The sequence below is a fragment of the Ruditapes philippinarum genome, unplaced genomic scaffold, assembly GCF_026571515.1.
Source record: "Ruditapes philippinarum isolate M1 unplaced genomic scaffold, ASM2657151v2 ctg1664_1_1_1_1, whole genome shotgun sequence".
Classification (NCBI taxonomy): Eukaryota; Metazoa; Mollusca; class Bivalvia; order Venerida; family Veneridae; genus Ruditapes; species Ruditapes philippinarum.
In genome coordinates, this window is record NW_026853976.1 from 9583 (window position 1) to 147106 (window position 137524).

The 137524-nt window shown below is 33.3% G+C and overlaps 1 protein-coding gene across 2 annotated transcripts; it reads right to left on the reverse strand.

Moving 5' to 3' along the window:
* Positions 1–41629: 41629 nt before the first annotated feature.
* Positions 41630–121008, reverse strand: LOC132738599 (glutamate receptor 4-like). 2 transcript variants are annotated; one of them, XM_060726137.1, is made up of 17 exons: positions 120555–121008; positions 119858–120010; positions 105878–106126; positions 102173–102384; positions 98174–98227; positions 96013–96150; positions 94271–94453; positions 93577–93684; positions 59055–59165; positions 48094–48300; positions 47549–47904; positions 44925–45123; positions 44112–44359; positions 43776–43884; positions 43472–43609; positions 42721–42855; positions 41630–42099 (listed from the first exon to the last, which is right to left on the reverse strand). In XM_060726137.1, exons 2-17 carry the CDS (start codon positions 119946–119948, stop codon positions 42025–42027), a joined length of 2613 nt encoding a protein of 870 aa, XP_060582120.1. In that variant the 5' UTR covers positions 119949–120010; positions 120555–121008; the 3' UTR covers positions 41630–42024. The 2 variants fall into 2 exon arrangements, with proteins under 2 accessions (XP_060582120.1, XP_060582121.1); XM_060726138.1 differs by lacking the exon at positions 105878–106126.
* Between the last annotated feature and the right edge of the window lie 16516 nt (positions 121009–137524).

Below are 137524 nucleotides of genomic sequence, written 5' to 3' on the forward strand. Positions count from 1 at the left end.
ATTTCGACATACAACTTACTAAAGTAATGCCTCTATAATTTTTTTAACAATTGTTTTTTATCTCCTTTCTTGTGCAATGGTACAATAACCCATTCAGTCCATCTTTCAGGAAAAAAACCGCTATCAAAAATACAATTAAAAATATCACATATATGCGCTGCCAGTATATCTACAGCCAAAAAACAACGAAAGCGAAAGAACCGATGAACAAACCAATTACTAATAAAAAATAACATTCAACATCAGTAATAAGAAATGTTGATTGTTTGATGTAAAGGAACAAGTAGGAGTAACAGTAAAAGTTAAGAGTAACAATTTTATTACAAAACCGGTTGAACTGCCAAAATGTTATTACAATTCAGTATACAACCTGAAATGTAATAAAAACTCATAATGTAATAAATTTTTACTAGTTTTCTATTTGTAAAATATTTCCTTAGCAACAACAACAACGGAAACGAAAGAATCAATGTACAAATCATCTTCTAATAAAAAATAACGTTAAATACCAGTTATAAGTAATGTTGATTGTTTGATGTAAAGGGAAATGTAGAAGTAACAGTAAGTTAAAGTCAAGTGTAAAATTTTTATTGCAAAACCGGTTGAACTGCTAAAAAGTTATTACAATTCAGTGACAACCTGAAATGTAATAAAAACTCAAAATGTTATAAATCTTTTAATAGTTTTCTATTTCTAAGATAATTCTTTATCAACAACGGAATCGTAAGAACCGATGTACAAACCATCTTCTAATAAAAAAATAATGTTAAATACCACTTATAAGTAATGTTGATTGTTCGATGTAGAGGAACATGTAGGAGTAACAGTGAAAGTCAAGTGTAAAAAATCTATTACAAAACCGGTTGAACTGCCAAAAAGTTATTACAATTCAGTAGACAACCTGAAATGTAATAAAAAGTCAAAATTTTATAATTTTTTTAATAGTTTTCTCTTTCTAAGATAATTCTTTATCAACAACGAAACGAAAGAACCGATGTACAAACCATCTTCTAATAAAAAATAACGTTAAATACCAGTTATAAGTAATGTTGATTGTTTTATGTAAAGGAACATGTAGGAGTAACAGTAAAAGTCAAGTGTAAAAAAAATATTAAAAAAAAACGGTTGAACTGCCGAAATGTTATTACAATTCAGTAGACAACATGAAATGTAATAAAAACACAAAATAGTATAAACTTTTTAAAAGTTTTCTACTTCTAAAAAAATCTTTAACATCAACAACAACGAAAACGAAAGAAGCGATGTACAAACCATCTTCTAATAAAAAAAATATAAAAAAAAATACATAAAAAACCAGTTATAAGTAATGTTGATTGTTTGATATTAAGCAAAATGTAGGAGTAACAGTAAAAGTCAAGGGTACTGTAAACATTTTATTACAAAACCGGTTGAAATGCAAACATGTTATTACAATTGAGCTGACAACCTTAAAATGTAATAAAAACACAAAATACCATGTGTTTTATTACATTTCAGGTTGTCAACACAATTGCTATAACATTTTTGCAGTTCAACCGGTTTGTAATAAAATTTTGACACTTGACTTTTACTGTAACTCCTACTTGTTCCTTACTTTCAACTGGTATTTAACGTTATTTTTTATTAGAAGATGGTTTGTTCATCGGTTCTTTCGTTTCTTTTGATGATAAAGAATTATCTTAGAAATAGAAAACTATTTAAAAAAAATAATAAAATTTTGACTTTTTTTAACATTTCAGGTTGTCTACTAAATTGTAATAACTTTTTGGCAGTTCAACCGGTTGTGTAATAAAATTGTTACACTTGAATTTTAATGTTACTCCTACATTTTCCATTATATCAATTAATCAACATTACTTATAACACATCTTTAACGTTATTTCTGATAAGTAGAAAGTTTGTTCATCGGTCTTTCGCTTCCGTTGTTGATGTTAAAGAATTATTTTAGAAATAGAAAACTATTAAAAAGTTTATTACATTTTGTGTTTTCATTACATTTCAGGTTGTTAACTCAACTGAAATGACTTTTTGGCATTTTAACCGGTTTTGTAATAAAATTGTTACACTTAACCTTTTTAATTTTACGCCTACATTTTCCATTATATCAATTAATCAACATTACGTATAACACATTAACATGATTTCTGATTAGTAGATACTTTGTTCATCGGTTCTTTCTCTTTTGTTGTTGATGTTAAAGAATTATTTTTTAAGAAATTTATTACATTTTGTGTTTTTATTACATTTCAGGTTGTCAACTCAATTGTAATAACTTTTTGGCAGTTCAACCGGTTTTGTTATAAAATTTTACACTTGAATTTTACTGTTACTCCTACATTTTCCTTTATATCAATCGATCAACATTACTTATAACTGGTATTTTACAGCATTTTTTTTATTAAAAGATGTTTTATACATCGGTTCTTTCGTTTCCGTTGTTGTTGTTGCTAAAGAATTAATTTAGAAATAGAAAACTAGTAAAAATTTATTACATTTTGTGTTTTTATTACAGTTCATGTTGTCTACTGAATTGTTATAACTTTTTGGCAGTGCAACCGGTTTTGTAATAAAATTGTTACACTTAACTTTCACTGTTACTTCTACATTTTCATTTATATCAAAAATCAACATTTCTTATAACTGATGTTTAACGTTATTTTTTCATTAGTAGTTGGTTTGTTCATCGGTTTTTTCTTTTCCGTTGTTGTTGAAGAATTATTGTAGAAAAATACAACTTTCAGAAAGTTTATTACATTTTGAACTTTATTACATTTCAGGTTGTCAACTCAATTGTAGTAACATTTTTGCAGCTCAACCGGTTTTGTAATAACTTTTCTTATACACCCAAAGCAAGCAAATTTTCTTTATTGCTATTGTACCGTTAGTAAAAATGATCTTCAAAAAATATATTATTTAGTGGTTGTACAGAATATAAAATGAAAATGCTACGTATCAGATAGTTTGGTACATTTCACGATGTCATTAAGCTTTAGATTTTTTATTTCAGGTACTAATTGGACAATTTTTCTGGAATTGTATTTAGCTTGTAACATTTAAATGAACGTCACCCTTCCTTAATTTATTCATATTATCAACATATTAACATTACTGTCAACTTAAAAATCAATTTCTCAATGGTATCGTAGGAATAAAATGTATGTCAAGTACTTTAAATAATGCAGATTGTCATCCACTTGATGATACCATTTCTGCTCTTCAAATTTGAAATGGATTTTCTTTTAGTTTTAATTCGCTTCCATGTAAGTTTTATAAAAATTCCGATGTCGAGTCCAAATTCGTTTTTTTAAACACCATGTATGTGAAAGAAACTTTTCTTACCACATTTTCTTGAGTTTTGACCGTTTATTACATTTTCGGGTTTTTATTACAATTCAGGTTGACTACCTAAATGTAATAATATTTTTGCATCATAACCAGTTTTGTAATAATTTTATTACAATTCCGGTTTTATTACAATTCAGGTTGTAACAATGCGGTACCATCGGATATAAATATATTTCTAGCTGGTGGCATAATAGATATCCGTTGTTAATATACCAGTTAAAATACACGTGTATAGTTTGAGAATATTTTTGTATAAAATGCAGAATGGAAAGAAAAGCCTCCAATTTCAGGAAACATTTGTGTAGTGTTGTCTTCATATTAAATTTCGCCAGTGTTGTGCGATACTGATGGTCTTATCACCTTATCAGAAAGAAGAAACGCATTCAGCAGAGCAAAAATGTTAAAAAGGAACGGACGGCTTGATATATTTTCTTTTCCAAAGAAAAAGTCTTAAATCATTCCTAACAAATTTCTGATAAGGAAATCTTAATATTTGAACCCGTCAAACATTTACAAAACGAAAAGTGATTGCGACTAGCTTACAGCCAGATGAAATGAGCCTGTATTTATTCAATCTGGTCGCTCATTGAAAGAAAAATACTTAACAGAAAATACTGAATGAGTGTAGGTTCTATATTGAATTTATTGAATAAGTTAGAAAATAATGTTATGCGAAAAACTTCAATGAATTTAGTAAATAAGAAATTTTCTGTTTATTTGACGGGCGGTTAATATTGAACCGCTACCATTTACGTTGTGCCGCTGTGACGTCATATATATTTACGCGACATAGCCTTACAGTTTTTCATTATAGTAGACAGTAGACATTTTGTTTTGTTCCAATAGGCTTTAAAGCTGATGAGGTCATAAAACATGCACAATAACGAACAGTTCATAATAACAAAAGTCATGAAAAAGTTTGGAGAAGATCAATTGTGATTGATAAAGTAATACCAGCCGAATATTTCTTAAGTAGTTACATAATGAACATTTTCATATCAAAATTGAGCTTTAAACCACTAACATATAGGTATCTTGTATATACATATACATACACACATATACATGTACATACATAAAAAACATACATTACATGAACCATTAATGCAAAATTGTTGTATATTAATCGATTTTTAATACATAATCGCCATATGTTTATACACATATCCTTAAAAATGAAGGTCCATTCGCATCAATTGCGGATTTCCTAATTGTAAATGAAAGGAACGTCATAATTTGATCCTCGCAACGGTATTATAGTTTCGCGCCAATATTCCTTGTTGAACTGTCAAAAGACCAGCGTGCTTCACTAATGGCAAACTGCACATTTTCTAAATAAGGAAATATTTGAATTTAACGTCACATTCAATTACTTTGGCCTTAAAATGGGCTGGGCAGGCAAAACTTATCGTTATATATGTACGAGGTGTAAGTCATAATTTAAGCTACTGAGTCGTACTGACCATAAACAAGAACATATTTAAACATAAGTTTATCTCGACCTTTTACCTTTGATCAAAAATGGGCATGGCCAGTAGGACACATCAAGGTTAATCTACTCACAAAGTTGTAAAGATAACCAGTCAAATAATTGATTTCATGAAAAAGTGTATGCCTTGTAATAACAGAACCCAGTGACCTCGGCCTTTGACTTGTTGACTTGAAAATAGGCTATTTTGGTTCCATATAATGGAAATTGCTATCATAGATTACACACCTCCTCTATTGTTTGTGACAGGTCTATAATTTTTCGGATAGACCTGTAAAACAAAAGAAAGTCCGTTATGAGGTCTATCTTTTGCACGTGCACATGTCTGCTCTAGTCAGACAGACCCGGTCATGAAAAAAACACGTGAAAAAATAGACCTGCCTATGCGCATGCAAAGACAACATGATATGCAATAGAAAAATGAAAATGAAAATAAAAATGTATATGATTGTCATAACATTCCTGTCTATGACCTACAAAATCTGGATGTTTAATGAATGCACTTAGCAATAATTCCAACATCCCTATATCAAATATTTGAATAAAATTATGGACAGGGTATCAAAGTTTTTCAAAGTAATATTAATGTAAGCGGATCTTCTGTCATTAAGTTCACAATGTAACAAAAAATAGAAGCTTCAATTCATTTTAAAACATCTTAAACGTTCTAAAAAATCCATAGTACATAAAAATTGTACCGAAAAATCTATCGAAAAAATATAACGAGAATATGTCCGTTTCAAACGAAATTGTGATTAAAATAACGCCTATTTGAATTATGCTTTGCATTGGAAACCGTCAGCTACCCACTGTAAATAGCGAAGTCCAACCGGGGAAAAATCACTCAGATTGTTAAAATCCCCGTTTATCCCCCCCCCCTCTATTTGCTCTAATTTGTGTTGGCAGCATTGTCGTTCTGTTAAAACCGGCGAGAAAAAATCAAAAACAGATATGCCATGAAAACCGTCGAAGCAAGGATTAGTCTCAAAGAAATGCTACACAACAACGTTAAATAAAAGAATTTTGTAATAAATATACTCCAAAACTTGCTATATAGTATCATGCATATACAAGTAGCTTAAAAGTGGATTGGTCTACGTAGGGTGGGCACATCTCCATTATAATTTTAAAATACCGATAGAAACGGTAAAAATGTATTATTAAAAGAAATTCTTGATTAAAAAGAAATGTTAATAACGTTATAAGGTGATTTAGTATACAAATTTATATGCTGAACGATCATGTTTATTCCCATAAAAAATTTATAATCTGCTATATAAATATAATATAGGATCATGTATCTCAGACAACAATATTCATATGCAAGTCTTTCGTAGTCTCCCCTGGGTATCCGGACATTTGTCCCCTCGGAAGTTTGCTGTGGTGGACATTTGCACCCTTCATATCCTTGGAAGGGGCGTAACATTTGCCCCCCACCCCCACCCGTCCCCGTTTTAAAAAAAGTTGAAAATTACATTGTTAAATTGATACCAAACTTCATCTTCTATTGTCGAAATTCCGTTGTGCTTCAATACACAAACTTTCGCGCAAATTTGTGAAACAAAATAACATCCATAAATAAATGAAATAGAACGTTTCCATTATTAAATTACATACTTAAAATTTATACAAAGAGATGCCCTCTGACATATGACAAGTCGCCATAGCAAAAAAAAAACAGGAAGCAAACGTCCGAGGGGCCAACTGTCCGGCAGCAATGTCCTAAGAAACAACAATGTCTGATACGAAATATTATCAACATAATTATTCATCCCTTTTTTACATACCTTCCATTACAGACCCATTGACTTTATTATTGACAAATTACACACTTAGCTTTTTTGATTATTATTTGAAAGGGAAAAAAGCAGAGTTAAATGCAAATTAATATTTTAAACAGAACGTTAATAAAAGCTTACTTGTATATGCGCTGTGTTAAAAGTAATCTTGTGCATTAATCAAATGCAGCTCAAGCCAAATAGTTTAACGGTGTGTAAGTTGGATATCGGCCCTCGTACATCGATCTTTCTGTTTAGGAAGACCTGGTCACGAATTTCATGAAACACCTCGAGCGCTAACGCGCTCTCGGTGTCACATGAAATTCGTGACCAGGTCTTTCCTAAAACAGAAAGACTCGTACTCGGTCGATATCCTATACATGTAACATCAACTTATATACTGCTTCTTTGGTTCCATACATTAATATAATTGTTTCATATATTGTAAAAATAATTCGGTTTCAATATAGAGGGCATCTGGTTCCATATATGGCTACTTTGGTACCATATATTGAAGAACTGTTATCATATAAAGTGATAATTCAAGTCATTAATATTGCTACTTTAGTTTCCGTACATTGATAAATTGGTTTCATAAATTGTAAAAATGAATTTATTATATTGAAAAAATTCGGTTTCATTATCAGGACATCCTTTTTTATATATGGCTACTTTGGTACAATATATTGAAGAATTGATATCATATAATGTGATAACCAACTTATATATTTCTACTTTGTTTCATAAAATTGATACATTGGTTTCATATATTGAAAAATGAATTAATATTTGTGATAACTCTCGTTTAAATATCAGGATATCTGGTATCCATACATGGCTACTTGGTACCATATATTGAAGAACTGGAATCATATATCGAGAAAGAATCAACTTAAAATATTGCTAACTCTGTTTCATACACTGACGGTATGGTTTCATATATTGTAGCTGTGGATTAACATAATGGATTCGGTTAAATTAGAAGGTGTTTTCAATTCATATATAGTCGAAGCGAACTTATAAATTATCCAAATGGTTTAAATAAATTAAAAAAAGAACAATATAAGACAGCCATGGCTTTCCATAAAAAAAAGGTAAGGCAAGGGCTGATGCCTTATGAATAAAAACACAAAGTTAAAACGTGAGATTTTTATGTGCCGTGATAGCGCAGTAGGCAGAGCGAACGTTTCAGTGGTTATATTATGGTCGAATCATGGTTTAATATATACATGTATAAGTACTACCGTTATTTGGCCGTTTTGTTTCAAATAGTTTCAAATGCATTCAAATTTTTTGGACACGGGGGTTGATATGCACTAGGTACGTTACGAGAAAACGCCACACATAGGAGAAAGCATTATTATGAAAAAGTAAAAAATTATAATTGTTAATATATTGATCCATATATTCAAATTGTAGGAATATTGATGTAATGTTAGTGCGTTTAAATATTTCTTCATACAAAATTAATTTTTGGCGAAAATCGAACGCTAGCATTCGGCACTTGATATATTACAACCTAGAAAATTTAAAAACTAACAGTCTTACCTACTGCGTTAAGTGGACGGTTTGGAAAATTGGTAGTTGTTTGTTTTATTTATATCGTTAAAAGATGATAATACAATATCGATTAACTGTTTTTACACCCTTATAGTGGACTTGACCACTGCGTCACTAAAATAAATTATCTTAAAACGTATCAACACATTTACCTATGTAATTATATAAATAATAAAACAAAAAAAAAATATTGTTTGAAAATTTTGCGTAATATTTTGGGAAATCACTGACCGGGCGAATTGCGTAGCTCATCACCAAACGCTATCACTTAATCTTTAAGGTACAACCGGTTTCAAAAAATAAGAACAGAAAAAAGGGTCCCTATCGGAAATGAGAAGGGTTTTTTATTAATTTATTTATCTCTCAATAATAGATGCTTTTAAGGACGTAATCTCATTTTGATATAATTTAATTGAATATTCAGCCAAAGTAACCAAATAGAGTAGAAACAGCTTTTGTAAACGGTAAACGCTTTTGTCAACCGACTGAATTCCTTATAAACACTTCTATTATGACCTTTTCCGACTTTAATATTCAGGGGTCTTTTTCATGATAACCTTGCTTTTTGATGAGTAGGAGTCACACATAAACTTTGAGTCAGTAAGAATTTCTGCGGACGTACATAATGCTTTTTAATCATAGAAAGTCAGGCGCCCTAAGCCCTCGCTTTTCAAAACTAGGTAAGATTGTAATGCGCGTAGCAAGTAGTTTCAAACTGATTTCTTGTGTGTGCCAGGTGAGTGGAGAAAAAATTAACCATTTGGTTAGATAAGAGGATAAGGAAATCCCAACGCCAAGGCTCGTTCCCTATCAGAAAATGAGAAAATAAAAAAAAGTTCTCTGAAAGAGATTTTTTCTTTGATAATATACCTTTAAATAACAATAATTATCTCTTTAAAACTTCATTAAATGCCCTTTTATTGTTAAAATAACATTCTACAACATTAAAATTTTTGGGACCGCCAAACTTCACAAAAATGACAAAAAAATAAAAAAGTTCTCCTGAAAAGTGGATTTTTTTTTTTGATATAGCCTTTAAATAACACAATAATTATCTTTAAAAACTTCATTAATGCCGTTTTATTGTTAAAATAACATTTCATACAACATTACAATTTCTGGCCGCCAGCCGCCAGGCCGCCAGGACCGCTGGGCCGCCCAACTTCACAAAAATGAGAAATAAAAAAGTTCTCTGAAAGTGATTTTTTTTTTTGAATTATCCTTTAAATACAATAAATTATCGTTTAAAACTTCATTAAATGCCCGTTTTAATTGTTAAAAAACATTTCTACAAACATTAAAATTTTGGCGCCAGGCCGCTGGGCCGCCAACTTCACAAAAATGGAGAAAATAAAAAAGTTCTCTGAAAGTGATTTTTTCTTTTGATATAGCCCCTTTTAAAAATAACAATAATTATCTTTAAAACTTCATTTTATTGCCTTTTTATTGTTAAAAATAACATTTCTACAAAATTTAAAATTTTGGGCCCCCCAGGCTGCTGGGCCGCCAACTTCACAAAAAATGACAAAATAAAAAAAGTTTCTGAAAGTGATTTTTTCTTTTGAATTATCCTTTAAATAACAATAATTATCTTTAAAAGTTCATTTAATGCCGTTTTTATTGTTAAAATAACATTTCTACAACATTAAAAATTTTGGCCGCCAGGGGCCGCTGGGGGCCGCCAACTTCACAAAAAATGAGAAAATAAAAAAGTTCTCTGAAAGTGATTTTTTTCTTTTGAAATTATCCTTTAAATAACAATAATTATCTTTAAAACTTCATTAAATGCCGTTTTATTGTTAAAAATAACATTTCTACAAAAAAAAAATTGGCCGTCAGGCCGCTGGGCTGCCAGGCCGCCAACTTCACAAAAATGACAAAATAAAAAGTTCTCTGAAAGTGATTTTTTCTTTTGAATTATCCTTTAAATAACAATAATTATCTTTAAAACTTCATTTAAGCCGTTTTATTGTTAAATAACATTGTACAACATTAAAAATTAAAATGGCGGGGCCAAAAATTTTAATGTTTGTAAAAATGTTATTTTAACAATAAAACGGCATTGAATGAAGTTTTAAAGATAATTATTGTTATTTAAAGGATATATAAAAAAAAAATCACTTTCAGAGACTTTTTTTTTTTGTTCATTTTTGTGAAGTTGGCGGCAAAAAATTTAATGTTGTAGAAATGTTATTTTAACAAAAATAAACGACATTAAATGAAGTTTAAAAGATAATTATTGTTATTTTAAATGATATATCAAAAGAAAAAATCATTTTCAGAGAACTTTTTTATTTTCTCATTTTTTGTGAAGTTGGCGGCCCAGCGGCCTGGCGGCCAAAAAATTTTAATGTTGTAAAAGTTATTTTAACAATAAAAGGCTTTTGAATGAAGTTTTAAAGATAATTATTGTTTTTAAAGGATATATAAAAAGTACAAAATCACTTTCAGAGATATTTTTTATTTTCTCATTTTTGTGAAGTTATCGGCCTGGCAGCCCAGCGGCCTGACGGCCAAAAAATTTTAATGTTGTAGAAATGTTAGTTTTAACAATAAAACGGCATTTTTATGAAGTTTTTAAAAGACAATTTTGTTATTTGAAAGGAATAAATAAAAATAAAAAATCACTTTTGAAGATCACGTTTTTTCTTTATTTTATAATTTTTCTGAAGTTTTTGTTATTTAAAAGATTTATAAGCAAAGGATCACTTTGAGAGATCTTTTATCATTTTTGTGAAGGTAGCGGCGTAAACTTGTTTTATGTATGGTACGCCTGGGATTCAGGCGTTGATATTTTTTTATTCATTACATACATACGCGTTATTTCATACTTGTTCGTGTTTTAGTATTCGCTGCGTTAGCAGTGAATACAGTTCTATCACAATTTGCGGGATTACAATATAAGAATGGGTACCTAACAACGCAAAGTAGTTCTACACAGATTTTCTTGTCACACACAAGTGATAATATTTTGAATTGTCAGTAGTTCATTTTTGATTGTGTTATTTCTATGCTATATCATTTGCATGTTTTCAGGATATAATCAGTAAAAAATATCGATTAGTTATTCGTTCGCGTTAACCCCTTGGAGTAAGGGACGTAGTTTCGGTTACCCAAAACAAGTTTTTCGAACGTCACGCTTATTTTTGTATGTGAAAGCTGCTCTCTTCTTTTCTTAAAGTAGGTACAGAAACTTACCATTTATTTGAACTTAATTAATTGTTTTGGATTTATTTTGATTCATGTTGTTCTGTACAGGTGGTCTTGAATATTATTTTTTGGTTTTGGTTGTTCCCTTGGTTCGCATATTACTAGTTTTGTCTATGTTTAAAGCGGCTTGTTGTAAAAAAGTTCAGTCAGGTTATGCTTTAATGGAAGCGGATTGTGAAAGTGCAGGATCCTATGATTATTTATTACATAGGTGATTGGAAGGGTGGGGGGTTATTTTTAAGTAAAAACTAAGTTAAAGTAAACCCATTAACTGTTTTTGAAAGAAAATGAAAATATTTCATGAGTTCTCCTGTTGAATAATTTTGACTTGGGATATTTTTGCATTCATAAAAAGTGTATGTTCAGTCCTGTGATCAGGCAGAAAAACTTTTCAATGAAATGGGATAATCCTTCTTTGAAGTCATTTTGCAAAAAATTTGGTTGGCTACCCCTATATAAAAAGACATTTTCTGTGTCAGGCATTTTTCCCATTCTGCTTAGAAAAATTTTAGCCTTTCAGCATGAAACTCAATTTTAAGGTAGGATTAGGGACCATTTCTTATAATGTAAGTCTATGGAAATATCAATGTTGAGTGTCTGGACCTAAAGAGAGGGAAATTGGAACTGTCATAATTCATTTGTAGTTACTTTGTTCTTCTTTGTCACCATGAAAAGCTGATATTTTTTGGAAGAATGGATGTTATTACAGGCCTTGTCTAGGTGATGAAATTTCATTTATTTCAATGCACTGTTGGTGCTTTACAGCAAGATATTGTGTAAGGGGGTTCAATCTACAAGCATTGTTACATTTTATGAAAGAGTATTTGTGTCCGTTAAATTATAATGGTTTGTTTTCTGTTAACTGAATTGAGTGAATATTGGTACTATGAGTTGATGATGAATGTAGGGACTTGGTCATTAAATTTTTTCAGTTTTCAAGCAATGGTGTACATGGCTCACGCGTTTGAGCTTTGTACTTTGACAGGATGATGTAAGGACTGGCCATTTTGGTGGTGGGGGGGGGGCCAAAGGTATATCATACCAATGTATTGCAGTTTCAAAACAATATATTATCTAAAATGTCTAGAGGTGCTGTTTTCGGTTAACTTTCGACTTTTTGGGTCGGGAATTTCTTCGTCGGCACAATTTTTTAAATTTTGCTGCAATATTTTACCATAGAATTGTCACAATTAAATATGCTCTATGTCTGTTTCCATGATTTTTGTTGTTTCATTTAATGCTTAGATTAGCTAAAGCTTCAAATAATTGGCTGTTTTAAGGCTTCCTGTTTCTTTAATTTTACTTGGTTTCAGGGCATTGAATTAAAAATTATTGAATGGAATCATTAATGGCTATTTCAGTTGGTTGCCTTGAATAGCGCCTCTTATTATTGTTGGTTAGATGCCACAGTGATAAAATTTGTTTCTATTTGGTATACTTTTTACACATCAATGTATAATTGCCTAGTTTTTGATTAATATATGTTAATGCATATTGAAAATGGCATCATAATGGCAAGCGGTGATATTTTTGTTAGAAAAGTATTATTGATAGTATAAAGTTTGATCTCTTCACATCTTATTAGGCCAAATTAATAACACAGCTTTAGTGTCTATGATGTGTCTATAAACAGAACAAGACTTTTGGTAGATAAGTACAAAGGTGTGATTCCCTTTTAGTGATTACCTCCTTTATTTATTTGAGAATTAGATAAGTTGTGCATCATTGTTGTTTCTGGCTACCTTAAATGAGAAGAAAATACACAATATATCCATTCCAAGTTAACATTTTTTTGTCTTGAGAGTGATTTACATGTTACCACTGAAGATTCAATTTTCAATTTGCTCAATGAATGCAAAATATAGGGCTATTTGGGTTGTAGAAGTCAATTTTGGCTTCTTCTGTGTGTTTAATCGCAGAGGAACTTGGTTTTTCATATTGCATTTTTTATATCCATTGTAGAGAGAGACAATTTATAAAGTTTTTGCTTTTTGAAATTAGGGGCTTATTTTAAGACTATTAGCAAATTATTTGGAGTTAGAATCGGGGCAGTTTTTAATACTGTTACAGAATGTTGTATGTGTTAACCAAATAAGTGTAATCCAATAGTAGGTCACTATACAGTAAGTTATTAGTATAGTTTTGCTTAAGTAATCTGTCATCAGAGGTCATATTGGTAATAAATGTTTGATTGGGTGAAATCAATATTTTTGTTATGTGTGGGGTTTGTGATAAATTTTGCTCCTTGCTCATCCTTTTTTGTTTAGAAATTAGTATTTTGAACACTTTCTGTATGGAACAGTGTAGTGTTTCTATCTTGAGTGATTATGGAAGTTGTTAAATTGGCTTAGTAATGATTGTGTATGATACTGCTATTCTTTCGTTTCGGTTGGGCATAAGGCGCTTGTTGAAAAGGATTTCAAAGGTTTTAAATGCTTAAGAGGGTGAAATGCAATCATATAATTGGTATTGATTTGCAATTATTTATTAGATTTGATTATAACTAATTCCCTTTTTAAAAAGTGTCTTAATATTTGGAATATGTTTTGTATTGGTTCAGTATTATTTTGCAGTTGCATTGGTTTTTAGTTTTTATGAGTGTATGTCATTATTGATTTTTTTTAGTATGAGTTTGGTCTTGTGAATGTCATCGTTTCGAGGTTGGACCTTTGTTGTTTACGAAATCCGTTAATCTTAGTTCTTTTACTTATCTCACTTTATTCATTTATTTGAATGTGTTTATTAATTTGCCAGGAGAAGTTTAAACAGCAGAAGGGTTTGACCAGTATGCGTTTTTTTGAGAGATAATGGGCTATTTTGGTCATTTCAATACGAACTGGCTGTTTTAGCATTTATTTTGTTTTTTTTGATGTATTTATTATTTCATTAATATGAATTTGTTGTTGCGGCAAGTAGAGCATATAGTTTTATATTGTTATACCTACAGGTAGTTAGCCGTTCAATGTGTTGCAAATATATTACACCGATAAACACTTTAGACTAGGCAGACGAGAGGCTTTTGCTTATCAGTAATTTTTTTAGGAATAAAGATAAACCGGTTGGTTTTTCTACTATATAATCGTAATGTTAATGTGCTGACAGTGTAGATTTAACGTTTATTTGATTACTTTGTGGGTCAAATGTGTGAAGAATTATACTGTTTGACGAAGCTAAGACAACGTTTGTTTGGTTTATAATCGAATTTTAAACGGAATTTAAATACAGAACAAACTAGCGGTTGTTAAAGCTAAGAGAATAAAATTTTTTTTTTTTTTTTTCCATTTTTTTTATAAACCTCGGGGGGGAAGATTTTAAAGGGAAAGCAACTCTATTTCACGTCGAACATACTTCGTATTTTACGTAGATTAAAAGTATTAATGGTTATTGCTAATTGAACATATTTGGAGTTCTTTATTAATGATACTTATTGCTTTCAGAATATTGAAATGATTTAACCTTTTTTATTTGGTTGTGTTAATTTTTAATTTTTAATTTTTCGAATGTTGATTTCCTCGATTTCATGCTCGATGTTATTCCTTGATGATTGATTGTTGATTGAATGTATGATCATACTTATTGATTTACTGATTGATGATTTCACGGAGTTAATATAGATTGGGAAGTAAACTGACGTCCATACCAGTAATTAGTTTTGGTTGTTTTCTAACGCAGTTTCCTGTGTTTCGGGGATTTTTTCCAAGATTTTATGCTCCTGGTTTAGTAGCCCAAAATACCGCCATTATTGATTTCAAAGAAGACATTGACAAATTGCGAAGCATTTGCTAATAACTAAGGACAATTAGTTTCTTTATGTTTAAAACGTATTCATACACTTTGCCACAGTTTTTTTTAATGTAGGCATACGTTTCGTTTATGGATATCGCCTAAGTTTCGAGCGTTGCCGGGGGGGCACTAATCGGGAAGGGACTAGTCGTGTGGAAACCCGATTATCCCGAAGCCGCCTTGTGATTCTTGAATTTGATATTCCTAATTTTCTTTCTGGTCCTATCCATTGTATATATATCTGTGGACATTGTAGACGAATAATGTTAACTGTAGATGTTTGAAATGTGAAAGTTTGTTGTTAGAAGGAATACGCTTTTTGGGAATTTTTTTGTTTGATGTCAAAGGTATAGAACACTTTTGTAAATAACATGGATACCATTATCAATAAGTTAAGCTAGGCTCATAATGGAGTTTTTGGAGTCATCCTTGTTGGTGTGTTCCTGTTGTTTTTTTGATTTTGGATTTCTGTCCATTTGCAGTCTTTGGCTTTCAAAAGATTTTGGTTCTTAATGGAAGCCCTGATTGCCCATGGACCTACATGTACCTATTGTATTGGGAAATATGTGAAAAACTTTCTTTTTTTTAAAGTTTCTAGCTTGAGTTATAGTTAAGAGATGCTTGGATTCCTCAGAATTTGCTGTGTTAAAATTTCGAAGGGCCTCTATGGTAATATTCTGATTTCGAGAAGGGATGATTGGTGACAGGTGTTGATTTCAGTCTGCTTCAATTCACATACATCTGGAACATTCAGTAGTGTCACTGGGTCATATTCCCTGATCTATGGTAGGCTTTAAGTCTCTATTTTTGTAAGCATTAGTTTATGTATATATCTTATTTTAATAGAATTGTATTGTTTGGATTTTTGTGTTTTGTAACACATGTGAAACCCTGAAATCATTGCTTAATTTTAGGCATACATACATTTAATAGGCAAGTAGGTACCGTAAATATCATTTACTATTTAGATGCAGAAAAGTAAATATCTGTCCTTGTTTTATACAAAGTTGGTTTCACTTTTTATATAACTGCATAAACATTTCTGTCTTTTCTTTTGCGACTATAAAAGTATTGGAGAGCCGTCCTATTTGCCCACCGGGCTCCTCCTTATTCAGATTAAAGTTTTTGGGATTTTCTCCATATCATCAACCAGATCTTTTGTGAGCAAGGTTATAACTAGCACCACTATTTTAGATTTATCTCCCTTGAAATTGAATTCTTAAAATTTATTTTCTTCGTTTATTCCTTTTCTTAAAGGGTTCATTTTATTCATATGTTCTTTAACACATTTCATGTGACAGGTCATTACTTCTACCAATATTTTTCAAATTTATTCTCCTCTTGAGACTAGAATTTTCAAAAAAAGTATTTTTTTAGCTAGACTTTCGATATAGTGAGTATTGTGTCACGGATGCTCAGTGTTTGGTGTCGGTGTACTGTGTCAGCCGTAGGCTGTAATAATTAGGTTTAAAGTTTTTGATTCAAATTCAAAGTCGATATATGGGCGTTTTGAACTTTTGCAACTTTCTCCCATCTGCCCCCCTGTTTAGCAAGAGGAATAACTGATCAGATTTGACAGAATTATGCCCCTTTTCTTGGATTGATTTTATGTTATTTAATTAAGTTGATACACCTCAGTTTTATAATTTGATCTGGTGGAGAAGTTGATTTAATCTTCTTTGGAAAAGAAAATAGGACTCCTTTTTTAGGCCTATAACTTTTGAATGGATGAAGGAAAGTTGGCCCTATACAGACTTGGATTTAAAGAATTGCCGTTTGTTAACATTTTACTTATCAAGGCCTTTTTTTCTACAGACCTTATATGGTTAGATCGTTGCTGTCCTACGAAGCTGATTATTTTATGTTACTATTTATTTCTAAGGATATTCATATTTAAATATTATTTCGTTATCATTACCAGTGGTATTGACAGGTTGTTACACTAGCACAATATTTGCGATATCCCATGAACTTAGTTTTTTTTACTTAAAAATATTATTTTTATATGACTTCTTTATCAAAGGCATCTACCTCTTTACTTAAAATTACATATCTTATCATCAATTACATCTTTATTCATGATAAGGTCATACCTAAAGCATTTTGTATCCCTTGAAATTGGATTTTTTTAAAGAATCTTATAAGTATTGAATTTACTTTTTGTCACCCTGACAATGCTCAGGTTGAGCTATTACGATGGCCCTTTTTGTTCCGTCCTGGTCGTCAACTTTAAAATAAAACAACTCTCCTCTTGAACATGAACTTGCCCAAAAACACATTTTTTTTCAAAAACCCCAAAAAAAAACTTTTTGACAGGGGAAAAGGGGGAAAATGGGGGGGTTTTTTTTTTTTTCCCTTTGGGGGGTGGTCCCTTCAAAATGTTCTATTGGTTCCGGTTCAGTCTGCATATTGAGGTTCATAAAGCCAGAAAAGGATTTTTCAAAAAAGCAATTTTAAAAACTTTCTTGTCTGAAAGTAAATTTGCCAGAGCTTTTGATTTTGGTTATGGTTATCATTGGGTCTCTCAATTGTACAATTTTGTCCTGTTCAATTGGCCGCCCGGGTGGTTGTGTTCCTTATATGTTATAGTAAATCTAAAAAAAATCTTCTTCTGATTAGCAAAAGGCTACAGATTGTTGATATGGCTGACTTGTGTAGTAACCCTCTATTTCAAGATTTGTTCAAATAATGGGCCCTAGGGGTCAATTGGCCCGCCCGGGGTCATCTGATTTTCATACATACATATAGTGCTTAAACTTGAAAATTTCTGGTTTGAAGTAATGGTAGAGCTTTGATATTTTTTGGTCTATAGGTTCTTTGAGGTCATACCATTTGTCTTTGGGTCCCTATAGTGTCAAATTTCCCGCCGGGGGTCCATAGGTTTTCTAATATGTTAGTTAACTAAATTTTCTTTCTCTAATTCGAAAGGCTACAGGTAAGATATATTTGGCATGACACTGTGTGGGTTAGACCTCTACAAGTTGTATATGGGCCCCTCGGGTCAATGGCCCCGCCCTCAGGGGTATTGAATTTATTATAATCACTCTATAGTAGAAATTGAAACAATCTTTAGATCCTGAAAGTATGGGCATAGCGCTTTGATTTTGTCCAATATGGTATATATAGGGATAGCAAAAACTTGTTTATTTTGTTCCACCCATACCGATCTCCACAGCCCGCACGCCCCCTCTCCTTGACCTTCGCCCGCCACCCCCCCCCCCCACACCCCCCCCACCCACCAACACCCCGCACCCGCCCCCCCGCACACATCCATCCCACCTTCCTCTCCCCACCACTCCCAACTACTTCGCCCATACCCCCCCCCTCATCAGATTCACCCCCCTACCCACTTAAAATCTTCTTTTAAACCCCCTACCAAACGACCCTCACCCCACGAGACCTACAACCGATATTGAGATGGAAACATCTTACTAATGGTGCTCTACCCAAGTTTGTTCTGAATAAAGCCTGGGTCGATTGGGCTGCCCCGGGGTCAATGTTTTTCCACTACTATGCAAATATACGATAAAAACTTTAAAATTTTTACTTTTAAAGAATTGCAAAGACTAGGCTAGATTATTTAGTGAAACATGCTTCTACATGGATCTACGCAAGTATCGTATAAGAGCACCTTGCTGGTCCAAATTGGCCGCCGGGGCCTTCTTCCATTATTATGCATATAACAAACAAAAATGAAGTTTTTGAAAAAAAAAACAAAGCTAAGTTATAGATACTAGCATTGAAACATCTTCTAAGTGCAGTTGTCTTTCCAGTTATGTTACAAATAAGCCGTGGCGGTCAAAATTATGTCCGCCCAGGGGGTCATCATTTCTACTGTGTATAAGCAAACTTATTTTTCGAAAACTGACATAGGTATTATAGCGAACCGAATGTCTAGTAAAGTGTCTACAAGATTGTATCAAGATAAAGCCTGGAATCCAAACACTGGTCCATTGCCCCAGACTGATGTCATCTTGTTCTACGTATATGATGTAAGAAACTTCTGAAAATTCATTATTTCTTTCAAAAAACCACGCTGACCTAAGATGTTATGCATGCAATTTCTAATGGGTTTCTGTCAACAAGTTACTTAGATTTTCATATAAAAGCACCTATGGGGTTTATAAAACTGGGCCGCTCGGGGGGCTTATAGTGACAACTTTGGTAGATGGCCTTTCCTTGTTTATAATTCTACTATCATTACACATAATGATTGTGTTTGCATTAAGAATGACATAAATTTTCAGGAATATACCCCCACCTTGTAACCTCATATTTTAGGATTCTATGTAAAAATGTTCGATATTTTTGTATACTTCCATACAAATTATCTGACCTCATTGATTTCGTATTAACAGCTATATGAACAAGTCGGTCATACACGCTCAGATTGATTTCAGATCTGTCGCTCCACAACGCCCTAGTTATACGTCACTTTTCGAACATTAATGCGTCATAGTAGCAATTTTTTAACAGTTTTGAATATATCAGGTCTGATATTGAAAACAGCATTGAACATCTGGTCCTATGTGGATCGATCAAGTACTTTCACTTCATACCACTTCACTTTACTGACTTAATTTTAAATTTTCACATTATGTACGTGAGTACAATTTTCTTATCCGAACTTACGATCATTGATTTTGGTATCTATATAGAATGCACCCGGACACTTTCTAGTACTATATGAACTTTTTTTTCTATTTTTAATTCATTAATTTTTTTGGGTTTGAATCTCTTTTACTTTAATACGCATGTTCAGTATTTTTATATGCTTAAGTTGTTTTAATAATGTATGCCGAAAACAATTGTACACGTTCTATTTAGAATTGCCTTTATTAACCAGGCGCCAACAAACGTTGACAAGAATAATATTATTTATTATTGCTATTATCATTGTGAGACAACAAACTGGAAACACAAGGTATCATTTTTGATTCTAGTCAAAGTAAAAACAAACAGTGATTGCACTAGAGTTATATCAGAAAGTTTTGTGGGAGCTTTACATGCTCATAACATTTCTATCTTTGTCAGAGAAATATTTGATTTCTGAGAACTATTTTGACTTCAATTTCCGAAGAAACATGAAACTACACCCCAAATTTAAATGTTTAATAACTTTTACATTTGTTTGACTTAACTGTTTCTTATGGTCAATAGTGTTACATGTATACAATTTTTTATGTTCATTTTACTTTGCTTGTTTTTCTATCATTTCAATCCATTGTCTTAATCATTATATAACTTGATTATACCTTAATTATGTAACATTGTTTTTAGATTTACATTGTATTTGCAATTTTGTGAATTTTTATCAGTAAGTAATATTCTTAATAAAAGAAATTTCACAATTGATATGAAGTACCAAGCCATTTATAGAGTGTGTTTCCAATTTATGAAAATGTTTTTAACAAATGACTTAAAATTGAGCAATCACCATACTTTCTAGCATAAGAATCTTAAAATAAAATTACTTAAATTGCAAGCAAGTTGAAACCGAGTTAGCAATATATAACAAGGGGGAGAATCACGCCGTTCGTTACTCAAACAAACAAGATGGCGGATGCAGCCAAAAAGTAGGTTTTTTCCCTTTTTTCTCTGAAATTCGTGATGTTCTAAAGTAAAAGTACGCATAACAACCTTCTCCACAATTTTCCTGGCACACAGGATTTTATTTCATGATGTTTCGTCCCGTACTTCATCTGATGGAAATCCACCCAGTAGTAAAATGCGCCGTACGTTATCATTGATATTTTGTGCGCCATACGTTATCAGTAAATCTAGCCAGAATGGGCATGACTGTTTAGATGACGACATATTAACATACATATATGTAAAAGAAACGGTGAATTTGAGAGAAAAAGCCGTACGTTACCACGATCAAACCGATGGAAAATTCTCTCGCTTCGAATCTGGTGACGCGCATTTCAGATGAAGCACGGGACGAAACATCATGAAATAAAATCATGTGTGCCAGGAAAAAGAAGGTTGTTATATGTACTTTTACATTAGAACATCACGAATTTCAGAGAAAAAGGGAAAACCCTACTTTTTGGCTGCATCCGCCATCTTGTTTGTTTGGGTAACGAACGGCGTGATTCTCCCCCGTGATATAAGTTGATTTTCTCAATATATGATTCCAGTTCTTCAATATATGGTACCAAAGTAGCTATGTATGGAATCAGATATCCTTATATGAATCCGAATTATCAATATATCAATTAATTTTTCAATATATGAATCCAATTTATCAATTTATGAAACCAAAGTAGAAATATGTAAGTTGGTTATCACATTATATGATACCAATTCTTCAATATATTGTACCAAAGTAGCAATACATGGAACCAGATGTCCTGATATGAAACCGAATTATCAATATATTAATTCATTTTTACAATATATGAAACCAGTTTATTATTGATGTAACCGAAGTAGCAATATATAAGATGATTATCACATTATATGATACCAGTTCTTCAATATATGGAACCTGATGTTCTTATATAAAACCGAATTATCAATATATTAAATCGTTTTTACAATATATGAAACCATTTTATCAATGTATTGGACTGAAGTTCCCATATATATGTTGATTTTTACATTATATGGCACCAATTCCTCAATATATTGTCATAGGTTGCTAGTATATGAATCCACTTTTCCAATATATGGAACCAAATGAGCAATGCGTGGAACCAAAATGTCATTATACTGACGGGACTTTTTTAAAGGCTGTATTCTATCCTCGCACCGGTATTATAGTTTCGCGCCAATATTCCTTGTTGAACTGTCAAAAGACCAGCGTGCTTCACTAATGGCAAACTGCACATTTTCTAAATAAGGAAATATTTGAATTTAACGTCACATTCAATTACTTTGGCCTTAAAATGGGCTGGGCAGGCAAAACTTATCGTTATATATGTACGAGGTGTAAGTCATAATTTAAGCTACTGAGTCGTACTGACCATAAACAAGAACATATTTAAACATAAGTTTATCTCGACCTTTACCTTTGATCAAAAATGGGCATGGCCAGTAGGACACATCAAGGTTAATCTACTCACAAAGTTGTAAAAATAACCAGTCAAATAATTGATTTCATGAAAAAGTGTATGCCTTGTAATAACAGAACCCAGTGACCTCGGCCTTTGACTTGTTGACTTGAAAATAGGCTATTTTGGTTCCATATAATGGAAATTGCTATCATAGAATGTAACATCAACTTATATACTGCTTCTTTGGTTCCATACATTAATATAATGGTTTCATATATTGTAAAAATAATTCGGTTTCATATAAGGGCATCTGGTTCCATATATGGCTACTTTGGTATCATATATTGAAGAACTGGTATCATATAAAGTTATAATCAAAGCATATATTGCTATTTTAGTTCCGTACATTGATAAATTGGTTTCATAAATTGTAAAAATGAATTAATATATTGAAAATTCGGTTTCATATCAGGACATCTAGTTCCATATATGGCTACTTTGGTACAATATATTGAAGAATTGGTATCATATAATGTGATAACCAACTTATATATTTCTACTTTGGTTTCATAAATTGATACATTGGTTTCATATATTGAAAAATGAATTAATATTTGTGATAACTCGGTTTAATATCAGGATATCTGGTTCCATACATGGCTACTTTGGTACCATATATTGAAGAACTGGAATCATATTTCGAGAAAATCAACTTAAATATTGCTAACTCTGTTTCATACACTGACGGTATGGTTTCATATATTGTAGCTGTGGATTAACATAATGGATTCCGGTTAAATTAGAAGGTGTTTTCAATTCATATATAGTCGAAGCGAACTTATAAATTATCCAAATGGTTAAATAAATTAAAAAAAGAACAATATAAGACAGCCATGGCTTTCCATAAAAAAGGTAAGGCAAGCTGATGCCTTATGAATAAAACACAAAGTAAAACGTCAGATTTTTATGTGCCTTGATAGCGCAGTAGGCAGAGCTATGGAATATGGAAGCCTTGGAGGGTCACTTGTGAGTTTGGACTTACGGATGTTTTACTTTTGACTTTCGGCTTTTGATTTGTGACTTACGTCTTATGACTTTTGGCTAACCCATTTTACACGTGCTTTAGAAGCTGAAAGCAGCAACTTTGGTTTCAGGTATGTTTTTTTAAACGTTTTAAATAATTTCATTGAGATTTGTCATGGAGGAGAGGATGTGTTAAGGAGGGAATTTAATGTTATTTGATATAATCCCATAGTGGTAATATATCACAGACTTTAATTCCACAAGTGTGACTGTGTGTTTTGTGCAATCTGCTGTGTTCTAATTATGTTCATTATATTAGTGCTTATACATTTTTGTCCTCATAGACAGGGAATACAAGTTTTACGTCTTAAAATGGCATGGTGCATAGTATTAAACATGTATCGCAATTCAGCATTTTATTGAGCTAATACAGACTCAGTATTTCTCTAAAGTACTTAGAAAGTGTTGACCAATTTCATAAAGAACAGCAAATGCTATGTACATACACACAAGTAGTACAAAGTTAACTTATAATTGTGCTCGAGCACCATTTGCATTTAGCATCAATGTCTTATTTTGTTGTATATTTTAACAATTGAGAAAAGAACACTTAAGAGCAAACATAGATATAGGTCCAGTTAGAACAAAATATCCTACTAGCATTTTAAATGTTATATTTTTTCGCACCTATCAATCTTTAAAAGACGTAGCTAGAAGATTTACCCATTTTATATACTATGAATGTATAAAGATTTAGATAAAAGATAAACTCTTATTTCAGACACAACTACTGGACAAAAGGTAACGAGGATGAAAACCTTGATGTTGATCTGTGTCTTCATCATTATACTGTTCGGCATTACCAAAGCTACCGTGCCAAGATACCTACCCTCAACATCTATAACAAACAAAACTCTGCTGATAATAGAGTACTTTCTGGTACGGCATGGCATTACGACGTCATTTAGTACAGTGAATATACTTTTTAAACGCTTAAATTTAAAACGGCGTAATGGAATATATACTCCTTTTGAGACTGGTTTATGCTGGATTACCACATGTCCGTCAAGGGGGACGACGTCATGGAAATAATGACAGATGGTATTGAGATGCGGAAAGCTCATCGCTTATGCCGACGCGTATACTACGCAAAAGGACCAGTTTTATATGACATATGGACGGTTAAACTTAAACTATAAAGATTTTGTATCCATGGTGCTGTGAATGGGTATAGTAGAAAAATAATATGGTTAGAGGTTTCGGACTCAAATAACAACCCACATCTTATTGCAAGATAATTTTAGACACCTTTACTGAACATTATCAAGTCCCCCCCACCCAATACTACGTTGTGATGTTGGTACGGAAAACTGCATTGCTTTACTATTGTAGCAATACTTCAGACACGATTCTACAGATCCGATTGCTGGTACTCGAAGCATTGTAGCTGGAAAAAGCACATCTAACAAACGCATTGAGAAGTGGTGGTGTACATTAGGACAAAATGGAATCCATTGGTGGATTAATTTTTTTTCAAAGACTTACGCGATACATGTGTATTTAATGATCTGGACCCGATACAATGTGAGAACTTAAAATTTTGCTTCATGGACCTCATACAAACCGAGTGAGACCGGATTGCACATGAAATAAGGCAACAAACCAGTTCTTCTGTTATTTATGGTAAACCTGACACAATGTTTTTTACCAGGTCTGTATGACTTTCACGACTTCGGCAATACAGTTAACTTGAGAGACGTACATATTTGCAAAGAACATGTATTCACGCCCAAAAAGACAATGTGGGGAATTCGTAGAATTAGCACCCCTTCTGAAGCCAGATTTATTGATGCCATTGGACCCTGATTTAGCACTACAACTGTGTACCGAGTTGAACGATTTAATTTTGAGAATAGATTTAATATAAATACGCTTTGAAACGACTAATATAGGTTTTTTCGTGTTATTGATATATACTAGGTTACTATAGGTTAAGTTTCAAAAAATGATGTTTTAAAATCATAAAGACGATAGTCTCCGATTTCACTTCATTATATGGTTGTTTTAAGATATTGGTTTGTAAATATTTAGCAAAGTACAATATATTTGTAAATTATCATTTAAGTTATAACCACTCTAATTTGCATAATAAGGCATTGTAAAATTGACAATATTGTTGAGTGGTATACCTAAAGGACACCTGTATGCAAAATTAAAGCAAAATTTACCGTACGTATTTGGAACATATACATTAAAAAGGCTTTTTAAAAGAAATACATGTATTGAAAGTCTAAAATAAATATCCGTTTACATCTAATCATTATCATGTTTTGATAATATATCTATATTATCTATTATATCTATATATCTAATATATAACGTAATATCGTGTTTTGCAAGTGTTGTTTGTTTAGATGCAAATAATTACATCCTAGTAATGAACTATGCATGTTTAATGCATGACTATTCTCAACACGATAGAAATATGCATGGAAATGTAATATGGTATTTAAAGGAATATATATGATTGTTATTTAAAAAAATAATAATTGATCTTTGTTATAAATGCTAACTTATTTTCTCGTTTTTTAGGTTTTGCCTTGTGACTTTCCACTTATAATTTATCACTTTTTACTTATGACTTTTATCTTTTGACTTTTGACTTATAACTTTTGCCATTTGCTGTTACTCTTTGCCTTGGTATAAACATTAGTTTTACTTGATTTTAGATTAATGCAGAATAAGCAAATTTGTAATACAATCACCAAACGCAAGGTAGCACATCAGACGAGAGTGGGGTTGAAATATAATGTTTACAAGTACATTTAGCCACCAGCCTCATTTTTGCATTAGAATCCTCATTTGTTGACAATTTATTATTGTGTACTTGTAACTTTGTTATAACCAAAATAAGCTTGTAATTTACCACCGGAATAAACAGTATATAAATGTTACAGAATTTTTTTTTATCTATGTAGAGATAGTGTTCCATTAAAATTATAAGAGGTTGAAATGAGCAAAGTAGAAATAGAATACCAATCACTATAGACGTAAACTGTGTGGAACCAGCCAACTCCCTCAACAGACTACCAAAATATACCTCTACCGAGAGACCACACTACCAAAGATTTTTACCTCACGGTCTAGACCGTGACAGGTTGGCAGAGCTATCAATAATTTTTTTTAAATAAATGCGTTTAAACAGATAACAACAAACATTGTTTATTCTACAAACGTGCTTTATTTTGTTTAACAAAATTGTTGTCTTATAAGAAAACAAATGTATTAGTTATGCAAAAACAAACTGCATTTGAGCTTCATTATATTTAATTTAAAAAAAGAGATAAGAAATACAGAGGTAAGCATTTTGTTTCTAAAATAGCACATATGCCTTACTTAAAAGCTAACACTAAGGAACAGCTAAAAATAAACACTGCCATCAACAAAAACTTCAAGTATTTACGTCACAGAAGACATATATACATGCAATATTTCTACAAAACAACACATTGTTGATACGTTACTGATGAAAAACTAAGAAATCATGAGTGTTCTAACGAAGCTTTTGAAAACATAAGATAAATTAGGTAAACTAGCAACGCTAGAGTGTCTGTATTATTATTGAAGTCAAGATTTTTAAAATCATTGTCAGAGCGTTATTTCTTCATTTCTAAATGTTCAAAAGAGAGAAAAAGAAAAAACAAACACAGTCTCTAGCTAAAAATTTCCTAGTTAACTTTAAGAAACTGTATACATTGTATAATGTATATATTAAATAACGTCCACAAGTTGGTTTTTTTTTTCGAAGAATGACCGACTTTATATGTAATGGAAATCTCATAGTCTTTCGTAATGAGCATACCCCTAACCCACAGCATGTCGTTAAAGAGAATGTTTAACTTAGGAGAACGATTAAATTTTATAATCAAAAGTTTTGTAAACAACACAATGCACTCTGTCTAGCCGAGACATATCTGCCAGTAAATTCAAGTTGATGCCTTCAACAGTTTTTGAGATAATTATGAGTTTAACAAAATCTAAGTATAAAAAAAACACACAAAAAAAAAACACACAAAAAAAAACACAACAAATGGGAGTTTCTTAAATGTATGATAGCTATGATAGCAAGAAGTATGTTTCTTTCTGCCTCGCCAAGCTATATGAACATGCAAAGTTTGATTTCGGTACCTTTCATATAAGTTTTAAAATTTACAATGGCCAAATACTGAAAATTATGAAAGCCAGAATTATGAATTCATGATTTTTCACACTTTTGTCTGTCTCACCATAACCTGTCTATCGATACAAGTTTTATACCATATTGGAGATATGGACAGGATAAAATAAACGTGGCGGGACGTGACATTGCGTGGTTCCAATAAAGCGTCCACAATAAGTGGTGGAGTTAAAACTTGAAAATTATCGAGCGTCTGAAACAAATGTGAAAAAGTAACACTCGTATTCCGAAAATGTCTGAATATTTCTATAGACAATAACGAATAAAACCAAATCACCAGTGTTTGCACATTTTGCATTTGCTAAACTGTACTTTCCACTCGGAACGAACGCTGTTTTGCAATGAAACCTCTTAGTCTTCTAAACTGGCTCCGAAAACTTGACAAATATGTACATTGTATTGCTGATGCTCTTGCAACTGCTTTGTAGATGAAACCATTCGACAGCACGTCCTTAATTCCTACAGGTAGCTTTACTAGAATTAAAATTGAAAACATTAAAAGTATGTGTTATCTCAATTGAAATAAAATACATATATATATACAAAATGAAATACAAAAAAATCCCTTAATACATAACTGTATACAAAAGTTTATATACAAATAACATGTACTTTGTACTTGGTAGGTGTCCTAAGTTATTGATACTGAACAAGTTTTTCAAGTTTCAATATTATATCATAACTGGATTTCATAAACCTTCTGACAAAACATTTTTTTAGCTTTAAAAATGGGCATAAATATGTCAAATTGTGAGCCACTCATACGAAACTTGGTCATTGACCTTAGATGTCAACACTTAATATGTGTTTTAAGTTTCAAAGGAATCGCTGAAATAGTTTTTGAGAAACAATTTTTCATGAAAATTCTAAACCATAAATTCAAAGTCGAAAAAGAGGCATAATTTAATAACAATGAAAGTCAGAGATTTCTAACTTAGAGCGTGTTCTAAACAAGTGTGTGAAGTTTCAAAGCTGTATGATTTATTGTTTTTAAAATACCATTTTTCATGAAACTTCTTAAAGACATTTTCTACAGTTTTATGAAAAAATAATCCTTTCATAGAATTTTCCAAATTTTTTGTATGATGAGTAAAATTTAATGACCAATTTAAGGATAAAAAGAAAAATATATGTTGACGTGTTGGATTTCTTGTAAAATGGCTGTTTCCATGGTAACCGTATATCTAAAAACTGTCAAAATAGCCTAACTGTGTTATAACGAATAGAAAATGTATAAGATAGCTTAAAACACACAACGAGCATTGTTTTATGCAAAGATAACCTTATCTAATGATTCTGTATGAAAAAAAATGATAATCTGAACATATTTCTTTAAAAAATGAGTTTTCCATGTTCCTCAACGGAACAAAAAATGAGAAAAATGAACATGAATTCTCAGAATAATTAGAGATATTGAAAAAAGTGTTTCATAGAAATTTCTAAATTTTTTGTATATTGTGTAAAGTTTAATGACAAATTCAAAAAGAAAGAGAAAAATATATGTTGGCGTGTTGGATTTTTTTAAAAATGGCAGTTTCCATGGTAACCGTATATCTCAAAATTGTCAAAATATCCAAACTGTATTATAATAATGCATAAAATAGCTTATTACACTCACAATAAACATAATTTTATACAAAGCTTGCTTTATCTTAGGGTTCTGTATAAAAACAAACGATAATTTGGACATATTTCTTTAAAAAATGAGTTTTCATGCTTTTTAACTAAACAAAAAATGAGAAAAATAAACATGAAAATTTTCTGTAAAAAATTAAAGCTATCAAGAAATTTCTTTTATAGAATTTTCTACATTATTGATATATCAAGTAACATTTGATTGTGGATTCAAAAATAGAAATAAAATATATATATGTTGAAGTGTAAGTTTTTTGTAAACGGGCAGTTTCCATGGTTACCGCATATGCCAACTGTCAAAATTACCACGCTTTCTTAAGAAATATCAGTGTTATACCAAATGTATTGTCAAATATAAAGCATGTTGTAATAAGAATTTCTTTTTATTTTGATGTTATATTAAGTAAATGATACTGAATATTTTTTTAAAACATATCTAGGGCCATATTATTTTTTCACTCGACTAACATACCCGAACAGTAAGCAAGTATTCAGAAATTTACAAAGAAAATAATGAAATTCTGAACAATTCTTGGATATTAATTTTTTTTTTATTCAACACTTTTAAAATATATCATTTTAAACTTCTTTGCCCAGTTGTCTGCCAGTAATCAAGTCGCGACGCACTTTTGTCACTATTCCACAAGTGGGTGGGGTAACGCGCGCAGAATTATCATCAATGCTGTCGTACTAATGCTTGGAGGAATACTTTATGTGATGTTGTCTAAACGACATTCTTATTCTTTTGAACCAATCTCCTTTTGAACATTTAGAAATATCTATTCTGTATTATTTACTCATTGTTTACTTATAGCCGAAATTTAAACACTTATCCGAATACTATTCAACTTTACCTTCATTTGAAGAGTAATTATCCGTGATTATCTTTCTTGGATGCGCATAACGATGCGCACAGAAAACTACCGAAAACGTCTTTAACTATAAATTTCTTTGTCAAAATAAGGCTACATCTGCGGATGTTTCTAAATTCAAAATTTTACGTTTAAATGTTGAATTCTGCTTAAGCCGGTGCTAGGGGGCGTGGACGGTAACTTGCACTTTCCAGTACCGTCCATGAACAGGCTCAATCAAACCGAGCCTGCAACATTTTCAATTTTGCTGTGTTGGGCTTTCTTTAGGGATTCTATATTTATCTATTTTATGATCACATCCGTGTTATTTGTGCCGTGTGGCGGCTGTAAAAAGTCTCCCCGTACATTTAATCAATGATGTTATATTTTCGATCCTTGAAGATCGTTCAGCACGACATTATTGTTGTGCTTGTGGTATTTTTAGTTTCAACTTTTCGGCATTTTCTAGTTGGGTGGTTCCAATATTCCTACTTGAATAATGTTGAATCACCCTTAGGATATGTTGCCTGCTTTTTAAATTTGTCTTTTGACGTCTTATCTGTGATACGCAGGCTTCATAACCTCTGATCCCCTTTCTAAATTCCATTTTATTTAGTTCCGCCCATTGTTTTCTCGTTTAGGGCAAACGCTTTTTATTACTTGGGGACCATACGCCGCTTTTCATGGAATGGCACGTAAGTGTCACATTGAAGGTTCCATGATAACCGCCGTATGAACACATCTGCGGATGTTTCTAAATTCAAAATTTTACGTTTAAATGTTGAATTCTGCTTAAGCCGGTGCTAGGGGGCGTGGACGGTAACTTGCACTTTCCAGTACCGTCCATGAACAGGCTCAATCAAACCGAGCCTGCAACATTTTCAATTTTGCTGTGTTGGGCTTTCTTTAGGGATTCTATATTTATCTATTCTATAATTTGGTCTTTATTCAATATAAGATGGACGAAGAATGAACTTCGGGTGAAAACCGATTGAAACTGCAGCAAACAACAATGCGAGACTTATTTGGATTTAAAACTGGAACCCATATAAAAAAATAAAGCGTTTGATTCATACGCTGTATGTCAATTTGAGATTATATATGCCTGTTCCGGAAATCAAAATAAAAAATGGATACCCAATGCAATGCAATGCAATGCAAGCAAACTATTTTCTTTTCCTAATCAATTAAAAAGGCTTATATAAGAATAATATTTTGTTCTTGCATATGAGCCCACATATTTTGTTTTTTTAAACTTAGGTAAATGAACTTACCTTGTCTGAATCGTTGTCATATTCTGCCATATTTTCCTTGGAAATTATGAGGCAACATGTGGGACAATAACAAAATCCATAAGTCAAAAATCAAAAGTCATAAATCAAAAGTCACAAATCAAAAGTCATAAGAAAATAGTAAAATAAATCTATAAGTCGAAACTCAAAAGTGACCCTCCAAGGCTTCCATAGATAACAGATCTAGAATAGATTTCTGTACGTCTTTGTACAGTTAAATAGTTCGAGTTATTTCTCAGATCATAATGATTATTTTCATTGACAATTGGAGGGAATAGTTCAGAAATATATGTTGGTAAAAACCCATGTTTTTCTTTATAAACTAGTACTAATTTTTGAATTTTCCGCCTTTCTGATAAAGAGACCCAACCGATTTCTATCAATAGAAACAGAGCGTGTAAGACCAGTTACTATTCTTGCAGCTTCATATTGCATTTTTTCGAGGGTTTCGTACAGCTATTACATAAGACTGAGGCATATTCCAAAATTGGTCTAAGAAATGTAAATTTGATTAAGTGTTGAACGTTTTAATTTAAATTTTAGCATTTTCATTGACCCTAGGACTTTTGAAGCAGAGGTAGTAACGTAGTTATATGCTCATGCCAACTTCCATTGTTACTTAAACTGACTCCAAGATATTTGTGATCTTGAACTAGTGTTAATGTATTATTGTTGAAAATAAGTTTTGGTTGCTCACAGTTCACCAAAGAGAAAGTAACAACTTCAGTTTTTAAAGGATTTAAAATAACCAGCCATTGTTGGGACCATGAAGAATTTTTTTGTAGATCAGAGTTTAACACATCTTGTATTGTATTTATATTAGTCGATGTAACTGCAAGAGAGCTATCATCTGCAAAAAGTCTTGCAGTACTTTCTAAAGACTCGGCTATATCGTTGACATATATAAGAAATAAAAGTGGGCCAAGAACAGAGCCTTGAGGAACACCAGCATTTATACTTAAGGACAATGAAAACGCACGGACGGGATAATTGCATTTTAACTAGGAAAATATATTTCTTTTAAATATTTTTTCAGAGATTCATAAAACCGAATACATTCCCGGTCATTTAGATACCAAAGTTATGAAAAATAAATACATTTTAATGAAGTTATTGCATAATGAAGACACAACCCGAAAAATCAAAAGTAACACATTTTGGGCTAATTGTGATAAGATCACAACAGAAAAACAGATTGAACCAATTTATGGTTACTTTATGAAATGAAATTATTTATTTTTTAAACTGTTAATTATTAGCTTGTTTTTCACACCTTTCTAGAAATGTTAAACACAAATGAGCAATTAAAATCTTTATGAAAATGAATATAAACTATGCCAATGGTCAGTTTTAGAAATCGTAAAAGCTCACATGGAAATTGCATATACACACTTTTCCTCTATAAAAGGTGATAAATTTCAAATACAGTAGTATTCAGTAGAAGACTTGCTAGCAAATAGTATGCAATGGTTCTACAAAGAAATAACCGCTGGGTAGATTTAGAACAGATTCAGTCTTGTCTATCTCACAAACAAAGCGCTAACCGTTTTGGTGTCCATCGGTCTACAATTTCTCGGCTTCACCAGCGTTTTCGCACTACACTACAGGCCGAATGGCGTCAGATTCCACAGGCGACTATCCGCACCGTAAGGTCTATGAGGCGACGATGTACATCTGTAAGAGACGCTGACGTAGGACATTGTCGTTTCTAAAGATCCCGACGGTGACATAACGAATAGACATTTATGAGTGACTTTGTTTTGGATTTTTATTTTGGTTTTTGCCTTTGTTAAGTTTGCATTACTGTGATGAAAAAGTGTGATTTTGGGATTTTCACCTTAGGTTCTTCGATTTACTGGTGTACATCTGGTTTCAAACATTTTGAATTATTTTCAGTTGTTAAGTTTGCGTTTTGAATTAAAGTTATGACATATATCTAATGGAGTCGTTATTGTTTTCATGTAATAAAATGCATATAGAGCGGGCGTGCGTTTTCATTGTCCTTAGATATATATTTAGTTTCAGAAAATGATGATCCTACAAAAACTCTTTGCATTCTATTACTTACATAATTTTCAATCCATTTATTAAATTTCCCTATAATTCCATATTGTTTTAATAATAATAATTGTTTGTATAATAAACCCGAATGCCATACCCTGTCAAAAGCTTTAGATATATCACAAAAAACTATACAAGTTGTTTTTTTCTTCATCAAATCCTTTACAAATTTGATGGTACATATCAATAAGTTGATAGAAGGAAGAAAGCCTGACTGATATTTATAGATAAGATCATTTGAATGTAAATAATTGTATAAATGTTTAAAAATAACTCTTTCCATTACTTTACCAAACAACTGATGTCACTTATTGTCCATAGACAGCGACATTATTAGCCGAGAAAATGTTCTAAGACTAAGACTAAGACTACTTCCTACGTTATTCGAAAACATGTTTAATCCCGCAAATTTCGAAGCGTCAGAATGAACAATAAAATAAAGTTCAATATTAAAAAAAAAATATCGCGATACTGAAATAAAACGTGGAATGGTCTAAGTGTGTGCTACCGATTCATTTCGGACGGTTTTCATGTTTGTATTATCCTTATTTTTCTTTAGACTGCTAGGCTGCCAGGCTGCTAGGCTGCTTAGCTGCTAACTTAACAAATTTCGAAGCGTCAAAATAAAAAAAAAACAAAGTTCAATATTTAAAAAATAAAGATCGCGATACTGAAATAAGACGTGGAATGGTCTAAGTATGTGGTACCGATTAATTTCCGCCGGTTTTCATGTTTGTATTATCCTTAGTTTTCTTTAGGCTAAAAGGCTGCCAGACTGCTAGGCTGCCGGGCTGCCAGGCTGCTAGGTTGCTAACTTCACAAATTTCTAAGCGTCAAAATAAAAAATAAACAAAGTTCAATATTTAAAAAGATAAAGATCGCGATACTGAAATAAGACGTGGAATGGTCTAAGTAGGGGGTACCGATTCATTTCCGCCGGTTTTCATGTTTGTATTATCCTTAGTTTTCTTTAGGCTAAAAGGCTGCCAGACTGCTAGGCTGCCGGGCTGCCAGGCTGCTAGGTTGCTAACTTCACAAATTTCTAAGCGTCAAAATAAAAAATAAACAAAGTTCAATATTTAAAAAGATAAAGATCGCGATACTGAAATAAGACGTGGAATGGTCTAAGTATGGGGTACCGATTCATTTCCGACGGTTTTCATGTTTGTATTATCCTTAGTTTTCTTTAGGCTGTTGGGCTGTTAGGCTGCCAGGCTGCTAGGCTGCTAACTTCACAAATTTCGAAGAGTCAATATATATAAAAAAAACTCAATATTTAAAAAAATAAAGATCGCGATACTGAAACAAGACGTGGAATGGTCTAAGTATGTGGTACCGATTCATTTCCGACGGTTTTAATGTTTGTATTATCCTTAGTTTTCTTTAGGCTAATAGGCTGCTAGGCTGCTAGGCGGCTAACTTCACAATTTCTAAGCGTCAAAATAAAAAATAAACAAAGTTTAATATTAAAAAAAATAAAGATCGCGATACTGAAATAGGACATGGAATGGTCTAAGTATGTGCTACCGATTCATTTCCGACGGTTTTCATGTTTGATTAGCCTTAGTTTTCTTTAGGCTACTAGGCCGCCAGGCTGCTAGGCTGCTAACTTCACAAATTTCGAAGCGTCAAAATAAAAAGAAAGAAAGTTCAATACTTGAAAAAAATAAAGATCGCGATACTGACATAAAACGTGGAATGGTCTAAGTATGTGCTACCGTTCATTTCCGACGGTTTTCAAATGACCTTTCAACGTTTCTATCGCATAGTATTACCAAAATGTACTTCAAAAGATGAATCATTCAATGTTTTTAGATTAGGTTTAGATGTGGGGGATTTAGTTTCCGAATATTAAAAAGGTCTCTCCGACAGTGTCCATGATGATATTTCGTTGTGATATTTTCTAAGAGCAGATATATGATAAGGCTTGTCGAGAGGAAATAGGTTGACTTAGCTTATCTCGATTCTTATCTCATCAACTACATAACTGACAAAATATTACATTTTATTTTTAAATTAGAGCTTAATTAGAGCCTTTACATTTTATATTAGAAAGATTTTCATTTTATTTAAGAGTGACCAATGACATTTCAATTTGCAATTCTAAAATGAACAATGAAAATTCTTTTTATATTCAGTCCTTCCCTGTTTATTTACAGTAAGTCAAACTGATACCGGGCAGAATAAATTGAATATAATATATAATAGAAAGCAATCAGGAGATGAAGAGTCTGTATATTTTATGCCTAGCGGCCCAGCGGCCTAGCGACATGAAGTTGGCGGCCTAGCGGGTTGGCGGCGTGAAGTTGGCGGTGCAGTGCCCCTGCGGCGTAAAGGTTGGCAGCCAAGCGGCCTGGCGGCCTAAAATTTTCATGTTGTAAAATGATAAAAAACAATTAGAACGGCATTCAATAAAGTTCTAATATTTGAAGCTATATAAACTGACAAAATCACTTAATCACTGTGGAGAGTAGTGCCGGAAATTACTGGCTTCAATTTAAAGGTCATAATGTTCGAACACACGTAGTTTCACCGTGTATATCCAGTATCGCAGGAATGTGAAAATAACGTAGAATTGTGCAATAAATGGCGGATACCTGGCAAGAATTTCACCACGGTAAGTAAACTGGCCAATATATAAACTGAAAATCAAAGCACAGAAGGCGCTGAATTTGTTTGGGTCTCAGAATGTCAGAAAGGTGAAGGTTGTGAGATTATAAATCAATTTGTTTTTGTGTGTGCCAGCAATGCTGTTTCTAGTGTTATAACTGTAGTAAATTGGCAATAAGGCTAATTGCAACTCTGATATTCAATTCAATGTTTATTTGGCTTAAACAATTAAAAAAAATAAAAAATAAAAAGGGTTGCCTCATCTGGGATTCGAACCCCAGACCTCTCGCTTGTAACCCCTGCACCACGGCGAAATCTGCCTAAGGCACACCATATTATTTTAAATAACAGTTTGTAATTATTATAAAATTTCGAGATATTTTGTTCACGGTAAACCTGTTGTTTAACACTGATGTAAATAATCATGTCCCTGTCCTAGAGTCAACATCCTTACTTTATTTTTCAGAAAGTCTAAATAACAATAGTACATTTAGGTGATTACAATAATCCGAAGCTTTACTGAAATAGTCGAGCAATTTTCATTGGTTAAATGATATTCATCTGCGTAACAAAATTATTTGAATCTATTACCGGTAAAAATATGTTAAAGAATTACACAATATTAGAAACCTTCGATCAATCGGGAATCCCTCAGAGGTTTGAAAAAAAAATGCGCCTGTCATTTGGAAAACTTTAAGCAGTGATCTCCCCTTAATTTTTCGGCGTTAGTGTACTTATAAAGGTAAGTAACCGCTGCGAGGAATTCGTGATGGACTACTTTCGGATTTTGCAAATAAGCATATCAGGGTCTGAAATTTCGCTACCATTATTTGTTTGATCTGACGACCCAAACAAACAAAAATCACTTTTCCTGCGTTATCGCGAAGCACTATTCACGTACATCGGCGTTACTTCATTAAAACGACTTGAATCACATTTTATCAGCGTATTTTTAATTTTCTATGTCACCAGCAGTTTAGTTAATGTCAGTTGCCTACCGAAAATCGAAATTATATGGTATAATATGCATTGTTGTACTTTCTAGCGTTAGAATTAACGCTCTACACATTGCGCTAATCGGCGTTGTATCACAATACCTAATTATGGAACGCCATAGCTGCCTCATGTTGTTACATTTCTTTTTATCTTGCCCAGAAAGCGTCTTATTATGTCAAATATAAGCGTTGTAATGCCTTTGTAATTTGTCGACCTGTCAAAACATTGCCTTATTATGCGTAACAGTAGTCTTATATTTTTAAAATGTGATGTTGACTTATGTTAACATTGTTTAATTATTTCAAACAGAAGTGTAATGATGTCAAAATGTCGTTTTGGCTTGTCTGAAATGTGTCATATTATGTCAACTAGTCGCGCTATTTGGTCAAATTGTGGGGATATTTTCTCAAAAGACTGTCTGATCATTTGAAACAGTAGTGTTCTCTTGTCGAAATTTGGTGTTGACTTGTAAAAGCACAGCTTTATTTTATCAAACTGCCAGGTTATTTTGTCAAAATACGGTGTTAAAATGTCTTAACATTGTCTTATTGTGTCAAACAACTTTGTTAATTTGCCAGCGTATATAAATATTCGAATTATCTTGCCGAAATGAGGCGTTGACCGGATTAAATCATGCCTTTTTATGATAAACTGTATGCTATTTTGTCAAAAAGCAGTTTTGACAGGTTAAAACTCAATCTTATTAAGTCAAAAAATTGCGGTATCTTTTCGAAATGTGGTAATGACTTGCCTTAACACTTTCTTATAATGTAAAAAAGAAGTCGAAATTTGATGTTTTCTTATAAAACACAGAAACAGTCTTATTATGTCTAATAATTGTGTAAATTTTTTCAAATTCAGTTCTGTCTTGAAAAAGCGCTGTCTAATTTTTGCTAAACTGTCCCGTTATCGTTTTTGCTCTATCTTTTCACGCTCTGCGCGGGCTCTGGTCACGTGATACTAAATTTTGACAAGATCGCATCTGGACAGGATAACACGATTATCTGACATAATGAGACGGTATTTAAACATGTTAACGTCATAAACTGGTAAGTCAACGCCACTGTATTACATAATGATACTGTGTTTCAACAAGAAAACACCACATTTGAAAAGGAAAAATGATACTTCGCCATAAAAGGACGATGTTTAGTAAAATTAACACTGAACCTTGAGAAAATAAAATGACACTTTGACAAAGATGATAGTAATTTTAGACAAGTCATCACCACGTTTCGAAAAGATAATATGACTATTTGACATAATAAGACGAATATAGACACGTTGAATCTGTATTTAGACATAATAGCATGACAGTTTTACAAATTAAAATAGAGTTTTAACAGTTCATAACCATAATTTGTAAAGATACCACCATTATTTCACATAATAAGACGGTGTTTAGGCCGGTTAACATAAAGTTTGGAAAAAATAGCATGGCGATCTGAGAAAATAAGGCAATGTTTAGACATGTCAATACCATCTTTCGACAAGTCAACAATACTGTTTGACATAATGAAATAACGTTTACACAAATAAACAAAATTTATTGGCGAGTCAACATTAGTATTTCACATAATACGTATATTTATAGACAGGATAACAACAGTTTTAGACAAGAAAGCATGATATTTTGGCACAATAAGACAGAATAACACCACCTCATACAAAGCAACATAACGGTTTGACAAAACAGGACAACACTCAGCCAGGCCATTATATCGGTTGAACAAGATATCACTACTAGCCGACATAATAAGACAAGAGTTTGTCAAGTTGGCACCAAGTTCGGACAAGATAACACTATTGTTTCACATAATAAGACAATTTCTAGACAAATTACCACAACAGTTTGACAAGACAGCATGCTATTTTGACATAAAAGACATTCTTTAAGCAAGATAACACCGAATTTGAGCACAATGGCATGGCAGTCTGACAAAATGTGACGGTGTTTAGACAAGTCAATACCACATTTGGACAAGACAAAACGACATTATAACATAATACAACAGTGTCATAACAAACCAGGATCACATTTGGACAAGATGACACCAACTTCCGACAAGATAACACTACTGTTTCACATGATAAGACAATTTCAAGACAATTCAACACCACATTCAAACAAGTCTGTGTTCAGACATATTGAAATCTTAATTCGAAAAGATGACGTGCATTTTAGACATATTTAGACTTCTATTCGGCATGTTAACACCGGATTTTCACATGATAACATGACGTTTTAAATAATAAGACAGTGTTTAGACAAGTCAGCACTACGTGTTGACAAGACAGAATGAATATTTGACCTAATAAGACTTCATTAAGACAGGTTCTCATAAAACGTTGGCAAGCCAACACTTCTATTATACATAATTAGACGCTTTTAGGGAAAACTAAATTGAAATGTAACAACATGAGGCAGCTATGGCGTTCCATACCTAATTTTATCTTCCTTTAAAGCTGCATACAAACAAAGTCACTCCCAAGGCGGAACCAATTTTAACCCCAGCGACTTAGTAACTTCAATAAATAAGAAGGTTTTGCTATAGGCCAAATATCTAAGCTCTGGACATTGTTTTTTGGAAGATGATTTTTAAGTGACCCTTACTATAAACAACTGTCATCGATTTATTTCCCGAATATATACCCGTAAATTTCCGAATAAAAACGACAAATCAGATGACAGTTGTTTATATTCGACAAGATGGTGGTGTTTTTTTTATATACAATTTCATCAGGGAAATATTCTTTCCAAAAATGCTTGGAATCGCCGTTCAGCCATGAATAAAGAAATAATATTTCATTTCTTGCCCAATACATTTAATATGTGGTCAACACATAAAGCCAACAGAAGTTCTTGCTTTACTCTACCATTCCGTTCTAGTCAAAATATTTTGACGTGCTAAGCTAGATTTTGATAAATTGTTTGTCCTGTGTTAAACACGACTAAACGCGTAGTACAATTAGTTGAACTACATATGCTACTTAATCACTGCATCAATCGGTAAAAATAATTAGCTACTTGCTTAATTAACAAAAGTTACTTGCTGCACATTAAAATTGATGTCTGCGAATGACTTAATAAATGGAATTTACGTTCTACATGTATACTCCGTCGACTGCTTTGCGAAGGTATTTTTTAAACGGACTATAACTGACCTGCTACTAGTATATCCTATAGGTATGACGCAATAAAAACTCTCATGATATTAAACTCGCCCGGATGAAAACGTTATAAAGTTTTTTTTATTTAAAAACGAACAAAATATACACTTATTTAGACTACATTCTCTAATCAGAAATGATATGTAGCAAAAAATATTGAAATTTGCTGTGTTTATCCTGCAGGAGACAAAAGACTGTTACTGAGTTCTTACATTGATAATGGTATCTTTCAGTTGTACGAATAAGTAACCCGACATGGCGGATGGGTGAGTCCATTTACCATCCCTCAATGAAGTTTTTGACGTCCATTTTGTTATCATGTGGTACTGAATTATTCCCTTTTATTGGCTAAAAGCAGGCGGTGTACAGGTAGAACTGTTCAAATCTTGTCAATTGTATATATCGCTGTCCAGGAACGGCGATAATAAGAAAAGTTTTACCTTGGTTCAATAGATAAATTGTTCGACTACATATTGCATAATTTGATTTTATCGTTTCAAAAACTGCGAGGCGAAAACCCCGATTGGGCATAGACACCTTTATGGGAGTTGTTACCCTTCTATATTACTAGTAGTATATAGTGTAATGGGAATATAAATGTTTTCTACCATCAAACACATATATTGTGAACATTCAATGAGCCCTACCCCTTTGAAATTAACAAAAGACAATCAAATTATGAATTTATTTCAAAAGTAAACATATATATATCGATTTACAATAAATAAAATTAAAAAAAAACTTTGACATAGTTATATGTTCGTCGATTATTCCAGGCATATTAAAGTAGTACATGTATAGTATTCGACGCAATCAATTTCGGATACGCATACGTCAAAGAGAAAAAATGGAACATAATTATGTTGTAAAAACATCAAATTCCTTATTCGTTTCCAACCCTACATACACAATATCTCAGCTCTGAACATTGTAGTTTCTGAGGGAAAACTTTAAAACAAATTCGACTTTAAGTCTATTTTTAGGTAATGTGTACATGTATGCATCAGACTGGAACCATTTAAATAACTGCTATAGAAGGATAAAGTTTGGTCAAAATCAACAACCATGAAGTTAAGATGGTCTTTAAAGAAATTCTGGACAACGAAGAACGATCGAGGGCGGACAGCTTGCCATCATAAAAAGTCACTTCTAAAAATGCATCTTTCTACTGGCGTACTCATTAGTTCTCCAAGTGAAGCTACTGACAAATGCATGTTTCTACTGGCGTACTCATTAGTTCTCCAAGTGAAGCTACTGACAAATGCATGTTTCTATTGACGTACTCATTAGTTCTCCAAGTGAAGCTACTGACAAATGCATCTTTCTACTGACGTACTCATTAGTTCTCCAAGTGAAGCTACTGACAAATGCATGTTTCTACTGACGTACTCATTAGTTCTCCAAGTGAAGCTACTGACAAATGCATCTTTCTATTGACGTACTCATTAGTTCTCCAAGTGAAGCTACTGACAAATGCATCTTCCTACTGACGTACTCATTAGTTCTTCCTACTGACGTACTCATTAGTTCTCCAAGTGAAGCTACTGACAAATGCATCTTCCTACTGACGTACTCATTAGTTCTTCCTACTGACGTACTCATTAGTTCTCCAAGTAAAGCTACTGACAAATGATAGTTATTTGTGATACTGTTTTATCATTATTGGATGAAAAATGTTTTGTGTAATTTTGAATTTCTATAGCAGGTATTTGTGATACTGTTTTATCATTATTGGATGAAAAATGTTTTGTGTAATTTTGAAAAGAAAGTGTGTTTACCAGGAGTCACATTTCTTAAAATTAAGTACGTCTTAAACAGCCCATGAATGAAATTGCCGAGAAATGTTTTCAATTTCTTAAGTACACTTGTTAACTAATCTTTTGTAGATTCTGCACAACTTTCTCTTACTCGTTTGATAAAAGTGTTTATTCCTTTGTCTGTGTGCTCCAAATAGATTTAAATATCCACAGCCGAGGCGCACGTCACGTGATGTCATCATCTAGTGAAATTATTTTGTCTCCATGATTGTCATCTTCAAATTCGATTAAATGCGGTTCCTGAAATTGAACTTCAAGTATTACTCATGCAATTTAGGAATGTTATTGAGTTATTATCATGAAAAGTATGAGATTAATCACTTTTGAACTTAATTAAAAAATGTTAATTTCATTTTGATAATTAAAGTTTCTTCAAGCTGCTATTGAACGAATCGAAAATCATGAGAATACTGTAGTCGATTTAAAGTTAACTGATCTATAATGTACCGGTATGTATACAATAAGTAATTACGTTGATATTATTTATTACCAGACATTAAAACAAACAACGTAACAAATATATAATTAAATGGATGTTGTTTGCAAATGCGAGATACATCGTCAGATATTACATATATCTACATGTATACATTACAGCAGGTAGAACAAAATATTATTTTTCATCATATCACTAAGAACATTATTATCATATTTTTCAAGTAATATCCAAAATCAAAATGATACATTTCTATTGTTTTGTCAACATTTAGTTTATTTTATACATTTGAAATACTTATAGAAAACGTGCCTAATGTAGACCAATCCTCTTAATGAAGACATTGCATAATGTAAACTGAGTAAATGTATTTCTGAAAAATTATTCCGACAAATAAATCAGAAAATTAAAAAGCAACTGTTTACCCCGCCATTACTCGTTGTGCAGGTGATCACAGGGGGAGTATCAATAATAACTCGTTTTGCCATAGGATGTGTGTATCGCACACTGGGATAGTCATGATTGTGGTTACTTAATCTGCTGTTCACGGCTAACACATCCTAGATAGTGATCATTTATGGTATTAGTGAAAACATAATAAAAACAATAACGTATAAAAACAGTAAGATTAGATATTCTTGTATAAAATCTGCGCAAGCAGGTAAATTGCACATTAAAGGAGAAGAACACACGTTTACGGACAAAATCACGCAAGCACGAGCCGTGAGGACACCATGTATAAAAAGTTGACTGCAAAGACGGGCACAGTAGTTCCAGCATCATAACATAACTGTTAAATGAAATTTCACAAGCAGTGAAAAACATGACGGAACCGTTTTCTTTAAACGAAAAAGAAATATCATAACGCGCAATTACCATATAAGACGGGCGCTAAGGCACCTTTTTTCGTGCATTTACATTTGCAGAATGCTTCAGACTTATTGATCCACTGACACTGTGCGCTCGGGCTTTACTTGCGTCTTCGTACTTCTGAAGATGTCAATGCACAAAAGGTGCATTCATTATTCCTATATTAATGTAGTGCTATGAAACCACTTTACAAGAAAAATACGGTTACATCGACCTTTTCCTTAACTTGAGAAAAACAACTTTTAATCAAATTTGGATAAGTCAAAGACACTACTTTGTACTTTTATATCATCAGACATAATTTACCTTTGGGTAATTAGCTTTGATTTTTGCATGGAATGCAATTTGTGATAATGAGATGATCATAGCCAAAACAAGTCCTCCAATAAGAATATGGAATATTCCTGACACATTACTTAGATTGAGAGCATTCTTTCCTTTGTCCTGTTAAATATAAAGGTAAACATTAGGTAGATACATTATAAATTATGAAATGCCTAAACATTCTTATTCATTGAACTTTTAAGAAAATATAAGACATTGCATCAAGTAGTAAAGGGTGGTAAACAAACAATTTATTTAAATTGTATCTATAAAGTGCATGTTTTACCGAACCATCAGCATTTCCACATTCTCCTTTACTGTACCACCATTTTTCTTCTAATTTGTGAAGAAACCCCTTTTCTCTCAGCTCCAACACTGCTATATTGAGTTTACTTCTGCAGGAAAAATATGGTACTATTAAATAGCTATAAATGAAACTTTTTTGTTGCATTCATATTCCTTTTCAAAATTGAATCTAATAGCATTTTATTGTGAAAAAGAGAAAACGGGTTTACCTAAAAATTCTTGACAGTTGTATGTCTAGTACACAAAATTATTAACAATTTAACAATGGAACAGAAATATCATGAATTTTGACGTTTAATATACAAAAATGACTTACGTTAAATCTGAATATTTAGGCATGGCTAATCCGTATCCTTTCTGGTCTAAATTGCGCCCAACTTTCATAGTCTTGCAAGGTTTTCTTTGGTTGTAGAAATTGTTGCTTGACGACTCTAGAAGGAAGGCATATGTGTGTCTTTCATTTATGACACGTTTCCAGCCTTCCTCCGGTGAGTCAACATATACAGAAGGAATAGCATCTTCCATGACAGTAAACATCTGTCTGTATATAGGTACTCTTGAACTCTTTAATTGGAAATATTTCATTGTATAATATTAGTCAATTAAGATATGGAGTAGTTGTTAACATGACAATAATGTCTGCATAATATTGAAAAATACTTTAAAATAGATATAGAAATAATACGTGTATTGCAAGACTTAATTATATTTCAAATAGTAAGTAATAGAAAGAGCATCGAAACACGAGGCTATCTATGAGGGGGCGTAGCCCCCGATTATTAATCAGATTGCCGAGTGTTTTGATGTTCTTTCTCTTTTGTATCATAGTCAGATATAAAAACACGCTGCCTGTTGTCAAAATATGACACCCCAGAAAAAGTAACCAATGAACGAGCATCTTCAGATGCCGTCTGCCGTCACAAATAGTAAACCCTAGCAAATATGAGCTAATCAACGGGCATGCTCTGGAGTGCGGGTAACTGATACTTGCACTACAGTTAACGCACTATGCACGTATATGTATACGATATAACTCTGACACATTTTCAACAGAAAGGTCCCCAAACTATGATACAATAGGTTGATAGTTTTATATTTGGAGGAGTCAACTCATAACAAATATACCTACCTCAAAAAATTGATAAGTGGCGCCAGATTTCTGTATACCATACTTAAGATTAGATTGTTTTACTAAGTCATCTACAGAGTTGATAGGCGTTGTTAATTTTTCAAATGTGAGAAAAGCTGCAAGATTGGCTGTATATGATGATATGGTTATTAATGTGAAAAACCACCAGGCACTTGCGAGAACTCGGCCTGAAAGCGACCTGAAGTGAAGATAATATCAATAAGATTCATTACAATAATTAAATAACATCAGATAGAGTTCAATGTGAAACTATTCGAACTAAATATTATTTTGGATTATTTCATTATTTTAAAAACCACGGCGTTCTTCTTCCCGATCTAAAAAAGAAAAGAAGTGATATGAAATAAAGCATTTAAAAGTTGTTACAATAGTGCAAAAAACTAATTGGTTTAAAGTGACATTATGCTCATATTTTTAAAGTCACGTTCAGCTGAATTGTCTTTAAATTTCAAAAGTTTGACTGTTAAAATGGTGTTTGACCAACAGTTGATATAGGAAAATGTTTAAGCTGCCTTAAGAATAAAAAGACTGCCACACTCTTTTTAGCTCGACTATACGAAGTATATGGAGAGCTGTCCTACTCGCCCCGGCGTCGGCGTCCGTGTCAAGATTTAAGATTATAGTTTTGGTGCAGTAAAATATTTTTCACTATAACTTTGTTATTTCTTAAGGTATCAACTTCAAATATATGTTCCTTATCATCAACCACATTTTATGTGACAAGGTTCATAACTCTAGAACCAATATTTTCAGATTAATCTCCCCTTAAACTTAGAATTTTCCTTAAAAAATACTATTTTTTACTGTTACTTATTTATTTCTTAAGGGATCAACCTCATACTTCAAATATATGTACCTTATCATCATCCCTACCTTAAGTGACAATGTTCATAACTCTAGCACCAATATTTTCAGATTTATCTCCCCTTGAACTTAGAATTTTCCTAAAAAAATACTATTTTTACTGTTACTTCTTTATTTCTTAAGGGATCAACCTAAGGCTTCAAATATATGTACCTTATCACCATCCCCATCTTATGTGATAAAGTTCATAACTCAAGCACCAATATTTTCAGATTTATCTCCCCTTGAAGTTAGAATTTTCCTTAAAAAATATTATTTTTTACTGTTATTTATTTCTAAAGGGATCAACTTCATACTTCAAATATATGTACCTTATTATCATCCACATCTTATGTGACAAGGTTCATAACTCTATAGCACCAATATTGCAAGAATTATCTCCCCATAAACATAAGATTTTTTTACTGGAAAAATGTTATTTTTTACTATAACTTTTCTATAACTTTTTTAGTTTTAAAGGAATCTTTCTCAAACTTCAAATACTTATTCCTTATCATCAATTACATTTTATGTAACAATGTTCATAACTCTTGAAGCAATATTTACAGATTTATCTCTCTTTGAACTTAGGATTTTCTTTAAGAAATATTATAACTTCTTTACTTTTTAAGGTATCTACTTCAAACTTCAAATATATATTTCTTATCATTACACACATGTGTGACAAGGTTCATAACTCTAGCGTGACTATTTCTAGAATTATTCCCCTTGATCTTGGAATTTATGTTAACTAATGTTATTTTTTTACTATAACTTAATACATAATTATACATAATTGATTTTTCTTTCATAGTTTTGTCCTCCTTACTGCGTCCAATATTTTATTAGTCGAGCTTCGCTGTCTCCTGTGACAGCTCTTGTTTATAATCTAAACGTTACAGGACTTTAATGGATATTTACAGAAATTTTGCTTGGATCCTTGCATTATTTATTGTTTATGCAAAGTAAATTAGATCTATTAGATTTAAAGAATTTGTGGCAAAATAAAAACTTATTCTGACTTTCATCTGTTTACTCACTATCTATCATTGGATGGGTATAATGTCATTTTAACCTCAGCGCTAAAAGTAGCTTCTATTGGGGAAGAGAACTTATTTTGTATAATTTCGGTTTAAATATAAAAAGACATCTGCAATATACCGCTTTTAAAGTAATAGAATACATACTAATTACATAACCATATATTTGATACTTAAATTACTTTGGCAAGTATCATCTAAATTAAAAACGACTGAAAAATCGATGTAACCATTTTACATAATTGATGTCATTAATTTTACATAATTCATTAAGATAATCCATGCAAACATCAAATTACATCATAATGCAATCGGTGGTTATACTCAAGTTATACTCAAGTGTCGGCATGTACCTGAAGGTACAAAGAGACTCCCAGCCCTCACATGACATTTAAAGTATCTTAAATGCCAACAAAACAAAGCATTTAAAAATGAATAAGAAAGCCTTGATAAAAACAAAAACATTTTCATGTATGTTGAAGGATACACTAGATAGCATCAATGTCTGAACGTTACAAATGCATTAACAACAACACGATATTTGAACACAAGTAACCAATTAAAATTCTCTATCAGTAAAAGAAAATCTGGAATTCCTAAAATAGTAAAACGAGAAACTATGTGATAATTGAGGAATGCCATGCATCCAGAAGCTGATATCGACCCAAAGATAAAAAGAAGAACTTTATGCTAGCTACATAATAACTTAGTTTGTCGCACCTTGGGAAGATATCAGGGCCCTGCTGCATAAGAGCACCCAACGAGAACCATAAAGTATTTATAAAAGAGAAAGTATCAGAAGGGGCGGTATCTGCATCCGTGTCTTCATCCTGCCACTCATACGGACTAAATCGCCCAACCATATAAAGTATAAAACTGACTGCAAAAAATCCACCAATGATAAGACCCCAAACTTGTAATGACAATGGGTCCATAAATGAGAAGACTCCTGGTTTTTCTCTTTCTGGTTTCTTTATCATGATAGAGATCCCTGTATTCATGTAAGGTTTAGTGAAATAAACAGCTTCCTCTCGCTGATGTGTTATAGTTAGACTTGCTAATGCGATGTCAGCTTCCTGAAACATAAAACACACGAACATTATTTAATTATGTCCAAAATTGAATTCTGTTTGTTGCATTAAAATCTTTTTACATAAACAATCATAGTATAAAATACGTGTTTTGTAAACGTTATCTTATTATTTATCATTATCCATGTAGTCATTTCTCATGGATTTTAGTACTAAACGAAATAAAGCACACACCCCTGTCATCAATTCGCCAATTAGTCCGTTCCAAGAACCGTTTTCTTTTGATCCATATTCAGAATCATTGACGAGTTTTAAGGTGTAAGTTATGTTTGCAAGTTCACCAACTTTCTTCATCATATCTATACAGTAACCCTCAAAACGTTCATTGCCAATCCAAGGTTTACCGTTGTCCGTTTTCTTTAACTGTACAAATGGTTCGTTCTGTAACGTAGAATTAAAAAAGCTGTAGTTACATAAAGGAATTTATCACACACCCGTGCCGATTTTGCGACTCCGTAAATATGGTATTGCACGGCCGTGCATATATTTTGACGTGACGTCATTAGCGTTATACAAACATAGTGTAAAGACGCGCTAAATGTTAGCGTTATATTATAGGCGCGTCAATGAAAAATGACTCTTATTTCACTTAAAACGGTCTTTATTTTGGGTATGTGATAAATAGAATATTAAATTCGTGTAAGTTTATTACTGAATTTATTGCACTCGTTGAATAAAATAATATTATGCTCGCCAAAGGCTCGCATAATATAATTTTATTCAACTCGTGCAATTAATTCAGTATTGAACTTACACTCATTCAATATCCTCTATATAATTGTTTTAAGTGAAACAAGTAAAACGTTGCAATTTTTTCACGAGCGTGAAGCTTACGTCTAAGTGAGATATATAGAGGATATTGAATGAGTGTAAGTTCAATACTGAATTTATTGCACGAGTTGAATAAAATTATATCATGCTCGCCAGAGGCTCGCATAATATTATTTTATTCAACGAGTTCAATAAATTCAGTATTGAACTTATACGAATTTAATATTCTTTTTATTACATACCAAAAATAAAGACCGTTTAAAGTGAAAAAGAGTCATTTTTCATTGACGCGCCTAAAGTATAACGCTACTATTAAGCGCGTCTTTACACTATGTTTTGTATAACGCTAATGACGTCATGTCAAAATATATGCACGGCCGTGCAATACCATTTTTACGGAGTCGCAAAATCGGCACGGGTGTGTGATAAAAACCATTCAGTACAATAAGATAATAAGATAATTTAAAAAAAACCCAACAATTGTTGGTTGTATTCATTGAAACGCGTGAGAATCAAGTACGTAAAGAAGTACGTCAGACGTTAACTGCTACGCGAACATTGAGTGAGTTCACGTTTATCGTCATCTTTGCTGCGTAACTTTTAAACAAGTATTTTTAAGTGTTTCTATTGGAATCGAGATATATATTTTCCATATTTCACGGAAAACGAAAAAAAAAACCCAACAAAAAACAACATTTTTTTTGACGTGATGTCGATTGCATTATACAATAATACTGTAAAGACGTACTACTACATGTGCGTTAATGAAAACGTGGTTCTTTTTTACCGTATATTAGTGTTTTTACCATTATGGATATCTTTATCGATGGAAGAAAAGAATAATTTTTAATGAACATGGACTCCAAATTGGATTTTTAAAATGTTCATATATATGTTTATTTTTTTTGGTCTGGTATTATGTAAAATTGGACATGTTTCAATAGTTTTAATATCAGCCGATTAAAAAGACAATAAATGATCAGGCAAAAACCTACTGTAATATGTGGTTCAATTCCAGAGCATTCCTGTAATAACTATCACATAAATAAGCGGACACAACATAAGTTGATTTTGGGTAATAAGTTTAAAGTGAACACATTCTGTTTATATGAGGAACTCCGCCTTTAGGTCATCAGAACATGAACAAATACAGGTTATATTTCATTCATATATTAGAATTAAATACAAATTAAGTGCAAGGGACAGGTTGGTAATATCTTTTCAAATAATGCTTTTTGGGACTTACAAAATTGATAAAATATCTGATTTTTTGTGTATAATTTATTCTTTACATTTTTACGGCACGTCATGTTATGCATGTTACATTATTAGGCCTACATTAGTATAATATTTTTTTATCAAATTTGTGTGCCGTGAAAAATAAACAAACAATCAGATACTTTGTTCGTTATCCATAGAGCTATCTTCTTGGCGACATAACTCTATCCTTCACGACAGAGCTGGGAGGTAATTAGAATTTATTTCATATAAAGCCAACTTTTTCAATAAGAAATAAATTCATACATTTTAATGATTACATGTAATGTGAACACATAGTTGCAGTACATATTTTACATATTTTTCGATGTCTGAAAATTGTTTTAGAAGCATAATTATATACATATATAAAATTTCACTGAAGTCAAGTAACTACAAAATACAGAATCTTTAAGAGTTACCTTTAAAATCATAATTTCTGAGCAATATTGAAACAGATTTACAACAATACTGTTAAGAAAACGTTAAAGAAACTGTATAATGCTTGGTTTTAAGGTCGACGGCAAAATATTTTTACATATTTATAAATTGCAGCTTAAATTAATCCGATCAGGGTTTTATGGAACTGAGGTAAACAGTTATTTAAGTGACTTGACTCGATAAAATTTATTACGAACATATGCAAAATGGGTAGTTTTAGCGTAGAAAATATTATAATAAGAAACACATCTATAGACCTAAAAGGTCACCTGAGTGCAGATTATTAATGTTTTCTTTTTTGCGCAAATAATTTTAATTCATTTTTAAAAACATCAAAATCACATAAATATTTTAGTTTCAATACATTGTCTTTATATAATATTACGCATGATAATATATTGTTCAACTTATATCCTCTCCCTTGGGTGGCCTTAACCCTAAAAACAAAGGTGTCATGCATTCCACAAAAACTAACTTCTTTTTAATTATTATACATGTATCTAGGTGATTAATACCCCCTCCAGCAACCTTGACTTTTTGGAAATTTAAGTGGCCTGAAGCAAAATATTAATTCAACTTATAATTCATAAAGCTTTAACTGTGTACAAATAATTCTTAACTAATTATATCCTCCAAGAACTCTTAACTAAAGTTATCCTTCAAGAAACCATTTTTCTATTTTAGTAACAGTGACCCTTGATCCCAGGGGGTATAAAAGCAAACCGACCCGGGGGGGGGGTCTGCATATAAGCTTGCTAAATACAAGTTTGATTACTATATCTCATGTAATTATAGTCCGGAAAACTATTTTTTCTATTTTAAGTAACGGTGACCTACACCAAATGGGGTCCAAAGGCAAAAAGAACAACAAAAAAAAACAACAACAACAACATCATCAGCAAAACATTGGTCTTCATATTAGCTTACTATATACAGAGTTTGATTACAGTATCTCATTCTTAACTCTAGTTATTGTCTAAAAACCATTTTTCTTTTTTTAATAACAGTGACTTTGACCCAATGGGGTCCGAATGCAATACCAAGCAAGCTTGCTTGATACCAAGTATTATTTACAATATATCATTTTTAACTATATTTATTGTCCAGGAACCATTTATCTATTTTAGTAATGGTGACCTTGACCTCTTGGGGTACAAATGCAATACCAGCCAAGGTCTTCATAGTATAAGCTTGCAATATACTTCGTTTGCGGGAGTATAATTATGCAAACGGCTTAACTGCCTCATTACAATGTAGTAATAAAAATATATTTACTATATACGACCAAGTAAGCCCCACCCTGGGACCTGCCCACATCCCAGGGGCTATAGATTTCATCATAACTATGTATTTAATTATTTACTTTATACCCAGGAGCAGAGGAGAAGATTTTCAAAAAATTATGTATTTTCACTACATAAGTATTAGAGCCCCCCTTAAAAACAACAACAACAGAATCCCTGACCCTGGGGCCATGAAATTTTGGAACATCCGATCTCATCATTACTATGCATTTCCTTTGTTTCCTAAAAAGGGGGGGGGGAGGATATTTTTATACTTTCACTTTATATTCAACAGAGCCCGCCCTAGCACCTGAACCACTGACCCAGGGGCCATGAATTTCACAATTTTGCTTATTATAATCATGCCAACAGTTTGACTGCTTGATGCCCAGGAGTAAAGAAGAAGACTTTTAAAGATTGCATTAATTTTTAGATTTTAGCCTCACCCCTCAGGCCCCAGGGGTCAGAGACCATAATATTCACAACTTTTCTCCTTCACCTACAAATGCTTTATGCCAAAATTGGTTAGAATTGATTCAGTATAATGGGTTAGTAAGAACAAAGGAAAAGTTCCAAACCATGCGATAATGAAATGCAGCAGCACAACAACAATTTATAATTGACAGGGTGTTTTCCACAGGTGTTCATTACCGTTACAGAAAGTCAATTACACTTCTCGAACAGAATACATAAAATGGCGTAATGAAGAAAAGGAAACATATCGCGCAGGCCTGATAAGCAATCTGTTAAACTTTGATAATTTGTTAGACGAGTCGGGAGAGGATCAAGCTTCCGTAAACAGTATGGTGAACTCTTTTACAAACATTATACGTAACATTGCAGACCCTCTTTTTCGGAGAACCGTTTATACAGGACAACAGTTTGTGAATAATAGCAAAGACGACAGTTCTAAATGGTTCGATAATGATTGAAAAATTGCAAAAATAACATATAAAAACGCATTATACCAGTTTAATAGAACACACAGTAAAGAAAATAGAATAGAGTTATGTCGATGTAAGAAAATATATAAATCAAAGCACAAAAGGCGCTGAATTTGTTTGTGTCTCAGAATGTCAGAAATGTGAAGGTTGTGAGATTATAAAACAATTTGTTTTTGTATAGTGCCACTGCCACCAATGCTTTCAAGCGTTTTAATTGTAGTAGATTGGCTATAAGACTAATTGCAACACTGATATTCAATCCAATGTTTATTTGACTTAAACAATTTGAAAAAAAATGAGTTGCCTCAACTGGGATTTGAACTCCAGACCTCTCGCTTCCTAAGCGAGCGCGCAAACCCCTCGGTCACGGTGTATTGATATCTCAACGGTCTGAAGAAAACCATATTATTCTAAATTAGGGTTTGTAACGACGCTAGCAGTTGTTTAACTCATGGCGCTTACTATAAGCATGTATATCTATAAAGAATAACACAATATTAGAAATCTTCGACCATTCGGGAATTATTTTGCTTGAAAATTAATGCGCCTGTCATGTGACCATATTTACGCAGTGATCTCCCCTGAATTTTTCGGCCTTAGTGTTACATATAAAGGGAATTAACCGCTTCAAAAAAGCGGACTACTTTCGGCATTTGCAATTAACAGCATTAGAGTGTGAAATTTCGCTACCATTATTTGTTTGGTCTGACGACCCAAACAAATAAAAATTGTTAAAAAGAAAATGTAGATCCTATAATCTAAAATTAACGAGAGACTTTGAAAATCTTAAAAAATGTAAACCTCGTGAATTTTGGAGGTATTTCAAAAATAAGCAACCTAAAAGTGCCAATAATATCCATGTTGATGAGTTTAAAACGTTTTTTGAAAACATGTATTCTGACGTCAATGCTAATATTCATACAGATGCTGACAATTTCAATGTCAACCATGATTTTGATAAAGTTATACCTGTATATCCGGAATTAGACGAACAAATTACTTTTACAGAAGTTCGCAAGGAGGCAGTACACAGTTTCGGTCGTTTAGTTTCGAATTGGCCAGGGTCAAATTTACAAATAAGAGACAGTTTTGAAATTGAAGTGGATATTTGAGGTTCTTAATGTTTAGAGTTACTATATTTCAAGTTTCAATGTTCAGTTATTTAGTAAAATTGAATTTAGTGGCGTTGACCCTTGCATTTGGAGAGAGTACCTGTCGGATGCGAATGTGTCGTTTTTGGAGCTAGCCGGTGAATCAGCTCTATAATTTAAAGGGTATGCAGAAGACTTAGAATAGTGAAAAAAGTAGGTGGATGGCACCCTGTTTAGATGTTATTTTCAGATTGTGCATTGTTTAAGAAGGAAGAAACACTATAGCTTGTGATTTAATTTTTTGACGTTAACATATTGTTGTATTTTGCGAATAGGGATAATCCGCTCTATTTGTCGTTGAATTTCGCGACCAAAACAATGAAAAACACAGGGCTATGTGCCAGAAAACTAGAAGGTGGACATGTATTTTTAATTGTTTGCTGTGCGATACATATGTATATGTTAAATATGAAATGCATTTATTTCAGGTGTGTGATTACAGACTTGTGTGTGAGGTTTTGATTGTGGCCCAGTCAGTTGTTTGCCGAGAAGCCTTGAAAACTGTGTATTGCCCCCCCCCCCAATGCAATCAAACGTTTAAACAAACATAAAGCGGCTGGTGAGGACCAGTTGCTAAATGAGTACTTTATAACTTTATAGAAGCATGTGATATTTTGTCCGGTTACATAACTGTATTGTTTAATAAAATTTTAAATACTGGTTACTTCCCAGCTGCGTGGACAAAAGGCATCATAATACCATTACATAAAAAGGACGATAAAGATGACGTCACAAATTACAGAGGAATTACTTTGTTAAGCAATTTAGGAAAACTATTTACATTGATTTTAAATGAGCGTATAAATAAGTGGTCCGAAAACAATAATATTGTATCTGACGCTCAATTTGGGCTCCGCAAAGGCCGGTCCACTATTGATGCAGTGTTTGTGTTGAACTCATTGATACAGAAGTTTATTAACGAAAACAAACGTTTGTATTGTTGTTTTATTGATATGAAACGCTGTTTTGACTCTATTTGTAGAAATTCTCTTTGGTATAAGCTTTATAATATGGGTTTAAACGGCAAAATTCTACGCATTATTAGAAATATGTATCAATCTGTGAAGTCGTGTATACGTTCATGTGATAACATGAATTATTCTGATTTTTTCGACATCGCAATGGGATTACGTCAAGGGGAGATAATTTCCCCGATTATGTTCTCCTTGTTTATTGAAGATCTTGAGCTCTACTTGCAAGATAGAGTAAACTGTGGGCTTACTCTAAATGAGTTATGAATCATATTACTACTATTCGCTGACGACATGGTTATTCTAGCAACAAATCCGTCTGATTTGCAATCGTCACTAACTAAATTATATGAGTATTGTAATACTTGGGGACTACAGAAATCAAAATGTATGGTATTTAGAAAGCGGGGAGGCTTGAGAAATAGGGAAAAGTGGTTATACGGTGAAAATTCATGTATTTTTGAAAATGTTAATGATTTTAACTATTTAGGTGTTACTTTTAACTATACAGGAAATTTTTCATTAAATACCCAAAATTTGTATGGTAAAGGTCTGAAAGCAATGAGTTCACTCATAGCAAATTTAAAGAAACACGATACGCTGCCGAAAGTAGCCTTACAACTATTTGATTCGTTTGTTAAGTCTACAATAAACTATGGATGTGAAATATGGGGTTTTGTGAAATCAAAACAATTAGAAACTTTACATATTAAATTTTGTAAGACATTATTTGGAGTGAGACAGTCGTTATGTAATACTGCTGTTGATGGAAAGTTAGGGAGATATCCCTTGTACATAAATAGATATGTCAGTATAGTTTAATACTGGCTTAAGTTATGCCATAGTGAAAATGTTATTATAAAGGCTATAGTTGAGTCGGACTTAATTGATTGTTTAAATGGTAAATCCAATTGGTTTACAAATGTAAAAACTCTATTGTCTAAATATGGATTTTTATATAAATGGAATGAAGTTATAAGCACTAGAAATGTAAGCCTTCCTATCGATTATGCGTTTCTTAGTATGTTTAAGCAACGTTTGATAGACGAATTTACACAAGAATGGCGAACTAGTATCAACAATATGGAGGTTTTAAATTTGTATAAATATGTAAAAGATACATTAAAAATGGAACCATATTTAAACAATATCGCATCTCGTAACTTACGGATCGGATTGACAAAGTTGCGTATATCCGCACATAGTCTAAGAATCCAGACCGGCAGATATGGGAGAATTAACCTATAGCTCTTCAGCGCTTATGTAAAATTCTTCCAAGTATAATTTCCAATAACCGTAAATTATACCATACCCAGACTATGGTATAATTTTCAGTTTTTCTGGGCGGAGCAATAGGTTAAAACAGTAGCGTCGTGTTGTTTTGATTGACAGCTCATTTTACGTCATTTCTGCTATGCAAATTAACATCGAAGGAGTAAGTGTTTCTGGGCGGAGCTATAGGTTAAACCAATACACCATTGGTGCGTTGGCGATTTCTTGGTTTGCGTAAATTATACCATAATCACGTGACCTTTCTTATGCAACCTCACTCGACTTCGTCTCGTGAGGTCAAGGCATAAGAAAGGTCACGTGATTATGGTATAATTTACGCAAACCCAGAAATCGTCAACGCAGCAATGGTATATCTATTACATAGATTAAGTATGTCAAATATGTAATGGTTGTGAAATAGAAGACGAGTTCCATTTTGTTTTTAATTGCCCGGCATATCATTCTATTAGACTAAAGTATATCAACAAAGCCAACTATGTTTAAATTTACACAATTGTTGTCATCTAAAAACAAGTCAAATATTGTCATGTTAGCAAAATTTATACATGAATCACTAGAAATACGTACGAGTAGATTATTACGATCCAACAACTGATGTACATTTAATTGTTTGTAATATATCATTTGTAAATATGATGCTTGTTAATGACAAAGATGTAAAAATTTATAGATTGTATAAAGCACATCCTAAATGCATTTTTCAGAAATATATAATTTATAACAAAGAAGATTGTATATAACAAAATTGTGTGTATAAGAGTGTGAGCAAACGATGGATTAGAATGAGTATTTAAAAAAATCATCAACAGAAAGAAAAGCAATCGCTTTTATCGAGCGAATTTTCATATTATGCTACATTCATTAAAGAAAAAAATAAAGTTAATGTTATTACGAAAATGCATATTATATGATAGTAATCCAACGAGTGCTCAGTGTTTTAATTAAAACTTATACTTTTTATATGGCATTATATTTTGCATATGAAACAAATAGAAACATTTGGTATCTTTTTACATCAATCGAATTGTTTGTAGAATATTAAATGACATGAAAAGCATAAAGCAAGCAAAATAATGTATTATTAATATTATGCTGATTTAAAATTAAATAATTTATAACGCAAAACATACTATTATAAATTTTCGCGAAACGAATTGATACTATGATGTTTCTTATTACTTCTGATGATATATGACATGATATAAAACAAACATGGTTACATGTATTGTCCATCACCATAAATATTAGATCATTTTAATTTATCATATTATTATATCCTAATCCTTTTAGTATACATAATTGATATATGTCACAATTGTATGTTCTATGTACACCTATATGTTAATTTGTAAAATGTAGTGGCTAGTCACTAGAAACTGTAAAGTTTATGTGAAATAAATTTGTTCGTTCGTTCTTTCGTTCATTTAATCATCAACGACACACGACTGTTGTTTTTGGCATGCGTATTCAAATACACACCACGATTTAGATAAAGAGATTAAGAGGGACCTAATTTAATATAAATTATATCCCAGCTTTGAAAAAATATATGCAATGTACATTATTACAGCTATGTAACAAAACATTAAACTAATTAAAACAATGTTAATTTATTGCTTTTTCACTTTTTCGGATCTTGCAATGAATATAATTAAAATATTTGCTATCTGCCTTAAATCATTTACAAAATATCTTACTGGCCTTCTAAAGTACAACCATTGATAAAGGGGTCGAAATGTCTTACTTACTATGGGTCGAAAAGTCATGTAAAAAGGGGTCTAGAAGTCATCTTAATATCCTAAGAGGTCGAAAAATCAAGAGGTCTAAATGTCATACTTGCGACAGAAGTAGGATACCATCGTAATATCGTAAATGCACATTGTAAAAATACATGTGAAGAATATTCTGGATACAGTATGATCAAATTTTACAGATCATAACCGTTTAATTAGGTATGTGTTTTAATTTCCAAATGAAACACAGCCTTTTGTATGTTTATGACTGGTAGATACCATCATTTCCTTAAAGAATAAAAGAAAAATAGCTTCTCAAGTTCACTTACAACTTGCAAGGTTAGCAAAGTTGAGTTATTGTTACTCTTGGTTCAATTTGTTACAGTTAGATTTAGGTGAGATTTTCAGAAATAACACATGGGTTTGCGATATCAGCCCTCGTCAAAATACTATAACCCTCGGCTAAGCCTCGGGCAACAGTATTTCCCCCGGGATGATATATTAATTTTACTGAGGTGTTATTTATATAATATCAATTTTAATTTTTATATACTTATGAAATATTATACAATTATTGACTAGTGAGCCATTGAATATGATGTGATATTCACCGGCAGATGACATATTGACCGAGGCGATAGCCGAGGTCAATATGACTTTCTGCCGGTGAATATCACATCATATTCAATGGTTCACTAGTCAATAATTGTTTTATTATATGAATAGGCTAAGAAATTAAAAAAAATCACAAAAGTGCAACCTTATAATTATACATGTACAAAATTTTGCCTCGTTGAAGCGCGGGAAGAAAGACGCACGTGTTAGACGTGCAACGACTACGCGAACGCTGCGCATACAAAAATAATTCAAGTTTATACTCATTATTGCGGTGTAACCCTTAAGTATAATAGTAAAGTATTGATATTTTAATCGAGAAATATGCCATAAAGAAAAAAAAGCAACAATTATTTTTTTAATTAACACGTGTAATTAACAGTCTACGGTGTATGATCATTGAATATGAGTCTCAATCTATTTTTAGACTGGGAAAATCCAATTCAGCCAGTAAATATGATACTACACCCAGTAAATATGATTTTATAAAAAGTTCTGTTGACTACTGTTTGGACCAATGAGATTGCAGCTATATTTAGATCATATAATAAGGAGCAATAAATTTCACGAGAAAATATTTAAGTACATACATATGTAATTCCCAAGAAAGAAACTTCTACTCCATCTATATAAGAATGAACAATCAATATAATGAAATACAATTGAATTGACTTACTTTTATTGTGGTGACAATCCTCGTTCTGTTACGTGGTTTCTCTTCTTCAGTTTCTCTATCAGACATCAGGACGATGTCTTTTAACCCTTTTCCATGTTCCCAGTAGCCAACCTTTATAAAAATGTTCTTATTGAATAGAAAAGTATCTTACTCCAATGACAATATGTTAATGAGAATAGATAATTAAGTCTTCATTCACACATGTTTATGAAAATAATAAGATATTTTGACATGATTTAAGACACTGTAATATATTTTAAATGTGATAATGTTGAGAACAAAGAGACCTAAAGCATGGGTTAAAATAAATAGAAGCATCACAGGGATAAATGTATAGACTTCGGGCCCCAAATAACACCCTTCCCTAATTTGAAATTTTGAGATGTGTGAAGTTGGCGGCTCAGCGGCTTAGCGGCGTGAAGTTGGCGGCCGGCGGCCCATGGGCTGGCGGCGTGAAGTTGGCGACCGGGTGGCCCAGCGGCTGGCGGCGTGATATTGGCGGCCGGGCGGCCCAGCGGCTGGCGGCAAAAAATTTAAATGTTGCAGAAATGTTATTTAAACAATAAAACGGCATTTTATGAAGGGGGCGGAGTCCCCCTCATCGCCAAGAAAATATTTTGGACTTGTGAGAGGCTATAAATGACCCCAGATTGATCATAAGGTAACGTGTAACCAACGCTGAAAAGCATTTGACTCTATCTCAATCCATTGAGAAGTTGCAGCACTTTGAAATCAATTTTGATGGAAAAAATCAACGCAAAATAGTGATTTTTGGCAATTTTGAGATGTCCCCTCGTTGCCATGGTAACAGCAAATTTAAGCCTGAGCATGTTGTTGCAAGGGCAATGGTCCAGTCAACATTTGTGCCAAGTTTGATTAGTGTTGAAGCAGTTTTTATAGTATTATAGCAATTTGAACTTGTAACGGGAGACTTTTCAATGAAAACAGCCATTTTTCACAAAATGCTCATGAAGTAATGGGTTAATTAAAATAAAAAATCACTTTGAGATTTTTTTTTATTTTATCATTTTTTTGTGAAGTCAGCGGCCAGCGGTCAAAAAATTTAATGTCGCAAAAATGTTATTCAAACTATAAAACGGCATTTAATGAAGTTCTAAAGACATTTCTTATTATTTAAAGGATATATAAAAAGAAAAAAATCACTTTGAGAATATTATTTTATCATTTTTAGTGACGTTGGCGGCCTGGCGGCCCAGAATTTCAATGTTGTAAAAGTTTGGAAAAGAATTGAAAAACGACTCTTAATTAACTCTTAAAGACATATCTTATCATTTAACAGTTATATAAAAGAAACAAAACAGATTTTTTTTACTCTAGCGACCTGGCAGCCAGAAAATTGTACAGTTGTAGAAATGTTATAAATATGATAAAAAGGGACCTTATGAAGTTCTTAAGACTATTCTTGATATTTAAAAGTTATATAATAAGAAAAAATCACTTTCAGATAACTTTTTCATTTAATCATTTTTGTGAAGTTGGCTACCGGCCTAAAATTTTAATCTTGTAAAAGTTTGGAAAAGAATTGGAAAACGACTGCTAAGTCACTTTTAAAGACATATCTTATTTAATATATATATAAAAGAAAGAAAACTAACGTTTAGATAGAAAGCTTTCTTGTCTCTTGCGACCAAGCAGACAGTTGTAGAAATGTTATAAATATGATAAAAACGGGACTTTATGTGGAGGTACATAATTTCATATTATGATGTTAATAAGAAATTTCGCGTTATATAAAAGATAAAAATATATTTTAAAAACTCATTTTTGATAATTTGAATGGCTCTTTATGTTGTTCTTTAGACTCATCTCGTCAATTAATGACATTTAAGTCAAAACACTCATTTTGATCAATCTTAACATTTTGACATGTTAGGTTTTTTCATTTGAATTGTACCTTTTAAAATGTAGAAATTTTGCGGCTTTAAAGTCTTGAAAAGTGAGTATTTAATATGTCATATCACTTGTTTGTGAACTACTCGTGTGTATATGACACAGGCATGTAAGGAATTCTTACCTTTCTCCAACACATTTGCCGATTCCGCTTATGCGAAAAATAGCAGTCTAATAGAAAAGCAATACTAGTATGTTTGATACTTTTAAATAATGAGCAAATACTGGGTTTTGTTTTAAATTTTGACGAAGTTTTAACAACATATTAAAAAGATAATACATACAGTAAAAGATAATACGAGAATGGTCAACGAAACTATGTACCTATCTTGGTACAACACCTTAGGTAAGTAATAAAGCATGCAGAAATATTGCTTTAATGTAACGTATAAACTTATATAAGCCAATAATATCTTTTAAATACCAGAACCTGTATATTTATCAATGTAATCAATGCACATTTTTCAATGAATGCTGTAAGTACAAAACTATAAACATCTTTTCTTAGCTCCAGTGATCTTGACGTTAGTGATCCCTAACTCAACCCAAGTTAGAGAACAACTGAAAGTGTCTCCCTACTAAATGAAAGACATCGGTCTGTAAACAAGAGCCACCGCAGGGCGGGGAAACAATCGACTTTTTTTTTACTTTTCTAAGGGCAAACAAATAAACGGTTTTAACAAATCCTTAAAAAGAAACTTAAAGACAAAAATAAATTATCATTTAATTAATTTTAATAGGTTTGTTTAATCACACTTGTTGTTTTTGTTCAAAGGTGAAGGTCATATCTAAATTACTCTACATGTGTGTTTGGTCACAAGGGCTGTTTTGTCCACATATGAATAAGATACGTACTTAAATATCAAAATAATGACAACTAAAATTCAATAATTTGACCTTGACGGTCAAGGTCACTTAAAGCCTAAGGGCAATCTCAGTGCAACCTTTAAAGATGTCTTGTCCAAAAGGTTGTTTTGTCCAAGTATGAAAATTATCCATTGATTAATAACAAAGTTACAGCCAATTATAGCATGCGCAATGATCAGTGAAATTAAAAAAAAAAACTTGGCTTCAATGTCAGGTCATACATGAGTCAAGGTCAATTTGAGTTTTAAACACAAGATGGTCCTGACATAGAAGATGTTGTGTGTTCATTAGAAGTTACTTCATCTATAAATAACAAAGTAATAGCCACAAATACCAAAAATAGGAAAAGAAAACAAAGCAAATTTGAAATTCAGGGTCATTTATGAATGAAGGTCAATGTTCGTCTGGTCTACTTAAAGCCTTAAAGCAAGGATTGTTGAAGCCAAGTATGAAGACAATACACCAAGAACTTAAAATATCATGATCAAGACGGCAACGGCAGCGGAAACGCCGACATGAAATCAATTTTTTTAAAAGTCAAGCTAAAAAGGCTTATTAAGCAAAAGTGTAAAAATTTATTTTAATATTCTCATTACCTTGGTCCATGTCACCAATTCTTCTACCAATGTAAAAGTATCAGCCAATATATTTCCCTACCAAATAGAGAAGACACTAGGCTGTATAAGGAAATAACGCAAGGTTGGGTGGTAGATCTTTGATAACTCACTTCTCTATGGTCTCTATGAATAGTAATGGTTCCTTAAACCTGCACTTCCTTTGACTAGTCTATAAAACTGTCTGAAGTTGAGACAACATAAAGGTTATACATATTTCACACTCTCACGTAGGGAAAAACTAGAAGGGTTTTTGTTGCAAAAACATATGTCTCCCAAAACTATGTATGGTCACTCCTGTAAAGTTTGGTTGAAATCCCTACGGTGAAGGTCGGACAAGATTTTTCTATTTTAAGCTAAGCGCAACGAGTGCAACGAAGGGGAACATGCCGGCGATGTATAGCAATTTGACATTTGAAAGCCGGACAAGATTTTTACATTTTAAGCTCTGGTGGCGTGGCCATTTTGTGAAGCAAAGTGGAACGTGCCGGTTATGTGCACAACTAGGAATGGTACTGATCACTCCTGTAAAGTTTGGTTGAAATCCAACCTGTAGTTTGACCTGTGTAGGCCGGACAAGATATTTCTATTTTTAGCTCTGACGGCCATTTTGTGCAGCGAAGCGGAATGTGCCAGAAATATGCACAACTAGGGATGGTACTGATCACTCTTGAAATCCAACCAGTAGTTTGACCTGTGAAGGCCGGACAAGCTTAATGCGGACGGACGGACGACCGGACGGACAGATGTTCCAATTAAATGGACTAAGAAGCCATTTCTTTTCTTATTTTCTTTTGTTTAAAAGAGGGCCATGGCCCCTTATTCTATTGTTACGGAATGAACTCTATTGTTCTCTTTTGTTCTGTTTATAGTTACTTGGCCCCTACTTCTATTAAATGGCACGGACGGACAGACGGCGAACAGTATGTTTCCCAAATTTTTTGGGGACATAATTAAAAAATAGGCAAGGAAGACTGGTAGTTTTTGTACGAAACGCACCCCCCCCCCTCATTAATCCTTTTCATGGGTTAAGTTTTAATTAATTTCCCTTATAACTATTAAAAATGTTCTCGGGATAAGTATTTTAAATATTACAGAGGTAGATAATTCAAAAACTAAGTAAAGAACACTTATGGTTCTTTGATACTGTTCTTATTCTCACTTGGCTTTCTATGTGTGTGAAATTTCCATAAGACATCATTGAAAAAAATGTACACCGAATAAGCATTATAGTTATAGTTTACATTTATAAGTAAAGCTACAGTCTCACTTACATACCGGCAGAGCCCCGGAAGGCGTCCAGGGTGATCCGGGAACGACCGGGGTACGACCGGGAACAACCGGAGTACATCCGTAACTTTGCCGGCAACGTCCGGAATGATCCGGGAACATCCATAATAGCATTATTCTTACAGTATCGTTTGTGTATGACCGTTTTGGCTCTGCCGGTAGATCGAAGTTATTGGCACTTTTAGTGTTTTGTACTCATAGGTTCGAACCCCACGTAGTGCCATTTTATAACCACAGTTTTTTCTTTTTGCTCTGTTTTTATCATTATTATTAATTTATTTTTCGTTTTCCTTTTTGTTTTCTTCTTATAATATTTATTTTATAGTATATATTTATTTTTTTTATTTCTATTCTATTTTCTTTTTGTATTTTTTGATCGCAGTGTAATAAAATATTCGATCTCATATTCATGTATGTATATGAAAAAAAAAACCGGTCAAACATGTTTTTTTGAACAATTGACTGTTTTCTGAGGTAAAAAGAAGTGTCTTCGTTTTCCTTTTTGTTTTCTTCTTATAATATTTATTTTATAGTATATATTTATTTTTTTATTTCTATTCTATTTTCTTTTTGTATTTTTTGATCGCAGTGTAATCGATCTTCTGAAGTAGTCGAACTTCTGCCTGTACGGGTAAAACATTACTGACACGGTTGCTCTACAAGACATAATTATGATAACTTGTAGTTTTATTTTCATTTTTATAGCTTGTAGCATTGATCTGCCTAACCTATTTTTTCGCATTGTTATTGGTCTTTGTTATGTAAACAAAGGCTAAAGTTATCATCCTAGGACAGTACAGCTAATTTCTAAACTCCAATATTATCACAGCTGTAATTTAAGCTGTGTTTTAATACGCACCTACATACGAACAAGTTGATCTTTATAATCAGCATACAGCAAAATATTCACAAAAAATGATAAAATAAAAAATATCTAAAAGTGATTTTTTCTTTTTATATATCCTTTAAATAATAAGAATTGTCTTTAGAACTTCATTAAATGCCGTTTTATTGTTTAAATAACATTTCTGCAACATTAAAATTTTTGGCCGCCAGCCGCTTGGCCGCCCGGCCGCCAACTTCACGCCGCCAGACGCTGGGCCGCCCGGCCGCCAACTTCACGCCGCCAGCCGCTGGGTCGCCGGCCACCAACTGCACACCGCTAGACCGCTGGGCCGCCAACTTCACACATCTGAAATTTTGTACTTTTTTGGAAGTATACGGTTGTAGGAAAGTTTTCTGCCATTAAGGGAATAAAGCAATAACAAAGTTTACACTGACCCCCTCCCCTTACACCTAATATTTTAGCGTGAAACTAAAAACAATGTTTTTTCGGTATATACATTATTTTTAGGTAAAAACATATTAGATATTATTGTTGTTGCTCTGGTTGGCTTAAGTATTTCAAGTTGGACTCCGGTTCTAGGTCTCTGCACAAGTTATATCTGGACAAAGTAGGAGCAAATTGGCTCGACTGTGGCCAAGCTTAATCGAAAGTTTCTAACTTAAGGGTTTAGATCTATACATTTACTTAAACAATTATAAGAAATATCAAGATTAGAAATGTTAAATGTTTTTTTTCTTCAATATTTATATTAATACCATATGAATCATATCATAATTATAATATAAATAATAAATCCAAACTATCAAAATATCAGCAAAACACAAATGATAGACAAATAGTCTAAAATCAATTAAAACAGTATAATATAAATTTTAGATATATTCTTAAATAGCTTACTGGCATGCGAGCAGTTCCCGTACAAAAATCGTAGTAACTTAAAAATCATTTTTCATTACGCTCACTCATCAAATCAAAGCACAGAAGACGTTGAATTTGTTTGGGTCTCAGAATGTCAGAAAGGTGAAGGTTGTAGGATTATAAAACAATTTGTTTGTATAGTGTCACCAATGCTGTTTCCAGTGTTATAACTATAGTAAATTGGCTATAAGATTTATTGCAACACTGATTTTCGATTCAATGTTTCTTTGCTTTAAACAATTGAGAAAAAACAACAACAAAACATGAGTTGCCTGAAATGGGATTTGAACTCCAGACATCTCGCTTCCAAAGCGAGCAAGTTAACCCCTCGACCACGGGTGGTTATAAGATTACAGCCTGAAGAATACCATATTATTCTAAATTAGAGTTTGTAACCCTTATTAATTTCGATATATTTTGTTTAGGTACACTGAAGTAAATAATCATGGAGCTGAATATAAGCATGTATATCTATAAGAATAACACAATATAAGAAATCTTCGACCAATCGGGAACTATTTTTCGTTACGAAAATTAATGCGCCTGTCATTTGACAATCTTTACGCAGTCATCTCCCCTTAATTTTCGGCGATAATGTACATATGAAGGGAAGTAACCGCTTCGAGGAGTTTGGACTACTTTCGGTATTTGCAAATAAGAACATCAGAATCTGAAATTTCGCTACCATAATTTGTTTGGTCTGACGACCCAAACAAATAAAAATTGAATGTTACACATCAATATTCAGCTTGTCACACAAATCATGGAAATTCCATTATGTTATTTCCTTAATTATTGGTACCCAAATTATCTATTACTTTGTATGGAGAAAGTAGTTCCCGTACATAAAATATAACCAATTATAATTATATAATGTTGCTATGTAGGAGCACATTTGTCTCAGAGCACATTTGTCTCACGAAGTGTGACCGATGTGTTCGTAAACATTCATATTTGCGACAAATTGGAAATGAGACAGATGTGTTCGACACACAATAGAAAGGACACTCGAAGCACATTTGTCTCACATTTTTTCCATAAATTTCATAAAAGGTAATAATTATGTCCATCTGTATACCGGCTACCAGCCATTGTTCTGTGTTTTCTGTATTTATAATACCGTTTTAGGTCACTTCCGGTCAGTCAAAAACTCCCTGCCTCTACATAGGAGTCATATATTATATTAAAGAATATCCCTGTTCTGCATGTGACAATGAAAATTTCTACAAGTGCAGCATCCAGAACCTAAACACATATGCAGCAAGTCTATTCCTATCGTTATCAATTGTGATTCGTTTATTTTTAATGCTTTTATAAATGATTTATGGCATTAGAAATATTCTTAGCAAAAACAAGGTAGTATCTACGGTGGCATAAAGGGGACATAGAATATTCTTATTTATTTCGTGCGCACACGATAGCTTTTCCGTGGCCACGCGATACTATTACGTGCGCACGCGATAGCTATTACGTGCGCACGCGCATATTTATTGTGCATTTGGACCCTGACCGGGATACTCGCATGAATAGTTCGAAGCCCCGTGTATTTGTCGTACCTACAGCGGTTAGGGGCAAGTGGTGTTTCGAAATCACTCGGCCACGGAGGCCCTTAAATGATCCATGGAGAAAATAACAAGACCATTACACACGTATTTCGTTTTCATCAGAAATATATGTATAAAAAGTCGTCATTTTCAAAGAATTGCGGCTTTCAGATTCGCCATTAAAAAGGCACTTACAACATGCATGAGTTCCTAAAATAATCCGGGTAATGCCATGATTATGAAATGTCGGGCCACTCAGAATCGGGCAAGAAGCGACATTCCAATGAGACACGAAGCGAGGCACGATATTGTAACAGGAGATCTCGCAATGTCGAAGTATCCCGTGCCAAGAGATTTCAGAAATTAATAAATTTTTACTTCTTTAGATAGGCCAAGTATGACTTTATTAATATTCAAATAATGATTTCTGAGGAAGTTAGATGCTTGTAACCCAAAGAAATTCGCGATAAATGTGAAATAATGCGTCATAAAAGTAGCAAAATGTAAACAATGTAGTACTTTGACTTCAATACAAAATTCTAAATCACTTCAAACTGTACAAACTGCAACAAAGCAGCAGATGAAAAATGTTTCAGGTAATTAGCCAATGAGTAACTTTTTAGAACTAAAAAAGTATACCAAAAATAAAAGGCTTTTGGGGAATACAAATAAAAGCATTTCTCGGGCATAATGGGCCTTAAAGTGATTTTATGTAGACTATAAAGGGAATACTACTAAGCGGGATATGACCTGGAATCAATTTCTTGTCTCGCGTCGACGAACGGGACGCAAAGCGAGATTTCGCGAGACGCGAGATTTCGCGAGACGCGAGATTTCGGCACAGCTATGCACAATTGTACTTAGGTGAAATTGAGATGGTACGATGATTAAAACACGATGACACGATGGTGAAATCACGATGATGCGATGACACGATAGAGAAACTAATATCGCGTTTTCTTCATCATGCCAGCGCAGTTCATCATATCGTATTTACACCATCGTTACATCGTCTTTCATCAAATAGTACCATCACGTTTTCATCATCGAGCCTTCGTTGTTTCACCATCGTACAATCGTTGTTTCACCATCGTAAAATCGTTGTTTCACGTTCGTACCATTGTGTTTCACCATTGCACCATTTTCATAAAGAAAACATAAGCAAACCTATTGATGATTACACTTGAGGTAAAACGGCGAACCTCGATTTAAAAAAAAGAATTTCTGCCGTGGGGAAATATGTGACAAATAAATTCATAAAAAATGACATGAGACAAATGTGCTTTCTTGTCCCTTAAAAACACATGAGACAAATGTGCTTTCTTGTCCCTTAAAAAACTTGATCGGAGCACATTTGTCACACAAATGAGTTTTTTGGGGTAGACATTTGAGGTCCCATTTGTCTCATGTGGGACAAATGCGACCGCATCGGTCTTTTGTAAGACAAATGTGCTCCGAGACAAATGTGCTCCTACATTGCTATATCAGACCTCTTTTTCATTTATAATTTTTGAACAGAATATTTTACCAGAGGTAAATAGATGTAATTCAGGAAATAGAGCGTAGACTAAAGGTTGGTATCTTTTGCCCGGTACCGTCGCATTGCCAACTTATCTGTACACAGGTGGTATAAGTGGAAAACCCTTTAACAGGCCTCACGTGTAAGTATTTTTTGCGCATGCGCGCAAGGACGGACCCCACAAAATAAACGTTTTGACAACGCACACTTGAAAGTGATTTAAAACGAACTGCCGATTTGTCGCTTGGATTTTGTCTCGTTTGTGCATCTGCTTGATTTGATGTCAATTTTTAAAGAATGCAAGTAAAAATCAAGCGTTTAAACGAAAAATACGGGTACTGCTTCTGTACGGGAACTGCTAGCAGGCCAGTAATGTAATTAAACTCCAAACTTAAAAAATATGTTAAAACAGAGAAAATCGCAATCCCTAAAGAACGTAAAAAACGACAAAATTGAAAATGTTGCAGGCTCGGTTTCATTGAGCCACTGGAAAGTGCGGTGAAAGTTACCATCCACACACCCTAAGCCTAAATCTAAACGTTAAAGGATAACTATTACATTGTTCAAGGTTTTGATCATAAATGCAAAGAGAGAGAGAAAAAAAACAAATTCGACTTGCAATTCGACTTGCAATGTAGAAAAATGTTAGCTATCAAAACCCAAGCATAAACTCAAAACTTTTCCCGACTGAAAACTTAAGAAAAGTTTACAATTCTCAGCTGCACACAAAAGTTATGTGTGCACACACAAATTGACAGTGTGTACACAACTAAACTCTGGGCACAACTAAGCAGTTGTTTGCAAATCGTACACATTCCAAGAAATTGTTCATGTACATAGAACAGCCTTGGGTTTAAATGAGAAAACTGAATTAAAGTTTTCCAGTAATTTACATCCATACTATAACCATATGTAAACAATTTATATTGAAAAACATTTGCTGATTGCCATGAGTTACTTCCCACAATGCAAGGAAAAAAACATGGAAACAACAAAATGTGTAATTACTGAAGATGAAATAATACTGTTAAGACAATATAATGTCAAATTAATGCATATTCTGGAACGCCATAGCTGCCTTATATTTACTCTTATTAATAAATGGTGCTTTGATTTCAATACAGTAGAAACCCTCAATTAAGACCACCATTGGGACTGGGCCAAAGTGGTCTTAATTGCGGGGTGGTCTTAATTCTGAATCTTCTTATCGATGCTTACATAATTTTTGACCATGGTCTATTTTAGTCATTTTTAAAAACAAACAATATATATACCAGCAAATGCAACATAAAACTATGTTATAAATTATCATATGATGGAAAGAAAGAAATATCAAATTGTATTTTGTCTGATTTGAATATCAATTTCAATATATTAATTATTATATGATGTACATAATTCAACCCTCAAATAAAAAAATAAGTTCTTCGCATAATCAATGTGCTTAAAGTAAGATTAAACCACTCTAAAATTAACTTTCCCACCTTCTTTCATACAATATCCCAATGATATAAGGTGTTTTTGACACCTTGTCAAATTAGGTGTCATGCCTTAGAGCACTCAAGCTGATAATAACAGCAAATTTTAGATCTAGGTAGATGTTAACTTCAAATCAGTGGCCTCAATACTGGGGTCAAATAAAGAACAAAACAAAGAATTGGGACTTAATCTAGTGGTCTTAAAAGTGGATAAGCGAGGTGGTTTAATTCTGGATCATGAAACCATTGACATTAATAACAGAAAATTCCGTACTTTTAAAAAATGGTCTCAATAGCGAGGTGGTCTTAATTCCGGGGTGGTCTTAAGAAGGGATTCTACTGTACTTGGTTAGGTCTATTGACATATTGTGGTGTAGTACTGATCGATGGTGTTGTCGATTTTACATATGGTGATGTCGTTTTGATAAGTTAGGTAATGCTGTAGTTTTGATAAATGGTGACGTCGTTTTGTTAAACGGTGGTGTAGGTTTTAAGATGGTGCTGAAATTTTGATACATAGTGATGTCGTTTTAATAGACGGCGCTGTAAATTGGATAAATGGTTATCTCGTTTTGTAAGATGGTGCTGTGGTTTTTATAGATGGTGCTGTTATTTTGATAAATGGTTATGTCGTTTTGTTTGATGGTGATGTCGATTTGATAAATGGCTAGGTCGTTCATTTAGTTGATGCTATGGTTGTTATAGATGGTGCTGTAATTTTGATAAATGGTTATGTCGTTTTGTTAGATGGTGCTGTGGTTGTTATAGATGGTGCTGTAATTTTGATAAATGGTTATGTCGTTTTGTTAGATGGTGCTGTAATTTTGATAAATGGTTATGTCGTTTTTTTAGATTGTGCTGTGGTGTTTATAGATGGTTCTGTAATTTTGATAAATGGTTATGTCGTTTTTTTTAGATTGTGCTGTGGTGTTTATAGATGTTGCTGTAATTTTGATAAATGGTTATGTCGTTTTGTTTGATGGTGCTGTAATTTTGATAAATGGTTATGTCGTTTTTTTAGATTGTGCTGTGGTGTTTATAGATGGTTCTGTAATTTTGATAAATGGTTATGTCGTTTTTTTAGATTGTGCTGTGGTGTTTATAGATGGTGCTGTAATTTTGATAAATGGTTATGTCGTTTTGTTAGATGGTGCTGTAATTTTGATAAATGGTTACGTCGTTTTTTTTAGATTGTGCTGTGGTGTTTATAGATGGTTCTGTAATTTTGATAAATGGTTATGTCGTTTCTTTTAGATTGTGCTGTGGTGTTTATAGATGGTGCTGTAATTTTGATAAATGGTTATGTCGTTTTGTTAGATGGTGCTGTAATTTTGATAAATGGTTATGTCGTTTTGTTAGATGGTTCTGTAATTTTGATAAATGGTTATGTCGTTTTAATAGACCGTGCTGTGAATTGGATAAATGGTTATCTCGTTTCAATAGACCGTGCTGTGGATTTGATAAATGGTGAGGTCGTTTTAATTGATAGTTCTGTGTTTTTGATAAATGGTTATGCCGTTTTGAAATGTTGTTATGCCGTTTGGTATATGGTTATACTGTTTTGGACTATGGTGCTGTCATTTTAAACATGGCGCTGTGATTTTTGTACATGATGTCTTTCTGAACTGTGGAGATGGTCATTTACTTATTTCTGAGAAAAATATGGCAAAACTTCCTTTATCTAACCATTTACCTCAAATAGACGTGTTTTGACGGCTTGTCGACCCCCCTTTTTTGAGGCCTCAAACAGTGAAAAAATGCCCTATTTAGGCCCTAGACACGGTTTTCGTTTGAGAAATGTTGTTAAAAAAGTGACCATTTTTTTCGGCGCCGCAACCCATCAAAATGGTTCATCAAGGGGTTGTCGGAAAGGGGATGTGCCCCCTTCTGTTTGGGTGGTTTGAAGGGGGCGGCAGTCCCCCTCATCGCCAAGAAAGTTTTGGACTTTGTTTTTGATAAATTATGATGTCGTTTTGACAGATGATGCTGAGGATTTAATAAATGGTGCTGCAGTTTTGATAATGGTGATGTCGTTTTGACTGATGGTGCTGTAGTTTAAGTAAATGATGCTGCGGTTTTGATAATGGTGATGTTGTTTTGACAGATGGTGCTGTAGTTAAAGTAAATGTTGCTGTGGTTTTGATTAATGGTGATGTCGTTTTGACAGATGATGCTGTGGATTTAATAAATGGTGCTGCGGTTTTGATAATGGTGATGTTGTTTTGACAGATGGTGCTGTAGTTTAAGTAAATGGTGCTGTAGTTTTGATAATGGTGATGTCGTTTTGACTGATGGTGTTGTAGTTTAAGTAAATGGTGCTGCGGTTTTGATAATGGTGATGTGGTTTTGACAGATGATGCTGTAGTTAAAGTAAATGGTGCTGTGGTTTTGATAATGGTGATGTTGTTTTGACAGATGGTGCTGTAGTTTAAGTAAATGGTGCTGTGGTTTTGATAATGGTGATGTCGTTTTGGCTGATGGTGCTGTAGTTTAAGTAAATGGTGCTGTGGTTTTGATAAATGGTGCTGTGGTTTTGATAATGGTGATGTCGTTTTGACAGATGATGCAGTGGATTTAATAAATGGTGCTGCGGTTTTGATAATGGTGATGTTGTTTTGACAGATGGTGCTGTAGTTTAAGTAAATGATGCTGCGGTTTTGATAATGGTGATGTTGTTTTGACAGATGGTGCTGTAGTTTAAGTAAATGGTGCTGTGGTTTTGATTAATGGTGATGTCGTTTTGACAGATGGTGCTGTAGTTTAAGTAAATGGTGCTGTGGTTTTGATAATGGTGATGTCGTTTTGACAGATGATGCTGTAGTTTAAGTAAATGATGCTGTGGTTTTGATAATGGTGATGTCGTTTTGACATATGGTGCTGTAGTTTAAGTAAATGGTGCTGTGGTTTTGATAATGGTGATGTTGTTTTGACAGATGGTGCTGTAGTTTAAGTAAATGATGCTGCGGTTTTGATAATGGTGATGTTGTTTTGACAGATGGTGCTGTAGTTTAAGTAAATGATGCTGTGGTTTTGATTAATGGTGATGTCGTTTTGACAGATGGTGCTGTAGTTTAAATAAATGTTGCTGTGGATTTAATAAATGGTGCTGTGGTTTTGATAATGGTGATGTCGTTTTCACAGATGGTGCTGTAGTTTAAATAAATGGTGATGTGGATTTTATTAATGGTGCTGTGGTTTTGATAAATGGTGATGTCGTTTTGACAGATGGTGCTGTAGTTTAAGTAAATGGTGCTGTGGTTTTGATAAATTGTGATGTCGTTTTGACAGATGATGCTGTAGTTTTGTTAGCTGGTGTTGTCATTTTGATTATTGGTGATGCAATTATGTATATTGTGCTGTTGTTTTGATACATGGTGCTGAAGTAATGATAAATGGTGATGTCGTTTTGATATATGGTAGTGTCTTTTTGGTACCTGGTGTGGTCAATTTATACACGGTGTTGTTGCTTTGATAACTGGTTCTGTAATTTTGATAGATGGTGCTGTTGTTTTGATAAATGGTGCTGTGGTAATGTTAAATGGTGATGTCGTTTTGATATATGGTGGTGTCACTTTGGTACCTGGTGGCGTCATTGTATATATGGTGCTGTTTTTTTATAAATGGTGCTGTAATTTTGCTATATGGTGATGTTGTTTTTATAAATGGTGATACTATTTTGATGCATGGTGTTGTTGTTTTTATAAATGGTGATACTCTTTTGATATATGGTGATGTTCTTTTTATAAATGGTTATACTATTTTGATGTATGGTGATGTTCTTTTTATAAATGGTTATACTATTCTGATTTATGGTGATGTTCTTTTTATAAATGGTTATACTATTTTGATGTATGGTGATGTTCTTTTTATAAATGGTTATACTATTCTGATTTATGGTGATGTTCTTTTTATAAATGGTTATACTATTTTGCTATGTGGTGATATTCTTTTTATACATGGTGATACTATTTTGATGTATGGTTCTGTGATTTTTTATTACGATGATGATGATCTATTTATATTTGACCTGTTTGTTTACCGGAACATTTTGATCGGTTATTTTAAAATATGGAGACGTTTTTTTCGCCAAATTTTATATACTCTAATCTGAGATTCATCATATCTTGACTGTTATTTATCCCAAAGTATATCATTTCCTGCATAGATAACTTGCAGACAAAATCAGGCGTGATCTTTTCATTTTCAAACCATGTCCACGATTACCCATTCCAAGGTTTTTCAAAATTGCTTCCATTGTTTTTCACAAGTTACATTTCAATTTTAATTTATTAACCTCAGAGAAAACATTTAACCCTTCCCTTCATAAGCATATTGTGAAAAATGGCCGTTTTCATTGAAAAGCCTCCTGTTATAAGTTCAACTGCTATGGAACTATGAAAAATGCTTTTATACTGATGAAAATTGGCACAAGTGTTAACTGGACAATAGCCTCTGTCTTAAATTTCCTGTAACATTGACAACGGGGGAACGTCTCAAAATTGCCAAAAATCACTATTTCCATCAAAACAAACTGATTTCAAAGTGCTGCAACTTCTCAATGGATTGAAATGGAGCAGAAGGCTTTTCAGCGTTGGTTACACGTTACCTTACGATCGACCTGAGGCCATTTTAGCCTGTCATATATCTAAAATTTTCTTGGCGATTAGGGGGACTGCCGCCCCCTTCAAACCCCCCAAACAGAAGGGGGCACATCCCCTTGATGTACCATTTTGATGGGGGCGGCGCCGAAAAAATGATCACCTTTTTAACAACAATTCTCAAACGAAAAACAGTGTCTTGGGCCTAAATAGGGCACTTTTCGCTGTTTGAGGCCTCAAAAAAAAAAGGGGGGGGGGTCGACAAGCCGTCAAAACACGTCTATTTGAGGTAAATGGTTAGTTAAAGGAAGTTTTGCCATATTTTTCTCAGAAATAAGTAAATGACCATCTCCACAGTTCAGAAAGACATCACCATGTACAAAAATCACAGCACCATGTATAAAATGACAGCACCATATACCAAAACAGTATAACCATATACCAAACGGCATAACAACATTTCAAAATGACATTACCATTTATCAAAAACACAGAACTATCAATTAAAACGACCTAACCATTTATCAAATCCACAGCACGGTCTATTGAAACGGCATAACCATTTATGAAAATTACAGCACCATCAATAAAAACCACAGCACCATCTAACATAACGAGATAACCATTTATACAATTCACAGCACGATCTATTAAAACGACATAACCATTTATCAAAATTACAGCACCATCTAACAAAACGATATAACCATTTATCAAAATTACAGCACCATCTAACAAAACAACATAACCATTTATCAAAATTACAGCACCATCTATAAATACCACAGCACCATCTAACAAAATGACATAACCATTTATTAAAAATTACAGCACCATCTATAACAACCATCGCATCAACTAAAAGAACGACCTAACCATTTATCAAATCGACATCACCATCTAGCAAAACGACATAACCATTTATCAAAATAACAGCACCATCTATAAAAACCACAGTACCATCTTACAAAACGAGGTAACCATTTATCAAATTCACAGCACCTTCTTTCAAAACGACATCACCATGTATCAAAATTACAGCACCATCCTGATACCCACAACACTGATTAACAAAACTACAGCAACATCTATCAATTCGACTTCACCACCTATCGAAACGACATCACCATATGTAAAAACGACAACACCATCGATCAGTACGTGCTAAAGCACCATATTTCAAAAAGACCTAACCAAGTATTGAAATCACAGCACCATTTATTTAAATGACATCACCATATATCTAAACCACTGCACCGTTTATAACATGACTGCACCATATATCTAAATAACATCACCATCTATCAAAACCATAGCACCATCTATAAAAGCGACCAAAGGACATCTCGACTTGATTAGAGTGAATATAAGGCAGCTATGGCGTTCCATAACTTCACTTATAGCGAATACAGTTATAGCGAACTTCCGGTTATAAGGAACAATTTATTTTGGCCCGAATGTTGCTTTATTTAATATAAAATATACGGTTATAGAGAACACGTTTATAAGGAATTATCGCTTATAAGGTTATAAGGAACACATTTCTTAGTCCCAATTTAGTTAAAAGACTTAAAGTACAGAAAAATACACTTTTATAACGAACTCCAAAATGTCGACTATCCGTAAATGGATCCCGCATTTTCAACTTTCATTTTTATTGGCACGGATTAAAACTCGGCCGAATAATACAACTGTGAAAATGAATTTGTATAGTAGTACGTAATAAATTTCTATTTAGGATATTTTTAGCACGAGTTCTTGTCACCAAAATAAAGCGGTTATTTCTTTATTCTTTTATTTCTTTTCTTTAATTGTTTTACTCGAGTAAAATAATTATGATCATTTATAATCGGTCTTAACATAATCACGAATGCATGCTGATCCATTGAAAACTACAAAGTACGCTTGATTGAAATGAAAAGAAATCTATATCTTTCATAAGTTAAAGTCACCCTTAAAAGGAAGGAAAAATCGAAAATCTTGTTTATTCTTAATCATGGAAAGAAAACGAAAAACACTGAATTTAGAAACAAAATATGATATTTTATGAGGAATTGAGAAAAGGAGTAAAACTACAACTGAAATAGCAAAGGATTTTCAAATTTCAAAAGTACGCCCTCGGGTATTGTGCATAAATGACTAAGTTTTCTTAATCAAATGCTCTTCAAAATGGCGGACGATGGTAAACAATCATTTCGTTATATGTAAATCTGTTCGCTATAAAAACTCCTGATACAAGGAACTAATTCGCTATATGCTTACAATGAACTCCGGATATAAGGAACATATTTTGAATGTCCCAATGAGTTCGTTATAAGCGAAGTTTACTGTAAATCCAAAGCACCATTTATTTAAACTACAGCACCATCTGTCAAAACGACCTCACCATTGATAATCAAAGTGCTGAAAGCACTGATGGGGCGCAAGATTGTAAAGCAATCTATTGAATTTAAGGTGTTCCAAGCTGATATCATTCCTACTTTCAACGCAGAATAAGTCTACAATATGAAAGTAATGCCCCAAGACTCTTGACAAGAACCGGTTGATGCTCACCGAGTAGGTTTTGGACACAGAAAAATATACCTTTTGAAGTGTCAAAGTTATGTCCCTGACAAAGTTCAAAGTGTAAAAATGAACAAAGGGCAATAACTCCAAAATTAAGCAAGGCAGAGTTAAGGTTCTTTTGCGCTGCACTTCTATTTAATGAGATCAATCTACCTACAAACCTCTTATGGTTTCAGAGCTATGTCACAAACAAAGTAAAAAGAAATACCAAAGGGCAATAACTCCAAAATAAGGCAAGGCAGAGTTAGTAATGGCTCTTTGCACTGCACTTCTATTTAATGAGATCTATCTATTTATTTAGTTTCAAGTTGATATCTCTTATAGTTTTAGAGTTTTATCACGGATAAAGCTTAGTGTAAAAATAAACAAAGGGCAATAACTCCAAAATTAGGCAAGATAGAGTAAAGGTTCTTTTGCACTGCAACTCCACCCAATGACATCTATCTACCTACAAAGTTTCATGTTGATATCTCTTATAGTTTTTAGAGTTATGTCCGGAACAAAGTTCAAAGTATTAAAATGAACAAAGGGCAATTACTCCAACATTAGACAAGACAGAGTTATGGTTCTTTGGCACTACACTTCTACACAAATGAGATCTATCTACCTACAAAGTTTCGTTATGTTCTGGACAAAGTTCAAAGTGTAAAAATAAACAAAGGGCAATTACTCCAAAATTAGGCAAGACATAGTTACGGTTTGTTTGCACTGCACTTCTACCCAATGAGATCTATCTACCTACAAAGTTTCATGTTGATATATAGTTTTAGAGTTATGTCCCAGACAAAGTTCAAAGTGTAAAATGAACAAAGTGCAATAACGTCAAAATTAAGCAAGACAGTTATGGTTCTTTAGCACTGCACTTCTACACAATGAGATCATTCTATCTACCTTCAAAGTTTCATGTTGATATGTTTTAGAGTTATGTCCCTGACAAAGTTCAAAGTGTAAAATTAAACAAAGGGCAATAATTCGAAAATTAGGCAAGGCAGAGATACAGTTCTTGTGCACTGCACATCTACATGAGATCTATCTACATTGATCTACCTACAAAGTTTCATGTTGATACCTTTTGTTGTTTCAAAGTTATGTTCCGGACAAGAAAAGCGGACGGACGGACAAAGCGGTGACTATATGCTCACCCTTTGGGAGCATAAAAATCTTGTACTGAGAACATATTAACAAACCCAGCCAAAATGCACAGTTAAGATGATATATATTGTGAATAAACATTTCAAAATATGACATTTGGAGTTGGTCCGGAAATGATATTTGGTCATGTTTGTTTAAATCTTGCTTTTAACCAATTTTCATGCCAAGGACTTCTATATACATGTGAAATGAAATATAAAACATACAAATCAGTGTTCTTACTGTATTTATTGTAAGTAATGATTATATTAATAGAAAAATTTAACAGTCAACAAAATAATTATAAAACAAAAACCATGTAAACAAACTTATTTCTGTAGAAACATTTCAAGCATAATGCACAATACATGTGAGAATGATAAATGGAATGGATTCATGTTATAATATAGTTGGCATTTAAAACAAGACCCAAGGTATAGCTGGGTCTTTCTAAGACTTTTCTTACTTCTAAATTCAATTCATATTTGACTTTGACTGTCAAGGGCATTTAAGTTAAGGTACTAGTTGTTCTGTCATAAGTGTTGTTTTGTCAAAGAATGAACCAAATCAAAGATAAATAACAATTTGATGACAATTTAAGCAAATTTCAATTGTTTAACATTGAAGGTAATAGACAGTTCAATCCATAAATTAATAACAAAGTGATGACACACTCAGCTAAATTAAATATTTGACCTTGACAGTTCATTTATCGGTCATGGTCATATTTAATTCCAAAATATAATAAAAGTAGATAAAATAAATCCATAAATAAATAACAAAGTTATGGCCATTATAAGTAAAATTCTCTAATCAGACCTTTAGTAACAAGGTCATGGTCAGGGTAAACAACATTAAGATCAAGGTCAAGTTTAGCTTAATCTTCTTTGATGTCTTTACAGAAGGAAAGGTGCGTCTGTGGCAGAGTGGTCAAGGTTGTTGACTCCACCAGTCATGCTGGCCAGTAGCTATAGGACCTTTACTGCGATAATCACATGATAATGTGACATGAAAATAAAAAAAACAAAGTTATAGGGAATTGTGGCTAAAACTGCAAAATACAATCATTTTATGGCCAAGTTCATCTATGAGTCAAGGTCAAGAAAAACTCATATATAACAAATATTAAGAGAACAGAATATCGTTTGTACATGTATGCCCCCTATCGGCAGCCAATGAGTCATGTGGCCAGGTTAATGTGACTGACTTTTGACCTAGTGATAAAAAGAAAAATGTTAAGATATTGGTCAGAAACCGTTTTTACGTACAAGCTGAATGTGACTTTGACCCTTTAATCAGTAGGGGTTATCTTCTGGCCAAGACCAATACACCTGTGAAGATTGAAGGTAAAAGGCCCATGAGTTGTTGAGATATTAATCAGAAACCATCTTTTCCTATTTCGTAAATGTGATCTTGACCTCTGACCCCTTGACCCCAAAAATCCATTGAGGTCATTTTTTTACCAAAAGCAAAGCATTATACAAGTTTAAAGATCTAGGGTCAATGGGATGTCGAGTTATTGATAGGAAACTGTTTTGACATACAAAGTCAATGTGACCTTAACTTTTGACCCCTTGACCCCAAAATCAATAGAGGTCATCTATTTGTCAAGACCAAGACATGTACGAAGTTTGTGGGCCAACAGCCCATGGGTTGACAAGTTATTGATCTGAAACCTTTTTTACCTACAAGTTGAATGTGACCTTGACCTTTGACCCTCTAACCCAAAAATCAACAGGGGTAATCTACTGGCCAAGACCTATCCAGTTTAAGGGCCAAAGGCCCATGGGTTGTCAAGTTATTGGTCAGAAATCATTTTTACAAACAAGGTCAATAAGACCTTGACCTCTGACCATTGATCCCAAAATCAATAAGGGTCATCTACAGGCCAAAATCAACGCACATGCAAGTTTGAAGGTCAAAGTTCCATGAGTTGTTATCAATTGGAAACTATTTTGACATTCAAGGTTAACTTGACCTTGACTTTCGACCTAAAGACCCTAAAAACATTAGAGGTTAACTTCTGGTCATGAACAATAATCATACTAAGTTTGAAGTTCCTAGGCCTAAGTGTTCTTCCGTAATTGATCGTAAACCATTTTGTCTACAGACCGACTAACTGACAGACAAATGCAAAGCCATATACCTCAACTTCTTTAAAGGGGGCATAAATATATCAAAATTCAACCAAAATTCATAAACTTGACTACTAAGGTCATAAAACATGACTTCATGATCAATTTGGTCTTCTTGAAGGTTTGTCTATAGGATTGTTGCGTCCAAGTATGAAAACAATTAAACTTGATAAAAAAGATATTAAGAAATGTAAAATTGTCCAAGAAATAACTTAGTACATGATTAATAAAGTACCATTAATGACTCATTTTGCAATATTGATCACCATATTTCTACTGTGTGACTAACATAGGGCTATTTTTGCATATTTTGGATTCTTTTTGGAAAACAAAAGTGGGATTGTACGAGCAATTAGCAATATGTACAATTGTTATTACTTTTTTGTTCACTTCACAATAGTTAACTTTTATTCAAAATTTTAATGAAAATACATTTTCAAAATGACGCTTCAAGATAAAGAAAAATTCACTATATATAACAGCCATACTGGAGATAGATAGATAGATTTATTTCGGCAAAATAATATGTAACAACCATACTAGAGTATTTAAATATTTAGAAGGCTAGAATATCTATCATCAGGAATGAACTGAGACCTATGGTATCAAACCCTTTGGTCATTTGTTTTTCTTTAATCTAGTTCAAACATTAATTTTGTACTTTCAGATTAGTTTTAAATGGAGAACATAATCAATTTCAATTTCAATAATGAATTGTATACTTATTATAGATATTTATTGGCTAAATCATGCTAAATTCAGTGACAGAACATGTTAGACTAGTAAAATCTAAATGTTTTCAAAATCTAGTTAATTCAAAATTATACAATGAAAGTGTTTGACAAGAATCCTTTAAAAGAGCCCCACAATTAAGTACATTGCAACAGTTATTTGAATAATGCACTCTTTGGCTGGAATATTTAAATGGGTGTAACAGTTTAAATGTTTAATCATTGTAATTTGTAAGTAATAAGTCTGTTCTTGATAAAAAAAACTTGCAACTTGATATTATTCTGTTCAAACTAATTTCAAACACTGATAAGTTATCTTATGTTCCTTGGGAAATAATGTTGATTTGACATACATGTAGTTATCTCCTTAATGTCTAATTAAATTTTGTCAGGGTACCATCATTTATGAGGTTTTCAACATCTAAAACCTCATTATCTCCCATTGCAAAGGACAGGCAGTCTCCTGGTATTCCAACTTCTTTTAAGCATTGAACAAAGTACTTTCGTGTTTTCAAACAAGAATATCATCTCTATCTTCCCTCAACACTCCTGCTTTTACTGTTTCCATCTAACAAGCGCCTCTGTTTACTGAAATATATTAAAATTATTACAGACTTTAAATTCCATACTGATGAGGTGGCACCTACAAAGCATAGGTTATATGGTCATTTTCCAGCTTTATTGGTGGAAGCAGACCTTTGGTGGCCCAATGTGCATGATTTCAGGCACAATCTGGCACCTGAGTATAACCACTGATGTTCTGTAACCGCTCACGTGAAAGAATCCATTAACCCTTGCAGAGCTGAAACCTACAGCAGTTCAAAGCAATTGGTTTTAATTCAAGGAACTTAACCAATCTGCCACAGACACCCCAAGTAATTTATATATTTGCGAAGTATCACTTATAATTTTTTTATAAATGTGAGTGATTCTTATAGGCTAGCCTTCTGACAGTGAAGTCAAGATAAGATGATTTGTCAGAATGCTTACTTGGAATATTCAATATTTTAATGTGAATTGTCTTGAGGTGAAAAGGAAAGCTGATTCCTAAATAAATATTACATGTCACAATTGTTATTGCTACCTACTTTTATTCCTCATTTCTAGTAACAGATTGCAAAATAAGATGATATTTAAATGATTCTTTTTTATAAATTGGGCTCTTTGTGACAATTGATTATCCAGTGACAGAAGCTCAAGGACTTAAGATAAACCTTGAGTCCTGTGTTGGTCTTTAAACAAGTCATAAAGGTATTAGAAAGTAATAATTAAGAAAAAGTATAAACAAATATGTACCTCTTTATTATATGCCCAGGCCATTGAAAGAAACGCTGTTCCATTAATTCAATTCAAGGCAAGTCAGATTGACAATCTGACATTGTAGCCTTTATCTCTCTTGATTCCATCCTCACTGGTCCTACAGCACCCTTAAAATGGATCTCCTGCCCATCTCATTCACTCACTATTAAGTCTAATTGGACATGTACCTCCTGAAACAAAAGTTGGAAAGATCAATTATAATTACAAAATGTATTTTTATATATACATGAAGTATGAGAATAATTACCTTAGTTAATGTCAAATCAATAATTTGAGAAACAATTTGGTCAAAATTGTTCAAGCACAAAGAATTTTAAACCAAATCTATAATATAATAAAATACATTCTATATTTACATTTTAGCTATAATTCAATTTATCAAGTCATTCTACAGGTCTTGTATAAATTCAATGATTTAACCATAAAAGCCAATGTCATAAATATATATGCCAATCTCAAGAGGAGTTTGAATGATATACATTATGGTTTTATCCTAAAGAATATTGAGACCTTATATGAAGTCAATCCATTTATAAATAAACAAAGTTAAAGGCAGTTTCAGCCCCCCCCCCCCCCCCAAAAAAAAACAAAAAAAAACAAGAATCATTCCAAAGGCTGTTTTAGTTATATTAGAATGGCTAGCATGGGAATCTATATGTAGCTTACAATGTTGAGATTACAAATATCACAATATATGTGGCCCATCTATCATATTGTATCAATGCCATATAATTATGCAGTTATTGCAGTGTGTTGCTATATGTGAAGGACGAGAATGAGCGCACAACAACATTCATATGTAAGTAATAGTATGCACTTTTTAATTGTGTTTCGTTCCTACGCAGAGACCTATATTGTATATCATATGCAATGGCTGTAGTTTTGTTATTTAATCTTTACAATTTTATCTACGGGTCTTGTTTTTAAGATTATTATGCCCAAATCTTAAAACTAAACTGCTAAACTCACTTATTTATCATACAAAACATTTCATGGGCTTGACCGACATAAACTACATGTATAACACACCTGTAATGACTGATATATTGTATTGTACAGTGCTCTCAATCATCACACAAGATAATCTAAGGCTGTCATTGAATATTGCAATATATCATCATTATTCATCACCCCATACAATATCAATACACACTTTCAAATATCGATACAAGCTAAAATTTGATTTGTTTATGTTAGTGAATATACCTCTCTATTGTGCCTTAATGATATGATAAGAGGCGTCTTTTTTCCAGTTTCTTGGCTAAACTTGAATTTAAACTCTGTTTTCAAATGTCAGTGACAAAAAAATAACAGAAAAAAAAATTCTGTTTGTTTATACTACTTAGTGTTTAAAATGTCTAATACAAGTATACATAACACCATGATTCTCAGTCATAACACATACAGTCCGACCCCGGTTATTCGACAACCCTTTATTCGAATACCCGGCATTATCCGAAGTAGATCGGCGGTCCCGTTTTTATCTCTATATAAATCAATATAAATACGAGCGTATTATTCGAAATGCATTATCCGAATACCTCCTATTTTTCGAAGTAAAATTTCGGTCCCGATTATACAATTATGAAAGAATTTCACACCTATTATTCGAAGCCAGCCTAATTATTATTCGAAGCCAGACTAATTGGCGCAGATCCACTCGCTGACCGGTCGACTTGTGAAAAATATCAACAGTCATGCGTGTATTTAGACAATCATAATAATAACTCTCTGTGCGTTCTTTAACCGAAAATGAAAAGCTATGTACCGTGTCCGATTTTGTTACTTTTATTGCTTGAAGATGACAGCAATAATTTTCATACATACCGTATATGTAAATTTGTCAAAAGGCCAAAACATGTTTTTCTTTAATTGTAACGCTACATGAAAGTATTTATCCTACCCGAAAATACCAGAGCTTAGGTAGCACACCACAGTAATGTAAGCCACAGCTTCGAATGGCCAGGATTTCTTGGATATAGTGAATATTCTGGATTTAAATGACTGGTTGTCTTTTAAATGCATTTTCAGCATGAAATTTGTTTTTGTGACATCTAATATGATCACTGGCAAATTCGAAAACATGGCCAGAAATCACATGCTGTTGATTATATGTCAAGGCCGCCATCTTTTGTAAACATTGCTTTTAAACAGCATGCACGGTAAAAAGAAGTCATTTTACAGGGGGGTACAAACTTTTAGCAGTAGCAAAAAATCAACAAGGTTGAGGACTTGTTTCTTTGTGATATTTTGCATGTATAGGGAGTTGCTAAAGCAGAGACGGTGTCTTTTAGCCTGTATATTTGCAGATATGTTTTGCCAGAGGGACGAAATGTGTTGTTTTGGGTCTCGGGCCACTGTAGATTTTGGGCTTCAACGGAATGAATTGCAACTTTTTTGACTGCCTGCCTAGTGCAGATGGGATAATTTCTTTGTAGATTTGCAATCTTATGTCATATATGTTCTCAACAAAATGTGTTTTCTTTTTCCAGGTTGTGTAGTTTGGTATCAGAATTATTAGACGTATTGCTTGTAGGACATTGACGGCAGGAACTTGAAATTAACTGTGGAGTGCTACCTTAGCTGTAAATACCGTAGTGACAACACGGCCATTATTGCGCGAAACGAAACGATACATAATGTAGAGTAAAATGCAAGTATGTATACTATGTCTTCAATGTCAATACAATAATTTTTACGCATCTTTTCTTTAATATTAATTTTTCTCAATTGATTACAGGAAGTGTGTTGTAAATGGTAGTTTTGCTATGATTGGTCAAAATGGAGTCGTTTTCGTCTATCACAATATTCGATTTCGATTATGTGTAGCCTAGTCGTGTGCCTTCTACTGTCGCGATTGATTATAAAGATATTGAAATACAAACAATCGACTTACCTTCCACTTCAGGATCGTAGCAAAGCTAGGAATTGCCTTAGTTATTTTCTACTCTAATATGGCAGCCAACTGTCAAACCTAACACACTAGTTCCGGTTGGCTCGGAACATTCCGTTAACTCCCGTAACCAGTACCATACAAAAATACACATCCAACTTCACTACCCATTAATGCAAAACTACAGTACAGTTATTTATATGAGAGATTCAGCGTTCGTATTATAAAACTTTCAACTCTTTTTAACAGCCAGAACTTGTGAATCGACAGCAAAATTTCTCAACATGAGAAAATAGTTCGTATTCATGCGCATACAATGTTCTTAAAATACATTTGCACATTAGAAGCATTTTAAACTTTAAAATTATCTGATCTGGAAAAAATACGTTTCTCAATGTTTTGTAACTTGTTGTGTTCTATGATAGTAAGTTCACTTATGACTTAATAATGTTGGTACTATATTCATGCACGTTCTTATAGGCTCGCATCGGGAACCAGTCGGTTGAAAACAAATTGGTTCCCTTTTAAAAATTTATCGACTGCTGGCGTAGTGATATTAAAAATGTGTTTATCAAGAATATATGTAATTTTGTAAAAAAAAGATTGAAATTTTAGTAGTTAATTGGCCAATCAGTTTTAAAGTAGAAAGAAGAAAGGGTAATTATGAATTCCTGAATATCATGACAAAGTCTTGGACCTATTTTGTCCAGCGCAGTCGAGATGTGTTCAAACCATAGTAAGCGATTTATATCGTAATTCCATTGGGGCACTCGGTGACGCTTGCGCCCCACTAACCACAGAACCATATATTAATAATAATAATAATAATAACAATAATAATAACTGTATTTACCGAAGGTAACACATTAAGACATATACAGATTGCAACATCTTATTTACAATGCGGCCTTCTTAAATACACACGCACACGCACACGCACACGCACACGCACACGCACACACACACACACACACACACACACACACACACACAAGAACACATATCAATCAAAGAAAATATAACATGTAAAAGAAATGATTAAATGGTTATCACAATTTTAACATATATCTTAACACATATACGAACTGAACATTCATACAATTCATTTTATTTATCATTAAACATAAGACTTTCATCAGTGCATCATTTTAATCTGCAATTTAAAAAGTAAATAACTTACAAAATTAACACAGTCAAAAAACCCTTAAAACTAGGACAGACACCCATTATTAGAAAACATAATAATAAAACACACATGTATGAATATAAAGAGCGTATCTTGTATAATAGTACACACGGACCATGCTAAAGTTGATTAAATAAGTATTCTTAAAACTATTCTTAAATATTGACAATTTTGTTTTTCTCTTATAGTCAGTGGTATGGAATTCTAAATAACCATGGCATTAATCAATGAAAATGCTATTTTTAGCGATGTCGTTTACCGAATACTTCAGAGCGTATTACAGAGCGTATTACACAAATAGATCTGACTGTCGAGTAGTGGAACATATACATGTCGGACTGTTTTGCCGAGAAGATTTTCGCTAAATTATTTACATCAGTGTTAAACAACAGGTTAATCGTGAACAAAATACCTCGAAATTAATAAGATTATAAACCCGAAATGGAAATTCCAAATTTAGAATTATTTGAATTTATTCAGCCTTTTTTCGTAAAACTTCCCCGTGGTGCAGGGGTAACGCGCTCGCTTAGGATATGAGAGATGATTTTTTGATGCAACTCTAATCATGCAAAATTCCGTACACATGTATCAAACTAAAGCTGTTATAGTAAAAAATCTAAAAGTCGCTGCATCTAGATGCCCAGCAAGATTAATTATAGTATATAAAAATAAACTTATACAGGAAAATACATACAGATATACAGTACGATTTAGATTGCAAAGATCAGAAAATACCACAGAGCTTGCAGCCCTTTGATTATAGATGGTGCTGTAATTTTGATAAATGGTGCTGTCGTTTTGTCAGACGGTGCTGTGGATTTGATAAATGGTTATGTCGTTTTAATAGATGGTGTTGTGGATTTTATGGTTAGGTTGTTTAAAATGATGGTTCTGTGTTTTTGATAAATGGTTATGCCATTTTGAAATGTTGTTATACCGTTTGGTATATGGTATACTGTTTTTGGTATATGGTGCTGTCATTTTATACATGGTGCTGTGATTTTTGTACATGGTGATGTCTTTCTGAACTGTGGAGGTGGTCATTTACATATTTCTGAGAGAAAATGGCAAAACCTCCTTTAAATGCTTTTCTCTGAGATTTACCTCCAGGCGGAGTTCAGTTTGAAATTAAATTTTGTAGGTCATTACTTGCGTTCTGTTTTGTATGAAAATAATTTTACTACCAGTACCGGCCCAATATCTCACAAAATTATATAAAGACTCTTAAAAAACAAAAAGACTGCTGGAAAACTTATTTTTGATCAAAGCTAGGCCTTTAACAAAGGGACTCGGCACAGTGATGGGATAGTGTAAAAAAGTAATTATAGAAAAAAATATATATACTGTATATATAATATATAGACAATCAGGATACACTAGCTATATTGAGTTGTTAATAGGGCCTTTAAAACGAAAACCTAACCAGTGATCTGCCAGGTCGTTTTATCTCTATCAAAACTTTTATTATATACTTATAAATAAAATATTGATGAAATAATTGCATATTTTTATCCGTATTTTTCTGCAGTGAAGCATATTGTTCGTATTTTCACTGCAGTGAAACATATTTTCCGTATTTCACTGCAGTTTCTTGCCGGTCTACGTTCTGCTAAATTCAGCCAATGCACACAATTAAAGGGAAAGTCTTTCAAACTGTGATGTCAAAATATATAAACTTGATTAAACTAGATCAAAAACATCTGTTGTTAACTTTAAGACAGTAAAATTTTGTTAGGTGTGTTTTTGAAGTTATGTTCCTAAATGGACACCATAATTTACATTTTTCTCTCAAAGCATGGCTATTAATAATTGACATAATTATAGATGTTTCTAAGCTAAATTATTGAGTGATACCATGAATGGCATGCATATTTTAAAGACAAGATGTGAAATTTAAACAAAGTTTAATAAAATAGTAAAAATAGTAAATATAAGGTTTTTTTTCTATTTGTACAATTTGCCTGAAATAATAAGAACAATGGTGCCGTAGTGGGAAACCCCCAAATCTGTTACTGCCTAAACATCTTAACTATATCAATCAGTCAACAATAATCTAGATCTATTTGTAGAATTAATAAGAATAGGAATGGACAGGTAATATTGCACGTCAGGGTAGGGGCTGGCAAGGGGATACTAGCTACCCATGCAGTTGCAACACAAATTTTGTCACGCGAAAATCTCTGAGCCGTATCCTGTCGCCAATTGTTGTTACATCCAAATTCATTAAATTTGCTTCGTTTATCTCCTATATGCCTACTTTATTATTGATGAAAGTTTCCATTAAATAACCTAGCCCAACAGACGACAAAAGTGCCTCCATTTTTTAAAATAACCGATCAAAATGTTCCGGCTCGTCAACAAAAAGGTCATCTATAAATAGTTCATCATCATCGTAATAAAAAAATCACTGAACCATATATCAAAATAGTGTAACCATTTTTAAAAAGAACATCACCATACAACAGAATAGTATCACCATATATCAAAGTAGTAAAACCATTTATAAAAAGAACATTACCATACAACAAAATAGTATAACCATTTATAAAAAGAACATCACCATATATTAAAATAGTATAACCATTTATAAAAAGAACATTACCATATATCAAAGTAGTATCACTATTTATAAAAGAACATCACCATATAGCAAAAAAGTACCACCATTTATAAAAACAACATCACTACATAGCAAAAAATATCACCATTTATAAAAAACATCACCATATAGCAAAATTACAGCATCATTTATAAAACAACAGCACCATATATAAAATGACATTACCGTTTATCAAAGGAACAGCGCCATATATCATTACTGCAGCACCATTTATCAAAACAACAGCACCATATATCTAATTACATCAGCAACAATCAAAATGACATCACCAGTTAACAAAATCATAGCACCATCTGTCAAAACGACATCACACTTTATCAAAACTACAGCACCATTTACTTAAACTACAGCACCATCTGTTAAAACAACATCACCATTTATCAGAACCACAGCACCATTTATCAAAACCACAACACCATTTATTTAAACTACAGCACTATCTGTCAAAACGACATCACCATTTATCAAAACCACAGCACCATTTATTTAAACTACAGCACTATCTGTCAAAACGACATCACCATTTATCAAAACCACAGCACCATTTATTTAAACTACAGCACCATCTGTCAAAACGACATCACCATTTATCAAAACCACAGCACCATTTATTTAAACTACATCACCATCTGTCAAAACGACATCACCATTTATCAAAACCACAGCACCATTTATTTAAACTACAGCACTATCTGTCAAAACGACATCACCATTTATCAAAACCACAGCACCATTTATTTAAACTACAGCACTATCTGTCAAAACGACATCACCATTTATCAAAACCACAACACCATTTACTTAAACTACAGCACCATCTATCACAACGACATCACCATTTATCAAAACCACATAACCAGTTATCAGAACAACACCACCATCTGTCAAAATGACATGACCGCTTAAGAAGTGTTTTTATGAGGCAGCTATGGCGTTCCATACTGCAAGCTCTGTGGTATTTTCTGATTTTTGCAATCTAGTTCGAACTGTACACCGAGCCGAATTTCTAAACGTCCACCTTATATTTTACAGAATTTAAACAAAACAAATTAGATTAGGCTTTATTTTTTTATTCCATGTCAGATATGATAGAATTTATTCCAAATATCAAATGGAAATTTCAACAGACATAAATAAATGTTTTAATCAGAGACATTTAAAGAAATTAAACGCCCCTGAGAGTGAAAAATAACATTGGCTTTCATCAAATTTAGGTTGACATTTAGGTTGTGTGTCCTCCGGCAGCGGCAATAACAGCACGACACCTTGACCTCATGGTTATAATGTATCTTTGAAGATACTGCTGGGGAATTGCAGCACATACCTGGATAACATCCCTCGTTAGGTCGGCAATATTTAACTGATGTGGCCGGGCTCTTACTCTTCTCTTTAGAAGATCCCAAATATTTTCGATAGGATTTAAATCCGGACTTCTTGCAGGCCATTGAAGAGTCCTTACATTATTGGCAGCAAACATAGCCATGGTACCTCTAGCAACGTGACAGGGTGCATTATCCTGGGCAAAAATCATTCCACGATTCCCGCGAACATGTGGAATAAGAATTGGCTGGATGATGTCTGTATGATATCTCCTTGTATTTAGATTGCCTTGAAAAGGGATGATTGGACTTCGTGTTCATAGATACACCAGCTCACATCATTATAGAGCCACCTCCGAACTGATCAGCATGAAATAAGCATGCCTCAGTGTTTCGCTCACCTCGTCCCCTATCACGTCCATGAAATGCACGTGCTAATATCTATAAATGGGACTTAAGTTCGCTGTAAAATCACGAAGTGGGACATATCAAAATGACAATGAAATTACACATGCAAATTTTCAAATTTGAGCATTGCTGATTTTTACCAGAATCAAACGATATAGACTGGACGTTTACAAATTCGTCTGAGTGTATATCTGTATGTATTTTCCTGTATAAGTTTATACTATAATTCATCTTACCGAGATGCAGGGACTGCGTTTAAATTTTTTACTATAAAAGTTTGATTTTGATACATACGGAATTTTGCATGACTAGAGTTGCATCAAAATATCATTTACTTGTATGTTCATTTTTTATGACAGTAACACTTTAACCTTGCATATCGTGGAAAGACACTTAAAATAAAAATAGTTGCCTCTACTGGGATATGAACTCCAGACCTCTCACACCCTAAGCGAGCGCGTTACCCCTGCACCACGGGGAAGTTATACGAAGAAAGCCCGAATAAAACAAGAATGTCGAACGACACATATACCCCCCTTTCTAGCCATTGACTCACATAATTGGTAATTTTATTACAGAAACTTGCCAAAAATGGGTACATGGAAGTGTTCAATTATGGAAAAATCAACAGAAACCATTTTGACATTTAAGGCCCATGTGACATTGACCTTTGACCTAATGACCCCTAAATCAATAGGAGTCATCTACTACTTATGACCAATAACTAAGTGAAATATGAAGACTTTGTGATGAATACTTTTCAAGATAATCAGCGGAAACCCTTTTGACATTTAAGGCCCCTGTGACCTTGACCTTTGACCTAGTGACCCCAAAATCAAAAGGGGTCATCTACTAGTTATGGCAAATCACTATGTGAAATATGAAGACTTTGTGATGAATACTTTTCAAGATAATCAGCGGAAACCATTTTGACATTCAAGGCCCCTGTGACCTTGACCTTTGACCTAGTGACCCCAAAATCAATAGGGGTCATCTACTAGTTATGACCAATCACTATGCGAAATATCAAGACTTTGTGATACATACTTTTCAAGATAATCAGCGGAAACCATTTTGACATTTTAAGGTCCGTGTGATCTTGACCTTTGACCTAGTGACCCCAAAATCAATAGGGGTCATCTACTAGTGATTATCAATCACTATGTGAAATATAAAGACTTTGAGATACATACTTTTCAAGATAATCAGCGGAAACCATTTTGACATTTAAGGCCCCTGTGACCTTGACCTTTGACCTAGTGACCCCAAAATCAATAGGGGTCATCTACTAGTGATGACAAATCACTATGTGAAATATAAAGACTTTGAGATACATACTTTTCAAGATAATCAGCGGAAACCATTTTGACATTTAAGGCCCCTGTGACCTTGACCTTTGACCTAGTGACCCTAAAATCAATAGGGGTCATCTACTAGTTATGACCAATCACTATGTGAAATATGAAGACTTTGTGATACATACTTTTCAAGATAATCAGCGGAAACCATTTTGATATTTAAGGTCCCTGTGACCTTGACCTTTGACCTAGTGACCCCAAAATCAATAGGAGTCATCTACTAGTTATGACCAATCACTATGTGAAATATGAAGACTTTGTGAAAAATACTTTTCAAGATAATCAGCGGAAACCATGTGGTCTACCGACGGACAGACCGACAGACAGACAGACAGACAGACCGACAGACAGACAGACAGACAGACAGACAGACAGACAGACAGACAGACAGACAGACAGACAGACAGACAGACAGACAGACAGACATTAGCAAAACAATATACCCCCTCTTCTTCGAAGGGGGGCATAATTAAATAATTCTTAATTTAGAATTTCCAATTCGGGTTTGTAATCCTTATTAATTGCGAGATAAACCTGTTGTTTAACACTGATGTAAATAATTTGTGAATAAAATGTGAAAATCTTATCGCCAAAACAGTCCGACATGTTGTATTTCACTACTGGACAGTCAGATTTATTTGTGTACTACGCTCTATCGACATCGCTAAAAATAGCATTTTCATTGATTAAAATGATATTCATCCGCGTAATTTGTGATTGTGCATTTTTGACAATTAAAAGCAAACACTACTTTTAAACTTTGAATGCGTTGTAATTTTTTGGATACTTGTAACAAAATAAAAATAATTCTTTTTTTACATCGCTAGTTTTAAGCTGTTTTGGGAACTACTTATTGTTAGGTTTGTCGTGAAATTCTGTGCCAGAGATTGAATGTCAGCATTGTATTTCCTGATCTGTGATCAGAAAATACAAAAGCGACATCACCATTTATCCAAGGACATCACGACTTAATAAGTGTGTATATAAGGCAGCTATGGCGTTCCATATACTTTATTGTCCTGTAATCAGTGTTGTTCAATATTGCCCTGTTATTAGGAAGTAGTCATGAAAAAATATGTCATGTTTTGCAGTTTGGATCGAAATATTCGTCGCATAAGGTTGTCACGAAGTTTGTCCGATTTTTTTCGCTTCACATTCTACCATATCATATTTCAATGCTTTACATCTTATGTTAAAACAATTTTTCATGAAAACCAATGTCATTTTAATGTCAATATTTTCTTTCTAAGATAACCAAAAGTATATATACCTTTTGAATCGGTGCTCTATAGCTTAAATGGAATATACTCAATGTGTACCCCTTTCTGTTTCCAATTTCATCGAAGGCTATCTTTCCTGAAAGTCCTTCCTTCGTCACCTTTAAATTAAAATATTTGATCTAATTAAACATTGATGTTTATAATAACTCTTTGAAGTTTATCATACGTGAAATACTGCCTAATAATACAGTATGGTTTAAAATCATAAAATGTCTTGTAAGTTGCCACAAGGGCAAAAAGAACTTAATCTAAAATAATTTTAATGTTAAAGGCTCATTATGCCCCAAAATGTTTTTATTATTATTTTTCAAAAGCATTTAAATTTGGGTTTAGTTTATTCTGACCAAAACGTCATTGGCCAATTACCTAAAACATTTTTTCTTCTGTTGCCTCTTGGCAGTTAGTATAGTTCAGTATCTTGTATATAATTCAAAAGACTAGCTTTACTTTAATGACAAATCATTTTAAATTAAGGACTATTTTTTCTCAAGGTAACAAGGATCAAGGTAACAAGTATCTGACATGCCCTGAAATCATTTTTCCACCTATTAAAACTCATATTTGATGTTTCTAAAGAAATAAAATTTCATTTGTTTCTACGACGTAATATTCCTTTAAATAAAAAAAAAAATTAAACGTCAATCACTGAAAGTACATAATTATGATAAAAATATGCTAACTTACATTTAATATATATTCTAATATCTTATGTCCATGAGGTAAAGATTTTATAGGATCGCTGCTACATTCCATGTGTAAGTAAAAGTCTCCTCGTCTGAAGCTAAGTAAGTCACTATCGTCTTTACTGATCTTTACTAGAGCTGTAGTCAAAACCGCCACTGCATCAACTGTCAGCGCAACTTCTATCTAACAAATACATAACATGATTCTACGAATTTAATTCCCTTTGTGCCTAAAATACAATATCGCCAATCTATCTAAACATGTAATAAAAATTAGCTTGGTTTATACGCGGAAAACCTGCATTTACTTATTTACGAAGTGCAAGGAAGATCTGGTTTACATGTACACTTAACATGTTATGCTTGAATAATTAATCATAAGAGCTTTCCGTGCCATAGGTAGCACCTAGTTTCAAATTCCAGTAACGCAGGAATGTGCAAATAACGTAAAAGTAACGCCGAATCTGTGCAACGATATTGCCAAAACGAATAACACAGTAAGTAAACGGACCCAAATACATGTATTTTATTCTTAATCAAATTTAAAGAAATGAATTAGCGCATACGGACGCTACGACAATATAACTTAACCAGCATTGCAATTTTTTTCAGGAATATGTTAACTTCTTTTGATCATTCGTAAGAAAGTCAACCTGATTACCGTTTTGAAGGTGACTTTTGTGTTTCGTCAAATAAATATGTACAATTAACACATTTAACACAATATTTTTTTCATATTCTGTATACCTAAGACATTTGTCAAACTACAAGTGTGGTATAACAATAGAAGAACGCTGGTAGAAGATTTAGCTACTTTTAATGAGATAACCGCCGTTTCTTCAGTGCTCCATTCACGAATTTGGCGTTACCTCGTAAAATGGTCTCAATTACGTTCTATCTGCTAAATAAAGTGTAATATGACAAGAGTAGATTGGAAAATGCCTCAGGTACACCGCATATAAAATAATAAAGTAATATGTAAGTTACTGTATTTAAAGATGTCAACTATGTCGCCATCAATACGATAGTCAGGTCGTCGTTTTCACGAATGATCTTGGAAAATAAACATTTTCATGGAAATTGTTTTGATGAAGTTTAAAGTTTAATGTCTCAGCAACTGTATGCGCTAATTCATTTCTTCCAATTTGGTGTACAATGAAAAAAAATTGGTCCATTTACTTATCTCGGTGCTCGTTTTAGCCCCTTAATTTCACAATTCTGCGTTACTTTTGCACAATTCCTGCGTTATTTGCACATTTCTGCGTTACTGGATATACACGGTGTATTAGGTTCTTAGATAATAACCGGTAAAATAATATTCACAAAGTAAAAAGTTCCAAAGACAATTACAAAAATAAAATTTTTGAGTACTTGGATTCTTATTATATTATAATTCCTAAACAAATCAATATGAAAAATTATATTAAAGTTAAATATAAAAGTTAATCTTTCTAAAAAAATCTGGATTAAAACGCCAGTTTTTGTTACATGTTTGGGTCGATCCAATAACCGGCTTTCCTGGTGAACTAACCAGTAATTACGAATTTCTCCACAAGTGACCGACTACTTATCCCACATGATGTCTGAATGAGCAGCGTAAGAAAATGACAGACACAATAATCTGATTCACTCCTTATTAAGCTAAGCAGATGGACGTTTAATTTAATTTGATATTCAGACTGAATTAAGGTTTAATTATATATATTAAGGTTTAATATTACTAGAAATAGGAAATATAAATACCGAAGGTTGCTGGTCAACCTCAAGAAGATCAATGAGAGTTCTATGTCTGTGAGTGGCTTTAACCAACTGAAAACCTGTGATATTTACTCCACCATACGTAAAGGATTTCCATAAGTCTCTATTCATTCCATTTATATCCTGTAAGCAGACTAACGGTAATGACATACACACAATAAATATGTTTTATACGTTAGTGGATATACCAGTTTTTGTAAAATTAGAGCCCGTTATTGTATTTTTTCTATATCGAAGGAATATTGTCACTGTACATAAAATGTAAAATGTTTATTGTTCTTATTAACACATTTACCTATCAGTTTCTTACATCTATGTCTTTTAATGTGTTCCGCGTGCTTAGTAGTCTTTATGGAAAGGTGGAGAATAAGTGAAATACAATGGTTGTTTGTATGTCTCACATTTTTGTATTTTGCTATTAACCTTCCATATATAGGCTTTATGTCATTTAATTCAGTATAATCATTGTTCTGTCTAATAAACTTAGTCACAGCTGTACATTTATATCATAAAGAAATATATTTTGGTTAAATATTTACAGTGCAAATATACATGTATATTGTAAATGAACTGTATATTAAAACAATGGTACGTTGCAATAAAGTTCAATATTTATTATTAACAGTTCTTTCAACGTTAAATTGGATCAAACTAAGTTTTTTGATATTCATAATATTCAATGCATTGTGAACTTTTTTTAATGGCGTCTAAAATTATACACAGCAAAGTTGTTTTTATTAAAGAGAAACATTGGTTACAATGACATCGACGTAGTAAATTAAATGTTACATAAATAATATCTGTCATATATTGCGGTTCAGATAGGAAAATCCTTCACGACGGGACCCGCCCATTGGGCGGTAACGAGGCTTGTCAAGTTACCGCCCATGGGCGGGTCCCCACGGGACGCTTTGATATGATATTATCCCCTACCTGACACCGTCCCTCCACTCCCTGTTACAACCCCCAAAAATATGATCTTAAGTCAATTTCCACATTTCGTACTCATAACAACAATAATATGACACTATTACAAAATTTTCATTATGCCTCTATAGTATTACAAGGACAGCAACTCCTTCGCCCTTCCAGTGCTTTGATTTTCAATGTCATAACTCAGCCAAATCTCTATATATTTTAAAAAACTTGATCTCGATCAATAGTGTATAGATATATGTATACAATGACATCTTCTATATTAAGCAGTGATAAGTATTTTGTTTTATACGAACACTGAAATCGCCGGTAACGTGAAATCTGACAAGATCTGATTCACTTCCACGACTGAATTGCTAAAACGAAGCAATGTTGCATAGAAAATACCAAATAAACACACACACAAACGATATCAACATTTTCAAAATTTGTTATTCTTAAAATGTTTGTGCAAAGGGTAGATTAAACGACATTGTTTTTCAACCGACTGGAAAAGCCTTTAAAGAACGTTGCTATTAAAGGCGAAAACAAATTTTACCACCAAAAATATATATAGTCCAATTATATTTCTTATTATTATATACCTATAAATTTTCTCCCTAAAATACACGCAAATCTTGAAGCGCAAATACGCTTCAACGGATAGAAATCCGTATTATGTTAATGAAAAATACGGTACCATATATGGAAGTGCCGGACTATTTTTGACGTTGGTTCCGGTCTTAGCTTTGTATAACGTTGCTTTAAGGCGTGGCCGGTTTGCAAGAATTACGTATTCATCCGTCGGTCAAGAATTTATTTCTTGACAACTATATTCCATTTTCTGAATAAAACGAAAAGGTATAACATAAAAGGAAAATTATGTTGTAGTAGCTTTATGAGACTATGTATTTTTCTACTCGCAACGTTGGAAAATTGATATCCCGCTCGACCTTCGGTCTCGCGAGATATCAATTTTCCATCGCTGCTCGTAGCAAAATACAAAGCCTCAGAAAGCTACTTCAACATGATATTCGTATTTCTGACGTGTTAGAATGGTAATATATCTTGATTTTGAGCACGGATTTATATATAAATCCGTGATTTTGAGTGCTCTCTGTTCAACGTATAGCACGGTATGGAGTTCAGTTGCGCAGTAATATAATCACAAAGGCAGGCTGAGTGATAAATTACAGCGCATATATTATAAATATATTTTACAAATGCTTACCAACGTCCCAAGAAGATAATGGTAGCCGTCTCGATTCATACCGACATCTATGATCTGTGTAATTTAAGTTAAAACGTGCAGTTTAATGAGGTATAATTCACTTTTAGAAAAAAATAAAGGAAAAATATCGTTGACGCAACAGGCGATTTTTTTTCTTTTGCTTTAATTTAGAAATGAATGTTCAATAAATAGCATGCGCCTTTTGATACAATTTACTTGTTTGAAACTTTTAAGTATACAAATGTACTAAGTATCTCATAATATGAAAGAACAAGAATTTGTTACAAGAGCACCGCTAGGCGGAGCATTATATGCCCGAAAGTGTTTATTTTTAGTAAGGATGAAGCATTTGTAAGTCATGGGAATTAGCTGTTCATCCTATAAAATTTTACAGCTGTAGGTTTATTTATACTTAAGTTATCAATAATGACCTTAACCTTTGACCTTGTGACCCCAAAATCAATAGGGGTATTCTGCCTTATATGGACAATCATCCTAAGAAGTTCAAATATTCTTGGCCAAATGGAACTTTAGTTATGCTCCGGAAACTGTTTTCAATTTTAAGGTAATAGTGACCTTGACCTTTGACCTTGTGACCCAAAAATCAATAGGGGTCTTCTATCCAATATGCACAATCATACTATGAAGTTTGAATATTGTGGGCCAAATGGAACTTAAGTTATGCTCTAGAAACTGTTTTCAGTATTAAGGTAAAAGTGACTTTGACCTTTGACCTTGTGACCCCAAAATCAATAGGGGTCTTCTACCCAATATGGACAATTATCCTATGAAGTTTGAATATAGTGGGCCAAATGGAACTTGCGTTATGCTCCGGAAACAGATTTTGGTTTTAAGGTAATTGTAAACTTGACCTTTGACCTAGTGACCCTAAAATTAAAAGGGGTATTTTACCCAATATGGACAATCATCATATGAAGTTTGAATATTGTGGGCCAAATGGAACTTAAGTTATGCTTCGGAAACTGTTTTCAGTATAAAGGTAATAGTGACCTTGACCTTTGACCTTGTGACCCCAAAATCAATAGGGGTCTCCTACCCAATATGGATAATCATCCTATGAAGTTTGAATATTGTGGGTCAAATGGAACTTAAGTTATGCTCCGGAAACTGTTTTCAATTTTAAGGTAATAGTGACCTTGACCTTTGACCTTTTGTCCCCCAAATCAATAGGGGTCTTCTATCCAATATGGACAATCATCATATGATGTTTGAACATTGTGGGCCAAATGAAACTTAATTTATGCTCCGGAAACCAAATTAATAACGGACGGACGGACGGACGTACGGACGGACGGACAGACAGACGGACGCCAGGGGTTATAACATAATATGCCCTTTCGGGCATATAAAAATGAAGTATGCAACTAAAAATTACAATTTTAGATTTGACCACAAAATGCGGTCGTTTGTTTGACACCGGCATGTGCCTGTATAACACACTTTTGGATCATAATGTGTCCCCAAAGAGCGTAATGCAACAAGATTCTACAAGTAAAATGGCAATGGCACGCAACCAGATTTTCAATTATCACCATTGTTTGGTTGTCATAATATGTTGAATATACATAGAATCAACCTACAGATTGAAACAGTTACAAAGAGCCTATGGAGCTCAAAAGCAATCCAAATTGAGCCTTTCAAATACTGTAGGAATTATATACAAGTTTAACTTAAATCACATTCCTAACTCTAGTAATAAACCTGAAACCACTTTTCTACTTTAATAATAGTGGCATTTTCTTGACCTTAAGGAACCCAAAAGAAATCCCGAGCGAAATCTTCACATAAGCTTTCTATATATAAGTTTCATTGAAATATCTCACTCCATACTCTAATTATTGACCGGAAACTGATTTTCTATTTTTATTGACCCTAGGGGGTTCAAAAGTGATCCAATGCAATACATTTACATAAGCAGTTTTATTGAAATATATCATTCCAAACTCAAGTTATTAACCGGAAACTGATTTACTATTTTTAGTTACAGTGATCTTGACCATGACCCAGTAGGTCCAAAAGCAATCATAAGCAAGGTATTTTCATAACCTTGCTATAGACTTAGTTTCATTAAAATATAAGTTCGTGAAGTTGGCAGCCTAGCAGCCTGAAGTTTGCAGCCTAGCAGCCTGGCAGCCTAGCAGCCTAAAGAATACTAAGAATAGTACAAACATGAAAACCGTCGGAAATACATTAGTAGCACTTCTTTAGATCATTCCACGCCTTTTTCAATATCGTGATCTTTATTTTTTTAAGATGTTGAACTTTATCATAACATATTTTTTTCATTCTGACGCTTCGAAATTTGTGAAGTTAGCAGCCTAGCAGGATAGTACAAACATGAAAACCGTTGGAGATGAATCGGTAGCAAATACTTAGACCATTCCACGCCTTATTTCAGTATCGCGTACTTTATATCGCGTACTTTATTTTTTTTTAAATAATTAACCTTTTTTTTATTTTAACACTTCGAAATTTGTGAAGTTTGCAGCTTAGCAGCCTAGCAGCCTGGCAGCCTAGCAGCCTAAAGAAAACTAAGGATAATACAAACATGTAAACCGTCGTAAATGAGTCGGTAGCACATACTTAGACTATTCCACGTCTTTTTTCAGTATCGCGAACTTTATTTTTTTTTTGACACTTCGAAATTTGTGAAGTTAGCAGCCTAGCAGCCTGGAAGCCTGGCAGCCTAGCAGCCTAAAGAAAACTAAGGATAATAGGCTGCCAGGCTGCTAGGCTGCTAACTTCACAAATTTAGAAGTGTTAAAATAAAAAAAAAAGTTAATTATTTTTAAAAAATCAAGTACGCGAAACTGAACTAAGACATGGAATGGTCCCGATTCATTTCCGACGGTTTTCATGTTTGTACTATCCTGCTAGGCTGCTAACTTCACAAATTTCGAAGCGTCAGAATGAAAAAAATATGTTACGATAAAGTTCAACATCTTAAAAAATACAGATCACGATATTGAAAAAGGCGTGGAATGATCTAAAGAAGTGCTACTAATGTATTTCCGACGGTTTTCATGTTTGTACTATTCTTAGTTTTCTTTAGGCTGCTAGGCTGCCAGGCTGCTAGGCTGCTAGGCTGCCAAGTTCAGGCTGTTAGGCTGCCAACTTCACGAACATTGAAATCATTTATTACTTATTTTAGTGACATTGACCTTGACTACTGAGATCTAACAGCAGACAAATGAGCTGGCAGGTGTGCTTCAAGCTAAATGGTTTCCAGTCAATAACTATAATGAAATTTGGTTAAATGTTGTAGTTGTGAATAAAAAAGATATTACACTATATTACATATATGAAAAAACAAAGGGCCATAATTAGGTCAAAACATATCAAAACACTAAACCGCGATAATATGCGCCAGAGCACTTGATGCTTCTGTGAAAGTTTGGTAAAAATCCCTTGAGAAATATAAGAGTAGTTGCGCACACCTGCCCGACTGTCTAAACATTCATTTGGGAAAAAATATTTTTTATCATTTAGATATTTTCAGTAAAATATGTATTAATTGTGTATCTTAAAAATTGGAGGAATATTCTTCTTTGTCTTCTTTCATACTAAGGCATTGCTCTCGACAGAGACTTTGCTTAACAAAGCGACCTTTATATTAAAATTAAAGGGACATAATTTAACAACACATTAACACACGGATTTACCATGCACTACATCAATTAAGATCAGTTCAAACTAGTGGTTCAGATGACATTTTATGTGAATCATATTCTTATTGAAATACACAATCGTGAAAATATTTATTAAGATATTAATATTTTAACTTTCCATTAAAGATACCTATTTTAAAGTTACTAACGGCCATGCCTCAGATTTTGATAATACTGATGACCACCACTTGCTTTTTATTATAAACATTCATGCAGAGTTTCAATGAACTTGGATCCGATTTTATCAGCATAGGCCTACATAAAAAATCTATTTAATCATTAGATTTTATCGAAATAGATATGTACACACCTGGCTCATAAATTTGTCATAGTCTTTGATTGAGTAGAGATCAACAACAATTCTTTTTGTGTTAAAATTGTAGTTTCTGTCTAATTTCCGGAGAATTTCCCGACAATTGCTAACATCCGGTATACGTATAGCATCAATCAAAAATTGCTGTTTACGCCCGTCTACAATACGATTGCTGAATGCCTGATAAAGTTTCTGTAGACGCCATAATGCTGCAAAAAAGTAGAAACATTATTTGCTACAAAAATAATGCGTGTTAAGAAACATACTGGCATGTGCGTGCGTGATATTTTGATACGAACAAATCTATATTCTTTAATATTATAAATTTTTATAAACGCTTTATTGTTTATTCTTCTCAAAACGGATAAAAATTACAACTATCGAATTTTTCAGATATTTTTCAGATAATGCAATTCTTCTTTTAATCGGTTTTTATACAGTTTAGAATACTTCAATTCAAATGTTGCCAGTGTATTTTGCGAAAGTGTATTCGTGTTTTTTTTCTTCTTTTTTTTTTACAAGAATAGTATTTAAGCCTGTCTCACACTGCTTCCAATTATCCCTTATCGATGTCAGGCAGTTTTCCGAAACTTTCACACAATTTTCTAACAGTTGCTTTACAAATATTTACAACAAGAATAATTGTCTTGGCTAAAACCGATTGAATCCGTCCTACGATATGAAAGTTCCTTCGAAAATTGCCTTCCTATTTCGTCTGATTCCCTAAGCAAATATTTGAGGCAGCAATCAAATTTGATGGTTTCCGTCGATTAGATTCTGAACAGGAATTTATCATGCTGGGTTTAGAGGATAGCGTGTTAATGCAAAACATTGAGTAAGACAGGCGACATATTTAATAGATTCTGTTTATTGCAATAACACTGTGTTGTTTTGTCTTGTGTGAAATATTATATTTACAAATCCCTGTTTAACCATTGACATATAATCTTAAAATTGAGAATGTTTGATATGAATTAAATATAACAATATAATCGATGATGTATCTTAATCGCAGAGCAATCTTATAAAAAAAAGTGTACAAAAAGTAAAAGAAAAATCTTGCATTAGTTTTGTTTCGGTGAAGTTTGCAATGTTCGGATACTAGATTGCGTCAATAATGATGGCTATGCTTTAGTAACGATGTCGTTTGTTTATCCTTTAATGTTTATAGTTAAAAACGTTAATACGTATATTGAAAATTTCACTTCTAAATATGACTCGTATTTAAATGATTATTAATGATAATTAGAAAAATTAGAATATAAGTGCAATGTTTATTGTAATTTTTTGAAATCCGAGTTATTTCGTTAAATTGATATTCCCTGTCTTGTGATAAATATCACTTGTGTATCTAGTACCCCGGATTATAAAATTAAATTTGGTGTGTTTACTGATACCACACAAGGCCAATACATCTGCGCACTATCAAGTATAAAAGCTCCTACAGTAGCGGACATTCGATTAGGATATAATGACATTAAAATTCTAGATTGACATTATTTAATGGCATGTGGTCATTCATTTGAAGTATGTAAGTAAGAAGAATTACAATTTTTATAGTCAAGTGTAGTGAAACACAAATCAAATAAGTACGAAAGACCGGTGGGGACATTTCAACTTCATGACTTCCCGATTTCAGCTGCATGAATTAAGGATTTCAACTTACAGAATTCACGATTTCAGCTTCATAAATTAATAAAGTTGAAATCGTGAACTCATGAAGTTGAGTTCGTGAATTCACGAAGTTGAATTCGTGAAGTTGAAATGGTGAATTCATGAAGTTGAAAATTAATGGCATGTGGTCATTCATTTGAAGTATGTAAGTAAGAAGAATTACAATTTTTATAGTCAAGTGTAGTGAAACAAAAAAATTACAGAATTCGTGAATTCATGGAGTTGAAATCGTGAATACGTGAAGTTGAAATCGTGAATTCGTGAATTCATTATGCTGAAAACTGGAATTCACGAAGTTTAAATTGTCCGGAGCTTAAGCCTCGGTCTCACTTACTCCCGGCAGAGCCCAGGACCATCCCGGTAAGTTACCGGGATGATCCGGGACGATCCGGGATGAAATTATTGTTTCGGTCACACTTACCCCGGCAGCACTACGGTAGTTCCCTACTAACCACCCAGGATGCGCTCCGGATCATCTAGGGAGAGCCCAGGTGAAGCTACGGTTCATGCCGGTGCTTCCCCGGTCGTTCCCGGATGACGCCGGAAGAGCCCCGGTTGACCCAGGCAGAGCCCCGGTCGATCCAGGCAGAGCCCCGGTAGAGCCCAGGACGATCCAGGCAGAGCCCCGGTAGAACCCCGGTGGATTGAAAACGCCCGAAAATGATAACTTTGATACATAATTTTTATTTAATATAATATCTATTGTTCCAGAATAGTAATTCATGATGATTTTCTGAAAAATCCTTATGCCATACTGGATAGAAGGGAAATGGGGAAGGCTTTTAATACAAACAAGTTCAATCATCACAAATTGTCCTTTTATTTTTTTGAAATGATCCGGGCTTTGCCGGGCTCTACCGGGGCTCTACCGGGATCAACCGTAGCTCTACCTTTATCCTCCGGGGCTCTGCCTGTTAGTTACCGGGGCTCTGCCGCGCATATACCGGGGCTCTACCGTAGCTCTACCGTAGCTCTACCGGCTATATCATTTACCCCGGATCATCCCGGTTTTGTGCCGGCAGAGCTACGGTGCTTTCCCGGTATCACCCCGGTCGTTCCCGGCAGAGCTAAGGATGATGCCGGCAAAGCCGTATACCTTCCCGGATCATCCCGGACCACCCCGGTGATATTAAATATTTTATTCCATCCGGGGTCGAATGCCGGATGTTCCCGGATCATCCCGGATCATCCAGGACGTTGCCGGCAGAGTTACGGATGTACCCCGGTTGTTCCCGGTCGTACCCCGGTCGTTCCCGGATCACCCCGGACATCTACCGGGGCTCTGCCGGGGCTCTGCCGGGATGTTAGTGAGACTGTAGCTTTATCTCAAAAAGTGTTAGAGGTATCAACTTGAAACTATATATGTGGATATATCTCATTGAGGAGGAGTGCAGCACACAAGAATGATAACTGTACCCTGCATAATATTTTAGTTATTGTCCTTTGTTATTTTTCATGCTTAATTTTTGTCCAGAGCATAACTAAAAAAGCCTTTGAGATATCAACCTGAAACTTCATAGGTGGATAGGTCTCATTGAGGAGGAGTGCAGCACACAAGAATGATAACTTACCCTGCATTGTTTTTTCACTTATATTGCCCTTTGTTTTTTATATTCATATTTGTATTCATATATGTTTCAAATCTGTAATCACTTCAGCCATCAGTTTGCATTACCAAAAGACCTCTTAAAATTGAATTATTCTGCTCCTTCCAATCAGCAAACACATTCGGCGAGGGATGGCCATGGCTAATGTTGACATGGCTCTTGTTTTCAGATAGATATGTATATACGTATTAATCAGAAGTTTCCAATTTGAAGCTATATTTTACAACTGACAGAAATTTTCCTAACATAAGCCTTGTTTAAGTAATAAATAGCCATAAATGAAAATCCTAGGCGGGTAATAGTGACACTTTTATGTGATTTAAAAAAAAAAGGATATTTGAACTTGAGAACGAACTATGTCATTTTATTTCCCCCGTTCCAATTTTATCGGCATGAGTAAAAATTTAAAACATTTCCTTACCGTCATCTGTGTCAAAAAGGTAAAATATTCTGTCCCAGTTGAAATAGTTTATTATATCAATAACTGCTTCTATGAAAGAAGGGCACATGCTAATTATAAAATTGTTGTTGCCAGCAGTTGTTTCTCTAGTAAGTGTCGGCAAAAAGAAAGGCACACGCAAAGCTCTGCTGTACGATTCGATTATGCTGAATGTTTCGCTCCTGCTGGTTCCAAATAATGCGATTGGTTGTTTTTCTATAAGGCTGCATACTGAAAGTCCAAATAAAAGTAATGGTACTGTTATCCAGTTTGTTTTATTAATACATCATTAATTCTTAAACAATTTGATATTAATATATATCTGTTACAAATATTAGAACATTACGAATGTGAGTTAATATTGACTGGATAAAAATGTTCACTAATTTCTAATTAAAATTCATGTAAATAAAGATAGCGTGACAGCTTTTACTCTTTTAAAAATAAACACGGAGATGAAAATAAACCGGAAATTAAATGTCGAATTTGAAATCTAAATTAAAATATTAAGGGTTGAAATATGATTACATTTTTTTATCTATTTCTTTTCGTGTCTGAATGATGTCCTAGTGTTGACAACATGATTTAGACAAATTACGTCAACTATGAATTATAGATGAGAAATATCAACAAATACATCTTTAATGACTTTCGGATAACGGGGAAAACCTTGGAAATTGTTTTCAGAGAGTTCGTAAATACATCTTAATTGTTGTTTGAGTAACACAGACGAGATATTGTCTCGCTGAACACAGTCTTAAAATACTTCATCATATTCCATGGTTAGCACCACTTCTAAACGTTTAATAAATCTAATTATCACATAAACGACGGCATAATAAAAACGGTATTACACCTATCGGCCTTCGTGCTTAAATTCTTGCGCATTTCTACTCGATACAACAATGCACTCATAATTAATATCTGTTTCCTAATTATATTCGTGTAGATTTAATACTAAAATTATAGAACTCGCATAATACGATTTTATTCAACTCGTTCAATAATTTAGTATAAAACCTACTCTCATGTACTATCCTCTATAAATTCGTGTAGCTTTATAACTAAATTTATTGAGCTCGTTTAATAAAATAATATTATACTCGCCAGAGGCTCCCATAATATGATTTTATTCAACTCGTTCAGTACTTACACTCATTCAATAACTTCTGTATATTATATTGTTTATGTTACATTATTTAGTTAATGTTGTCTGCAAAGGCTTTGAGATACATTGCGAAATAGCTGACAGTAAATTATGATTATAGTTGCAAGTTTTGCTTAGGTAACTTGTACCCGCGTATTTTTTGCCGAATGGAATTGTGTCAGACAGTCTTAATCTAAATTTATTCTTAAATGTCAAAACCAACGGCGTCATTATCAAAATGTACAAATAGATGTGATAAAATGTGTCTTGTCGTAATACTGGTTATTCTGCAACGACGAAACACAATGAGATGATCAGACGACTTATTTCAGAAAAATCATCGACTTAAGAAATCGTTCCATTTATACTACCGACTGATGGTAAATGTTAATATTCTATAAGACACCACATATCAATTATGTGCTAGATACTAGTACTATCTCGGAAAATCCCATATTAAAAATAAGTAACAATCAAACAAGAACAAAATGTTTGCATGTTACCCGAGCAGACGTTTTTAGCTCTCGTCCATTAAATCCCTACTTAAGTTTGTCTTTCCTTTATTATTTAGTTATCTCGACATAACTTTACTGGTAATTTTAGTTAATATCAACGCTGTGAGATCAATCTTCATTTTGGGAACACATAATACATTCATTAATGTTTTATTTTGGACACTGTAATGAAATAAAGCGATCAGTTAATTCAATGTTGTTCTCAATGCCTAAGCTTTAGACGCGACGGAGAAGAAATAAAGCAGGCTATTGTAACAGAAAGTAAATATAGAATATAGAATAGAATAGAAATATAGAATAAAGAATAAAATATAAATAGAGAATATAGAATAAAACATAAATAGAGAAAAGAAAATGATATGTTCTTTCTGCAACTCGTTTCATTACCAGTTTTTATAAGAGCAAATTTCTTTTATAAATGTAGAACATTTATTAAGGAATCATAAGGAACTGTAAAATTGACAACATAGGACAGTTATATGTCTTAAAGGTCACCTGTATGCAAAATTTAAATAAAATTTACAGTGTGGTTTATGAGTTATGGATATATTTCTGAAATAAAACTTTGCTATTAGAAGGGTTTTTTTCAGATATGAGGAAATGCTAAATCATCATTATGAAAAATGTTTTCCTATTGCTCATTGTTTAGAAACAAGTAATAACATTCAGGTAACAAATTACACGAGCAAAATGATTGTTTCTAAACACATTGGTTTTCATATGTATAAAAGTGTTACCCTACTTCACCCATTTTAAACATTTATTTGACCATTTCCCTATATAAAAAACCTTTTTTAAAATATCCCTAAAATTTACCACAATGAGGGGCTGTTGTCAAACTTTGCCTTAATTTTCATAAATTTTCATGCGAAATATAAAATACTTTTACCGTGTAGTTTTTATTTTATTACACTTTGAAAATATCTGGTATCATATTTGCTATTAAATTTGGCATTGTTTAGCAAATAAATACCTACAATAATTATATAATTAAAATCAAACACTTTTTTCTTCCATAAGATATCTGAGAGATACATAAATAATGTTAAAAAGAAAAACAAGAAGTATCTTTAAAAAGATACTCGGCCGAAGTCAAACTTGTTAACTTGCATAGGATAAGCTACTACGAGTATATACTAACCATGCTAACCGCAAACAGAACATTTTATTCGTCCTCAATAGTTTAATTTCAGTTCATTTTTACCCGCAATGTTTTTCCCCATTAATTGTCATCTTAGATTTAAACAATATCACTTACATTATTTGATTTTAATCAAAATGGAATTTGATTTGAATAGGAATTTATAATAAAAACAAAGATTTAGTAGATACTGTACACTAATTCCACGGAGAATTTTGCAACTGTTAATTAGTCGAAAGTTCGTTTCAATCGTCTTATGCCCGGTTCGAGAAGAGAATATAATGACTAGGAGAGCTTAGAAGAGAAACCCAATTGAAAGCAAAAGTATCAAAAAGGCGATCTGTCATATTTAATTTCATATATTTATTGAAAAGCTGTTAGAAACATCTAGAAAATATCAATATTGCGTTTTTATATTTATTCTGACTTATATCTTTTTCCATCGGGCAATCGAACAGACCCCTGTTGGACCGTATTTGGTACAAAAACGAATATGGTACAAATGTACCATATTCGGTCGAATATGGTACAAATGTACCATATTCGGACGGAATATGGTACAATTTTCGACCGAATATGGTACAAACATTGTACCATATTCGGTTGGAATAAGTTTTTCTATGCTCGCCAAAACGTATTTGGTACATACCAAAAAAACTCATAAAATGAAAATGGCCTAACGTATATGGTACATAAATTATGTATTTCTAATAAATGAAATAGTCTGCCGATGTGTAAACTTTTTTTTCAAACTCAAATACATTGTATTAACCTAATATTGGAAGTGACAAAAGTATCATCATCATCATCATCATCATCATCATCATCGTCGTCGTCGTCGTCGTCGTCGTCGTCGTCGTAACTAGCAGTAACAGAAACAGCTAACCTAACCACACTTTACATGGATTTTGCTGGTTGTGTAACTGTTTCGCCGGCTAGCTCAGTCGGTTGCGCGTCAGATTGGCACGCAGGCGGCCTGGGTTCGATTCCCGGGCGGCCAGATACTTTCGTGGAGATTGGTCACGAAATGATTTCTACGGCCATTCTTCCCCTACCGCTGTTTCAAGTAGGGCAGTTGTCAATTACTGGCGAATGTATCTGCTTAGTACTGGTTACTTAGTACTAGTACTCTAAGACTAGAGACGTGCTTGCTCCAGGTAACTCTGTAAAAGTTTGAGGATTATCGCATTTTGGTTATGTTCATAGAGTGTGAACTTGTAAGGGTAAAGGTAGGCGAGCAAATCCATGAAGCGCGCCAGCGCTTCTTGGAAAATTTGATCGTTTAATACCCCTCGGTATTAATGCTTATATTTTAATACATTTTAATAATAATTGGTAGGTTTTGTCCAGATATGATTGCTTTAAGCAAACGTCGGTGACTCCGGCGACAACGGTGACTCCGGCGACAACGGTGACTCTGGCGACAACGGTGACTCCGGCGACAACGGTGACTCCGGCGAGGCGACAACGGTGACTCCGGCGACAACGGTGACTCCGGCGACAACGGTGACTCTGGCGACAACGGTGACTCCGGCGACAACGGTGACTCTGGCGACAACGGTGACGTCTCTGTGTGTTCAGCCCTGAAAGAGCTTCAAGATATGATAAACAATAGGAGGGCACAGAGGCGAACGACTTTCCATTTCTGATGTTACCACTTCACATTCAAGTTGAAATTTTTAAGTTCTGCATACAATCAAACCCGTCAATCCAGTTTGTGTTTGGCGAAGGTCGGCAAACCCTTTAGAGATTTTAATAAGGTCAATGAGTTTGCAAACACCTAGAATTTACATTCGGCCGGATATTGGACTAGATACTAGTAACAGAATCCTGTTAGCGTTCGTTTTCCTATTAACAAGAGCGGGGCAGAAAACAGCGGTCTTATTTCGGCAATAAAAGAAATCATCAAGGGCCAAAATGGGCAACGCATGGTGCGTTTGCGTGTTAGTGGAATCGGTTGGTATGAATATCATCGATGTCATGTACAGACATTACAGGTGAAATATACATGTATATCGGTGTTTGGAAACCTGTTATGTTTTTTGTGATTGATGATTATGTTCTTCTACCGGAAATTTGTTTGTCATTTGCTCATTTAATGGTAACTTTTTACGAAGCACATTTGGGATATTTTGGCTGCTACTAAAATGAATGTATATAGTGTATATTATGTCTGGTCAAAATGGCTACAGTTGGATTGAAATTTAAATGCTGTTCTATGTTCTTCAATATTACTTTGAAAAATCCTGTCAAGTATACCAATAAATGAAAAAAGTTGAATCTCTGAATGAAACAAATTATAAATACAAAATGTAAAATGAATATGTGATGATGATGAGACAAAACATTTGTGATGATGATGAGGTAAAAAAAATTGTGATGATGATGGTGGTGGTGATGATGATGACAGTGGTTATGATGATTGGGGTTTGATGATTGTGGTGATGATGATAATGATGATGATGATGATGATAACAAACGTTTTGGGATGATGATGACAGCGATGTTTATCGGACGATGATGATGGTTATAATGATGATGGTTATAATGATGATGATGATGACGGCGATGTTTATCGGCCGACGATGATGATAATGATGATGATGATAACAAAATATTTGTGATGATGATGATGGCGATGTTTATTGGCCGATGATGATGATGATATTCTCATCGTCGTCATCATCATCACAACATCCTCATTATCGACCGAAAACATCGCTGTCATTATCATCACAAAAAAAACTTTTTTTGAATCACCATTACGATCATGATAATGGATATGATGATGTTGGTTTTGATGGTGATGATGATGGTGGTGTTGGTGAAGATAACAACGAATGATGATCATTGGGGTGTTGATAATTGATGTGATGATGATGATGATGATGATAAACAAACGTATTTTTGGATGATTATGACAGCGATGTTTATCGGTCGATGATGATTATTATAATGATGATGATTATGATGACAAATTGTGTTTTGATGATGCTGACGGCGATTTTTATCGGTAGATTAATGATGATGAATGATTGCTGAACCGTCGTTATCATCATTACAAAACTTTTGTCATCATCATCACCATCGACCGAAAAACATCGCAGTTATCATCATCACATTTTTGTGATCTTCATTACGATGATGATAATGGTGATGATGATCGCATGGTGTTGATGATGAGATGACCTTGATGATTGTGGTGATAATGATGGTGATGATGATGACAATGATATAAAAGTTTTGTGATGATGATGATGACGGTAATTTGATCGTCGTCATCATCATCAAAACTTTTGTCGATCATCATGACGATGATGATGATAATGGCGTTAAATGGTGACGATGATGATGATGGTGTTAATGGTGACGATGATGATGTAATTGATGATGATGACAATGGTGATGATGATTGGGGTTTGATGATTGTGATGATGATAACTGCGATGTTTATCGGCCGATGATAATGATTATAATGATGATGATGAAAAAAGTTTTTTATTATGTTGACGCCAATGATTACCGGCCGCCGATGATGATGATTATGATGATGATGATGATGATGATGCTGCTGCTGCTGCTGATGATGATGATGATGATGATGACGATGATGATTATTTTCATGATGGTATTGATGACGTTGATGCAAATTGTAGTTATGATGATGATGATGATGATGATGATGATGATGATGATGATGACGATGATGATGATGATGACGATGACGATGATGATGGTGATGATGATGATGATGATGATGATGATGAGATGACGATGATGATTATTTTCATGATGGTATTGATGACGTTGATGCAAATTGTAGTTATGATGATGATGATGATGGTGATGATGATGGTGATGATGATGATGATGATGGTAATGATAATTATGATGATGGTGATGATGATGAGATAACGATGATGATGATGATGATGATGACGATGATGAGTGTGTACCATATTCGGAACGAATGTGGTACATTTTTCATCCGAATATGGTACAAGTTTGTACCATATTTGGTCAGGCATTTTACCCCAAAACTGCAGATACGTATATGGTACAATTAGACAGTTGTACCATATTCGGCCGAATATGGTACAAATTTGTACCATATTCGTTTTTGTACCAAATACGGTCCGACAGACCCCTACCTATAACGGAAGCAATCGAACAGACTATTAGTGTAAAAATGACCAATGAAAATTCTGCCTATATTCATTTCTTTACTGTTAATTTAAGCCGAAAAAGAAAGAAAAAAAAGTTGCTCCTTCCACGCCTGCAGTCCAGCCTATTTGAATACTCTTCAAAGTGGAAGTCATGCATTACCCATGGTTTACATTAAATAACGCTTTCATTAATAATAACGTTTATTGCAATGCTACTTTTGAGGCTAACGTTCTTATCCATACGATGTAAACACTTTGTATTGAATATTATATCTTAATTTTCAAAGAATTATTGAAAGAAAACATAGAATCAAGTTTCATGGGCATACATTATTTACCTATGTTTTCAATATGTCAAATAAAACCTTAAAAAATCATTGAACAATTGTTGTTTTTTTTTCGTGCAAAGATTTATAGAAGATATTTGTTTGTTTTTGTGTAAGATGAAGTTTTATTTCATCGGTTAAGCTTTAAAAAACATTATTCTCACGAGTAGTGTAACATCTTACACAACAAATTTTCTTTTTATTTTACCATTTTAAATGAAATTTCCTCAATATTTACTGGAATATCAAAATCTGTGCACTGGTAGCCCTCAATTTCAGACGAATTTCTACATGAAGTCTTGAGCCGAAAAATAACTTCAAAAATCAACGTTAAATTGTTATGATATTACTTATTTTATTAAAAATATATGAATGATAACTTGTTTTAATAATAAAAACAAATAACTCTAGAAGCCAAATCGACCTTATTTCCGTTATTTATGGCGGTACTTTATATATTAGACCAGGCTTGTAATGAAAGCGGCCCCCATTTTTAAAAGTTGTGTATTTCATGGGAGGAAAATAATTGTGTTTGATTTAGAGGGGTTCCATTTGGATTTGTTAGTCATAAAAAGAAGACTTTCATTTGAGGATTGTTACAGAAATAAAGAATTGTTGACAGATGTGTAAACATTCAAAAAGCGACTAGGAATTTGGAAAGACTTATTGTGGACTTATTGAAAGAATGGGGCTGGTGCCTGTCATTGCTTTTCATATGGCATAGGCAGTTATTGCTCGAAGGATACATCAAAGTGACCAAAAGTCATCAAGAGCAGTTTTGCATGTGGAAGGCAGTGTATTTTTCAGACTGTAAAAGTGAAACAAAAAATTTGGAGACGATATTTGGTGATTGGTAATTTGAATGAATTGAAGTAAGATTCTTCATTTTATTACTTTTGAAATTTAAACTATTTTTTCAATTTCAGCTTTTCTCTAAACAGCCCTGACAATGTCAGAATTGAAAGCAAAAATATATGGGGAAAGTCTCTAAAAGCAGTCTCGTCATTGAAACGTGTGAAATCATATTTTGATAAATTTCACTGTGAAACTAGAAATGTGTCCATAGGACACGGGTACCCCCACCGCGCCACTGTTCTGTCAATCTTATGACTCTTGGTCAAATATTTTTTGAAAACTAAAAACCTTTTACTAAGTAAAGGGCAAGAACTTTACAAATACTGAATAAATCCACAAGCAAACCCCAAGGTGCATAAGTACACATGCTGACCAACTGTAAGTCAAGGGCAATAACTCTAACAAAACTGAAAAAAATCCACATGCAAAGTCCCAGGTGCATAGCTTCACAGTGATGTGAATCATTATTCCTGTAATTTAGTGATGATGATCATTATTCCTGTAAAGTTCGTTGATTCTAACTCAAGCACTCAAGGAACAAATAACAACATATTAATGAAACGGTTTTTACTAAGTCAAGGGAAATAACTCTACAAATATTGGATAAATCCACAAGCTAAACCCCAGGTTCAAAACTAAATATGCTGAGCAACGTTCCCGTAAGGTTTAATGACTCTAGGTCAAATCCTTTTTGAATTACATGCGACACAAGTTGAAAATTGCAAAAAAAAAAGTCAAGGGCAATAACTCTAAAAATACTAAATAAATCCAGACGAAAATACCCGGTGCACAACTACACATGCTGATCAATATTCCTGTAAAGTTTCATGACTCTATGTCAAATACTTTTTGAGTTACATGCGACACAAGTTGAAAATTGCAAAATTTTACTAAGTTGAGGGCAATAACTCTAAAAATACTAAAAATATCCAGACGAAAATAGCCAGTTGCACAACTACACATGCTGATCAACATTCCTGTAAAGTTTCATGACTCTAGGTCAAATACTTTTTGAGTTACATGCGTCACAAGTTGAAACTTGCAAAATTTTACTAAGTCAAGGGCAATAACTCTAAAATACTAAAATTATCCAGACGAAAATAGCCAGGTGCACAACTACACATGCTGATCAACATTCCTGTAAAGTTTCATGACTCTATGTCAAATACTTTTTGAGTTACGTGCGACACAAGTTGAAAATTGCAAAATTTTACTAAGTCAAGGGCAATAACTCTGAAAATACTAAAAATATCCAGACGAAAATACCCAGGTGCACAACTACACATGCTGATCAACATTCCTGTAAAGTTTCATGACTCTATGTCAAATACTTTTTGAGTTACATGCGACACAAGTTGAAAATTGCAAAATTTTACTAAGTTGAGGGCAATAACTCTAAAAATACTAAAAATATCCAGACGAAAATAGCCAGTTGCACAACTACACATGCTGATCAACATTCCTGTAAAGTTTCATGACTCTAGGTCAAATACTTTTTGAGTTACATGCGTCACAAGTTGAAACTTGCAAAATTTTACTAAGTCAAGGGCAATAACTCTAAAATACTAAAAATATCCAGACGAAAATAGCCAGGTGCACAACTACACATGCTGATCAACATTCCTGTAAAGTTTCATGGCTATGTCAAATACTTTTTGAGTTACGTGCGACACAAGTTGAAAATTGCAAAATTTTACTAAGTCAAGGGCAAACAACTCTGAAAATACTAAAAATATCCAGACGAAAATACCCAGGTGCACAACTACACATGCTGATCAACATTCATGTAAAGTTTCATGACTCTAGGTCAAATACTTTTTGAGTTACATGCGACACAAAAGAGAACGGACGGAAGGACGGACGGATGGACGGACGGACAGACGGACAAGGGTAAATCTAAATGCCCGCCATTAAAGTGGGGGCACAATTATATCAAATATAATTTTCATGGATAAATCAGTAATCCACTCAAAATCATAAAAAAAACATTCTTATTTTGTTCATAGCACGCATTATCATTTGAAATAAGAAAAGGTTCGTATATTTCATCTAACAGTTAAGTAAAAACAAAACTTTAACACAATAGTTTTCTGGCAAGTAATAATCATTTTCTTTGTAGAATCAATACATCAGAAACATTTTCAAACAAAGCTATCATAAAAATAATGTCTTCAATTTCACACGATTAAGACACACCCTTTATAGATTCTTTTGAATGGAGCACCAAAGGGTAAGCTACTCGTTGTTGTTGCCGATGATCATTATCCTATGCTTTTCACCGAAAAATGCTCTTAAATTTGATAGATATGTATCCGTGGTAACCATTACTTTTGAGGCCGATAATAAACACAAGAGAACATGATATAAAAGTTCCATTACAATAGCAATATTGCAACAGTTTTCTGTCTGGCTGTCCGTTTATCGTATGTCTCTGTTTGTCGACCTAGCCTTCTGTTTTCCTGTCTGTCTGTCTGTCTGTCTGCAAAAATGGTATGCTTTTGTTAAATATCATTCTAAGATAGGCTTGTAAGACGGAAGAGCATTAGTGCCAGGTGTATGTTTTCTATTAACTCGAAATTTCGAGTTACTAACTCGAAATTTCGACTTACTAACTCGAAATTTCGAGTTACTTATCTCGAAATTTCGAGTTACTAACTCGAAATTTCGAGTTACTAACTCGAAATTTCGAGTTACTTATCTCGAAATTTCGAGTTACTAACTCGAAATTTCGACTTACTAACTCGAAATTTCGACTTACTAACTCGAAATTTCGACTTACTAACTCGAAATTTCGAGTTACTTAACTCGAGATTTCGACTTATTAACTCGAAATTTCGACTTACATTGCACGACTTTCATTGGTTGCCGGTGAAAGCAAGGATTGAATTCAAGATACTTTCTTTCGTGTGTAGCTGTTGCACATTGACAGAGCACCTTTAACATTTATTTAACAGAACAATTTTATAGGGTCAAATTGTCCACACATACTGAACATATCCTTCGCTTTTTTGTGGAGGGGGGGGGGTGTAAAATCACACTTTCCACATTTCTGTGTTAACCGGGTGTTTCTTTTTCTTAAGCACACATACAACCATCATGTGGAGAAACAACAAGTCCAAAACCCACCCTGTTGTAAACTGTGCAATATCATGTGTTAAATAAGTTTTAATTGGCGTGTATACGCCAGTTAGTCTGTCACGTTTTCTTTATACTAATAATGTTTTGTAACATTATTCATTATTTACTAATACTTTTGATATTGTGTTGATAAAAGTTGATAAAAGTGATACTTGTTGTTATATATATTGTTGGGAATAATATAAAAGCATCCGATTTTACAAGAAATATAGTCAGTCAACAATTTTGACAAAGGCCTCAGCACGCCCTATTTTGGCCACGCCGCGATACTTTCCTCAGATGTCCCACACGTGAAGTATAGGATCGGTTTTTTTACAGGGATGAGAAGAATATGATTAGTGAAAAGATATGTTCGAACAGATTGGATACAATACAACGTCTGAAGAACGCCTGAACGTACAAATTAAAGGAAGCCTTGTTTTTTAGGTCCGGTGTGTACATGCCATTACTAAGTTTAAGTTAAATTTCAATAGTTTTTGTCCAGGCACCCGTTTCTCCATCTCCATCGTTCAAAGGCACTGCCTACTATATCTTATACCATCTAACTAATAACTTTGGCCATTCTTGTAATGTTAATAAGTCGAAATTTCGAGTTACTAAGTCGAAATTTCGAGATAAGTAACTCGAAATTTCGAGTTAGTAAGTCGAAATTTCGAGTTACTATGTCGAAATTTCGAGTTAGTAAGTCGAAATTTCGAGTTAGTAAGTCGAAATTTCGAGATAAGTAACTCGAAATTTCGAGTTAGTAAGTCGAAATTTCGAGTTAGTAACTCGAAATTTCGAGTTAGTAAGTCGAAATTTCGAGATTAGTAACTCGAAATTTCGAGTTAGTAAGTCGAAATTTCGAGTTAGTAAGTCGAAATTTCGAGATAAGTAACTCAAAATTTCGAGTTAGTAAGTCGAAATTTCGAGTTACTAACTCGAAATTTCGAGTTAGTAACTCGAAATTTCGAGATAAGTAAGTCGAAATTTCGAGTTACTAACTCGAAATTTCGAGTTAATAAAAAACATACACCTGGCACTAATGCTCTTCCGTATGTAAGATATAGAGGATATTTGTTTGTTTCTGTGTAAGATGAAATTTTATTTCATCGAGTGGGCTTTAAAAAAAGTATTCTCACGAGTGGCACACCACGAGTGAGAATACTGTTTTTAAAGTTCACGAGATGAAATAAAATTACATCTTACACAACAAACAAACAAATTTTCTTTTTATTTTATGCTTAAAAACAATTTAAAACGAAATTTCCACAATATTAACGTTATTATCGAAATCTGTTTTCACGGTGAAATTATCAAATATAATTTTCACGGATAAATCAGTAATCCACTGAAAAGCATAAAATAAAAATTGTCTAATTGGGTTTATTTTGTCTGTTGTCAGTCCTGACTTAAATCTTAAAAAAACAACACAATCGCTATAAACGATATTCTTAGAAACTTATCAAAATCTTGGACATAAACGAGAAGATAACTCCAACTGCTTCTGGATAAACCAGTCAAATCAGTATCAATCAGTATCAGATCAATATCTCGAGAAAACATCTGTTTAAAAAGACAAATTCTAACACTATTGGAATTTTTTCTATGCCCGAAGCGTGCGTTATTCTACAACAATGCACTCGCCGTTCTTATCATCTCACATTGAGGGCGCCATTTTGTTTGAAAAATCTGATAAATAAAAAACATTTTTTTGTCGAATTTTGTTGTGAAAACTATCTAGAATGAAAGAAAATGGTCTAACTAAGAAAATGAATTCGAACACCAATATCTTTAATTCAGTCGTTAACGCTGCACAGACGTTTAAAGTGTTGTTTATGTGACGCCACAATGTAGCGCCAAACAGCACGTGCAAAACAATCAAATCAAGTACGCTATTTTAATGTCGCAAACAAGTTAAGTTTTAAATTTATTTCACGTTTAATAGTTTGTATTTCGCTTAAAAATTAAAGAGTGAAATAAAATAAACAAACAAAGTTTTATCAAGGTTTTCAAAATTCGTTATTCTCAAAATGTTGTTACACACGGTAAATTTAACGACAGTTTTTTCAACCCACTGGAACAGCCTTTAAAGAACGTTTCTATTGGAAACTCTGAGGCGAAAACAAATTTAACCACCAAACATAAAGTCCAACTTTATAATATTAATTATATTTTTATCTTGACCTGTTAGAATGGAAATAGATATTAATTCTTCGTGCATTATTGTATAATAATGCACGTTTTTCGTTCAAATGCTTTGTAATTAATCACTCAGCCCTATCGGCCTTCGTGGTTATATTACTATGCATTTGAACTCAAACCGTGAATTATTCTACAACAATGCACTCAGAACTGATATTTATTTCCTAAATAGAAGCCCTGTTCGATATCTTACCGAGACGGGTGTGAGAAAACAACACGAGTAATGATGTTTCTATAGGCAATTCAGATTCCGTTGCTATCCGTTATATCATCATTTTGAACACAAGATCTTTTTTCGATGATGCGCATGCTTTCCCTTATTTTTGACGTGCAACTCCTCTTTGTTACTCTATACGAAAAGACTCTTTTACTGTATGAAAGTGCATTACAATGGTTGGAATATTAGACTTACATGTAATCCTCATATACCTCAACATTTAAATAAAGACATATAACCGCATGAAAAGAGCATTTTTCAATATGTACTAACTTGTTTGACGCAGCCGAAAACTGTCTCTCAGATCAGTCTTATTCCTGATAGGATTCATTTTGACAAATTTGGTATTATTTGTTGCTGTCATTGCCAATTCTATAGATTGATTTATTGACGCAGACCGGTCATCAATAGTATCCACAATCACCCCTGGAAAATAAGAGGTTACAGGTAACACTATTTAAAAAATTACGATCGTGTGTGCGATCACATGTGCGGGCGCGATAAAAATATAATTGTAAAGTTTACATAAATAACCGGTATCTCCTCATACATTTTTGTAGCACTGAAATGTTTTATGTGAATAATTATCAAATAATATTGTCACATATTCAAAAGAATCGTACAAAGATATAACAATTGTTACTTTTGCCATACTTAAACTCTCTAACAAACTTGTACTTAATCAGTTAACATGTGTATTCATCGCTTAATTGATATATTGCCCGATTTCATTATTTTCTTAATTTATTAATGCTGACTGTTAAACACTGTATGTACAATAAATGAAAAAAGTTTCAAATAATTATATATATATTGTCTAGGAAGTAAGTTAAGAATACACAATTAAATATAGGACATAGAAAAAGTACAGATGTAAGTAAACAAATTAACTTTCTTAAAAAATTCAAAGTCAACAGGCAAACCCTCTATATTGCATAGATAAATGAAATATGAATATACAATTTATTACCTATTGTAACCGTGTTGGAGGTTTTTCCACAAATTGGAGTGATATAATATGTTATTCCGAAAAACACAAATATATAAAATATCCATATTACACGGCATCGTGTCAGGGTTTATACATCCATCAACTAGTTTTAAAATGACTTCCTATCATAACTGACACTTAAATTGAACGCTTCTTCCATTTTCCTCACATGTATAGCTGCCGTAATATTGCCAGTGTTTCTCCGACTGTCAAAGCAGCTGTCTTTCTTCACGTCACGATCTCATTTATTGTTGAAGCGGGAATAGCGAATTGAGACTTTTGTCGCATGTACACAAGGCTGATATTTGAGGTGCTGTGAAACTAATTACTCCGTCTAGTACAGAGATATTCATCCTATAGAATCCATTCTTGTTTGTATCAATTACAACACCAATATGAAATTGCTTCCTGTAGGCTTTCTAGGAGACATCATTCTGTACAAGAAAATAGTCTTGAGTTTAACTACTTGGTATTTAATGAAAAATCGAAGCAGAAAAGACTTTATTAAAAACAGATTAAAAAACAGTGCCTATCTAATAGAGATAAGACAGGATTTATTTAAGGTTTAAATAATTTCAAGAAAACGATTTTACAACTTTGGACGACATATATAAATTAAACATGTCTATCCATTTTCTGAAAGATTACATGTGAACGAGAGCATAAAAAAGCGGGGCAATGTACGCCCGAATGTAAATTTGTTTGAGTAAGAATAGTATTTCAGATAGATAGATACCAAATTTGTCTTTGTAATTATACTTATGATGTATATGACTTTCATGGTGGGGTGGGGACACTTTATCCTAGGTGCATGATTAATAAAACTTAAGGGGTCTACTAGGCAATGCTATATGACAACTACATGTAATAAAGACATAGTAGTTATCCACAAAGAGATGTGTTTGCCTATACCTTAGTCTACCTAAAAGCAAGTGACTCCCGGGGCAGGGCCAAGTTAATTAATCTATATATTGATGCTACATGCCAAATATCTAAGCTCTGGGCTTTGTAGTTTCACACAATAATATTTAAATGTGTTTTCCAATATAAGTGTATATAAATCAAGTGATCCAAGGGGCATGATTCATATCAGTTTTGCAGGGGTTCACAAGGTAATGCTACAAGCTAAATATCTTACCTCATGGCATTGTAGTTTCACACAATACGATATGTTTTTTTCTAAAGATGTCTATATAAATTAAGTGACTCCCGGGCGGGCAATTTATTGACCCAAGGGATAAATATGATTAATATCAACATCAATTTTGTGGAGGCTCATAAGAAAATGCTACATGCCTAATATTTAAGCGCGTGTTGTTGCGATATCACATTGTCGTTCGGTTCAAATCGTAGGATTGGCTTATAAACCAAGCGACAGGGCGACATCGCGACAACGTGCCGCACGACAACGTGCCGTATAGCGTGCTTCGCTAGAGACAGGACGACGACAACAGCGCGACATGGCGCTGTTTGGCGCTTTGTCCTGTTGTCGCTAGCGACAAGACGAAAAAGCAATAACGATATAGGTTGCGTTGTCGCTATCGACGCGCAATGTACCAAATCAGCCACCACAGCTTTGTAAAGGTCAATTAGGCAATGCCAAAAATTGAGAATTTCTTTCTATCAGTTAGAGCGGACCCGAAATTTTGAAATTTATACAAAAATTGTGAATTTGACGTGATGCGAATTTGCACATTGTCTCATGGTTAATATTTCTGCAAAGTAGTACCGGTTCAATAGTTACAGACTTGAAACGAATTTCTGAACTTAAGTTGAAATATGACGCATATGTTTTGTTTTCCAAGCATACAACACAATTCAAGTTTATTAATTTCGTAAGAATGATTTTAGTCTTTATTGTATTAATTGTTCTATACGAAAACCTGAAACGGTGCTTTCACTAGACCACTGAAACCGCTGTAATGAAGTGCAACCAAACAATATTTTTTTCAGGTTCCAGAGGATGAGTTTTAAAATACGCTATTTGGTGGAAACTCTAATATATACAGTAAATATAATCAGGGTGATCAATCCACTTAACTTGGGTATTGTAGTCACAAATATAACGGGTATTTCACAAAAAATACAGATTTTAAAAACTTTTGATCAAGTTTTTGCACTTTCTTTGATGATTCGGATTAAACAGCAGGGAATAAATCTTTGTGAACATCAAATATTCTATTGAACAGCCGGCTAGTCACTTCTCAGAGGTCATGTCGTGTGTAAAATTTATGTTTTTGTGTGTATAATTTAACAATGACAACATTATATTTATGCAATTTTATTTTCACATGCAATTTAACAATGACAACATTATATTTATGCAATTTTATTTTCACATGTAATTTAACAATGACAACATTATATTTATGCAATTTTATTTTCACAAATGTGAGCAATTGTTTTTAGATATTTATGACTATGAAATCGGCGATGGAATTCATTTTCATTTCTTTGGTAAGTACCATGTACGCACCAAATTTATCAGAATATGGATAAACTGATACTCCGAACATACATTTTTTTCAAATTAAAAAATCGGTGTTGATTATTTTAATAAATTTGAACAATGTTGGTCACTAGACCATACTTCATGTAAAATGTTTTTGGATACATTGCTTGCAATGTATACAGAGTTATAGCTGCATTTCTGCAGGCAATAGGGTAAACGCCTTTGCTGAACAACATGCACTTCCGGATAAAACCTCGATAAAATGTAGGTTATTGTTACATTAAGATAACTCATCATTTAAATATTGTTTGCAAAGTTGTATAAAGGTTTTGAAAGCTCGAAACTATGCATTTTCAGTTTGAAGAAAAATTTCTAAACATAAAAGCAAAACATATGAAAATGAATAGTTTATTGATAAAAGCATTGCGTATTTCTACGCATCAAACTTCGTATCCACGCATGCGCGTGCAAGCATGAATGAATTACAATTAGACATCGTAAATATAGAAAAGTTGTCACACTCTGTATGAAAATATGTGCAAACATCCAAAATAGATATTTAATCAAGTCAGTTGACCTTATATACACTTGCATATGTTTTTCTTTTTTTAAACTGTTTTAAGAAACGAGCAACAAGCTCCAACCCCGAATATATATGGAGCTCCGTAACAGAAATCTAGGTCACATTTCGACACTGATATTCCCGATATAAAATCAAACCACAGAAGGCGCTGAATTTGTTTGTGTCTTAGAATGACAGAAAGGTGAAGGTTGTGAGAATATAAACCAATTTGTTTGTAAAGTGTCACCAAATTCTGTTTCCATTCCATTGTTATAACTATAGTAAATTGACTATAAGACTAATTGCAGCACTGATAATTAATTCAATGCTTATTTGGCTTAATAAAAAAAAACAAAAAAAAAAAAAAACATGACTTGTCTGAACTGGGATTTGAACTCCTGACCTCTGGCGAGCGTGTAAACCCCATGACCACGGGGAGTTATAAGATAACGGCCTGAAGAATACCATATTATTCTTAATTAGAGTTTGTAAACCTTATTAATTTCGATATATTTTGTTCAAGGTAAACCTGTTGTTTAACACTGAAGTAAATAATCAAGGAGCTGAATATAAGCATGTATATCTATAAGAATAACACAGAATTAGAAATCTCCAACAAATCGGGAACTATTTTTTCGTTACGAAACTTAATGCGCATGTCCAATCGCAACTACTCGGCCCTTTCCGTCAATCTTCGGATATAGATAATAGCCGAGGCAGTTCCGAATGGCGCATGTCATTTGACAATCTTTACGCAGTGATCTCCCCTTAATTTTTCGGCGTTAATGTACATATGAAGGGAAGTTATCGAGGAGTTTGAACTACTTTCGGCATTTGCAAATAAGAACATCAGGGTCTGAAATTTCGCTACCATTATTTGTTTGGTCTGACGACCCAAACAAATAAAAATCAATATGAAAATAATCAAACACAGCACCTCTATCTAAAATGAAAACCGTGCCTCGGGGCAATGATTGTTATCTGTCCATACTGCATTATCCTAAATTATAGCGGATTAAAAGTTGTGTTGCTAATTGACAGAAAGGTGACGTAATAAACAGTTCTATCACTCACATATTTAACTTAACACTTGTCGTGCGTCAGTTTTTAAAATCGTTGATGTAAAAATGTGGATTTGATTAACGGAAAGATTCTTGCATTTATTTTGAGTTTCTTCATACTTTACATTATTTAACTGTGAATAGTTGTTGCACGTTTTCAAATAGCTTGTGTTTTCAATTATTAGCCAATTATTGTATGACTGAAAAGACAGATATAATTATGCAAACTGAAAATAATGAAATGTGACTGTTCTAGAAAAAGCCTATACGACTACATGTATATAATTATTTATTAATTTATTTATTTATTTTGAGAAATAAATTAAAATTGAATACAAAAAAACCCATAAAAATATGATATTTCTATAAACTGGTAAATTAATTCTTATAATGAAAAGAATTTAAAAAAATGCATACAACAATTAATATTTTATTATAATTATTATTACTTAAAAGCGTCAAGACATTTTTTTTATAGTGGAACTTTTTAATATCAGGTCATTTTAAAAGTGAAAACTGTACATATGCATGTTCATTTACTTATTATATCTTTGGACTGATATGAAAATATTATGGTGGTAGATTTGTGCCATAGCATTTCTTTGTTTCGCAAGGCAAAAACACAAAAATACAACAAATTAACCAATTTGCCTGGCACCCGGCAAACATTTTAGTATTTTCGCCTGACGGGTTGGCTCTTCCCGAGACCTGGAGATTCAGACCGGTGCACCTCCATTAAAAAATAAGACAGGAGGTTTCTTTTACAAACTATATATAGACACATATTAAAATTAATCAACATATGAATGCAGTATATGATATATTTTTGTGACTTGATATTTTGCTAGACCTTCCTTCCCTTAATTTAAGGACCAGTAATGACATATATAGCTAGGGGGTGTTTTAGTTAAGATTTCTGTTTTGCTGCCCAGTACAATTCCACCATGGACCCTGTCACCACAAGTAATGTACACCAATTTAACCTCAGTACTAGATAGGAACTGACCTGACATATCTCACAAGTTTTAGAAATAAAAATATATTTTAAAAAAAGTTAAAGTATTGCTGTCCAATTTATAATCACATCACTCAGTCAGGCGTAGCCATCCTTAACAATATTTCCATGAAATTATTAGCCAGCTATTGGTATATATCATGGCTTTGATTAAACATAAATAGTTTGTAATTTCCCATGAAACCACCAATTTTAATTTATTTAGAGTCATGAAGAATCTTTATGATGACATCTTAAATGACAAACCAGGTTTAAATGAATAAATATAAAATTCCTTGTCCCGACAACTAAAAAAAAAAAACAGGTTTAAGCCAGTCATAAATATAATATTTCTATCCATATTCAATCTTTCCTGGACCTCCATCTATTTGATGAACTTCTACAACTAGTAAATTTTTCATCTTATTCTATTCTTTTTATTAATATAAAAATATATATTATTTGACGTTTTATGTTTATATACAGCTAGATAGTCTTTAATGACTGAGATAGACAGATTTAATACACATGAATTGCATCCCTTTAAAATGAAGTAAAACTGAAGCCCAAAAGAATTTTCCATGAACAGCAAAATTAAAAAATGCTGCATACTAAGTTTGACAAGACCAATAAGAAGGTAGTGTTAATAATTATGGATCAAAAATTAATCAATTATGTTTAAATGATAGAATTTTCAAGGGATATTTCAGATATGATTTACTTTTTATAATGGGTCATTATCCATGAATGTTTCTTTGATTTCTATGCCCATGCATGTTTATATATAATTGATTTAATGACATGCCAGCTAGATAGCTCAGTCAGTTACAGCCTACATATATGGTGTATAATATTCTGAGGATCCCAGCTTTGATTCTGGTCAAACAGCCACATTTTTCTTACCCTGTGATATTTTGGTGGCAAAAATGTGATAAATATCATGTAAGAAGTATTCTCTGTTACTCATGAAATGAATTGTGGAAAAATTTCAATATGGTAGATCCCCCGCTGAGTCAAGGTCCTGGTCTTCAAATACTTCATATGTTTATTTGGAGTAGAGGTGCCGGAAAGATTACCGGCACAGTGTAAGGTATCACAAAAAGCACAGACTGTAATAAAAGTCCATGCAAAAAGATACTATAAATTGAATTCATAGATTATATCAAAGAAATTTATTAATTTCTTTATAGTAAACATGAAAATTGAAAGATATTGGGCATTTTATTTTGATATATAGCATGTTAACACATATAAAAATGCATTTTGCCATATAAAAATTCAAACTTAGTGCTTTGTGCTTCATACTTTCTGATGCACTCAGTAAATTCCACATGCACTAATCTTTGGATTCCCACACTCCTCCCCACGTAGCTCTAATGAGATCCACAAGGTTGACCATACCATGTATCTTACCTCATATTGTTTGATTACAGCTTGGAATGAAAAATGCAAGTTTTACTTTTAAATAACGAAAAAAAAGCTTTTATTAAATTTCATAAGGCTTGAGTGGACACATCATCAATTTAACTGTCATCATAATGTCTTGAAAATGTGTTGGACTTGCCTGTCTGATGCATGTAGATGCTGCAGTGGTATATAGCAAGTCACCTGTATGTGTGAGTTAGCGTATGTGTGTGTGTGCGCGCACGCGTGCGTGCGTGCGTGCGTGTGTGTGTGTGTGTGTGTGTGTGTTTTATAGATTATAAAGTAAACTTATCAAAATCAGCATCAGTTATTTCAGGGGTACCTCAAGGATCTGTCCTTGGACCTTTGCTTTTCATCATATATATAAATGATCTACCCACTTCCATTTGAAAACCTCAGAGGCAGATCTTTTTGCTGATGACACTACTCTTACAGCAGCAGGTCTCTCTATTTACAAGATTTACATGATAAACTCCAAGCTGACCTTGACAATGTAAATATTGTGGTGCAAAACAGAATGCAATGATGCTAAATGCAAAAGAAAAACAAAGCAATGAACCTTGTCCATCCAAATAGAAAATAGCAAACCACGTAACACCTGCAAGAACATTGAAATTTGAATTTTAACTGCAAACTGAATAGAGTTAAATTAGGTGTTCAATATTGACAATAACCTTAAGTGGAGAAAACCCAAGGTAGATAAGACGCTAAAGAAATGCATACTCCAGTTGTACCTTCTTCTAAGAATAAAACAATACCTTTTGGATGTAAATGCAAGAAAAACTGTTCTTTAATGCTTATATCTTACCCACATTAGATTATTGTTGTACATGTCTGGGGTTACTGTAGCAATGAACAGATTACGTGAATTATAATAAAAATTTCAGAAAAGAGGCTGCAAGAATCATTTCTTGACAAAAGTTATTGGATGCCCCATTCTACTGGAATTATTTAATGAATTAAAATTGGATTAAAAATTTTGATGAAAGAATAAGTTACAAGAAAGCTGTCATTATGTATAAATCATTAAAATAATGCTTCATTTCCAAAGTACATGAAAAACAAATTTCAATTTATTCAAACCAAAAACATGAACGTAACCTTAGGTCAGCAAAAAATTCAGATTTATTTATACCTAAACCCAAAAAAAAAAAGAAATGTTTAGAAAATCTCTGACTTACTCGGGCCCCAAACTTTGGAATAATATCCCTCTCTCCGTATGTAAATCTGAAACTGTTGGAAAATTCCAAGCGTCCTATATCAGTTGAAATCTGTCTTAAGTACCTTGATCTTACATAGATTTAGTGTAAAGTAATGTGTGTTCATACATTGTACATGTATTTTGAATATGTATTATGTTTTTAATTATTTATGCATTGTTTTTATAAAGTAATATATTATTATATTTTGTGTTTTCATGTATATGTATTTTGAAAATTTCACTGTATAACCATGATGTAAATTATGTATATTTTATGTATATTTATGTTTTTGAGGCCCACATGGAAGATTGGGAAACCAAATGTGTAGCCTCAGTAAATAAAGACTTTACTTACTTACTTACTTACTTACTTACTGGTAGACCTTCACCAAGATTGATCACATTATACCCATGGGGTCATTTGTTTTCCTTAAATGTAAAATATCTAGTAAAAACTTGAAATTTTCTACTCTGAACTGACAAAGGCTAGAGGTTAGATATTTAGCATGAAACATTGAATAGTAGACCTATACCAAGATTATTCAAATTATAGCCCTGGGGTAAAATTTGCCTTGCCCCAGGGTTGGGGAGGGAGTCTTTAATTTTCATAATGTACTGACAGTAAAAATTTAAGAAGGTACAATGCTAGAGCTTAAAACTTTGATATTTGATATATACTATCATCTATAGTTACTCTACCAAAGTTGTTCAACGTATCCCCTAGTGTCAAAACTGGCTCTTACACAAGTAACATTCTGTCTTCAGTTGAGCGCTTTGGGGCCAATGGTCCCCTTGTTTTTGTTTGCAGATATAGGTAATGTTGAATTGAAAAAATGTAACTTCATTTCAAAGTCTAATACATTTATGCAATACAGTAAATGTATTAATTTTCGTCAAGTACAAATACTTTGATTTTGAATCAATTATTGCACTATAGCGTGCATTTTTTCTAGTGTGTGTGTTTTGCATGTAAACGGAAATATTCAACTTTTAGTCTTGCTGGATGATTCAATTCCACATTTTTATAGACTACAAGCCTGCATGTTGGTCATGTTTTTTTTATAGTAATAGATAACAACACTCAAAACTCCATTTTACTATTTCTATGTTGTATGCTGTAGATTATAGACAGGTGTTTCACAAACTGATTTCTGTATTCCTTTTATGATTTGCAAACATATAGTCTAGCATCTTGCCTGGAAAAACACAGACCTAGTCTTTAGGAACGACACCTCTTCCTTGTTCCATTAATAACTTGAGAAGAAATAAGCATAGGTTTGTGTAATTTGTGAGTGCCATTGACCGTAGCCAGAAAATGTCCTCTATTGATGTTGAGGTCAGTAGATTAAAATCAACATTGTCTTGATGACACAATTAGAGACCGTATTACCTCAATGCTTGCAGTGCTTTGATTTTTAGTTATAATATAAGATGGTCCTAATTTCATACACATTTCCGTTACATCTCTTACACAACCGCCAATATCCAGGCCAACGATAAATGGTTTTTACAAGAATGTATACAGAGTCTTTCAAATACATGAACAGACAAACGAAACACGGCCGCTTGCGTTGCTTGAATGATTCTGATTTCAATAAGAGGACCCAGAGGCCCCTGGATCGCTCACCTTAGAAATAGGTAAAAAGGTCAAAGTTGAGCCCATTTTCACCATTGAAGCACAATTTGAAAACAATTTGTGTAAAATTATTTCAATATACCTGTAAAGTATTTGAGAAATTCATACACACATGGAAATAATTAGTGATCTGACCAATACGGCTCAACGGTGGCAAAATCAAAGCTAAATTATTTATTATTATATTATTTTTATAGTACATATGTTTTATGCCAAATATCTAAGCCCTAGCTTTTTTGGATTTTAACATGGAGATTTTTTAAGTTTTCACTATATACATGTATATATTAAAAAAATCAATGACTCACTGGGGCGGCGCCATTTTTTCCCTAGGACTTTTATTTGAACAAGATTGGTAGACAGCCACTGGAAGATGTTTCATGCCAAATATCTAAGCTCTAGCTCTTGTGATTTTCGCAAGGAGATTTTTTTAGTTTTTACTATAATCAATGACCTCCTGTGGCATTTATTTGAACAAACTTGGTAGACATCCACTAGAAGATGTTTCATGCCAAATATCTAATCTATAATGTTTTTGGATTGTCACAAGAAGGTTTTTAAAGCTTTTGCTTTATACATATAAAAAAATCAATGACCCCCTGGGGCGGTGTTAATTTTGAACATAGGGCTTTTATTTGAACAAACTTGGAAGACATCCAGTAAAAGATGTTTTATGCCAAATATCTAAGCTCTAGCTCTTTTTGATTTTTACAAGATTTTTTTTTATGTTTTTACTAATACAAGTATATATAAAAAAATCAATGACCCCCTTGGGTGGTGTCAATTTTGACCCCGGGGCTTTTATTTGAACAAACTTGGTAGACATCCACCGAAAGATGTTCGATGTCAAATATCTAAGTTCTAGCTCTTTTGCATTTTCATAAGATGATTTTTTGAGCATTTACTATATACATGTAAAGATAAACCCCCTGAGGCGGCGCCAATTTTGACCCCGGGAATTTTATTTGAACAAATTTGCTAGATATTAAAATATGTTTTATGTCAAATATCTAAGTTTTAGCTCTTTTAGATTTTCATAAGAAGATTTTTTAAATATTTACTATCTACATGTAAAGAAAATCAATTACCCCCTGGGGCGGGGCCAATTTTAGAACATGTTTCATTCCAAATATCTAAGCTCTAGCCCTATGGATTTTCACAAGAAGATTTTTTTAAAGTTTATATATATACATGTAAATACAAGGAAAATAAATGACCCCTGGGTCGGGGATAATTTTGACACCAAGTCTTTTATTTTAACAAACTTTTTCGGTGTTTTACAAGAAGATTTTTTAGATTTTTTTCTTTCGTTTGCCATTGAAACAAGAGGTCTTTATGGAATCTAATTCTTTGAACAACTTTTGCGGAGCTTCATGCAAGGAACATCCCTGCAAGGTTTCAACAAGTTTGGCCAAGTGGTTTAGGAGAAGTTGTTTAAAGAAATTGTTGACGCACGCACGGACGCACGATGGATCAAGGCCATCACAAAAGCTCACCTTGAGGACATTGTCCTCAGGTGAGCTAAAAAGCTGTCATGTGGTGCATGTTTGGATAACAAACAAAACTTGCCTAGGCTAGGGATTTGTTATTTTTAATACGGAGCAAGTTGTGACTAATATATGTTGACATATATTGAGAGATTCCTGACAATATAAATTTTAAAGAAATACAGTTTTTGTATATCAATTAATAAGTATGTTTATCAAAACATCCATGATAGACTTAGCTTTTCCACATTACTTTTGATACTCAAAGATAAAAGTTTTTAATTATTTCCTGGCGATTTAATGTAGCAAGAAATATAATTAAAGAATAATAACTAATGTATAACAGTTTTTCATGTTTTCGTTCTCATTGTCACGGAAAAAAATATTTGACCACATTAATAGGGATAATTGTATTACACACGGTACGGGATTGGAGTAACTAGCGTACATGTAACACACCGTAGTGATGCTCGGTACAGGTAGGTTACAAGAAAAGCATTGATGCAAAGCATCAAAGGGCGTCCAAGCAAGAAATGCAGCAAGTGAAGATGAACTAGTACACATATGATGACAAGATATTCTTATAAACTACCAGAAATGTATACCACTTATGAATGAGCGGACGAAAGACATTGTTCATTATGAACTTTGATTGGCATGCTAGAGATTAGAATATTACTTGTTATTTCTTTATGATCGTGGTTATTAATAGCAACGGATATACATGTATGCAATCATTTATAATCCATATGTGTAACGCATGATCAACACGTACCACACATTTGTCCCTTATTATGTACATGTTATCGCTATTAGCGAAGACCCCCTTAAGGTATCTGTTCACACTTTAAGTTAGTAAAAATATGACACTGGTTATATTACCATGTTGATCATGTTGAGCATAATTGTTTATTATACAATAATTGTAATATCTATTAATTTTAATTTTAAAAAAATACAATGAATATTGTTTACTTTTATTCTTTTTTGTGTTTATGTGCTATTTTAATACTGAGTTTTTACTACTCTTTTTTATTAAAATTGTAAAATAAATTTTAAGAATTCAATTGTCATATTGACCGACGATTATAAGTCAAAGCTTAACTGGAAAAAGTCAGTAAATTATGGTTTATCTTTCAATATATAATATTGTTTATTCTTAAACCATGTACATGTACATTGTATTTTTCTTTATCATTTTTTAAATTATCGATCAATTGAATAATTCATAAAATCTAATTTGTAACTTTGAATAATTCCTCGGCATCTTTACTAAACACGGATAACAAATTGAATAATTAAATAAAATGTTTCAAAGTTGATAATGTCATTTTAATACCATAAAAAATGTACCTTTTTCTCAATTATTGTACATATCACGGATTTATATTACATATAAATCCGTGTACATATTTATTGTTTTTATCTCATATAGATAAAATGAAACATGCTATTGTTGTTTTTTTCTAATTGTAACGATATCAAACATCTACTCCAAAACCGGGAGAGACCGGACAATATAACGTGTGGTACTATTCGCCGGTCACTAGTAAATCCTGGTCAAAATAGACCGGGAGAGACCGGCATTTACCGATAGGAGTGATAAAAAGATATATCTATAAATAGGTTTTTGGAATATTTAGGTCATCAACTGATCATTCTAGGATACATGTACAACAATAACATACCATGACATGATAACCGACTGTGTACTACAAAATGATAAATAAAAAACCCCGAAGAGCGCGATTTATTGACGGAAAAGGTTATTTCATTTGTAAATGTTTGCATTGCGAAAATTCATTGTAACATATCGCGACATTTCATTCTTATTTAATAATCAAGCACCCTCATACCGATCGGAATTTTCGGCTTTTATTATGACCGACTAAAAGGCTCGAGAAGTTGCTGTCGCCCTTTCACAAAATCTGATCTCATTCCATAAGAGCGCCGCGCTTCGGCGCGGACGCCAATAAATTTGTAATCTGCAGCATTAGGGCCGACTAAGTAAATTTCAGCCTTTATATGTCATAAAGCGATGAACATTATTACCTCGAGAAAATAATGTCATATGCTAGCAAATGAATATCCACTTACTGAAGTTACACTTGTAATATGCAAATGGCGTTATGTCTTGAAAAAGGAGTGAATTATGCGCTGCTAAACTTAAGATACATATGGTATTGTATGCATGTAACTGACAGACACAACAGATCAAGCACACATGCATGAATATAGAAAATGTATGGAACGCCTGGACTGTCTTATGTCAAGAATGAATGATATACCTGGTTAAATTGCTTTCTGTTGAGTCCGAGATACAAAATGCTGGATGGAAATCCTAATGTGCTCAGTTATTGAAGTGCTATGTTGTGTGCTGACTGTATTTTATTCAGTCAAGTCAATGTTTTATCGGGTGCATAAGTCGTTATGTTCAGTTCTGGAAACAAACAGACATGTGGTAACACAATTATGTTGAGTTAAAAAGATATGTTGTAGGGTGTTACAGTTATTATGTTCGGTTATAATAATATGCTGTTTGGTGCTCTTCTCATCATGTTCAACCATGAAAATAAACAGTTGAGGGGTACTATCATTTTGTTTGGCTGAGGCAGTGTATTATTGGGTGATATTTTTATTATTTTCAGTTGAAAGGACATGCTGTTGGGTGCTTTATTCCTTCTGTTCAGTCGTGAAATAGAACTGTTAAACGGTACAATCATTATCTTAAATGGTTCTATCATTATCTTGTGTGCTGATTATATCTTCTTCAGTCAAGTCAATGTGTTGTTCGGTGCGAAGGTCGTTATGTTCAGTGGTTTTTTGGTACTATCATTATGTTCAGTTCAGATGATATACTGTTCGGTGCTGAGGTCATTATGTTCAATTGTAAACACAAACTGTTGTGTGATACCACAATTATGTTGGGTTCATTCGGATGTTTTCGGGCAACAAGATGGGAGCGACTAATTTCCATAGGTAACGTCGAGGCTAATGACCACTAAATTGCCAAAACAATTTTCTTCCCCGTAAATATCATCGGGAGCTTAAGAACGTTATTTTCATAAATTGGACTTTTAAATACCCAATGGGTATTTTATTTAGTTACTTCATGACTATACTATACTGTTACAGTCATAATAGGTATAGTATATAAAACTTAAAATATGGGTAAGGGTAGCCTGTTAAAGTCACACATGACCACCGTTAATAAAACTTAAAATTGATCTGTTTGGTAACCTATAAGAGTCACAAATGGACACAGCAAACGAAATTTAAAATATAAAACATCATATACAAGTAAGGGAACTCTATTTGAGTTACACATGGCCACAATATATGGAGAATATAAGTAAGGGTAGCCTATTAAAGTCACATATGGCCACAGCATATGCAACTTAAAATATATGTGTTGGTAACCCATTTGAGTCACACATAACCACAATAAATGGAACATAATATTTAAGTAAGGGACACCTATTTGAGTCACACATGGCCACCGTATATGGAACATTAAATATAAGTAAGGTAAGCTCCCGATGGTATTTACGGGGAAGAAAATTGTTTGGACAATTTAGTGGTCATTAGCCTCGACGTGACCTATGGAAATTAATTGCTCCCGCCCGCCATCTTGTTTGACGCGAAGATATCCGAATGAACCCAACATAATTGTTTGACCACTCGGCGCATTGTCAACTGACTTGTGCACCGAACAGTATATCGTCTGAACTGAACATAATGACGGTATCACACCACAGTTTGTCTTCACTACTGAACATAATGACCTCTGCACCGAACAGTATATCATCTGAACTGAACATAATGACGGTATCACACTACAGTTTGTCTTCACTACTGAACGTAATGACATTTGCACCGAACAGTATATCATCTGAACTGAACATAATGATAGTATCACACAACAGTTTGTGTTCACTACTGAACATAATGACCTCTGCACCGAACAGTATATCATCTGAACTGAACATAATGACGGTATCACACAACAGTTTGTCTTCACTACTGAACATAATGACCTCTGCACCGAACAGTATATCATCTGAACTGAACATAATGACGGTATCACACCACAGTTTGTCTTCACTACTGAACGTAATGACATTTGCACCGAACAGTATATCATCTGAACTGAACATAATGATAGTATCACACAACAGTTTGTGTTCACTACTGAACATAATGACCTCTGCACCGAACAGTATATCATCTGAACTGAACATAATGACGGTATCACACAACAGTTTGTCTTCACTACTGAACATAATGACATTTGCACCGAACAGTATATCATCTGAACTGAACATAATGACGGTATCACACCACAGTTTGTCTTCACTACTGAACATAATGACATTTGCATTGAACAGTATATCATCTGAACTGAACATAATGATAGTATAACACAACAGTTTGTGTTCACTACTGAACATAATGACCTGTACACCGAACAGTATATCATCTGAACTGAACATAATGATAGTACTATTCAACAGTTCTATTTCACGACTGATCAGAATGAATAAAGCACCCAACAGCATGTCATTGGAACTGAAAATTATAAAAGTATCACCCAATAATACACTGCCTCAGCCAAACGAAATGATAGTACCACTCAAATGTTGATTTTCATGGTTGAACATGATGAGAAGAGCTATTTTAACCGAACATAACAACTGTCACACCCTACAACATATCTTTTTAACTCAACATAATTGTGTTACCACATGCCTGTTTGTTTTAAGAACTGATCAGAACGACTAATGCACCTGACAATACATTGACTTGACTGAATAAAATGTAATCAACACACAACATTACACTTCAATAACTGAGCGCATTTGGATTTCCACACATTATATTGGGATTTTGACCCAGCATATTATATCTCGGACTCAACAGAATGACATTTAACCATGTATATCAGTCATTCTACACATAAGACAGTCCAGGCGTTCCATAAAAATGAATATCTTCATGTTAATTGCTCTATTTATAGTGCAATTTGGTCGTATTGAATCATCATATTTTGTATTGTAACTGCGTGTTGCTAAAAAGCCTTTTCGATGCACATACCGCATTAATAACTTTCCTATCTTGAGAAAATATTAGAAATGATAGTTTAACGTCTCAATTCCGACTTAAAGGGCGCAAAGAATAGAGGAATTGATAAAAGATTGACCTTGATTTTCTGTCAGAATGTTCGCCACTTTCATGGTATTTCTGCCATCGACGGCAGCATTAAAAATAAGTATCTGCCTACAACGGCAGCATTTTTTCTTCGACCGGACCAGATTGAACGTCTGTAAAACTTACAAAAAAAAAAGACTCACGGAGTAGATATTTGGCTTGCGTGACCCCGATGGATGAACGTCTATAATAATAACACGAAATCCTGCCATTTAGTTAAAACTTGAGATATTTTTAACAAAAAACAGACATTTTCACGGATTTTTCCGAAGCTGTCACTTTTAACCTGCTCAAAATAGTCTAAATACAGGAAAAACGAGTCCAAAATTACCTAATAGTATCTCCAGTCAATGGACAATAGTTGCATAGCAATGAAATGGGCCGTATTTGTGTTTATAATAATACCAACCAAATTTATAACCTACTTGTACCGAGCGGTAAATTTCAGCTATCTGCCATCACTGCAGTGATCTGCCATCACTTGCGCCGGTTATACGGTTTTTGTAACATCGGCGAAGCAGCATCACTATATGGCGGCATTAATTTCGCTAGCGACAACAGGACTTAGCGCCAAACGGCGATTTGTCGCGCTGTCGTCTTGTCGTCGTGTCTCTAACGAAGCACGCCAAACGGCGCGTTTTCGTGCGGCGCGTTGTCGCGATGTCGCCCTGCCCCTTTGGCTTATAAGCCAATCCTTCGATTTGAACCGAGCGACAATGTGACATCGCGTCAACACGCCGGACGATAACGCGCCGTTTGGCGTACATCGTTAGCGACAGGACGATAAGACGAAAGTGCGACAACGCACCGTTTATGGTAGGATATGGTGGCTGACTTAGGACACTTTTGTGCGTCGTGTTGTTGCCAGCGACAATACGAGAATGCAAACGGCGGTTTTTCAGATTTCGGCCCTTTTGATTTCC

Bases quoted from the DNA above. Each gene is read 5' to 3' on its own strand.
- LOC132738599 (XM_060726137.1), bottom strand. From the start codon at position 119,948: ATGACAGCAACAAATAATACCAAATTTGTCAAAATGAATCCTATCAGG. The intron at 102,385-105,877 runs GTAAGGAAATGT...ACTTTTTTGCAG, and splicing joins CCTTTTTGACACAGATGACG to CATTATGGCGTCTACAGAAA. The intron at 94,454-96,012 runs GTATTTATATTT...TGTATTTGTTAG, and splicing joins AGGTTGACCAGCAACCTTCG to ATAGAAGTTGCGCTGACAGT.